At 41.9% G+C, this 117,141-nt stretch overlaps 2 protein-coding genes and 1 non-coding gene across 5 annotated transcripts; 1 reads left to right on the top strand and 2 right to left on the bottom strand.

The window, feature by feature from the left end:
• Nucleotides 1-14,071: 14,071 nt before the first annotated feature.
• On the bottom strand, nt 14,072-76,047 carry zfr (zinc finger RNA binding protein). 2 transcript variants are annotated; one of them, XM_067984812.1, is made up of 21 exons: nt 75,690-76,025; nt 75,350-75,438; nt 75,068-75,149; nt 59,196-59,472; nt 57,944-58,067; nt 54,741-54,959; nt 48,758-48,993; nt 39,871-40,059; nt 36,401-36,677; nt 35,735-35,910; nt 31,130-31,249; nt 30,898-31,043; nt 30,261-30,399; nt 29,571-29,773; nt 28,381-28,549; nt 27,720-27,861; nt 24,325-24,422; nt 23,333-23,428; nt 21,877-21,988; nt 20,434-20,531; nt 14,072-15,174 (listed from the first exon to the last, which is right to left on the bottom strand). In XM_067984812.1, exons 2-21 carry the CDS (start codon nt 75,384-75,386, stop codon nt 14,989-14,991), a joined length of 3,126 nt encoding a protein of 1,041 aa, XP_067840913.1. In that variant the 5' UTR covers nt 75,387-75,438; nt 75,690-76,025; the 3' UTR covers nt 14,072-14,988. The 2 variants fall into 2 exon arrangements, with proteins under 2 accessions (XP_067840913.1, XP_067840922.1); XM_067984821.1 differs by lacking the exons at nt 14,072-15,174; nt 20,434-20,531; nt 21,877-21,988; nt 24,325-24,422 and having other exon boundaries at nt 23,347-23,428; nt 75,690-76,047.
• Nucleotides 61,002-61,150, bottom strand: LOC137331388 (small nucleolar RNA SNORA66). The gene has a single exon (XR_010965449.1). It is a non-coding gene; the product is annotated as a small nucleolar RNA SNORA66 (small nucleolar RNA).
• A 20,693-nt stretch (nt 76,048-96,740) lies between the features above and the next one.
• Nucleotides 96,741-116,811, top strand: myorg (myogenesis regulating glycosidase). Of its 2 annotated transcripts, XM_067984790.1 has the most exons (4): nt 96,741-96,894; nt 98,466-98,625; nt 110,694-110,792; nt 111,269-116,811. In XM_067984790.1, exon 4 carries the CDS (start codon nt 111,374-111,376, stop codon nt 113,486-113,488), a length of 2,115 nt encoding a protein of 704 aa, XP_067840891.1. In that variant the 5' UTR covers nt 96,741-96,894; nt 98,466-98,625; nt 110,694-110,792; nt 111,269-111,373; the 3' UTR covers nt 113,489-116,811. The 2 variants fall into 2 exon arrangements, with proteins under 2 accessions (XP_067840891.1, XP_067840899.1); XM_067984798.1 differs by lacking the exon at nt 98,466-98,625.
• The last annotated feature ends 330 nt before the right edge of the window (nt 116,812-117,141 follow it).

Here is a 117,141-nt window from a genome sequence, read left to right as displayed (position 1 = left end):
AGCGCCCTTTCTATTTATTGGTTAGTTGAAATGCCAATCGCTGATGGCTGTGTGTGTGTGTGTGGTATCTGCTTCGACGAAAATAAAAGCAGCGTGTAAACTTTTACCCCTCTTCTAAGGCTGTGTTTACACTGCGGTTTAGGGTAGGTGCAAAGCATTGAGGTTTCGCACCGACGCCAATCTTTCAGTCAGGGCGGACTGGTAGCTGCAGTGTAAATGCACCCAAAGTCACGAACGAAGCAGCTCAGCCTGCGGTGCATCTGAACATCGCCTTTCATGATGAGTGAAAGAAAGACGCGTGTTTATATAGCGCCTTTCACAATCTTGTAATACCGGTTTCAGAGATGGGGAGGGGTGAATCCACCAATGGATTTAAACACCAGAACGAGAAGTTTAAATGGAAGCGTTCGGAGGCCAGGAGGCAGTGTAAATCACCGAGTACAGACAGGGGTGATTTGTGAAAGAAAGACTTGAGTTTTATATCGTTCCTTTCACGACCTCAGAACGTCCCCCCAGCGCTTTACAGCCAATCAAGTACAGTTATAATAAAAGTGTAGTCACAGTTATAATAAAAACAGAACATGCTGGAAATACTCAGCAAGTCAGGCAGCATCTGTGGAGAAAGAAACATAGTTAACGTTTCAGGTCGATGACCTTTCGTCAGAACAGTAGGAAACTCGGCAGCTAATTTGTGTACAGCAAGGTCCCATAAACAACACTGTGATAACGACCAGATAATCTGTTTTAGTGATATTGGTTGAGGGATGAATATTGGCCAGGAGTGTGTGTATAAATATAGTTGTGCTAAATCGTCTCGCATCCTGAAGTGCATTCAAATTCCTTCTTGTTTGGTTATAATTTCACTTTTAATTACTCATTTTAAATATGACTGTCAGTTTGAGTAGCCCGCGCCCTCCCCCATATCTCACACCTCACTGACCATTCTTCACTTCTGAGCCTGAGATCTAAAATGGGGCATGGGACTCCAACAGAAAGGAAGGTTCAGCAGAGGCCGTTTTCAAAGGTCGGGGGAAGAAATAAGCAGGCTGGAAGTTGGTCTGACATGAATAGTATGCTAAAACCTTGATTCAAATGTATTACCTTGATCCCATCACTTTGCTTCAAAATAATATTTCTGACAATTGTCATAAAGACTAAAGTATTGGTGCAGAGCCATCTGGAGACCAGGGTTTGGAACTGCATGAACTACCAAAATACAGAATCAGCTTTTGCTTTTCAACCTATTTAACAAAGAAATTACGTATCTCAACACCACCTACCGTGTAACAGGTGCATGTTAGCATTTTTAAAATGAATTTTGCCATAGACGGAACCTGACGTAAGAGTTTTCAAAGCATTTTGAAATTGAATGTTGTGTCCCACTAAGCAATTTGATTATATAATAGATTAACATATCTTCACGAAACTGACATATTAAATAACCCTACAGTTAGGAAGCACATTTGTGATTTTTAGCATTAATGTAAATCAGCATAGAAACTCATAAAAAGGGCAGGAAAATATTTGTACATTTGGCACACTTCAGGTGATTTTTTTGTTTTTTGGTATATTGTGCTCTTTTGTGTTGTGGATTGAGATCTTGCACAAACTCATTCCATATAGATCCTTGCAGCAGACAGAAAGAGAGTAACCCCATCAACCAGATTAAAAGAATAGCGTATTTACTACATCACCACACAATCCAAAAATGTTGGCATTTTCAAACAGATGTGCCACATTACATTATTGAAAAAAGACCTTGCATTTATGTAGCACCTTTTATGTCTCAGGATGTCCCAAAGTGCTTCACACACAATGAAGTGCTTTTTAAATGTAGTCACTGTTGTCATGCAGGGGAAATAATAAACATCTAAGGACCAATATCCTTGCGGGGAGGTTCACTAGTGCTGTGGGGAAGGTTTAAACTAATTAGGCAGGGGGATGGGCACCAGGATGTAGCATTAGAAAGAAGAAACAAGGTGCACAAAGGATTGGGAGAGACGGATGGCACTCGAGTAAGAAATAATACAGTATTAGGTGGGATCAGACTAAGAGAGAATACGTTAAGGTCTAAGATAGGTTTAGAGTGCATGTGTGTAAACGTACGAAGCGTGGTAAATAAGGTTGGTGAGCTGCAGGTGCAAATAGCCACATGGGAATATGATGTAGTGGCAATAACGGAGACCTGGCTCAAAAAAGGGCAGCATTGGGTACTAAATATTCCTGGATACAAGGAGTTCAGCAAAGATAGGGAAGGAAAAAAAAGGAGGGGAGAGGGTGGCAGTATTGATTAAGGAGAATATTGCAATGCTGGAGAGTGAGGATGTACATGAGTGGTCAGGACAGAATCTATTTAGTTAGAGTTAAAAAAAACAATACAGGTGCCATTACACTACTGGGTATATTCTATAGGCCAGCTACTGGTGAGAAGGATATAGAGGAACAAATTTGCAGGGAAATTACAAAGAGGTGCAAGAAATAAAGAGTAGTGATAATGGGGGACTTCAACTATCCTAATATAGACTGGGATAGTAATGGTGTTAAGGGCAAAGCAGGGGAGGAATTTCTGAAGTGTGTTCAAGGGAACTTTCTTGAGCAGTAAGTTTCCGGCCCAATGAGGAAGGAGGCATTGCTGGATCTGGTTCTGAGGAATGAGGTGGGTCAAGTGGAGCAAGTGTCAGTGGCGGAACGTTTAAGGAACAGTGATCATTGTATCATAAGGTTTAGATTAGTTATAGAAAAGGACAAGGAGCAATCTAGAGTAAAAATACTTATTTGGAGGAGGGCCCGTTTCAGTGTGTTGAGAATGGATCTGGCCTGGGTAAATTGGAATCAAAGATTAGCAGGTAAAACCGTAATCGAACAATAGGCAGCCTTTAAAGAGGAGAAGGTTCGGGTACAGTCTAGGTACATTCCCACGAGGGAGAAAGGTAGGGCAACTAAAGCTAGAGCTCCCTGGATGATGAAAGAGATAGAGAGTAAGATGAAGCTGAAAAAGGGGGCGTATGACAGATGTCAGGTTGATAATACAAGTGAGAACCAGGCTGAATATAGGAAGTTCAAAGGAGAAGTGAAAAAGGAAATAAGAGGGGGCAAAGAGAGAGTATGAGAATAGACTGGCCGCTAACATAAAAGGCAATCCAAAAGTCTTCAATAGGCATATAAATAGTAAACAGGTAGTAAGAGGGGGGGGGGTGGGGCCGATTAGGGACCAAAAAGGAGATCTACACATGGAGGCAGAGGGCATGGCTGAGGTACTAAATGAGTACTTTGCATCTGTCTTTATCAAGGAAGAAGATGCTGCCAAAGTCACAGTGATAGAGGAGGTACTTGAGATATTGGATGGGCTAAAAATTGATAAAGAGGAGATACTAGAAAGGCTGGCTGTACTTAAAATAGATAAGTCACTCAGTCTGGATGGGATGCATCCTAGGTTGCTGAGGGAAGTAAAGGTGGAAATTGCAGAGGTGTTTCCTCCTGGTGGTGCCAGAGGACTGGAGAATTGCAAATGTTACACCCTTGATCAAAAAAGGGTGTAAGGATAAACCCGGCAACTACAGGCCAGTCAATTTAACCTCGGTGGTGGGGATGCTTTTAGAAATGATAACCTGGGACAAAATTAACAGTCACTTGGACAAGTGTGGATTAATTAAGGAAAATCAGCACGAATTTATTAAAGGCAAATCATGTTTAACTAACTTGATTGAGTTTTTTGATGAGGTAACAGAGAGGGTTGATGAGGGCAATACGGTTGATATTGTGCACGTGGACTTTCAAAAGGCGTTTGATAAAGTGCCACATAATAGGCTTGTCAGCAAAATCGAAGCCCATGGAATAAAAGGGGCAGTGGCAGCATGGATACGAAATTGGCTAAGTGACAGGAAACAGAGAGTAGTGGTGAACGGTTGTTTTTCAGACTGGAGGAAGGTATACAGTGGTGTTACCCCGGGGTCGGTATTAGGAGCACTATATTTCTTGATATATATTAGTGACCTAGACTTGGGTGTACAGGGCACAATTTCAAAATTTGCAGATGACACAAAACTTGGAAGCGTAGTGAAGAGTGAGGAGGATAGTAATAGACTTCAAGAGGATATAGACAGGCTGGTGGAATGAGCGGATACATGGCAAATGAAATTTAACGCAGAGAAGTGCGAAGTGATACGTTTTGGCAGGAAGAACGAGGAGAGGCAATATAAACTAAATGGTACAATTCTAAAGGGGGTGCAGGAACAGAAAGTCCTGGGGGTATATGTGCACAAATCTTTGAAGGTGGCAGGATGAGAAAGTGGTTAAAAAAGCATACGGGATCCTGGGCATTATAAATAGAGGCATAGAGTACAAAAGCAAGAAAGTTGTGTTGAATCTTTATAAAACACTGGTTCAGCCACAACTGGAGTATTGTGTCCAATTCTGGGCATCACACTTTCGGAAGGGTGTGAAGGCCTTAGAGAGGGTGCAGAAAAGTTTTACTAGAATGGTTCCAGGGATTAGGGTCGTCGGTTACGTGGATCGACTGGAGAAGCTAGGGTTGTTTTCTTTAGAGTAGAGAAGGTTGAAAGGAGATTTGATGGAAGTATTCAAAATCATGAAGGGTTTAGATAAAGTAAATAAAGAGAAACTGTTCCCATTGGCGGAAGGGTCGAGAACCAGAGGACACAGATTTAAGGTGATTGGCAAAAGAATCAAAGGCGACATGAGGAAAAACTTTTTTACACAGCGAGCAGCTATGATCTGGAATGCACTGCCTGAAAGGGTGGAGGAAGCAGATTCAATCGTAGCTTTCAAAAAGGAATTGGATAAATACTTGAAGGGAAAAATTTGCAGGGCTACGGGGAAAAAGCGGGGGAATGGGACTAACTGGATTGCTCTTACAAAGAGCCAGCATGGGCTCGGTGGGCCGAATGGTTTCCTTCTGTGCTATGGTTCTATGATTCTACCAAGGGAATGTTTCTGTGCCTTGGCTGATAAACGTTAGAAATGCTCTAATAAGAGACACCTTCTCATGAGAACTAATATTCTGATTAACTTTATCTTGGGAAAGCGCAGGTCCCCACATCAGTTCATGACTACACCTTTCCACTCTACTGAATGATGCGCCCTATTTTTAATGGGAAATCCTCAGTCACTCAACACACCTCCCTTTTTCTCAAGACTTATCACGTATGAATTAAAACCACAAAGATAATGTCACATCAATTTATTACAATGACATGTGTTTGACACTACAGAATAGGCTCAATCATCATCACTCAGTGCCTTACCTTTGTGACTCTGGGTGCCTTAAAACCTCTCGCTAATTGTAAACTTCTAGGTACTATCTGAGTGCCTGGGGTTGGGGGGGGGGGGGGGGGATTGTTGGCTGCTCTCTCTATTAGAACCTCATCTGAGGTTGACGTCTTCCAGCAGTTACTGTCCTGTAGGTTGTATCTCCAAATCTAACAAATTGTCTCACTGGAAAGAAAGTTACTTCCTGTAAAGCCATGCCTGCTAAGTTGCTGGTGCTGAATGCATTCTCTGATGGGCCAGTGATCGGCTGGCGTGCTGATCCAAAGGACTGTATTAGAACTGCAAACCACTATCTATGCTTGTCTGAATACAGGCACCCAAGGCCTCCATGGCAGAGGTTCCTCTTGCGAAGCAGACATCCCCACAAAGGTCTCATTTAACAGTGGTGTCCTCTGCAGATCTTCCCTGGGGTTGCCACCCTCTCCAAGGAATGCTGAAGTGAGAAGAATCCCCTCTGATCGTACTTCGCAGGCTGGTGACTGACTCCTCCAGCAAACCAACCATATGAAGCATATTCTAGGAGACATCCTGCAATGCTTGCACATGGCCTCAATGCGTCACCATCATCCTTCATCTGAAAGCAGGGGCCTGTAAGATCATAGTCCCAAGGCTCCACAGCCAGGTTCTAACTCCTCTGGACCTTTTATTCAGAGATGCAATTTTCCTCCTCCTCCATTCCTCTTCCCCCAGCCCTTTGTGAGTTGTTTTCATCCAGTGCATTAACCTCTCTATCGCTAGTCTTATGCACCTCCATAGACACCCCACACCCTCTGCCCCAGGGTACTAGTATCTGGGCTGGTGCTGGAAAATGAGGGAAAGAACGTGGGCGGAGTGAGAGGGCTCTTCTACCTCCATTTCATCACCCACATCTGGAGGTTTACCATCTATTGAGAGTACAGAATAGCAAGAATTAGTAAGTGGCCTCTCACCAGTAAACTCCCTTTCATATTTAATGGTGCAGTTATATTGTTATAGTGCCTACATAAGAATATAAGAAATAGGAGCAGGAGTAGGTCACATAGCCCCTCGAACCTGCTGCACCATCAATCAGATCATGGCTGATCTTCAACCTCAACTCCACTTTCCTGACCGATCCCCATATCCCTTGATTCCCCTAGAGTCCAAAAATGTATCTATCTTAGCCTTGAATATACTCAATGACTCAGCATCCACAGCCCTCTGGGTTGGAGAATTCCAAAGATTCACAACCCTCTGAGTGAAGAAATTCCTCCTCATCTCAGTCTTAAATGGCCGACCCCTTATCCTGCAACAATGCCCTCTAGTTCTAGACTCTCCAGCCAGGGGAAACAGCCTCTATCTTGTCAAGCCCCTTCAGAATCTTATATATTTCAATGAGACCTTTCATTTTTCTAAACTCCAGAGTGTATAGGCCCATTTTACTCAACCTCTCCTCATAGAACAACCCTGTGTGTTTATTATGGCTGTATAAGACTCAGGAAACAGAATTAATTATACATGTGCAAACCTGGTCGTGCCACCTGCCCATCAATCACTCTATCTCCTACACATTCAGCCACCGGATGCCCCATTACGCTGAGTGCCTGTTCCTAATGGGGAGATAACTCCCGTATTTTGTTTTTTGTTCCCGTGTATTTGTCATTCCTTCCCCTATGACACTTCTCTCTTTCACATTATGGACCATCTTCTCCTGCAAAAGCAATGCAGAGTATATCACATAGCAGTCTCGCTCAGCCCATCAGAGTATTGCGAATAGCACCCAATGAATGCATGCATATGCCAACAGCAGCATGCCTGTGATCATGGTTTATCCAGCTGGATGTGAACTGAGTGCCAAATGTGCACGATAGCTGAAGAGTGATGATACCTCTATACAAGGATGTGATTCTACTGTGAGACACGTTGATTGTGCCAAGATAGTAATATAATAGTTACTGCTTGTATGATCTTGAGTCGGATGGGTGAGGAACTTACCTTGCCCATTGTGGTGACATTTTTTCCTGCATGTTGGTGATCTTGGGGTTTCAGAGGTGGTACTGATTGCTTCAGCCACTTCCCTCCACCGTGCCGTCGCTGCGGCCAAAGATGGTCTCTTTCCCAGCGTGCCAAACAGTGCTGCCTTCTTGCCCTCAGTGATAAATAGCTTGCAGTAATATATTCTCTGCTTAACTGAAATTAGAAGCTGTTTACCCAGCAGGTTTTCTGGCCGTCATGCCTTCCTAGTTCCTCTCCAATGTTAGAATTGCAACAATGGCGGTGTGGTCCTTAGCACCAAATCACACCTTGGTCTCTAGGATCATTCTGGAAAGCAAAGATAACCCCTGGCTTTTTTTATGCACTCCCATACCATCTCCATAGGCCCCTTTCTCCTGCCCCCTCCACCTGCCTACTTCCATCTCCGAAACATCGTCCACCTCCGCTCCTGCCTCAGTCCATCTGCTGCTGAAACCCTCACCCATGCCTTTATCATCTCTAGATTCAACAATTCGAAAGCTCTCCTGGCTACTTTCCCATCCTCCATAAACTTCAGCTCAACCAAAACTCTGCTGCCCATATCCTATCCCACACCAAGTGCCACTTAGCCCTGTGCTTGCTCATGTACGTTGGCTCCCCATTTCCAAAACACTTCAAATTTATAATTCTCATCCTCGTGTTTAAATCCCTTCACGGTCATAGGAGCAGGAGCGTAGGAACAGGAGTAGGCCATTCAGCCCCTCGAGTCCGCTCCGCCATTTGATTAGATCATGACTGATCTGTGATCTAACTCCATATGCCTGCCTTTGGTCCATATCCCTTAATACCTTTGGTTGGTCTTGCCCCTCTTTATCTCCGTAACCTTCTCCAGCGCTACAACCATCCGAGAACTCTACATTCCTCCAACTCCTCCTTTGTGTATCTCCCACTCCCTCTGCCCCACCATTGGCAACTGTGCCTTCAGCCATTGAGGCCCTACAGACTGGCCTAAACTTCTCTACCTCTCCCCCTTTAAGACTCTCCTTAAAACCCACCTCTTTGACCAAGCTTTTAGTCACCACTCCCATTATCTCCCTCTTTGACTTGGCATCCATTTTTGTTTGATTATGCCTCTGTGAAGTGCCTTGGAATATTTTTCCATGTTAAAGGTGCTATAATAAATGCAAGTTGGTGTGATTGGTGCTTTGAAGCTGCTACAAACCTTTTAAATCCTGTAGCAGTTTCCCAGTTTCCGTTCCCTGGTGACTAACTGTGCCCAGTCACTAGTCATTTTAGAGAGTCTTGCTGTTTTTAGAATTTGGGATTATTTTACGCTTCATTTTCTTTCCCCAAAAATTTATTTTAAAAATTAAAGATGTTAAAGTTAATTGCAATTATTTGTAATAGTATGAATATGAAGTAGTCCCAGGGGAGAGGAAGCAGAGAAATCCCTACTTAAGAAAAATACTTCCATGTTTAAAAATGTGTTTCTTTGTAATAAAAAGAAATAGTTACCATGTAATGTATCAGTTCATAGAGTGCTTTCGGGACAGTTTCTTGGAACAGCACATTCCAGAGCCAACTACAGAGCAGACTATTCTAGATCTGGTAATGTGTAATGCGACAGGATTAATTAATGACCTCATTGTAAAGGAGCCTCTAGGTAGCAGTGATCACAATATGATTGAATTTCGCATTCAGTTTGAGGGAGAGAAGAGTAAGTCTAAGACTAGTGTTTTAAACTTAAATAAGGGCAATTATGAGGGCATGAACTGGCAACTTAGGTTAAGAGATATGTCAGTAGAGGTGCAGTGGCAGACATTTAATGAGATATTTCATAACACTCAGCAAAGATACATTCCAGTGAGAAAGAAAGATTAGGGGAAGGACGTACCATCCGTGGCTAACTAAAGAAGTTAAAGATAGTATCAAATTGAAAGAAAAAGCATACAATTCCGTGAAGATTAGTGGCAGGTCAGAATATCAAAAACAGCAAAGAATGACTAAAAGAATAATAAGGAGGGAGAAATTAGAGTACGAGAGAAAGCTAGCTAGAAATATAAAAAGATAGTAAGAGTTTCTACAGATATTTAAAAAGGAAAAAAGAGTAAGTAAAGTGAGCGTTGGTCCTCTAGAGAGTCTGGGGAATTAATAATGGAGAAGAAGGAAATGGCGGATGAATTGAACAGATATTTTGTGCCCCTCGATCATTCTCCCTTGAAAGGATGGCCCCCAGGGTTCAGCATCTGTGTCCAGCTGAGCAGAGCCTGGAGAAGAATGCTCCCACCGAGGCGGACTCTCCACAGCTGCCCCTGCCACCAGTGTCTGCTCGTGCTCACGTGTGCAGTGACTCACCATGTGCAACCCCAACTAACTGAGGACGGGGACCCACCGAGGTGTGTGTATCTGCGTTGGTGGATGACTCGTTCAGATATGACGATGCCCCCTCAGATGCTGGCAGGTCCTCTGAGGAATCACCCTCCGCCGTCACAGCGATCGCTGAAGGCCCTGTAAGAGAACAGAAGGCAATATTAAGCATAATGACAGATGTTGAGGAGCTGAAGATGGCAAGGCATGTTAACATCATTTGCTATTGTGCGTGCCGAATGTTAAAGTTCTGTCATCAGCCGTTTGTCAGGTGGCAGTCTCGGCGTCCCCGATGGACAGGCACTCGAGGGTGCGGCTCAATTCAAGAGCCTCCTGCTCCACGTCCGTGAGGACGGCCTGATGTTACGGTCCCCACTCCGGTCTTCGCCCTCTCCCGTGCATTCTGGGCTCTCTTCTCCTATAAGGGGAGAAAGTAGAGAGGCGTGAGTGAGGGATGGTGACGTGGCCAACCGCTGAATGCATTGGTTTGGGTGAGGCTGACCATGAAAGAGATGCATCAGAGGGTGAGTATGAGACAGAGCTATGACATTGTATGAGGATTGGGTTGAGTGGTAGTGGTGGGATGAGTACTGGGGAGGTGATTAAGTGCAGGTGAGTTGAGGATAAGGTTTGAGTGGGTGTGAGAAGTGATGTGATAAGAGTAGTGTTGGCAGTGCAGAAAGAGTTGTGGGGTGGGGGCGGTGATGTGGAAGACAGAGTGTAGGCGAATAAGAGTACTCACTTTGGCTGACCTAGTTAGGTCATTTAAGGGCTTCCTGCACTGCATCCAGGTTCGGGAGACGGTGCTGCTGCTGCTGACCTCTTCTGCCACCTCGAGCTATGCCTTCTTGGTGGCAGAGACAGGCCACTTCCTCCCATCCGCCAGTTCGAAGATCTCCCCTCCTCCTCCTCCTCACCCCATCCAGTAAGACCTGGAATGAGGCATCATTAAACCTGGGGGCAGCCTTTCCCCTGGGTTGCTCCATGGTCCTGCGACAGGCACTTACTATTTAAAGTCACATGTGAAAACTGGCCACTTGGGTGAAGCATTTGATGGCCAGCAATGCGAATGAATCCATGTGCCAGCAAGAGTCAGCACTTTCTGGAAAGGAAAGGAGAAAAATAGGAAAAAAGGGGTTTGGAAAGGTAATTCCAGAACGCAAGAACATGATGCTGGCAGGGTGGAGTAAGGCCATGAAGGAACTTATAAATAGGGATGAGGATTTTGAAATCAATGCACGAAGAGCTAGTGGAGGTCAGTGAGAAAAGAGGTGATAGGTGAATGGAACTTAATTTTGGATTAGTTGGACTTTATGGAGGGTGGAACTCGGAAGACCGAGCATTGCAAAAGTCAGCCTGGAGGCATGGATAAGGGTTTCAGCAGCAGGTGGGGGTGAGGTAGGGACAGAGGCAGGTGAAATTTCGCAGTTGGAAATAGGCAGACTTAATGATAATAAGCACGTGAGGTTTAAAGCTGCACTCAGGATCGTGCAGGATGTTGAGATTGCACAATGTTGGGTTTAGCCTGACCAAAGAGCTGGATAGGAGGGTGAAATCATGGGCTAAGGTGCAGGAAACCATGCAAAGTTTGCCAATATTTGGATGGAGGAAGTCTGGACCATTCACAACTTGATGTCAGGCAGACTTTTGGGCATCAGATTCAGGCACTGGAGAGGGTGCAGTGAAAGGCAACTAAGTTGAGAGCTGTGATTAGGCACTTGAGTTATGAGCAGTGGCTGCAGAAGCTGGGAACATTACACTGAAGAGAAGGCTCAGGAGATATTCACAATCATAAAGGGTATAAACAAGATAAATATCAATGTGTTTAATATAGTCACAGATTCTATGAGGCCATTGCCTGAGACTTGAAAAGATAGTTTAGAAAATTCTATTAAAAAAGTAATAAATTGAGACCCACCTCACAGAATAATGTGACTTTCATTATACAGTGATGAGCTGCTGCATGACTAATGTGACGCAAGTCATCCAAGGCTGCCTGGAAAAATCCATTGGCAAAAAGATTCAATGCAGTGGTCACCTACACTGCTACAGATAACGCTGTGTTCCTTGTGGATGTGGGCTGCAGGTCTTCAGCCAGCAGCTGGCATAAGCCTCCTCTGGGGCAATCACATTAACAGGCTGAGAAAAGCAAGCAAGACCTTTAGGATATGTAAGCTGTATGGTTGGAAACATATGTCTTCAGTGATGTCTCGCTCCAATTTCCATCGTTCTAGATTTTTCCAAATAGTCATCCTTCTCTTCTTCATAACAGAGAATGAGGTACTCACTTTAAATGTCAGAAGAACTCTTCAGTGAAGTTGCAGAGCCCACCCCCACCCCACCAAATAAAAATCACGTGTCTTAGGAAAGTTCTATAAAGATGCAATAAGTTCTCTAACAATGGCTTCCACTATGCAGTATCAGTTAACCATCTTTTGTACCAGACTGGTGCAAATATAGAAATGCCAAAACACAGTGCCATGTACTTGAGCTTGCTGCCCAACCACTGCTATCCCTGCATCTGTGCACACAAACAACTTTCCAGACTAGTTGCGCAGAATGGTCAGTTTCTGTGCTATAAATTCTATGTATAACCTCCCCCAAACCATTTGCTTTAGCTGTTCCAAGTTCTTTGAATTTAGCCCTTTAAAGTATTATAACTGACTCCTGAACTTTGGTAGATAGGAATTCTGGATCATGTTGAACTTAAAACAATCGGTGATAACTATCTCCGAAGAATGCCATGGCTTCCATTTCTTGCACATCATCTGGGTCACTTATGAATACCTGGTCAAAACGAACACTGCCTCTCACAGCTTCCCCAATGCACTGTCATCTATTTCATTTACCAACACTAACTCTAAAACAAAAGCAAAATACTGTGGATGCTGGAAATCAATGAAAACAGAAAATGCTGGAAACCCTCAGGAGGTCAGGCAGCATCTGTGCAGAGAAACAGTTAACATTTCAGATCAATTACTCTCTAACATCTTCCAGTTCTGATGAAAGGTAACAGCTTTTAAGCAAGTACATAGCCAGGGAAAAAAGTTGGGGGGGTGGGGGAAGAGAGAGAGAGAGAGAGAGAGAAGACAGGAAAAGAACAAAGGGGAAGGATTCAGAGGGTGGAGGGCAGGAGTGACTAAATGTTTGGGATCCATGTGGAATAAGTTTAACTCAAACACTTGGGTTTCCCAATTTTTAAATTTGGATTGATTGAAGTCATCCATTACAATTTCCCCATCTCATCCACCTTTCGTATCTCCGCGGAGCAAAATGTTTTACTTATGCTTATTCAACGTTATATTTGAGAAAATCATGATTTTGTTTTTGCTTAAAGCATAGACCCAATGGCCAAAAGCTACATGTAAGATTGTCCAGCACACATTTTGTCAATCCTGTCATAATTCTTGTCAGTTTTGTTTATATATACCAACTTCTTGCAGTGGATTTTATGTTCACAAAACAGCAAATCACAACTAACAGATAGGGTATGTAGCCTATCAATAATTAGCAAGCAGAAATGAAAATCATTTTAAAAAATTAAAAATGGGCAGTTAGCAACAGCTACTGAGAATGCTGAGCCAAATTGCTCCAAAAATTATGGTTGGTTTGAGACAACATCTTTAACTTCTCCCCAAATATAAAATTTACTTGTAAAATTTAATTGTAACAAGACCTGCCCCCCCAAACTGAATACTAAATACATTGCTTTTTGATTCTGGAAAGTGGTATAAATCTTTGGAAACTTTTTCTGTGAGGCCTACTCCTATTCTCAATTTTGAATACTTATCTGGAATGTAAATTATTGGGGTAGGTTTTACTAACTTTTTGTAAATGTCTTGGTTCCTCCTGATTGGCTACTATCCACATCAATGGCAAAGTCCCTCCCTCTTCATTTTGATTCAAGTGCAAATTTCATTACTGTTCGTGGGACCTTATGTGCAAATAGCTGCCCCGTTTCCTACAAAAATGTTTATTACAACACTTCAAAACTACTTCATTGACTAAAGTTCTCTCTTATATATTGGACTCTAGGGGAATCAAGGGATATGGGGATTGGACGAGAAAGTGGAGTTGAGGCCAAAGATCAGCTATGATCTTGTTGAATGGCGGAGCAGGCTCGAGGGGCCATATGGCCTATTCCTGCTCCTGCTCCTATTTCTTATGTTCTTTCTAAAGGTTTGCAACTGACAATTCCCTACAGAAAGAAAAAACACCAGCAATTTAGCACAGGCTATTCTACAACACCTCACTTAACTTGGCAGCTAGTTAACCAAACATCCTTTAAGCTAGAGATAGTGCATTGGGAGAAGCAGAGGAAGTATAATAGATATATCTTTAATTTGATATATGATTAACTCTGGATTTTTTTCTTTTAAAAACTGCATCACATAAGATACCCACATTTCACACATTCAATGTAGTGGTGGTGCTAGACCATGCAAAATCCAACATGAAAAACTTAAGCAACACAAAACATGAAAACATTATATCCTCTTAAGTTTTATTGTGGTGGTAAGAATTGACAATCAAAGTATACACCAGGGGTACAGTTCAACCTCAATTACAACAGAACTGTTCAACATGTCAACTGCATACAAGCTTATAATTACTACATATTTAAACCATATAAAACAAACTACACATCATCCTTACCATTGAAAACAAAACAAGAAAAAAACAAAGAAAACTGTTAGTTTTATAAAAGCATTTCTACAACACAAACCTCCAAGGCTATAAGCTCAGTCATGCAAGCAGATTTACTAGGAATGAATGTAAAAGCACTGCATTAAAATTGCTGGCAAGCCCATACACAGAACTGCTTTTTTTTTTGCTGATGCACAGCTAACAATGAACTAACTTTAGATAAACAGAAGAAACCAATTCTTATTCACATTCATCTTTATACTTGACAGACAAGTCACAGGTTCTGCAAAAGCATATGTGTTTAGTTGAACTGAAGTTGTAGTATTGAGTTGAGAGTCCTTAGAAATACTGTAATCTATAGTATATCATAGAATCTACATGACCCTCCATCCCACTTAACTATTATTGTTCTAAACCGGATGCAAGTTGAAGAAAGCAATGTCTGTTTACATTAGCATCTCTCTAAGTTATAAAATTGGCTTAGTGCTAACAATTAAATAACAGAAAGAGAAATGGATGTATAGTTTAGTAGTTCTGTGTAAGTGTCACAAATGGAGCCATTAACAATCGGTTTGTTTAAATATGATTAGACAACATGCCACTCGAGTGTAAAGCAGGTGAGTACTTTATTTACATTCAACAACTATATTTAAAATAAAATTGAAACACTTTTATAAGTCAGACATTGCTTTCTGCTAAGTCCACAGAAAGTCAACATTGTTTTAAACAATCTGGGGTACTATGCATAATGATTTAAAATTCTCCACTGTCAAAATCTTTTTTATCCTTCTTTCCCTCTGCTTCCAATCCATCAGTGCCATCACTGTTGTCCCTCCTCCTCTTTCGATTACGGACATTGAAACGTGGATTCATCTGAGGTAATGGATCCATTCCCAGGACTTTATGAATCTGACGGAATGCTACTAATCTCAATGCAAACTGTAGAGTGGAGCAAAAAATAAATTATATCTTCCATCTACTCTAAATATGTGTAAAATTTTATACCTATTCAGAAAGACATCTGTGGTACAAGATATGAATTCAACAACTTGCATTTATATAGTACCTTTAATGTAGAAAAACAACCCAAGGCACTTCACAGAAGCACAACACGACAAAAATTAACAGCAAGACAAATGAGGAGATATTAGGAGTGAAATTCATGAAACTCTTACTACAAACTTGTTTAAAATCCAAAAAGATTTCAACATTTTGTTAAGCAGAGAAATGGCATGACAGCAAAGCATCTTGGAACAGCAGGATGGAGGTTCAACCACACTCCACTGAACTCAATCTTGGGACACTGATCTGCAGAAGGAACGGAGCAGAAGTCATGTACTTCCTCACTAGGAAGAAAGGGGATTGAGGCACAAGAGGTGTCCTGGTCTGGTCTTATTCACCTAAAAGCAAGCAGGCCATCAAGCCTTCTCAAACACAGCTGGTGCAGAAGATTCAGAGATCACAGAGGGACATCAGTGAGTATACGTAACAGGTTCTAGAGTATCAGTTTTCTTCTGGGCAATGTCAATAAGTTGCTTACCATATTGTAATATAAAAAGCTACAGATTTCTCCGAATTTTCACTGTGAAAGTGTCTAGATTTTGAAGTTGAGTTTTTTAGTTCTGATTTGAGGCTTTCGAATATCAGATTTCATGCATTTCATTTTCCAGACCACAGGCTGCACAAATATAGAAACCTAGAGAATTCATTCTTTTAGAATATTTAAATTCCACTATCCCATTCTCTTGCCTCATGTCAATAATCCAGAAGTGATTCAGTTATGCAGCTGAGAAATTCACAAGCTGTACAAAACAGCCACTTTTCCATGACCAATTACCTGATGTGCTCTGACATCATGGAGAACGGTGAAGTTATACTTTGAGAAATCAAAATGAAGGATCAAAGCTATATTAGACATTTCCAAGTTTAAAAAGAATGGAAGGTGGGGTGAAACAAGAAGTAATGGAAAGCAGACAAAATTTGATTGTGGGGGGCACGGCAGAGAGAAGGAAATGAACAACTTGTATTTAAATGACACCTTTAACACAGGACAACATCCCAAACCACTACAGAAAGGCAAGAAAAATAATGGATGCCCAAGGACGAGGTATCCAAAAAGCTTGGTCAAAGGAAAGACAGAAAAAGAGCAAGGGGAGGAAAAAAAAAGTGAAAGAGAAAAAATAAGTGAGATCCCCCAAAGGTGAAGCAAAGGGGATTGGGAAGAGCGCTGTGGTACTGGAAGTTACAGAGATAGGGAGGGGCGAGGCCACAGTGAGATTTAAACACAATGATGAAAATTTTAAAATTTAAGCGTTGGAGGACTGGAAGCAAGAACAGAAGTGATGGGCAAGTAGAACTTGGTCCAGGATACAATTGAGGCAACAGAGTTTTGGATGAGCTGAAGTTTACGGAAGGTGATCGATGGGAGATTGGTGACCAGAACATTAAAAAGTCAGGTCTGGAGGTAACAAAGTTATTGATCAGGGTTTCAGCAACAGATAGGCTGAGATAGGGATGAGCAACGTTACAGGTGAAGTATGCCATTCTAGTGATGGAGAGGACATGGATTCAGAAGCTCAGCTGGGGATGGGAAAGAAAGCCAAGGTTGTGAACAGTCGGATTCAGCCCGTAGCAGTGGCCACAGAGGGGGATAAAGTCTGTGGCGATGGACAAAGATGATCGCTTTGGTTTTCCCAATGTTTAGCTGAAGGAAAATTGTAGCCTGTTTGGATGTTAGAAGCCTTTTCAAATATGGGAATAGTATTTAACTCTTGGAGAGAATTGGGCTTTATAGAGAGTTAAAATAAAAAAAGTGTTCCAGATGAAATGAAACTGAACTTCATAGAAAAGGCTTTAAGATGGAAAAGTGCAAATTCTATTTGAGCTCAAAAAGGAGACAGTGAGACCAATAATTTAATAAATGGAGAATTTAAGTACAAAGCCAAAGGTTTTAGTTAGACTTAAAAGACAATTTCTCCATATCTCTTGATAGAAAAACAAGATTTTACTACCTCACTGAACAACATGGAGGAAATCATGATGCAATGATTCAGCCACTGCACTGCAAAAAGAATAAAAATCTGTTCACTGAAAGCATGCAAAGGAATCTAAATCAATCTAAAATGAAACTAACAACAAAGAGTAGGCAGGTTTGGATGAATGGAGGAGGGAATTGATATGAAGAATGAACAGAATGGAAGACAACCATGCGGAATCAGAGTTAAATGGAAAACTAGTCCAAGGGTGATCCATAAACTATAATACAGATAGAACAACTGGAGTGTAAATTAGATAATCATTAACATAGCTTTGGTGGGAGACAAAATGATGCTCATTGGGATTGCCTATTCTGGTCAGTAACCTTTATTAGACGAGTATGTAATGAGAGTTGTAGCTCTCATTCATGGATATAAAAATGTAGCACTCAATTATCTCCATTGATATGTCTCATGATGGGACCAGGCACTGCTGTCCTTTGTATAATATTAAAATTCAGTAAAGAACCTTTTTCAGCGAGGAGATGATGTTGTCAGATTAGGGAAATAGCTACCTCCAGCTACAATTCTCTGTCCTAAGGAAAAAATGCACCCTGGGGACATTGACATGAGGTTTAGTTCCAACAGTTTCATAAAACTCTTGCATTCCACATCTCAAGGATAGTTGGCACCAAGTTCAGGAGCTCTAAATATAGTGCTTCAATCCCGCAACTTTGAGCAGCACAACTGTAAAGCAACTGTTAAAACTATGCCCAAAATGGTTTAGAATAGAGCAACTACAAAGGGCAGAATCTGTGCTGGTTCCAGAAATCTACCTTCTGAATATTTTGGAGATCTCCTGGACTATATTTACATAGAATTTTGAAAGGAAGCAAGTATGGATTTAATCATCCAGTTGGAAGGCTCAATGTAATCTGAAGGCAGCTGCCATTAATGACGAGCACTTAAACACCAAGCATAGATGTCACAGTGAATGATACAACTTTATGCTGGTAGACTGCCCTTTCTACAGGCAAGTATATGTCTGAGGTCTGCAACTGCCAACCCTAAGAATTGCCACATGGCATTTCGGTTGAACATGTCAAAGGATAAAGTTGCCAAGACTCTTGGGCTCAATGTCTAAAATCTCGACTGTACTGTAAATAAAGAGGGCTAGTACAAGCACAATGAAATAACAGAACGACAACCCAGTTTTTCCAACCCACGGGAAATCTCTTCTATGGCCTTAGAAGTGAGGAGCTTCTTTACTGCTAAAGCCAATTAACTTCAGAAATATTCTGACCGTCCATAGAAAATGATTTCTTTTGAACGCGAAGGACCTCCGTAAAAAAATTGAAGTAATAATGTTCCAGAAGTGTCTCCCTATCCAGTGTCATGCGGTCCCTTCGTCCACAAAATGCCAGAACCCATCCACATCAGCACATCCACCTCTCCTCAAAGCACTGGTACCAGATCACCGATGACATTAATCCATGGCAGGTGAAGTAAAAAAAAGGGTCCCCTTGAAGACCATTAACATCTCTGCAATTTATCAACTCTGCTTACAGTTGAGGCAAAATGGAGATCAACAAATTCTCCTACACTATTCTGGTACTATGCTAATGTTCATTCTGGGAGGAGAGGAGAGAAAGAGGGAAAAAAACAAATGCAACCTAAGGAATAAGGCTAAAGTTACCACATCCAGATATAGTCCCCACTTAAAGCATGATTGTAACACTAAAGTTTAGCTTTAATGTGGGTATGACATTCATCTGTATACAGCCAGACAGTTGATGGTGCCCTTCATCCTCCTCAGATGTACAGGAGCCAAAAGCTTCAACTCTGATTAGGACTGTAATATAGTTTGCTTCAGCCAAACAGGTCCCAAGATAAAGAGACCAAGCAGTGTTGATCTTGACAGGTCTATAGGTACAAGATACTTGACATCAGTAGATGCACTGAACCTATTTAGGCAGTAAACAAAGAATGTATGGAAATAAGCTAAAATAATGGCCAGAGGTTGCAGATCCCCATTACTTCAGTCATGGAGTTGACACTATCCTTCAAAAGAGGTGTTTAGAGGAGGAGATTTCTCATCTGTCACTCCTACTGAGGGTTGGTACCTGCGACTATAGAATTCAGTTAAGGTAAATACATGTATCTCAGGAAGAGGAACCAAAAATGACCAGTATCCAGAACTCACAAAGCTGCTTCACTCAAATTTCACTCAACATGGAATGCAACTTGGTTACATTAAAACCTAGAGTGGTGTATGAACCATCTACAATGTATTCTTGATTCTTGGACTAAAAGCTTATGCTTTGAAAATCAACTGGACTCCTTGAGTCATGAACACTGTGGATTAATCAATATTATCCTTTGTTCCCAGCAACCCTTCTTTGAAGTTGTTGTTATCTGCAACAGGCTGAACACCCGGAGTTGTTAAAGATAGGAAGACATCTCAAGCATCACAGAGGCAAGTCACCATAAATATTTGGCGAAGATGTTAAAAATCTGACCAGCGCTATCAACTGGTGCCAACATTTGAGTCCGCTGCTGAGACTTCAATCATAGCAATGACACATACTGATTCATCTCTCAGCTGACTTCAAATGAAAACAAGTCATATTCCCCAAGCTTAGTATCAATGCAGAAATAATGAAAAACGTCATGATCATAATACTTTAAGAAGTATGTATGCAAAAATCAACTGGAATATTTAAGTTGTTAGCAGTAATTAATAACTGAAACAGCTGCTTTTTGGCATGAAGCTACATTAGGGACTACTAGTAGCAGAGGAAGTAAAAACGTGCAAATCCACATGGTTCTCTCAGCTATCAAAGATGTCAACGGACAAGTGATCTATGATTTTCCCCATTTGGATGACTACCAAGTAGTCCTACATAGGAGGTGGGACAAATTAGAAAAAAAATGTTTAATACTGAAAGAACTTCCCTGCAGTAAAGGCTCCACTAAAAGGCATAAATTATGTGACCATGTAAGATATAAACACACTTTTAAAAATCAATTGTAGGATAGACAAAGCAAATATCCTCACCATATGGGAGCAGACAAGAATACACAATTTAATTACACTGGTTATGTATCGTCAAGAACAGGCTTTCATACATATTTACAGCAATTTCTTATAAATGAAAGATGTATACATTTCTAATGCAAGATTTGATCACATAACTGGCCGACCTGATTATAGGAACCATACCTGTGCACTAGCGGTGATATCTTCTCGTTGTTGTCCGGTCACTGAATTCAGTGTATCACTAGGGTTCTTTTCACAAGGATCATATAGGCCAGGACCACCTAAAAGACAAAGTTAAGAAAACTGCCATCTTTCTAGCATTTTAGAACTGTTCCCAAATATCCTTTGCAGCCTCATCACTTCCTAGGATAGCCATTTTCTTAATGGCATTTACAAAACTATCGCAATGCTAGACAACACAACCAGTCATGGCAGAAATGAATGAATGAAAAAGTACTATGCGCTATTCAAAACATTTATGTTTTGCTCATTAATCTTAAAACACAGCACATGGTGCACCAATGCAACATAGAACATATCCCTCATGAGACAGCTTGCTGTCCCATGCAAGACTGGTAATCTGCTGTCATCAATTGCAAGTTTTCACTCACTCCTGAAGAACTGATTTAAGCCTGCCTGAACATTTTGTTTAAAATTCACATTCCCGAAGCTTAGTATCAATGCTGAAATAATGAAAAAAGCCACGTGGGAGATGGTAGAAAAAGATAGTGAGGATACATTTAAGTGCAAATTAGATAGATTTCTTACAGAAAATAATATTTTGGGACACAGCAAATGAGTAATTTGAGACATCATATATGGTAAAAGTAGCATGATCGGGGGAGGAACAGGTGACTGGTTTCCAAAGCTCTCTACCACGGAGGTATTCCTCGCCTCATGCCTGGGTCTGTTGTAGACTAAATGTTAGAGATTGATTGCCATGATTAGACAACAACTCTATTATTGTTGTATCATGCGACTACCAGGTTGGTAGAAGGCAAACTACATGGACCGTGGGTCTTTTTTCGTCTAGCAATTCCTGTGTTTCTAGAATTGTCAAAGGCAGAGAGAAAAAATATTGAGCCAATTACTTTAGGCTAGATTTAAATCTGAGTTCCATAGTATCATTCTATCCCTAAACGATTTTTTAAACATTTAAAATGAAGACTTACGAAAAATGTGCATTATTGCATTTGGTCATATGGTCAAGGTATGAAACTGGTTTAAACTAAATTCACGTTGTTCATTTCAGTTTTGTGATAGACCCCCTCCAAACAGAGGATAGGGTAATACTGAAAGGTTTGCAAATAACCAGAATCAAATGTTAATGATTTAAATATCTTTACTCAGAAGGCTATTGAGAGTATGGAATGTTATGCCACAGGAAGTGGTTGAGGCTGAAAGCATTGCAATTTGTAAGGGAAAGATTGATAAACGTATGCAGATAAAGATTGAGGGCTATAGGGAGAAGGCAGGGTGGTGGGATTAAGAGTTGGCACAGACACGTTGGGCTGAATGGCTTCCTTATGCGCTTTAAACTTCAAAGTTCTAATAATGATCTCTAGTATTTGGGGCTACTGTCTAAAGTTCGGTTTAAAATGAAAAGGGGAACCACACAAAACTCACCTGGTAAGAGTATTCCAGAAGAGACACATTCAAAAACTCTCCTCATGGCATCACCAGGACTAAGTGGTCCAGAAGCACTGCTGATTACTTTTTCCACCAGCAACTCCATGGCCTATGTAAATTGCACAAGAATTAACAGAAAATAGTACAAAACAACCAATTCATATTGTGCTGCTCACATAAAAGAACGTCTCAGAGCATTTTACAAAGGGGAGGGGAGGGGAGGAGGCGGAGGAAGAGATGAGCCAGGCGTTGAGCATGAAGCAAAAGAATTGTGGGGAAAGAAGAGATCAGATGTAGCTGAAGATTTTTTTTTTAAAAAGCAAGCAAAACAGTGCTTTTAAAAGGAGAGTTCCATAGGAGACCAGTAGCTGAAAGAACAGCTTCAGACAATAGAGTGAAGGAGAATCAGAGGAATGGAGGGTGCAGGTTAGGGGCATGCAGTTGGAGAAGATTTCTCAATAGAAGAGGGCGAGGCTGTGGAAGGATCTGAAAATAAGTCAGAATCTTAAAGGCAATTCACTAGGGCAGAGAGAGACAATGGAGTAATGGGTGTGTGGTATTTGTTCAGGAAAGGACACAGACCACAGATTGAATGGAATTGATAAAGTGCAGAGGCAAGAAGATCAGTGAGGAATGAAGAGAAATTGATATTTGTGATACATGAGGTATGGATAAAAGTTTCATCAGCATCATGGATGGCACACTAGGAGGACACATTCCTTTCACAATTCAAAGTCACACTCAATTGAGAAGGCCATTTCACAACATTCCAGAGTCTGGGGTTAAGGGAGGGAAACACACTGTCCCCCTCTCACTTCTTCAGGGTCCCCTCTCAAAATACAATGCCTGGTTAGGTGACCCGGTTCCAGGCCTCTGCCCTTAAGTTGGATGTTGGAAGGTACACATGAACAACGTAGACCAACAACCCGTCAGATCCATCCTTTCTGCAAGCTGAAAGGAAGATTTTTCCACAAAGTACGCAGTTAATCAATCATCCTGAACAAAACTAATTCTGGCTTATGTCGGAGTAAAACTGAAGAAGTTTATCACACTGCATATTCAGAAATACTGAGTGGTTATAAAGATCAGCTCATTAAATATCCTATTGCCACTATTTGAAAAGGATATCTGCATATGTGTTAAGGTGTATGTAAGGTACCAAGAAACTTTTAGCTTAATTAAGTCACATTTGGATTTACAAAAACTTTACAACTTCCAGCTAAGTATTTATATCATGGATCATATTAGGATAAAAAAAAATCAGGGCATCAAATAAGTTATGCTACCAGGTTGTTTTTGACAAGCATTTAATGGTCTACTTTTATTTCTACATCACAAACGAATGTGATTCTGTGCTATTAGAATTCTCCCCCACACCCTGACTGAAAGTTGGCCACGGTTCTCCCTAAGTAGCTTTTACACATCTAATTAAGCAAATGATAGCTGCACTCACCCAGCTTGGCAATACTCCCCAGGTTGGTACACGCTGGCAGAGATCACGAAGGATGCGAATAATAATCACACAAGATTGCAAACCATTGGCTCTAGCCTAGAGCAGAAACAAAATCTAAGTCATGTGGACGTCAACAAGTCTCAAGGCTAGAGACTAGAAAATGGGAAAAACACTGCTGCTTCAAAACAAAAGCTTGTAAAGATGGTGGATTCATTGAAAAATATATCCAGCACTTTACTTATGAGCCCACTGTCTACAGCAGAATTTTTCTATTCTGTGGAAGAAATGGGGGTCAAAGTACACAGCAGAAACAGGAAGAAGCTGGCCTAGCTCATCTTCCTGGCCTCTTGAGAACGTCTTGTCCCCCACATTCTTCCTTTGTAGTATATTTAAAAGAACATAAAATTTATACTGAAATGTCCACAATTATACAGAAGTTAAATTAAAACGGGAAATATAAATCACGGAACACAGAGTAGACTGCCTTTTCTTACTGCATGTTTGCCACACTGCAAAGTCACAGTAAGTTGGAGCAACTTCTCCGCCTCCCGCTCCAAGACACAACATTAAATCTCAAAATAAAATTATAAATGGAGCAGGTGAAGAAAAGTTTACAAAAGCTGAGCATAAAGCATTACAAACGCCCTTTTAAAAGCGGGTTAAACTGCAGCCTTATGGAACAATTACATCAACACAATACTGAAAGTGCAAACGTTATGTAAAGCGACACAAGGATGCCTCATGCTATAGTCAATGACCAGAAAAAAAATGTTTATATATAATTTAAAAGTTTTAAACAATGGAAAAATATAAAACTGAAAACAGTATAACTAAAAATATTTTTCCTGGTCAGTTTTAGGCAAAGGCACGATCAATGTAGGCAGCCTTGGGAATATTAGGTTTACTATGTAATAGCTCATTTTCATGGAAAAGTCATAAACTCAATCATCTCTCATAAGGCTACAAGAAGAAAGTAAAATGATGTTCCGAACCTGGAACCACTTAGCGTGGCGGAGAGCAGCCAGAGCGTCAAGGCATTTTTGCCTGTCCAAGACGTCCGGTGGGTCTTTCACCATAACCGAGGTTACATCTAAAATGGATCGAATTGGCAAAGTGCAGTGAGGAATGGGTGTTTGACCAGGTAGGCATGTCATTTCAGAAACATAGCCATACTGCCACACGTACTACCCAAAACTGACATTTCATAAGGGAATTATCAATACAACATTTTTTTTTGAATTACCCAATGACTTCCAATTAAACGCATTATTATACTTGAGCTTTTTGGCATCTCAAGTAACTCAATGAGCAATGGAGTTTTGTTTTTAAAAAGACACACATTGAAGAACGCCCAGTGTAAACTTACAAATAAAGACACTGCTCCAAATATTAGCTTGCCCTAAAGTACAAGGGAGGACTAGTAGCCACACTTCACCAGCCAATTCAGAACATATAATAGAAGGGCCTCCAGAAATCCATGTAAAGAATTAAAAAGGGAAGAATCTGGTAAACTTGAAAAGGTCAATTGACAAGGTGCACATTTTAATAAGTTCACTAATATTTCAGCTTTATTGCTTTGCTGGAAAGAATTTACTTTTAAAGCCACCGTACATAAATGTTTACGATTTCACCTAAACTGGAGTTTCCGTTCAATGCCAGTTACCATATATTACAATAATCATGCAGTACATGGTGAACTATAAAAAGTACTAGATAACTACATGGTATATTTCAAAACAAAAATCCCAAGAGGGAAAAAAAAGTTTTAGTCAGCCTTGTCAGTTCCCTTAGATTTACATTAAAAAAGTTCCCTAAAAGTACTCTAAAATATCCTGTATGCAGAGAAAAATGAAGGATAAACATTAGGGAAGAGTATTTTTTTTTTTTTTAAAACTACCCCCAACAAATACAGTACCTGACTTAGAGGTACGTACTGCCATTACTGGATATAATGCAGAAGCCTCCCCACATTAAACCTCGAATGCTGTTAAAACACTGGCGTTGGAAGAGAACCTCCTACCAAGCCAGCATAACGTCAAGTTCCCAAACTAATTTTCTTTGTGGCTTATGGCCTGAGATCCAAAAATTGGTTTCAACTGTAAAATTTGCTAAGACTTTTTTTGCCAGCTGCTTTGAAAATTAGATTAAGCTTCCTCAGACTTTAGTTTGCTACAGTTTTATTTTATGTAGTGTACTTAGTAGAACCATAAAGTCATCAGTAGAGTTTGTTAGCCATCTAGGTAACTTGCATAGCAAACGTTTTATGTGGCATCATATACCACATTTAAATGTACATTACTTGAATTACTAAAAGGTAATCTCCAAAGTATCCAATTTGGAATTGAATGGTGGAGCGATTATCTTTATATGCCTGCTATTGTAGAAAATACACACATCTGGCACAAAATTCATTAATTAGCAGGCAAACAATTTAAGTAAAAATTGTTAATGAACAATATACTGAAAATCTGTATCAGTAATTAAGGATCCTTAAAACCCAGAAAGATTATGGTAGTTTTATGTTAGCCTGAGATTCATTTGATCCTTGGCTCAAAAGAATGAAAGGACAGTGATTTTACCCCACTGCTATCCATGTGCTCTGCAGCCATGTTTTATGGGCAAACTCTACGAGTTATATTTCGATTCACGCAGTATACTGCCAATTAAATTTTTATTCTTGTTCATGCTCTTGGGCAAGAAGAGGGAAGTAGTACTCTCAGTTGCAAATGTTACAATCCAGTATTTAGAAACTGTAGAATTGAAATTTTACCAGCAGGAAAGGAATGATGATTACGGGACTTTTTTTTTAAAAATGAATTTTTGTGGCCCTACTAAAGTTTCATAGAAACAATTATCACTTTTATATCAGCAGCGTCAAACTAAGTCAAAGAAAGCAGGAAAGGAAATGGAATTCTGCAAGGAACACTTAAGAGATAGACCGATACCACATATCTGGCAGTATAAGTAATGCTGGCATAACATACCAGATATTTCCTTATAAACAAACCACCCTAAAAGTAATTTGGATGTTTTTAGTTTGGAAACTAAAATTATAGAAATTGAATTCTTAAATTAAAACTTCAATTAAATGCAATTTTGCATAAAAGGGCATCTAGAATAACTGTGAAAGCAATTTACTTAATTTTAAAGAAAGAAAAAATATCTGATACCAACACTAAGTGGCATTGTTCGATCTCTAGATACATTTTATATATAAGCACGGCTGGAGTGGCCCCAGTCCATCCAACAACTGTGTGGCAGGTGTGGCTAAGCTCTTACAAAAACCTTGGTCAAAAATCCTTCCGATGACGTGGCAGCAGCCCCTGAGAGTATTCGATTCTTGCTGTTGATGCTAGAAGGCTTTGGACTGAATCCATGAGCTATGGATAGATAAAAACAACCATCTTGCTGGAAATCTACATCCCAACAAAGGTCACAAGTAAGTTATTGCAGAGTCAACAGCAGCAAAACACGCAGACTCAGTAAACTGGTGGCAGTCTAACAATTAAGATAATTTTTTCATTACACCCGTCCCTCATCCATCAGAGATTCCTCTCGCAAAGCCTTCATTAGTAGTTTAGTAACTCCCCCAAGGATATTCTGAAAGCCTAAAATGAAATCTGGCATTTTACGTCACCAGGGCTCTAAAATTCGATAAACTCAAGCATCTTGTGCCGTTCCTTAAGTAAAACTTTTGCTATTAAATTGCTTTAAAAAGTGTTCTTGCTGATACAAGGCATATAATTACTTTGATGCCTGGGTTTTACCTTTTGTTCCAAATTTCTTACGTCATATTAAACATTTTTAAAAAGTGTCTCCATTACTGTTAAAGCTTTAGCTTTTTTTTCTTAAAAAAAAAAATCAGCTTTAAAGTTGTATGTCATTAACTCAAAAAAAGTGTTAATTAACATTCCACTGGCCATTTACCAGTTATTGCACATCTTGGTTTTAACTTTGCAGGCTACTAAATGTCACAGGCACTTTACAAGAGTTTCCAGACAACAAATCTGAATTTAAGAGCCCTGTTCTGCCATAAGGAATCCCTTGAATTATATCAAAAATGTGTAAAAATATGAACACCAGCACACTAGTAAATTACATTACAAAAATATTCTCAAGAATACAGGGCTCAGCTTGCACTCAGGGGAGCTATGTGTCGAATACCAAGGGACCTCAGAATAGTGAGTTCTACAACACTTTCCTTTGCGATCACACAGGCGACTTCACATTCTGCACACACTAACATGCTTTGAACTCCACTTTCTTTCAAGTCTCTTATATACTGAAAAGTGTCATAGAGTAACTCCTAGGGCCCATTGGCATCTGAAGATAGCAGGTAGAAAACAGAAGAGAGAAGCAGACAAATAAAGAATCTTAGACTTCCAACCTCCATCCCTCATGTTCTCCTCTCTAATGACCGGGGATGTAAGTGTGATGGTGACTTGCATTTTTGGTTCCGTATATGAAGTAAGAATTATGGCCGAGTCAGGTACACAGCACTTCACTTCATATTTCTCAGGAGTGGTTACCTGTAATTAGATTTCAAAAAATTAACAGAGAAATGCTACACAATCATACTGTATGGCATTACAAAGCTCAAAACAAAAATAGAAAATGCTGGAAATGCACATCAGCACCTGTAAAGAGAAGGTTAATGTTTTTCCTCTTTACAGATGCTGAGAGATTGGAGCAATCCCAGGAATTTTCTGTTTGACACTCCCAGCATTTATAATCTTTTTCCTCTTTTTTTTAAAAAAGGCTACCAAGCTTTTGTAGGAGTGGCACTTTCCAACTTTGATTGAAAATTTGCACTTTTCCATGCCCCATTCCACAAAAATATCTATGTTGATAGACTTGCAAACAGTCTCAATTGCTGCATTCAAAATCACTGCTAGTAAATGCCACAGCTGACTGCCAGTGTAATAGCTGAAAACTTGTTATCTGCTAATCTAACCCAGTCCGGGTGCATCAATGTTTAGGATGCTAAAGGAAAAAAGAAATTAGCAATGAGCAATCAGAATTCTGTTTTATGAGTAAAAGTACCATACCGCAAGCTGCTTTGGCAAGTTCTCTGCAATGCGATTTAGCAGTGCCCCAGTTGGTTTCTCTGCGCAGAGCAGGACAAGGTTCACATTTTTGTCCCCACGTAACAGCAACCCTTTAGCAAGTACACCAACTCTCATTACGCCCTTCAAAGCTCGCTGGCTATCATCTTTTCTGTAGCAAGTGAGGGTGGGGAAGAGAAAAAAAAATGTACATCAAGTCACTATACCTCACAGTCACTAGTAACTTAGAAACATTAATAATTCTTTGCATTCAAGAGTAAGGGGCAAATAGTATTTTTTATTATAACCTGCGGGTTATATAATCCCCCTAACCCCTTCCCTACTTGTTCTCCCCACCCACCAACTCAAAGTTTCGTCGTAGCAATTAATCTCCACCTTTTCCATCAAAGCCTGGTAATAAATACAGGATGCAGATTTTCCGATGGGACCACCGACTTTGTTCGTATAAAAACTGTCCGGCTCCGTTTGTTGTGAACCACTTTATACTGAGACTGGAATTATTAACTGATTTATATGCAATGGATTCATGATAGCTTGCACTTTTTGGACTTACAAAAAGAGCATCATTTTTTAAAAAAAAGTTCTCCCTTACACCATTTACCATAGAATTTAATTGCACACCATTCATTTTCAATGACTTATAATATTGATTTTGCTTACTGTTCCACTGAGCAACAGTCAGTTTGCTTCCATAGAGCACACCAATTGTCATGTGATCAGATCACAGAGCATGTAGTCTTCAATGACAGTAAGTAATTGCAGAAAAGCCAGATCACAATTTAAGAAAATTAAGTTTAATCTCAAGTAGTTCTGAATCAGCTAGTTCAGTATAACTTGTGAACCATACATTCGATCACTTTCTGGGTAAATAAAGTTCTATGGCAATCCTTGATATATTAAACGACTCCCTAAACATTATTCCTTTGGTGCATTAAAAATGAATACCCTTTGTTTAAGATAGAGTACCAACTCAAAATAAATATGGCAGCCAACTGCTCTTTGTACATTATCCTACTTTTGGAAAACATCACACCTACTCTAATGGCTATTAAACTAGATATAAAAGTACAGTCTGCATACATAACAATAATTTAACAGATCACAAAATTCTCATTGTCCAAAGAGATGTGCAAACATCAGAACACGGCAACTATAAAGTGCCACATATATACCTATCTTTGATTGCATCTTTCTTCTCATCCTCTTTGTTCTTTGGTTTATCTTGCTCCGTGATGCAGTCGGACACAAGTTTAAGAGCACGTTCAGTATGGGAGACTATCTTCTGGACAGCCTGCAGCTCCTCCTCAGTTGGGTAGATAGCAGCATGCTTTGTCATAACGTAGCGATCATCTGATGAGTCTGGACGTCTAGGAGGCTAAGCAGAGGTCTAAATTTAGCACCAAAATAATGCATTTCCTATGCTGCTTGCTTCAGTCTATTACATATGTTCTACTACAAACATGGAAGGAAAACTGCTTGCAGGCAGTTTACACCAGCTAGTAAATGAAAAATGTACTTCTACATTTATTTTCTCCCTTTGAAGTATCTAAATCACAATCTATCTTCACCAAAAATAACTACTACAGGTCTTGCTCCTGGAACTTTTAAATAAATAAATGAAAAAAAGGTGCAAAAAGTAACTGATCTTCCTTCACTTCAGTGGGAAAGTGCATGTGGGAGCTCAAAATTTGCACGTAATAGCATGAAGGGCATTTTTCAAATTGGTTACAATTTGGAGAAACAGTTCCAAATTATTCACACATTAAGAAATTAAGAGAAATCTAATTTTAGTCCTCAACATGAATGTTTTCTATCTAGGCTTATTTACTAAATGAGCTTAAACTTCACAAGGAACAACATACTAGTGGTCCCTGGGGTTGCATCATTCCAGGTCGAACGCCAAGTAGGCCTGGTGGATATCCATCAGCCATTCTGCGACGGTCATCCCAGTAATGGTGTTCCTCTTCCATCCTCCTCCAGTAGATGTCCTCCTCGTACCGTCTAAGGAACACAAAAACCTTGCACTTTAGGTTAATCACCCGTTACAAGTTATGGTCAACATTTCTCATTTCAAATGTTTCAACTATTTGGAATAAACTAATTTTATTGGGGATATCTTTAACAAAAGCCAATTAAACATGCTACATTATAAATTTGAGAAGAAGTGCTTTATGAAGGATGATAGTTCTCAAATACACTTATTTTCAGACATACTTCTGCAGGGAACAAAATACATCCCAAGTATGACTCCAAAATTTTGCAATATATATTTGGTTCCTAAAATTGAAGTCAAATCACGATGAGCATTTTGGTATATAATAAAACAAAGAGGAATGCATATGTGCCATCCTGGAATTTTAATGGGTTTGTAAAATTAAATAAAAGTTACCAAGATTTAGGCATGCTGAGTGTCTTAATTCTGGATTATAAACGCGGAAATTCCTAGTGGCAGAAGAATCAAATCTCTTTTCAAATAAACTTAAATGATCATTTGATTACCTCATTTCCATACGCCAGCGCTCCTCTTCCTCCCTCCGTCTCCAGTATTCTTCTTTCTGCATTTGTTTTCTCATTTTTTCTTCTTGGATTTTTCTTGCTCTAATGCTCGGCTTTACTTCAACTTGCAATTCAGGATTTACTTTTTTCTTTATTTTGAAGGAAGAGAGAAATATTTCACATCACTTGTGAAATAGAGTTGATAGCTAATCATTTTTATTGGCTTGACACTCACCTTATACTGCAGTCTGTGTCTTCTTCCTTTCAAATGCATTTCCTTTGCATTAGGATCATTGAAACTACACTCACACAACTTACAGTGGAAACGAATAACTTTGCCTTCATCGTTTCGAACCTTGCAAGACAGAAAATTTACATCAAACAATAATTCATGAAAAAGAAAAAGCTTTTGAAGATATTTTTGCCATAAGCTGTTCCGTGGCTACAGAGGAAGCTGAAGGTTCCTGCGTGAAAGTACACATCACAAGTATCTAAGCGTCCCAGCAGCTTTGTCAGTATGCATTAGACGGCTCAGCAGGGAACCCACCATAAGACAACAGATTACCTGTCACTTTATGAACATGTTAAATATGGTGAAGCCAATATTAACTGGAAATATACGTACTGAAACAGTACACATTTTCTAATACTTTATGAAGTTTTAACAAAGCATATATCCCATTATTCTCAAATTAGCCCAAATTTCTTTTGGGAGGACGGACATAGGGGTTGGTTTTATATCAATAAAAAACACATACTGTACACAGAATTTGCCAGCAATCCAATGCAGTTAGCAATAATTACCTTCCTGGAGTAACAGTGCATCTTAAAACCACGTATGCAACATTATAAATGAGGACTGCACTCCCCATCGCACCATGGAGAAGCACAGCACAAAATCCCCTTCAGGATGTATTTAATCCATAAAACATGGTGGCAGACGGACACAATTAGGTGTACAGAGAATCAGAAGGTTCTGGGTTCAAGCCTTAATGCAGTACTTCAGCACATATTCTAGGTTAACACTTCAGCGCACTACTTAGGGAGGTGCCTTCTTTTGGATGAGATATTAAACCGAGGCCCCGTTTGCCTGTTTAGGTGGAACTATTTGAAGAGCAGGGATTTCATGTTATTTTAAACATTACACTTGACAAGCCAAAAGGCCAAGACCACAGGCTTCAGCCTGGCAGTGGTTTTCTGTCCTCATATGATCACATGGATCTCTGTTCAGTCTAGACGCTAGAAAAAAATCAACTCTATGGTTCACCTGAACATATACCCCTTCAAAGTTCAAAATCCAAATAACTATGAATTGCAATTTATACTCCAGATTTTGTTAACACATCACTTAGGCTGGCTTCTGAAGACAGTTTTTTTTAAAAAAACATGAAGGGTGGGGGGAGAGAGAGAGAAACTGGGCCATACCATAATGTTCCTATTATAAAAAGGGTAAATTTCTTATCCCCTCACCAATTGTGTCTCCTCCTTCTCCCCCCTACCCCTAGGTGTTGAACCTTTCCTGCGATTTGGTTCCACAGATGTCAAGTATCCTCCGGTACCTCACCCAGAGAGTAAGCGAGATAGCACCAGAGCAAGAAAAGCGAGACACACACATACGTACTGTTAGGTTCCAAAAACAGCAAATGAAAAAGAACAGTTAATTTTTGTTAAGGGATGAATGCTGGCCACAAAACAAGAAGAACACCCTGCTGTTCTTTGAAAGTGCCACGTGCTCTTCGCCATCCATTTAACAAGGCCTTGGTTTTAGGTCATATCGAAAAATGGCATCTCTGACAAAGCAGCAGTAACATGTCAGCTTAGAATATGTGCTCAAGTCCAGGAGCAGGGTTTGAACCCACAACTTTGACACAGGTGTATGCGCTAGCACTAAGTCATTATGATCACATTACTCTTGTAGGAGATTTGACAGCGAGTGTTGGCAGGCTATGAGTGAAGGCAGCAGGGAGCATCAGAGTGAAATCCAATCCTGTTGATACATGATGCCTTTGTTACATAGAACATACAGCACAGAAAGAGGCCATTTGGCCCAATAGGTCCATGCCAGTGTTTATGCACCACATGAGCCTCCCCTCTCCTTCATCTAACCCAATCAGCATATCCCTCTATTCCTTTATCCCTCATGTGCTTATCTAGCTTAACCTTAAATGCATCTACGCTACTCACCTCAACTATTCCTTCTGGTAGCGCATTCCAGATTCTAACTACTCTTTGGGTAAAGACGCTTCTCCTGAATTCCCTATTGGATTTATTGGTGACTATCTTATATTTATGGCCCCTAGGTCTGGTCTCCCCCGCAAGTGGAAACATCTTCTCTTCGTCTACCCTATCAAACCCATTCATAATAAGCATAGGAGCAGGAGTAGGCCGTACGGCCCCTCGAGCCTGCTCCGCCATTCAATAAAATCATGACTGATCTTCTACCTCAACTCCACTTTCCCGCCCTATCCCCATATCCCTTGAAGTCCAAATAGCCATCAATCTCAGTCTTGAATATACTCAATGACTGAGTATCCACAGCCCTCAGGGGTAGAGGATTCCAAAGATTCACAACCCTGTGTATGAAATAAATGCCAAAGTTTTTGTTGGGTCTGCTCTACCTCTAGCGACGCCCTCTCCTCCTCGTTCTGTTCCTCTTGCTCACTGTCTGCCAGGCACTACCTCTCCTATAATTTTGAAGACCTCTATAGTAGGACACCCCTGAGTCTTCTCTCTTTTCTAGAGAAAACAGCCCCAGCCTGCTCAATCTTTCCTGATAGGTATAATCTCTCAGTTCTGGTATCATCCTAGTAAATCTTTTTTGCACCTTCTCCAATGCTTCTATATCCTTTTTATAAAATGGAGACCAGAACTGTGCACAATACCCCAAGTGAGGTCTAACCAAGGTTCTATACAAGTTTAGCATACGTCTCTGCTTTTCAATTCTATCCCTCTAGAAATGAACCCCAGTGCTTGGTTTGCTTTTTTAAAAAAAAATGGCCTTATTAACCTGCGTCACCACTTTTAGTGATTTGTGTATCTGTATCCCTAGATCCCTCTGCTCCTCTACCCCATTTAGACATATTATCCAAGTAGAATGTGGCCCCCTTATTCTTCCTACCAAAATGTAAAACCTCACACACCATTTGCCAATTATACAGCCGTTCTGCAAGTTTATTAATGACTTCCTGTATTCTGTCGCAGCCCTCCTCAGTATTAACTATACGCCCCCCCCCGATTTGATGTCACCTGCAAATTTTGAAATTGTATTTCTGATTCCAGAGTCCAAATCATTTATGTAAATAGTGAACAACAGTGGTCACAGCACCGATCCTTGTGGAACACCGCTTCCCACCTTTTGCCAGTCTGAGTAACTATCTTTAACCCCTATTCTGTTTTCTGATTGTAGCCAGCTTGCTATCCATTCTGCTCCTTGTCCCCTGACTCCACATGCTCTGACCTTAGTCATGAGTCTACTATGTGGTACCTTATCAAAAGCCTTCTGAAAATCCAAATATGTTACATCTACTACATTACCCTTGTCTACCCTGTTGCTTCTTCAAATAATTCAATAAGGTTGGTCAAACATGACCTTCCCTTTTCAAATATGTGCTGGTTATTCTTTATTATATTTTTGGTTTCCAGATGTTTTTCTATTACACCTTTGAGTAAGGATTCCATTATCTTTCCTACCTATACTTGCACATTTCCAGCATGGATTGTGAAGCTGGGGCAGCAAAACTGAACGTAACATCCCTACCACTGCTCCAGTTAAGATCTGCTAATTCTGCAGAGAATCAAACTTGGGACCTTCCTAGTCTGTATAGCTCAGCTACTCAATAGATAAACTAAATGAGTCATCAAAGGAGCCAATTTTCCTTTAAAAAGGGGTGTACAAGAAAAAAAATTCAGCGTCTCAGTGATGCAGGTCCCCAGTTTCTGATATTTCTGACAGTGCTTCCAAAATACTCAACTGGCAGCACCCTGTCCACTTTGAACTAGATTTATAACACATGAATTTTAACCCACTGGAAATGGGGTGGAAAAAAGAGCAAAGGAGTGTAATTATTCAAATACAGAAATGATGTGGTTATTGTCACTTTTACTGAAAAAAACTTTCCAGTCATCATAATCACATCATTGGTTAGCTGTCAAAAATGTTAAGTAAAGAATTGTAAGTTTGGGCACAATTACAAGGAACATCTAGATTTCACCAATACTGTTGGTGAAGTAATGCAATTCGATCAAGATTGAGGATCTGATTTTTTTTTTCTAAAAACGGCAGAGTCAGGTAGAGCACTAGAAAACTAGCAAACAATTACCTTTAATTTAGCAACTAAGGGACTTCTGGTTTCAGATGTGAAACTAGGTGGTACAGAGCACACAGATCTCAGGGGAGTGCAGGAACCAGACACTCTAGTAACAAATCATTGTCAGCTTTGTGCACCAACTTAAAAATGTTAAATTTTTTCCAATCTGGGGTTCAACAACTGAAAATAGGTGCAGGATCAAACAAAAGCTCCATAATACTGAAATAAATAAATACATACATACTTATTTATATATATATATATATATATATATATATATATATAAGTAAGTAATGTATAAAATAAAGTCGTAAAAGAAAATTGGCTTTCAATACACATTAGATTTTTCCTCCAGTTAATATTTTCATATTGCAGTACATGCAGTTTCATTATCCTGCATAAAATTGATGGGATCCTACAATTTCCCCCCGCCCCCCCCAACTTTTATAAGCACCTCATACCCCCGTAACTGTAGTAAATATCAAAGTGCCCAAGTGGGAACCAACATCATTAACAGGTCTCCGTAAAATTACCTCTTCCACATAATCATGACCAACAGGCTGGACATCACTTTGCAATGCAGCAAGTGTCGTCATTGACTCCACCACTGCCTCTGATTTGGTCTCTTGAACAGGTGGTGTCGTCACTTTTACTTCAGGTGTTTTGACTTCCTCAATTATAGTTCCTGTAGTCTGCAACTTGTTACCACCTAGAGAACAATTCAATACTTCAACCATCGTAGTCGAGCGATTTGCGTGAACAGTAGGCAATTGATGTAATTTTACATTACAAACGAGATTAATTTAAATGCATGACACTTAAAATAAAATCTAACAGTTAATATTGCATCGAACACCATGGGTGTTTGATCACCTTGTGACTTTTTTCAGTCCAGTTTTACCCAAGTAAATGCAGAGCAATGACATTTAGTACAATAGATATTGCCATCAATAATGACTGAGTATATATGTTTACTGTTTGGCAACAATCATTTTATATTAATTACAATTATTCTTCCTGTTCTTTCCCTCCATTCTCTTCAATCTCAAATGTAGCAACTTGATAGTCAAATATCACTCTTTGGTTACCACCTCTTGGTAGTACTCAACAAATCTGCAAAAAAGGAGCTGTACTTGTAGCAGAGCCAGTTTGTTGTTTTAAAAACACACAGAAGTAATTTAATAAATTCTAGTACTTGCCTACAAAAGTAATCTTCGGGGTTGGTGCTTTTTTTGTAGCAAGCAGCTTGTTGGCAGCATTATTGACAGGTACAGCAGCAACTGGATTAGGCTTTGCAGTAACAGCAGTAGAGACAGTAGCAATCGCAGCAGCCATACCACTGTTGAATCCGGTGGGTGGGTTTGGATTAGTTGGCTTGACTGAGGTCCCAGCTGTAGTTGTAGTCGTCGTCTGGCTGACCATGCTAGGTTCTGTTGATGGAATGGGCTTGCCAAGCTTGGTATGTAATTTGACCACCTAGATGATATTTGATTTTATAAAAAAATTATTTGCTGTTCAACAGTGGCAATAAAATTACTTTTTAAATTGACAGATTTGGTGAAACAATTGTGTTTTAAAGAATTCATTTTAATTATGAAACATAATATACCATTTGCTTAAATTAAACAGAAGTTAGTTTTAAAATCAAAAAAATGTTAAAACTCTAAGCCAATAACTTAACTTAATCTTACATCTAATAATCTCACCATCTCGTTTGTTCTAATTCATTGGCTTCAGTTTGAAGAATTCACTAAAATGCAACCTGGCTTTTATTTTCACCTAGTTTCTGCTCAGTTTTATTTGTTACCTTTGTTCAATCCCAACCTGTTTCTTAATGCTTTACATTTGTAAACTTTTTGTCCCTTGCAATTATCACTCTTTGATCAATGAGTATATTTGAAATATAATAAAAAAATTATCGAAAGGATTTTGCAGGTGTGGTAATGGCAAAATGCAGTGAATTAAAAAGTGTGACACCAAATGTACACACTATCATTGTCTTTTATAATGAGATAGATAGAAAACATCAGATCTAGCAATTAGATGTAGATATTCTGTTAAGCATACAGCACTGATTTTGTCAAACTGCCACTAAGAGATGATTGACAAAATTCCATTAAAAATTAAACCAACTCAGCCCAGACCAGAACATCCCAAGTTCAACAGCCTGTGCCAAGTTAGCTGATCTCAGGTATGGTGATGATAGGGCTACTATAGCAGGCTTTTTCACCTCAGGCCACGGAAAAATAATGTCAATCACGGTACCTACTCATTACCCAAAGACCCTTACTGCAAAGTGTGCGTGCGCACGGTCATTAGCAAAACAGTTTTTATGAATTACACTTCTTCAGTCTTTATAATCCAATGGGTCCAATTATAAAAGGCAAAAATCACAAACGTCATCCTCTAAACATTGTCAAGAATCTCAGAAGTCCTCAATTTGACATATTCAGTCATCGTAAAGCAGTGACCCTGATCATTAGATAAGGAGGAGTACAGGCATAGTTGCGATCCCTCCAAGTCCGACTGGTTCCCAACACTGTTATACAAGAGGGACAACCGGCATCCATGGAACATAGCTGCAGCATGAATTAACAAATTCAGGACAGTAAGGGAGAAAATTAGAACAAAAAAAACTCACAGGCCAGAAGTAAATAAGAGTTTCAGAATCCTGACTATTATGTCTGTCCCATTCACTATCACCAGTATACTATTAAATACATTTAAGTGGTTTCCCTCACATGCTAGGTAAGTTTTCTCCAAATCTGGACAACTACCTTAGGCTCAACCAATAAGTTATAGCAAATAATCATAGAAAGTTACAGCACGGGAGGCCGCCATTCGGCCCATCGTGTCCATGCCGGCCGAAAAAGAGCTATCCAGCTTAATCCCACTTTCCAGCACTTGGTCCATAACCCTGCAGGTTACGGCACTTCAAGTGCACATCCAAGTACTTTTTAAACGAGTTGAGGGTTTCTGCCTCTGCCACTCCTTTCAGGCAGTGAGTTCCAGACCCCCACCACCCTCTGGGTGAAAAAAATTTCTCCTCAGCTCCACTCTAATCCTTCTACCAATTACTTTAAATCTATGCCATGCCACCCCCCGTCATTGACCCCTCTGCTAAGGGATATAGGTTCTCCCTATCCACTCTATCTAGTCCTGTCATAATTTTATATACCTCAATTAAATCTCCCCTCAGCCTCCTTTGTTCCAAAGAGAACAGCCCCAGCCTATCCAATCTTTTCTCATAGCTAAAATTCTCCAGCCCTGACAACATCCTCGTAAATCTCTTCTGTATGCTCTTGTGCAATCACACCTTTCCTGTAATGTGGTGACCAGAACTGTACGCAGTACTCAAGCTGTGGCCTAACCAATGTTTTATACAGTTCTAGCATAACCACCCTGCCTCGGCTAATAAAAGGAAAGTATCCTGTGTGCATTTTTTAAACCTTATCTACCTGTCCTGCTAACTTCAGGGATCTGTGGACATGCCCTCTAACGTCCCTTTGTTCCTCTACACCACTCAGTATCCTCCCATTTATTGTGTACTTCCTCGCCTTGTTTGCCCTCCCCAAATGCATTACCTCACGCTTCTCTGGAGTGAATTCCATTTGCCACTTTTCTGCCCACGTGACCAGTCCATTGACATCCTCCTGCAGTCTACAGCTTTCCTCTTCACTATCAACTACACGGCCAATTTTTGTATCATCTGCAAACTTCTTGATCAAGCCCCCACATTCAAGTCCAAATTATTAATATATACCACAAAAAGCAAGGGACCTAGAACTGAGCCTTGCAGGACCCCACTGGAAACAGCCTTCCAGTCACAAAAACACCCGTCAACCATTACCCTTTGCTTCCTGCCACTGAGCCAATTTTGGATCCAACTAGCTATTTTATTTTGGATCCCATGGCCTTTTACTTTTTTGACCAGTCTGCCATGTGGGACCTTGTCAAAAGTCTTGCTAAAATCCACATACATGCATCAAACATGTTACCCTCATCAACCCTCCTTGTTGCTGGCTCAAAAAATTCAATCAAGTTATTCAGACACAACCTTCCCTTAACAAATCCATGATGATTGTCCTTGATTAACTCGTGCCTTTCTAAATGATGATCCAATAATTAGCCCATCACCGAGGTTAGACTGACTGGCCTATAATTACTCGGTCTATCTCTTTCTCCCTTTTTAAACAACGGTACAATGTTAGCAGTCTACCAATCCTTTGGCACCAAGCTTGTAGCCAGGGAGGATTGGAAAATGATGGTCAGAGCCTCCGCTATTTCCTCCTTTGCTTCTCTTAACAGCCTGGGATACATTTCATCCGGGCCTGACGATTTATCTACTTTCAAAGATGCTAATCCCCTTAATACTTCCTCTCTCACTATGTTTATCCCATCCAATATTTCACACTCCTCCTCAACTACAATTTCTGCACCGTCCCCCTCTTTTGTGAAGACAGACGCAAAGTATTCATTAAGAACCATACCCACATCTTTCGCCTCCACATATAGGTTATCTTTTTGGTCTCTAATAAGCCCTACTCTTTCTTTAGTTATCCTCTCACTCTTTATGTATTTATAAATACTCACACTTTGCTCACCAGCTTTGAAAATATTAAAACAAAAAAAAAGTGCTTGGTTATAAAACTGCACATAATACTTTTACCTTCTGATGCTTTGCTCCACGAATATGAGCTGCATAAGCATCAGCTCCAGTGCAAGAAACATCACAGAGCTCACAACGCAATTGATTTTGAATGCCACGAGCTGTTCCAGTACTGCTGCTTTGGTTAGTAGTTTTCAGAGCAGCTTCCTTCTTTTTGTGTTTCTGTCCTTCCAAATGTTCCCTGTAAGTCTGATGAAGCAGAAACAGATTTTTTTTCCTGAACGTTCAATCTCTCATATTTAATACTGGTGAATGTAAATCTGGGGTTTTCTTAAACTCAACATCGACAATGCCATCTGTGCTCGGAATAGGACCATAGAAATTTATAGCACAGACGGCGACTATTTGGCTGATTGAATCCTCGATGATCCAAAACTAATGGCACTACCCCACAACCTTTCCCCATGGTTCTATGGTCCTCTGGATCTTCCTCTGCCTCAAATATTTACCCAATTTTTCCTTAAAATATGCAGTGGTCTCTGCCTCAACCACTCCCCACGGCAAAGCATTCCATGCTGTAACAAACCTCTGCATAAAGAAATTTCTCCAACCTCTCCTCACTGACAATTTTCAACTGAAGATCCCTTGTCAAATACTCCCTAATCAGAGGAAATAGTCTTCCCTTCTTCACCCTTTCAAAACCCTTCTCAATCTTAAAAACCTCTTAAACCTCCCCTTCGCCTTCTCTGCTCTACTGGAAATAGTTCTAGTATGTTGAGTCTCTTCTCATGGTTATAGTTTCTCGTCCATGGTATCATCCTGGAGAACCTATGCTGTATGCTCTACATGGCTGTTATATCCTTTCTATAATAGGGCACCAAACCTATGCAGAGGAAAAAGATAATGAAGGATCAGAAAGATAAGGGTGCTGGACTGGAAAAAGGCAAAGTTCAGTGAGAAGATAAGGAATTTGGCCCAAATTCAGTGGGCAAATACTTAACAGGATGAAAGATCAGTAGTGGTGACATCATTAAATATGAGATATAGAACAAAACAGATACACACCCACAAGGTGAAAAAAGACTGCAAAGGATAGTGCTCTGTGGAAAAAGAAAATAAAACACACTTTGAAAAGGAGACAAAGTAGGCCAGACAGGCCCTTGAGCCTGTCCTGGCATTCCAATGGCTGATCTGTAGCTCAACTCTATTTAACATCACTTGTTCCATTTCTCTTGATATCTGCACCCAACAAAAATCTATCGATCTCAGTCTTGAAAGCTTCAATTGACCCAGCATCCATAGCCTTTTGGGGGAAGGGTTCTAGACTTCCACTACCCTTTGTGTGAAAGTGATTCTTGATTTCACTCTTAAATAGCTTAGCTCTAATTTTAAGATTATGCCCACTTGTTCTGGATTCACCCATCTGGGGGAAATGGTTTCTCTATATCTGTCTTATCAAATCCCTTTATTATTTTAAACACCACAAATTAGATCACATTAGGGGAAACAAACCAAGTTTGTCCTCATAATTTAACCTATTAAGCCCCGGTGTCATTCTGGCAAATCTGTGCTGTAACCCCTCCAAGGCCAATATATCTTTCCTGAGGCAGTGACCAAAACTGATGGGCTCTGACCAAGGCTCTGTACAACTGAAGCATAACTTCCTCACTTTTGTATTGTGCACTAGCTTTTAGCGGTTTGCATACATGGATAATCACGTCTATTACGACCACTGTGGTAGAAGTAACATAATCTGTTGTTGCCACCAACAGGAAATGGGAGGACAATACTCACTCAACCCTTTGTATGGCAAGTGTAATTTAATCCATTCTGCTGCAGAGTAATTCAAGTTCTCTGGAATGTGTAATTTGATCCAGTCATTGTCAGGCAGACCTCAGAGTTCAGAGAATGCATGGCGCCAACGCCCCCCGCCCCCAGAGTTCAGATAACGCACAGCGCCAACGCCACCCCCCCACCTCAGATAGGAAGAGGCGAGGACAGGAAGGGATTTCAATATGAGGATGAGAATTTTAAAATCAAGGTGTTGGTGAACTGGGAGCCAATGTAGGCCTGCGAGCACAGGGGTGATGTGAACAAGACTTGCTGTGAGTTAGAATACGTGCAGCAGTTTTGGATGAGCTCAAGTATATTGAGGGTGGAAGATGGGAGGCCAGCCAGGAGAGAATTGGAATTGTTGAGTCTGGAAGTAACAAAGGCATGGACGAGGCTTTCAGCAGCAGATGGGCTCAGACGGGCAATGTTGTGGAGGTGGAAATAGGTGGTCCTTGTGATGGAGAAGATATGGGGTCAGAAGCTCAGCTCAGGGTCAATTAGGATGCTACGGTTTCATCCTGAGATATTGGCCAGGAAGGGGGGTGAAATCAGTAGCGAGGGAACGGAGTTTGTGGCGGGGGCCGAAAACAATGTCTTTAGGCTTCCCGATGTTTAACTGGAGGAATTTACAGCTCACCCAAGACTGGTTGCTGGACAAGCAGTCTGACAACACAGAGGCAGTGGAGAGGTCGAGAAAGTTGGTGGTGGTGAGGTACAGCTGGGTGCAGTCAGTATACATGTGGAACCTGATGTTAGGTCTTCGAATGATGTCGCCAAGGGGCAACATATAGATGAGAAATAGGAAGGGGGCAAGGATAGATCCATGGAAGACTCCAGAGGTAATGGTGCAGGGGCGGGAAGAGAAGCCATTGTAGGAGATTCTCTGGCTATGAACGGATAGGTAATAATGGAACAAAGTAAGGGCATTCCCACTCAGCTGGACAACAGAGGAAAGGCTTTGGAGAAGGATGGGTTGGTTAACAGTGTTTAAAAACTACTTAAATAAAGATGAGATGAGGAAGGATGTTACATCACGACCTCAGTCACATAGGATCTCACTTTTGACTTTGATTAGGGCCGAAACCTGATTGGATCCTGGAGTTGCAGGAAAGATGGCAGACATGTATGGAGCCAACGGAAAGCAGCATCGCCTTCTACTCCACAGCTGCAGATAACAGTGTCTTTTGGGATACAGGCAATAGCTGTTGGGAATTGCAGGCAACACAAACAGCACAGTGGCTCTCGTCATTCCTACAGCTGCTCTGCTAGTTGGGTTGTGTGTACCTATGACTGCTGCTCATCCTCCTTCCATTGCTCCTTCTCTTCTTCGTTCAAGACAAAGAGATCACAATAACTATGGATGAGCAAGGCCATTTGGCTCACTTTGAATCAAGTGAATGATTTCTTGATATCATTCCTACATTTGAAGCTATGCTGTTTTCTCCTATACTAGCGATTCTCCTTGTGGCTTTTCTCTGCACTGGCCACAGCACATCAGTAGCTCCCTTGTGCCTCAGTAACCAGCACTGCACAAGGGAGTCAAGGTCTGGTCTGAGCAGCAGACTGTTCATAACTTCCTCTGATATAAAGGCCTAGACTTTCCTTATGAAAACTTCTGGGTGGTGGTCTGGCAAGTGGAGTGGGGCAGGGCACCTCAGCCAAAACTCTGCACCAGAACTGGCCACCTCGATTTCTGCCATGATTTCTCTCCCATGACCCCTCTGTGGCCTTGATCATTCTGCTGGCAGCGCACCCACCAGAATCAAATGAACAGTGGGGGATTGCTAAAGTCAAACACACGGGCAGTAACTGTTGCCACTACAGAAGTGGCAACAGCTGCTATACCCTCCTCCTAATGTCTGGAAGGCGGCTACATTGATCTCCTGGGTTGCCACAGGAACATAGGAATAGGAGTATGCCATTAAGCCCTTCAAGCCTGTTCCGTCATTCAGTTGGATCATGGCTGATCTGTATGTTAACTTCATTTTCCACCTTGGTTCCTTATCCCTTGATACCCATGCCTAACAAAATTCTATCAATCTCAGTCTTGAAATTTTCAACAGCTTTTTGGGAAGGGGGGGGGGGGGGGTGCAGGGGAAGTGTTCCAGATTTCCACTATCCTTTGTGAAGAAGTGCTTTCTGGCATCACCCCTGAATGCCTAGCTCTAATTTTATGGTGATGCACCTTTGTTCTGGACTCTCCCACCAGAAAAATAGTTTCTCTCTATCCACCCTATCAAATCCTGTAATAATCTTAAACACCTCAATTAGATTATTCCTTATTCTTCTATACTCAAGGGAATACAAGCCTAGTCGATGCAACCTTTCCTGACACCATAACCCTTTTAGCCCCAGTATCATTCTGGTGAATCTGTGCTGCACCCCCTCTAAGGCCAATATATCTTTCCTGAGGTGCAGTGCCCAGAACTGAATGCAGTACTTCAGATGGGGTTTAATCAGAGCTCTGTACAGCTGTAACACAACTTCCACCCCTTTGTATTCCAGCCCCCTTGAGATAAAGGCCAACATCCCATTAGCCTTTTTAATTATTTTTTGTACCTGTCCATTAGCTTTTAGTGATTTTTGTACTTGGACCCCATAATCTCTGCTCATCCACAGTTCCTAGCTTCTCACAATTTAAAAAAAACTCTGGTCCATCTTTCTTCGGTCCAAAGTGGATGACCTCACTTTCCCACATTAAACTCCATCTGCCACAGTTTTGCACACTCACTTAATCTATGTCCCTTTGCAACTTTCTGCTCCCAACTAAACTAATATCAGCAAACGATTGATAGACATTCATCCAAGTCATTTATAAATATAGTGAAAAGCTGTGGCCCCAGTACAGATCGCACGGGGACACCACTAGTCACTTCCTGCCAATTTGAGTACATGCCCATTATCCCTACTCTCGGTCTCCTACCTTCTAACCAATTACCTATCCAAACCAACAGGTTGCCTCCAATTCCACATGCTCTCATTTTTGTTAACAGTCTCTTATGTGGAACCTTGTCTAATGCTATCAGCGTGATCTGTAAAAACTCCAATGAAACTCCCCTGTCTGCTGGGGGAGTGAGGACACAACATTGCGAATAGCTGCTGGGGGGGGGGGGAATTGCGTGGGCAGGCACAAGTCCCACCCTGCCACTTCACCAAAACTATCTCATTGTTGTTTGTGGGACCTTGCTGTGTGTAAATTGGCTGCTATGTTTTGGTTCCTTTATATCTTTCCTTCCTTCCCCTGGTATGGCCTCCATCTTCACTCCTGCAAGCCCAAGGGGCACAGGCGTGGGTGTATCCAGTGCACAACACGCTTAACCATCCATCACTGTATGAGGATGGGCATCATCAAGCGCTTTCAGGCCTCACCCTCCTCTGCCAAGACCGCCTACTACTCCAGGGTCATCCTGGAAAGTAACAATAACCCTCCGCTTCTTTACTGCACCAATCATTTCCATAAACTCACCCCTACCTACCCCTCACCTCCAACAAGTTGCGAGCATCTCACTGTCGCCGTTGCGCACTATACCCCCCTCGTCCTCAACCTCAGTCATCGATCACCACGCCTGGGGACTAGGCCTGCTGCAATGCGTGATGTCGAAGGGAATCTCGGGAGCAGCAGCAGGTGTATCTTTGAAAGGCCTACGACCCCAGTGGAGCTGCCATGAAGGCCTATGTGCACACTAAACACCAAAATGGCAAATAACACATAAATGTAGTGTCATGCATGTTAGTAGGATCAACACAGAATACACTATCATTTACAGGGAATAACAGAGGTTCAGAGACAAAAAGATGTAGGTGTTACTGTGCACAGATCACTGAAGGTTCATGACCAATGTAGAGAAGCTGCAGCTAAAGCTAACAGTATTGGGTTGTATTAATAGAACCAATCAGCACAAATCAAAGGACCCCATTCTGTCATTATACAAGTCGCTGGTTGGGCCGCATCTGGAGTACTGCACCCAGTTTTGGTCCCCTTACATGGTGGTGATCTGGTGGCCTTGGAAAAGGTTCAAAGGGGAGTTACGAGAATAATTCCTAGCTTAAAAGAACCTTAGTTGCTCAGATAGCAATAAAGAGCTGGGTCGTATACAGTCTGATTTCTAAACTTTCTGGGGCAACATAGAATCATAGAATCATAGAATCATAGAAGTTACAACATGGAAACAGGCCCTTCGGCCCAACATGTCCATGTCGCCCAGTTTATACCACTAAGCTAGTCCCAATTGCCTGCACTTGGCCCATATCCCTCGATACCCATCTTCCCCATGTAACTGTCCAAATGCATTTTAAAAGACAAAATTGTACCCGCCTCTACTACTGCCTCTGGCAGCTCGTTCCAGACACTCACCACCCTTTGAGTGAAAAAATTGCCCCTCTGGATCCTTTTGTATCTCTCCCCTCTCACCTTAAATCTGTGCCCCCTCGTTATAGACTCCCCTACCTTTGGGAAAAGATTTTGACTATCGACCTTATCTATGCCCCTCATTATTTTATAGACTTCTATAAGATCACCCCTTAACCTCCTACTCTCCAGCGAAAAAAGTCCCAGTCTGTCTAACCTCTCCCTGTAAGTCAAACCATCAAGTCCCGGTAGCATCCTAGTAAATCTTTTCTGCACTCTTTCTAGTTTAATAATATCCTTTCTATAATAGGGTGACCAGAACTGTACACAGTACTCCAAGTGTGGCCTCACCAATGCCCTGTACAACTTCAACAAGACATCCCAACTCCTGCATTCAATGTTCTGACCAATGAAACCAAGCATGCTGAATGCCTTCTTCACCACCCTATCCACCTGTGACTCCACTTTCAAGGAGCTATGAATCTGTACTCCTAGATCTCTTTGTTCGATAACTCTCCCCAACGCCCTACCATTAACGGAGTAGGTCCTGGCCCGATTCGATCTACCAAAATGCATCACCTCACATTTATCTAAATTAAACTCCATCTGCCATTCATCGGCCCACTGGCCCAATTTATCAAGATCCCGTTGCAATCCTAGATAACCTTCTTCACTGTCCACAATGCCACCAATCTTGGTGTCATCTGCAAACTTACTAACCATGCCTCCTAAATTCTCATCCAAATCATTAATATAAATAACAAATAACAGCGGACCCAGCACCGATCCCTGAGGCACACCGCTGGACACAGGCATCCAGTTTGAAAAACAACCCTCGACAACCACCCTCTGTCTTCTGTCGTCAAGCCAATTTTGTATCCAATTGGCTACCTCTCCTTGGATCCCATGAGATTTAACCTTATGTAACAACCTACCATGCGGTACCTTGTCAAATGCTTTGCTGAAGTCCATGTAGACCACGTCTACTGCACAGCCCTCATCTATCTTCTTGGTTACCCCTTCAAAAAACTCAATCAAATTCGTGAGACATGATTTTCCTCTCACAAAACCATGCTGACTGTTCCTAATTAGTCCCTGCCTCTCCAAATGCCTGTAGATCCTGTCCCTCAGAATACCCTCTAACAACTTACCCACTACAGATGTCAGGCTCACTGGTCTGTAGTTCCCAGGCTTTTCCCTGCCGCCCTTCTTAAACAAAGGCACAACATTTGCGACCCTCCAATCTTCAGGCACCTCACCTGTAGCGGTGGATGATTCAAATATCTCTGCTAGGGGACCCGCAATTTCCTCCCTAACCTCCCATAACGTCCTGGGATACATTTCATCAGGTCCCGGAGATTTATCTACCTTGATGCGCGTTAAGACTTCCAGCACCTCCCTCTCTGTAATATGTACACTCCTCAAGACATCACTATTTATTTCCCCAAGTTCCCTAACATCCATGCCTTTCTCAACCGTAAATACCGATGTGAAATATTCATTCAGGATCTCACCCATCTCTTGTGATTCTGCACATAGATGACCTTGTTGATCCTTAAGAGGCCCTACTCTCTCCCTAGTTACCCTTTTGCCCTTTATGTATTTGTAGAAGCTCTTTGGATTCACCTTTGCCTGATCTGCCAAAGCAATCTCATATCCCCTTTTTGCCCTCCTGATTTCTTTCTTAACTCTACTCCGGCAATCTCTATACTCTTCAAGGGATCCACTTGATCCCAGCTGCCTATGCATGTCATATGCCTCCTTCTTATTTTTGACTAGTGCCTCAATCTCCCGAGTCATCCAAGGTTCCCTACTTCTACCAGCCTTGCCCTTCACTTTATAAGGAATGTGCTTACCCTGAACCCTGGTTAACACACTTTTGAAAGCCTCCCACTTACCAGACGTCCCTTTGCCTGCCAACAGACTCTCCCAATCAACTTCTGAAAGTTCCTGTCTAATACCATCAAAATTGGCCTTTCCCCAATTTAGAATTTTAACTTTTGGGCCAGACCTATCCTTCTCCATAGCTATCTTAAAACTAATGGAATTATGATCACTGGTCCCAAAGTGATCCCTCACTAACACTTCTGTCACCTGCCCTTCCTTATTTCCCAAGAGGAGGTCAAGTTTTGCCCCCTCTCTAGTCGGGCCATCCACATACTGAATGAGAAATTCCTCCTGAATACACTCAACAAATTTCTCTCCATCCAAGCCCCTAATGCTATGGCTGTCCCAGTCAATGTTGGGAAAGTTAAAGTCCCCTACTATTACCACCCTATTTTTCTTGCAGCTGTCTGTAATCTCCTTACATATTTGCTCCTCAATTTCCCGTTGACTATTTGGGGGTCTGTAGTACAATCCTATCAAAGTGATCTCTCCCTTCTTATTTTTCAGTTCTACCCATATGGACTCAGTGGGCGAACCCTCGGATATATCCCCTCTCACTACTGCCGTGATGTTCTCCCTAATCAAGAACGCAACTCCCCCTCCTCTCTTACCTCCTGCTCTATCTTTCCTATAGCATCTGTACCCTGGAACATTGAGCTGCCAGTCCTGCCCCTCCCTTAGCCATGTTTCAGTAATAGGCATAAGCAAAGTAACACAATAACATAATATTGCTTGGTGGGAGAGGGTGTGTGGATTAAGTCATGGTGGAAATGTAACCTCCTAAATCCACAGATCCAGTTATGTCCAGTGCTATAAAATCAGACAGTAAACTGCAAACTAATCAAAAGTTAATACGTTTACAGTGCAATACATTCTTACCTGTGGCCCAGCACAACTGATCTTGCAAACATCACAGTAGTGGATCTGAGGTTGTTTAGGTGGCTGCTTTGGTTTCTGTTTATTCTGGAATGGTACTTTCTTGGTGAAAGTGTTTCCAGCCCAAGCTGCTGCTTGTTTCTGTTGCTGCTGCTGCTGTTGTTGTTGTTGCTGTTGTTGCTGGTAATAGGAAGATGCAGCAGAATACACTGCAGCTTCATATCCAGCATATGTAGCTCCTAGAAAATAAAAATGGAAAAAACTACTATCCATTTTTTAAAATAAATCCATCATAACCAAGTTGCCATTCCCTCAGAGAAGCTCAAACTTTTATTTTTACTCCAGGTGCTTTTCCATTTTGGGAGGAGGGTTATTATTGAACATATGAATGGTGATGGACAGGAAAAGACCAGCTGGCCCGTCAAGCCTGCCCCATACAGCCATGATCTAAGAGTTATGGTTTACAACCCCCATCAGCAGCCATGTGAAAGCCTGCGAGAGACAACACACAAAATAAAAAACTCATGGCCAAGGGGGAAAACAAATCTGGAAAATTCCTCTACAATCCAGGTGTAATATTGTGTTTTCCACAAGATAAATACAGATAAGGAAAACCAATCAAGCTTAGCTCATCCATACAGAAAAATCACAGAATCCAACTGTTTAAATGATTGCAAGGTTTTTGCTTCCAGTACACTACCCAGAAGGCTATTCCATATGTCCTATGATCACAGTTTAGCTTGAAGTAGTGTTCCAGATCTGCTTTTTCTATACTGTTTAAAGGACTTGCATTTATATCAAGCTTGATCACATCCTCAGGACTTCCCAAAGCACTTTACAACCAACAAAATACAGACACTGTTACATGGACAGATGTAGCAGCTAATTAGCACACAGCACTAGTTAACTTTCCTACAAGGATATTGGTCCCATATGCATCTTCTAGGGTACTCGTATCTTCTTCACCTGTCCTCTTCGTATTATAGCACTATCGGAATTTTTTAGTTGTTTGGTCGTTGGAACTGGGATCCTTTTCCCAGATTTGTCTTTCAACTGACCACCCTTTTAACGTGTTTCTAGACACTCAGCGAACCCTTTCCTCCATGCAGGGTTTGTAAAGGTAATTTTTTTCTCCTTATTTTGTTAATCCATTTGAGGTCATGCTTGTCTAGTGTACATTGCATAATCTTGAATTAAGTATTTATCCCTCATGCTCAACATTATACCTTTTAAAATGTTCCACTTGTCCTCGATCAAAGCATTTAACCAACTCCCCCAATCACCTTGCTTGAAATCTATCCACTTTATACAGGCCTGTAAGAGTATTTAAGGCATGTCCTAATATTTGTACTAATTGGTAATCTTCAAGACAAAAAAGCACCATACTGAGCCACCAGAAATGTTAGGACAGAGATAATCAATATAAGATAATCAGTTCTCAAGCACATTCCAAGAGGCATCGAGAGGGACCTACCTGTCCTCCCTTTTAGTAAGGAAAAAAATCTAAATTAAATAATTATATGGAAGTCCACAAAAGGAAATAAAGGCTACCTAATAACTCAAAAATAGTACAACCGCATGAGTATCATATTTGAAGTCACTCGAGGCACCAGTGAACCCAATGTGACATCAAGAGTTTTTGGTAGCTGAAGCTGCTGGAAGTAACTGAAGACTTCCTGATCATTTTTCAAACTGTTAATCTTTGTCATATATTCCCGACTGTAATGGAGGATACTACAGTTCGAGTCTGGGGCTGGTAGCACGGGACATTTTTACTGGGTCTGAAAGAATATTTAGATCAAGCTACGAGAAACAGTTAAATTCAAATCCTATTTTCACATCCCTCATGCATCAAAATTTATTTCTCACCATTTTAATTGATTCATAGGGATATATAAAACAGAAAGCTTGAAATCTGTTCAATCCAATTTGATTTCCAACATAAAGCAAGCATTAAAATCTGTTTCTTTGTGTGGCAGACATTAGATTGAAACATATAGAATTCTTAGAGAGCTTGACAGGGTAGATGCTGAGAAGCTGTTTCCCCTGGCCAGAACTAGGGGGCAGAGTCTCAAGATAAGGGATGAGCCATTTAGGACTGAGATGAGGAAACATTTCTTCACTCAGGAGGGTTGTGAATCTTTGGAATTCTCTACCCCAGAGGGCTGTGGATGCTTGGTCGTTAAGTACGTTCAAGGTTGAGATCGGTGGATATTTGGACACTAAGAGAATCAAGGGATATGGAGGTAGGGCAGGAAAGCGGAGTTGAGGTAGATCAGCCATGATCTTACAGAATGGCAGAGCAGGCTCGAGGGGCCATATGGCCTACTCCTGCTTATGTTCTAGATGTAATGCCATTTACAAATTTCCCTCACCCTAAAGGCTAGAGCTGCAATCAGCTATACTTTACAGACTGACACACACACACAAGCTAAGTAGCCTTTGCATCAGTCAGCAGCAAGCACTCAAGTGGACGTGAGAGAATACGTCTCCTGAATTCATCATAAATTCACCAAACAAAAGGTTCAAACCATATCACAGCCTGCATATTTAACCAAACTACTGCAAAATTGAAGCCTGTTATTTCAATCTCAGACTTCATAAAACGACTGAATCCCAACTTTTACACAAATGAAAGCAAATTGGACCCACATTTCCAGGAGATGTAGTCAAAAACAGTATTTGATGGCACAATTGAAGATGATACAGGTTGGATCTGCCACAGCACCTTGGTCCCATTTTCAGCCATGCTGCTGTAAGGAACCAACGTGCTGAGGTCAGGAGTTCTCCAAATTTTGTACGGGGCAGAAGTGTGAATAAAAAAAATTCCAAATCTCATCTCCATACCATTCCTGTATGCCCCCTGCCAGCTGGCTCAGATTTCCATCAGCAGAGGCCTGGGAGCAGGTCACCTGCAGGCGGCAGAGAGAAAAAAAAACTCTTCAGAAGGTACTTTGTCTGTATATGTTGCCTAATAAAAGCAATTGTAAACAATTTTACAACACCAAGTTATAGTCCAACAATTTTATTTTTAACCCCACAAGCTTTCGGAGGCTTCCCCCTTCCTCAGGTGGTGTGGAAATGACATTTTCGAATCCTTCGCATTTTAAAATCACAGAACAATGCCTGGTGATTACTGCCCGTTGCCAAGGCAATCACAGTGAGCAGACAGAAAGGTGTCACCTAAAAAGGCCACCGAATATACAAACCCCCCAAAAAAAGAGATAAGGAAGACAGTCAATGACCCGTTATATTAAAAACAGATAACATTTGTTCGCTGGTGGGGTTACGTGTAGTGTGACATGAACCCAAGATCCCGGTTGAGGCCGTCCTCATGGGTGCGGAACTTGGCTATCAATTTCTGCTCAACGATTTTGCGTTGTCGTGTGTCTCGAAGGCCGCCTTGGAGTATGCTTACCCGAAGGTCGGTGGCTGAATGTCCTTGACTGCTGAAGTGTTCCCCGACAGGGAGAGAACCCTCCTGTCTGGCGATTGTTGCGCGGTGTCCGTTCATCCGTTGTCACAGCGTCTGCATGGTCTCGCCAATGTACCATGCTCTGGGGCATCCTTTCCTGCAACATATGAGGTAGACAACGTTGGCCGAGTCACAGGAGTATGAACCGTGCACCTGGTGGGTGGTGTCCTCTCGTGTGATGGTGGTACCTGTGTCGATGATCTGGCATGTCTTGCAGAGGTTACCGTGGCAGGGTTGTGTGGTGTCGTGGACGCTGTTCTCCTGAAGGCTGGGTAATTTGCTGCGAACGATGGTTTGTTTGAGGTTGGGTGGCTGTTTGAAGGCGAGTAGTGGAGGTGTGGGGATGGCCATAGCGAGGTGTTCGTCATCATTGATGACATGTTAAAGGCTGCGGAGAACATGGCGTAGTTTCTCCGCTCCGGGGAAGTACTGGACGACAAAGGGTACTCTGTTGGTTGCGTCCCGTGTTAGTCTTCTGAGGAGGTCTATGCGATTTTTCGCTGTGGCCCGTCGGAACTGTCGATCGATGAGTCGAGTATCATATCCCGTTCTTACTAGGGCATCTTTCAGCGTCTATAGGTGTCCATCGCGTTCCTCCTCGTCTGAGCAGACCCCGTGTATTCGCAGGGCCTGTCCATAGGGGATAGCCTCTTTGACGTGGTTAGGGTGGAAGCTGGAAAAGTGGAGCATCGTGAGGTTGTCCGTGGGCTTGCGGTAGAGTGAGGTGCTGAGGTGCCCGTCTTTGATGGAGATTCGTGTGTCCAAGAAAGAAACTGATTCTGAGGAGTAGTCCATGGTGAGCTTGATGGTGGGATGGAACTTGTTGATGTTATCGTGTAGTCTCTTCAGTGATTCCTCACCGTGGGTCCATAGAAAGAAAATGTCGTCGATGTATCTGGTGTATAGTGTTGGTTGGAGGTCCTGTGCAGTGAAGAAGTCCTGCTCGAACTTGTGCATGAAAATGTTGGCGTATTGGGGTGCGAATTTGGTCCCCATGGCTGTTCCGTGTGTTTGGGTAAAGAACTGGTTATTGAAGGTGAAGACATTGTGATCCAGGATGAAGCGGATGAGTTGTAGGATGGCGTCTGGAGATTGGCTGTTGTTGGTGTTGAGTATTGATGCTGTCGCAGCGATGCCGTCATCGTGGGGGATACTGGTGTAGAGTGCCGAGACGTCCATCGTGGTGAGAAGTGTTCCTGGTTCAACAGGTCCGTGGGTACTGAGTTTTTGTAGAAAGTCTGTAGTGTCGCGACAGAAGCTGGGGGTTCCCTGCACGATGGGTTTCAGGATGCCCTCGATGTATCCAGAGAGGTTCTCATACAGGGTTCCATTGCCTGATAAGATAGGACGTCCGGGTGTGTTGGCTTTGTGTATCTTTGGGAGGCAGTAGAAGTCTCCCACGCGGGGAGTACGTGGGATGAGAGTGCGTAGGATGTTTTGAAGGTCTGGATCGAAGGTCTTGATCAGTTTGTTGAGCTGATGGGTGTGTTCTTTGGTCGGGTCTGCGGGTAACCGTTTGTAGTGTTCCTGGTTGTCCAGTTGTCGGTATGCTTCTTTGCAATAGTCCATTCTGTTCTGTATGACGATGGCTCCTCCTTTGTCCGCTGGTTTGATGACGATGTTGCGGTTGATCTTGAGCTTTGATGGCGTTGCGTTGTGCTCGGGTGACATTCTGGACTGTCTTCCGAGTGCGGCTGATGAATCGGCCAACGTTGTCTACCTCATACGTTGCAGGAAAGGATGCCCCAGAGCATGGTACATTGGCGAGACCATGCAGATGCTGCGACAACGGATGAACGGACACCGCGCAACAATCGCCAAACAGGAGGGTTCTCTCCCTGTCGGGGAACGCTTCAGCAGTCATGGACATTCAGCCACCGACCTTCGGGTAAGCGTACTCCAAGGCGGCCTTCGAGACACACGACAACGCAAAATCGTTGAGCAGAAATTGATAGCCAAGTTCCGCACCCATGAGGACGGCCTCAACCGGGATCTTGGGTTCATGTCACACTACACGTAACCCCACCAGCGAACAAATGTTATCTGTTTTTAATATAACGGGTCATTGACTGTCTTCCTTATCTCTCTCTCTCCTTTTTTGGGGGGTTTGTATATTCGGTGGCCTTTTTAGGTGACACCTTTCTGTCTGCTCACTGTGATTGCCTTGGCAACGGGCAGCAATCACCAGGCATTGTTCTGTGATTTTAAAATGCGAAGGATTCGAAAATGTCATTTCCACACCACCTGAGGAAGGGGGAAGCCTCCGAAAGCTTGTGGGATTATAAATAAAATTGTTGGACTATAACTTGGTGTTGTAAAATTGTTTACAATTGTCAACCCCAGTCCATCACCTGCATCTCCACATAATAAAAGCAAGATAGCATATTGAAACAAGGGGGAAGAAGATTTAACCACAACAGGAAAAAAAGTGGAGCAAAAAGCTTTCAAGATTTGTATTAAGAATCCAAGACCTAATAAAGAATCTGAAATACAGCTTATTTTACTCCTCACCAGTATAAGTCACAGCAGTCGAGCTGTATGTACCACTTTGAGTATAGGACGGAACCACGGTGGCAGCTGCTGCAACAGCCGGTTGCACAGTTGTGGACACAGGGTAAACAGTAAAGGTAGTAGCTGGGTTTGGTGTAGCTGGCTTTATCGCCGTCACTTGTCGAGTCTGTTGAGCTTGTGTGTATTGCGTTGCAGCTTGACTATATCCTGCCTTGGCAGCTGGAACAAAAATGTAATTATTTATTAACTTTCGAGAACAGAGTTAAAAGAACGCCAACAGGCGGTGACTTGTTATTGTTCCCTCAAAACGTCAAAGTCTCATGATCTGTTTTAAATAATACACACTGAGCCCAATTCTACTGCTCCACCTCAACCATACTTGAGAGGATACACTGCTTAAAAATTCTGCACTAATAAATTATTTTTAATTCATATTTTTGGCTCTTCAGTCATAGAATTACTTAGAATTTACAGCATCGAAACAGGCCATTTGGCCCAACTGGTCTAATGCTCCATAGGAGACTCCTTCCACCCTACTTCATCTAACCTTATCAGCATAACTGTCTATTCCTTTCCCCGTTATGTACTTATCTAGTTTCCCCTTAAATGCATCAATGCTATTCACCTCAACTACTCCTTGTGGTAACAAGTTCCACATTCTAACCACTCTCTGGTTAAAGAAGTTTCTCCCGAGTTCCTTATTGGATTTATTGGTGACTATCTTATATTTACGACCCCTAGGTTTGGATCCTCCCCACAAGCAGAAACATTTTCTCTACCTCTATCAAACCCCATCATAATTCTAAAGAACTCGATTAGGTCACCCCTCAGCCTTCTCTTTTCCCCAGCCTCGTCAGTCTTTCCAGATTGTTATAACCTCTGAGTTCTGGTATCTTTGTAAATCTTTTTTGCACCTTCCCCAGTACCTCTATATCCTTTTTGTAATATGGAGACCTGAACTGTGCACAGTGCTATAAGTGTGGTCTAACCAAGATTCTATACAAGTTTAATGTATAATTATAAATGCTTATTGAATTCAATTTCATAACTTCCTATATTGTAATCTGAACTCACTATCATTGCCCAATGACCCTTCCTAGTTGTGTGGTCAGGTGGGCAGGATTGGGGGCATGTCTGCATTACCCTTCAGGATTGAATAGTTAACAGTCTCATCAAGTATGTTCCTAAGTAACAAGGAAATTTTTTTTTTTAAAAAACACCTCCAGAAGGTTACTTTAAAGATCATCGTAGATTAATCTCTGATTTTACCACTTGTACCCTTTGTCCACTAATAAGAATGTTTGTTGTGCTAAAAAAAGTTCCTGATGACACGGATTCAAATTCAGAAATAAGGGTGAAAAACAGAACAGAAATCATCAAATGTTGCCCCAGTGTCATCAACCCAAATAAAAGAAATCTAATAAAAGTGCCCCATTTAGAGGGGCACAACTAATAAACACCCAAATCATACAAAAGACAAAGGAAACTGATCAAATTAAATAATATTTCCAGTGTCGACTATACACTCTAGTCCCTGCGATGACTGTCGGTCGCAGAAGGTAAACGTAGTACCCAATCCTGCCCATCTGACCACACAACCAGGAAGGGTCACTGGGCAACGATAGTGAGCTCAAATTACACTATAGCAATAAACGTTTACTTTTATTTTGTTTGACACTTATCACTGGGCAAATGACAGGAAACAACCATTTTTTTTTTAAATTCAATTACCAGATAGGAAAAGCACTGAAGTTTGCTACTGGTAGTGTGCTCTGAAGTATAAGTTAATGGATCTACTCCTGCAAAAAAAAGGGGAGCAGTGGGTTGAAATAAGAGAGAAGGAGAAGTGGGTAAAAAGCAGAGAGAAACATGCAACCGTGTCTTGAAGTTGACAATTTTATTTGTCCACAGGTCCTGATTATTGGATCGGTGGCTTGTAAAGCAGTACAGTTCTGAAGGGAAGAACTTATTCGTTATGGTGCCGGAATGCGGATTGGCAGCAATTGAGATCCTCTGGGGGGCGCGTCCCCGTCGCTTTTAACCAAACTCTGACGTTTCTCCAAACTTTTAAGACCTGAAACATTGAGTTTGTCAGGAGTGACGCCTCCAACCAAGAGGTTGTCTCTCTCTCTCTTTTTTGTGTCGCCTTCATTCCTCAGTTTATTTGAAATCCAAATGGAAGTGAAGGAAGAGAAAAGTTTGAAATCCCAGGAAAAAGAAACTGTCAAAAAAATCAACAAGAATACTTTTAGAAAGAGAGGGGGACGGTGGGAAAAAGAAAAACGAGGGACTATGAAGAGAAAGGAGAGCATAGGATGTGAAGAGAACCATTTGGAGATGTGTTGCCAGCCTCTCTAGGACATTAATGGTAGCAGAGGTCCCAGATACTTCCATGTCTTGCTATCTTTGTTCACGAGTTTATTGGTGGTGGTGATGGAAGGGGCGCGGTCAGCATGGCTTGGGAAACTTCAGCAAGAGGAGAAACAAGTTGTAAACACCTCAGGAGGAAGAGGTCGAAGAGAGGGAGCAAGCCCCGGAGCGACCACTCCAACCTCCTGTACAGTGGGGCGTAGGGTGACAACAAGCCTCATCTTATCATAGATTAGCAATTGGGACAGTTCTGAAGTCTGCTCTCCAAGCTGAAGGCATCAGGAGAGCACAAGTCACCCGAACACGGCAGCTAAATGAGCGTTAAGAATCAGCAAATGTGGTTCACTCCTCAACAACTTCCTAGTGTCAAGTGGCATTTTGGGGGTGGGTGGGAGGAAGAGGATCAGTCATCGGAGAAAGAAAAAAAGGGCCAGTGTTCCACCTCATCCATACAGGAGCCATATCCAATTATGCTATTCACCTTTCTACCATGTCTTACTCAATCCAAATAGAATGGGAAACACATCAGCAAGTTCAAAACTACAAGGAAAGAGCACTGAAAAGGAATACCATAGTAGCGAGAATACCATTCTAATCCAGTCAGATAAATAGCTGCATTATCAAACAAACAAAAACATAAAAGATTGATTTAAGTAGCTCAGTAGTGTAGTCAACCTTTCTGTTGTCACTCGAGAGAACATTTAGAAATTTAGATGTAATACCAATACATAGACTGCATAGAAAGCCCTACCCTCAAGGTATTGATATCTGTGAGTTACAGACCCACCATAATTTACTTTTGATGACTATTTCCTTAACAGTATCAGACTCACCAGCTTGATAGTAGGCTTCTGCGGCAGTGGGTTGTGGCTGAGCTGCAGCAGCAGGCTGTTGATAGTATTGTTTGCTATCGTAGGCTATAGCTGGTGCTGTGGAACGCACATACGTGTAGGTGTCCTAAATTGAAAAGATTCAATTGAAGCTGCTGGCTAGGTTACAAAGTCATTGTTCGGATAATATTTTTCAATATCCAAAGTGGAAGGCATGTCTTAAAGGAATTTAGGTCTATTACTTTTAATGTGGGCGACATGCCTCGGATCAAGGTCCATTTTACTGGTCAACTTTGGCTGCATCAATACAGAACAAAATACATAGGATCAACTTATCTGTTCAAAAAAATACACCAAGCTTAACAAAAGGCGTACACAACAGACAATCGTTAAAACTCTGCTCAAATCTTAGTGAAAAAAATGACTTGACAAATCATCTGCACTGTACACTGAAGATTACTGTTCAGAACAAGAACTGAATGGATATTAGATGCTGATTTTGAAAATAGCTATAACCCAGAAAGCAAATATAATTCCATCAACAAAGAAATTTTTAAAAATTAAAATAAAATACTGGGAGCATTAGAATCATTAAAATCACAGCACAGGAGGTCGTCATTTGGCCCAACCTAACTGTGCTGGTGCCAGCTCCACATCTGGAGCTATCTACACCCAGCTCTTTCCTCATGGCCTTTTATATTTTTCCTTTTGAAATATTTAGCCAATTCTCTTTTAAGAGATATAGTCTTGGTCTCAAAGCCACTTGTGATGAACCATTCCATGTCCTATTATTCCTCTGTGCAAAATTTTCTCCTCACCTCTTCCTTCATTCTTCTGATGAATTGATATGCCCTTGTTACACTTCTTCAACCAACAAGTTATTTACCCTCTCAAAATCTTTCAATTTTGAAAACCTCTACTAGATTCCCCCTTAACCTTCTTTGTCCCACCCTTGATCGAGATGTTTTCATATCCTTGTGGCAGAACATTTGGTACGTAATTTGGCAGTCTCACATTGCAACGCATCAACACAAAAAAGTTTGGATATGCACAAAGGTATTTTATTACATGTAAAATGGGTAGTGACTACTGCTGATCATTGTTTCTCCAACCCTGTGCTGCTTCGTTTTTTTCTGGGGGTGTGGGAAGGGAGAAGAGTAGAAAGAAGGTACCTCTGCAAGAAACAAATATTGTTCCGAACATTGGCTGAAATGAGACCATCAACAATTACTACGATTTGATATTTAAGTTGTACCTGATAATTTTGCGATGTAACTGGTGGTGGAGGAGGAGGGGCTTCTTGCTGCCGCTGTGTGTATCCGTAGTCTGCTGCAGTATGTGCTGTTTGGTACCCTCCATAGGCTGCGGTGGCGGCAGCTGCTGCGGCAGCAGCCGGAACAGGTCTGGCTGCTGTAGCAGCTGCAGGAGCATAGGCTGCTGTCACAGCATGAGCAGCTACAGGGGCCTGATGGACTGTGTAGCTGCCAGCTGTGGTTGGATGGGAGTACGCAATGCCAGTGGCCGGCTGTTGGCTAGTCAAAAAGACAAAAAACATTTTCAATATTTAGAAAATTCAAAAACTTTCAAACAGCAGTGATGCCACAAGTTCATAACCAAGTCACTGTAGCTTTTTTAAATGTAAGTATAGATAGTGATGTTTTAAGTGCATAAAATGATTTTAACCTGTTTCAGAAAACTTCAGTTTTAAATTTGTATTTAGCTGAAGTATTTTGCTTTCGTAGTTGTATTCTAAAAGTTTCTGGGATCCATTGCATTTCAGATTTTTAACTTGAAAAACTGCAATACTTGTTCCAGGTCAAACAGAATAGGGCTTTCTTTAAGGATTTGAGAGTGATTCATATCCCTGATCACTATACAGTGATCCCTGTGGAGATCAAAGGGTGGGGAGAGATGATGGAGAGGGTCAGATCAAGCTGTTGCTGCCCCATAGTAAGAGAAACCTTTTGACAATCACCATATAAGCTAACAGATGGAGAATGGGTGCTTATGCAAAGTACTGGGGGGGGGGGGGGGGGGCAGCAGGAGTGGCAGAGAGAAGGAAAGGTACTTTTATGGGTAAATAGTTACACTTGCATGTTTATTCGTTTTACCATCTTAACATTGTGTGTGTGGGGGTGGGGGGGAAAGAGGAAGAGAGAGAGGTGATGAGTGTCTGATACACAAGAAATCCACTATCATTGCAGTCTACAAACCAAGCTGAGAAATCCACGCACATAGAGTTTCTGTTTGTCAGACATGGACTGCACACTCTTCCTGTAAGGCCACATCCCACTTATGAAAATCCAAAGAGCTACGGTGTAGATTGGCAGAGCCAAAGTTGAGGGATCCCCTTGCTTGAGCAGAAATACCACCAGAATTTAGCCAGCTAAAACCGAGCATTTTTGGGTGGTTTTTTTGCCTCTCTTGCTCTCCAGCTTCTGTACTTTAGATTACAAATGTCTTCACTGGCCCTGATATCTAGCTATGTTTTGAGAACAAGACCAGGATAAAGTGAAAACCTCTCTGTATAATTGTTGTAGCTACGGCATCAATCGCAACATCAGACCTCATTTTATCTCTTGGGAACCTTTTGAATAGGTGATAAACAAACCAACTTCGAAAGAAATGAATGCAATTGCTATGCTAAGGTATTATTTTGCAGTTAACCTTTAAATATTCTTTCCTTATACTTCCAGGGAGCTATTTGGCTGGATCAATCTCTCTGAAGATTCAAAACCAGCCAATATGAGTACCTCCAAAACAGTAAATATGACATCTGTTTAAATCATTGACTGGCTAAATTAAATGGCCTATTTATCTCATTCTCATTTTTAAAATTAACATTCAACAACATTTTAGCAGCTAGAAAGTTATAAAAGGAATCTATAGCTAACATTTAAATGTAGAGATTTTTTTGACGAAAGTTACCAAACTTGACAGAAAACATACTTTAAATGCTGTAGAGGAAATTTAGCAATCAAAAGGGCTAGTTGTTAAGTACTGAAAGATCCTTTATAATAGTCAAACAATGAACAGGAAGAATCCGTTACAGCGTCATTTTCTCTTTTGTATGTGATACAGTGCTACTAGCCAAAATAAATTGAATCGGCTAGTTGGAGTTCTGCTTGTTACCACAGTTACAATTTAATGTCGCAAACTTGTTCCCCTCGCTCCAGCAACATCATGCAGGGCTAGTGATCTAGTTTGCCGTTGAGTACCTGCCTAGTACTTTATACTATAAAACCCGACTAAAGAAATCTCCTACCTCGTAAGAGGTACCATTACTACTAATTTTCCTACCTATGATATTCCACCAATTCAGCTGCCCCTCTACAAGGAACCGCTCCGATTTCAGGTATCCAGACAGTAGTGAGATCTATGGGAACCCCGTAAGAAGCTTTTATATTGTTAGTGCTGCCAACTCCCAAAATATGGGCCCTTCTCAGCTGGTGAGACTACTTAAAATAAATGTACCCTGCTTTGAAAATGTGGCAGCAATGGCAACCTAACTTTGCTCAGTCAACCCATCTCAACATAAGAACATAAGAACATAAGAAATTGGAGCAGGACTAGGCCAATCGGCCCCTCGAGCCTGCTCCGCCATTCAATAAGATCATGGCTGATCTGATCCCAACCACAAATCTAAAGAACACAAGAAGTCGGAGCAGGACCCGGCCACATAGCCCCTGGGCCCTCTCCGCCACCCACAGGGCATTGACCGATCCGAACTCAGCTTCATGTCCAATTTCCTGCCCGCTCCCCATAACCCCTAATTCCCTTTACTTCTAGGAAACTGTCTATTTCTGTTTTAAATTTATCTAATGATGTAGCTTCCACAGCTTCCTGGGTCAGCAAATTCCACAGACCTACCACCCTCTGAGTGAAGAAGTTTCTCCTCATCTCAGTTTTGAAAGAGCAGCCCCTTATTCTAAGATTATGCCCCCTAGTTCTAGTTTCACCCATCTTTGGGAACATCCTTACTGCATCCACCCGATCAAGACCCTTCACAATCTTATATGTTTCAATAAGATCGCCTCTCATTCTTCTGAACTCCAATGAGTAGAGTCCCAATCTACTCAACCTCTCCTCATATGTCCGCCCCCTCATCCCCGGGATTAACCGAGTGAACCTTCTTTGTACTGCCTCGAGAGCAAGTATGTCTTTTCTTAAGTATGGAGACCAAAACTGTATGCAGTATTCCAGGTGCGGTCTCACCAATACCTTATATAACTGCAGCAATACCTCCTTGTTTTTATATTCTATCCCCCTAGCAATAAAAGCCAACATTCCGTTGGCTTTCTTGATCACCTGCTGCACCTGCATACCAACTTTTTGATTTTCTTGCACTAGGACCCCCAGATCCCTTTGTACTGCAGTACTTTCCAGTCTCTCGCCATTAAGAAAATAACTTGCTCTCTGATTTTTCCTGCCAAAGTGCATAACCTCACATTTTCCAATATTATATTGCATCTGCCAAATCTCCGCCCACTCACCCAGCCTGTCTATATCCCCTTGCAGGTTTTTTATGTCCTCCTCACTCTCTACTTTCCCTCCCATCTTTGTATCATCTGCAAATTTTGATATGTTGCACTCGGTCCCCTCCTCCAAATCGTTAATATAGATTGTAAAGAGTTGGGGACCCAGCATCGACCCCTGTGGAACACCACTGGTTACTGGTTGCCAGTCCGAAAATGAACCATTTATCCCAACTCTCTGCTTCCTGTTCGATAACCAATCCTCCACCCATGCCAGAATATTACCCCCAATCCCGTGATTTTTTATCTTAAGTAATAATCTTTTATGTGGCACCTTGTCGAATGCCTTCTGGAAGTCTAAATACACTACGTCCACTGGTTCCCCTTTATCCACCCTATACGTTATATCCTCGAAGAACTCAAGCAAATTTGTCAGACATGACTTCCCCTTCATAAAGCCATGCTGACTTTGTCCTATTAAATTATGCTTATCTAAATGTTCCGTTACTGTCTCCTTAATAATAGACTCCAAAATTTTACCCACCACAGATGTTAAGCTAACTGGCCTATAATTTCCAGCCTTCTGCCTACTACCCTTTTTAAATAACGGTGTTACATTAGCAGTTTTCCAATCTGCCGGGACCTCTCCTGAGTCCAGGGAATTTTGGAAAACTATCACCAAAGCATCCACAATCCCTACTGCCACTTCCCTCAAGACCCTAGGATGGAAGCCATCAGGTCCAGGGGATTTATCCGCCTTGAGTCCCATTATTTTACTGAGTACCATCTCCTGAGTGATTTTAATCGTATTTAGCTCCTCCCCCCCCCCCCCCCCCCCCCCCGAGAGTCCCCTGTTTGTCCAGTGTTGGGATACTCTTAGTGTCCTCTACTGTAAAGACTGAAACAAAATATTTGTTCAGCATTTTTGCCATCTCCATGTTTCCCACCATTAATTTCCCGGTCTCATCCTCTAAGGGACCTATGTTTGCCTTAGCCACCCTTTTTCTTTTTATATAACTATAGAAACTCTTGCTATCTGTTTTTATATTTTTTGCTAATTTCTTTTCATAATCTAACTTCCCTTTCTTAATCAATCCTTTAGTTACTTTTTGCTGTCTTTTGAAGAATTCCCAATCTTCTATCCTCCCACTAAGTTTGGCTACCTTATATGTCCTTGTTTTTAGTCGGATACTATCCTTGATTTCTTTACTTAGCCACGGATGGCTGTCATTTCTTTTACACCCTTTTTTCCTCCGTGGAATATATTTATTTTGAAAGTTGTAAAATAACTCCCTAAATGAACACCACTGCTCATGTACCGTCTTACCCTTTAATCTATTTTCCCAGTCCACTTTAATCAATTCCGCTCTCATACCATCATAGTCTCCTTTATTCAAGCTCAGTACGCTTGTTTGAGAATCAACCTTCTCACCCTCTAATTGGATATGGAATTCAACCATGTTGTGGTCGCTCGTTCCAAGGGGATCCTTAACTAGGACATTATTAATTAATCCTGACTCATTGCACAGGACCAGGTCCAAGGTTGCCTGCCCCCTTGTAGGATCAGTTACATACTGCTCAAGAAATCCATCCCTGATGCACTCAATGAACTCGTCCTCAAGGCTGCTCTGCCCAATTTGATTTGTCCAGTTAATATGATAATTAAAATCCCCCATAATTATGGCTGTTCCCTTATTACATGCCCCGACTATCTCCTGATTAATACTTCTTCCAGCAGAGTTGCAACTATTAGGAGGCCTATATACTACGCCCGCTAATATTTTTTTTCCCTTATTATTCCTTATCTCCACCCAAACTGTTTCATTATCTTGATGCTTTGTCCCAATATCATTTCTCTGTATTAGTGATTCCTTCCTTTATTAACATAGCCACCCCACCTCCCCTTCCTTCCTGCCTGTCCTTCCTGATTGTTAAATACCCTGGCATATTTAATTCCCAGTCGTTGTCACCCTGCAGCCATGTTTCTGTAATGGCCACAAGATCATACCCATACGTAGTTATTTGTGCCGTTAACTCGTCCATTTTATTACGAATGCTACGTGCATTCAGATAAAGAACTTTCAAATCTGTTTTGTGACGCTTAGTTCCTGCTTTTTCCTTTTTTAACACTTTACCTATTACTCCATACCTTCTGTCCCTTCCTGTTACGCTTTCCTCTCTCTCCCTGCTCAGGTTCCCAACCCCCTGCCACTTTAGTTTAACAGGTTCCTGGAGTTCCCAACCTGACCACTAAACATGCCAAGTCAGATTCCGCATGTCAGAATGCAAATCCCCAGACATTACGCATATCACGATATCTGTGTCAGCTGTGGCTCAGTGGTAGCACTCCCATCTATGAGTCAGAAGATTATGGGTTCAAGTCCTACTCCAGAGACTGAAGCACAAAATCTAAGCTTACAGTGCAGTACCGAGGGAGTGCTGCACTGTCGGTCTTTCGGATGCAATGTTAAACCAAGGCGTTGTCTACCCCCTCAGGTGGACGTAAAAGATCCCATGGCACTATTTTGAAGAGGAGCTGGGGAGTCATTGTCAGTGTCCTGGCCAGTATGTATCCCTCAACCAACCTCACAAAGAGATTATATGGTCTTCACTTTGCTGTTTGTGGGACCTTGCTGTGCACAAATTGGCTGCCATGTTTCCTACATTATAACAGTGACTGTACCTCAAAAGTACTTCATTGGCTGTAAAGGACTTTGGGACGTCATGGAAGGCGATATATAAATCTAAGTTATTTCTTTCAATCATTGACCACTGCACTTGCATAAATGAGTGTCACAGCCACTCATGCATACACAGATTAATTGGTTGTTTGATGCAGGAATGTGTCTACATGGAAACCAGTTCTGTATGTACACAAACGCAGGACAGTGGCACACTTGAGTTGCTTTGCTGTGACCTGGACTACAGGTTAACACCCGAGTCATTCTGTGTGTGTCAAATGGGACCCTGAAGTTTAGTAGCAGCTGGATACACAGAAGAACCAGCCCAAATGTAGCAACAGCAGGAAATGTGTTCATGTTTCCCATCCTGAAAAATCAGCAGCCCATCTCCCTAGAGACGGAACCAAAATGGCCGGTTTGCAGAGGAAGAAAAACAAATTAAAATAAGGGTGATTGCCCATGGTTTTCACATAATTTAACGAGCGGAGGATGGGCTCGACAAGAGCACTCCTTCAAAACCTTCTTTAAAGCAACATGAGTAGCAATCAGTTTATAAAAATATTACAAAGTCTTACAGTCAAAATATAAGAAAATATATATTCAATGGTAAGCTAAAATGCGCTTCTTAAAGCTACAGTATATTTTTTGCTCAATGCTTCTACGCATTTTTGAAGCATGAATTTTGTACTTGGTCTAAGTTAACTTCTGGCATTAAACCAAAGCAGAAATTTGTATAAAGTTACAATAATGCAGTAATTCAGCAGTGGGGGAAGGCAACTTTAAAAGTTATACTTCCATGTTTGAGTGCATAAAACACATATGTAATTACTTGTTCACTGATTTGCAAAAGGTTTGATGAAAGCTTGTCAATTTAACGCAATGATAGTCACTTAATGTTCAAACCCACAAATGGCTCTTACCATGCCAGTTTGAAAATAATCCAGGAAGCTGCTATGCAGAGAATTAAGTGTTCCAATGCAGTGGCAAAATGCTAAGATGCAGATTCGCGTCCATTATTCTACATGAAGAAATGGGATTGGGGGTGGGGGGAAGAGAAATACCTGAAGCCGCTTTTGAGTACCTAACAGCTTGTTACAGACCAACATCGGCAAAAACCTGAAGCCAGGACCCTGTCTGTCCTTCAGCTAGACAGTGCATGCCATGGAAAGATCTAAGAAATAAAAATTAATCTTTTTTAAAAAAAAAGCCAAAATCATCACTAGCTATAAATGCAAAGATTACTTGAAAGTGACCTTATTCCATACAGATGTATGAGCATAACATGGACAGTTCTGGGCATGTTTAATTTCATAAGGAATCTAGTATTTTAAGTGAGGTTGGCATTTTAAGTTTAGATATATCTTGAAAGCCAGAGAGTTGGATCAACAAGAAAACCTTCGTGTACACACAGTATAAGTTTTATTATGTATTATGGGTGGTTACAACTCAGTTAGTGAAAGACAAAACTACTGCCTTCCAAATAAGAGCATTCATTCTGATTAAGGGGTTGTATATTACAGAAGATTAAACATTTCCACACTGGGAGGGGGAGGGGGAAGAAAGAGAAAAAGCTAGAATTAGGAATTTCTTAGAAACTACCTTGAATAAAATTACTGAAACTGACAATTTGAGCTCAGCACAAAAAAAGTTTGTCTGCACTGTTTTATCAACTAACTTAAAATCAATGCCTAATGGTTGAATATATTAAAATGTATCCATTTAGGCATTAATAGTTACAAATGAACTCGAGAGTCCGGTTATAAATATTTTGTTTCCTTAATACGACTTCTGGAAAGGCTATTCATCTCAGCTGTCAACCAAGATCTCAACTATAAACGAGTTTTAATTAGCAACAAATTCAGACCTTTGCATTTATTTGTTTGAGATGGCATAGCATTACTGACTCTAATTAAAGCATGCATCAAGATTACTTGAGTTTTTCAGTTCAGGACTGCAGTAGCAGGCCTGTGTGAAAATTAGACATTATTTACCTAAAATATATAGTAAATAGAGGTAATGAATGCTCTTTGACTCTTTGTTCTTTTGTAAATCTACTTAAATTATAAGCTACCACTTCCTTTTTATTTAAAATGAGCACTCATTAAGTGTTCCTTGTGAAAATTCCCCTCCAAATTTTTCCCTTCATTCCTGAGGGTGTCAACTTCACTGGAATACAGTTCCTCTGGTACTTTCATCAAGTAGTCATTCTTCATGCGTGAGCCTAGGCAGTAAATGTTAAACGGTTATTCTACCACAGAGGGCATCACAGCCAAGCTAGAACATTCATTTTCCAGCAGGGATCAAAAGATGACAATCAGAAGCAAGGGCTAAGGGTGATTTTTTCCTCTCTGTCACAATCTGTACACCCCAACTGCTATCCTGGCTAAGATCTGTTAACTCAGTTTAACTACGTGCTAACTACCTTGTATATCAGAGAAGGAAGCTAAATGAGGAGTGAGAGTTGTGCGTGCTAACTGGCACTTTGTTTCAATATATGAAAATTTGATTTTCTCAGTTAGCTGTAGCTAATGTGTACTTATCATGAGCATACAAACATTATCTATAAAATGAAAGCCATTAGGTTTGGATAAATTCATAGAATTAGAATGATACAGCACAGGAGGTGGCCATTCGGCCCATCATACCTATGCCGGCTCTTTGAAAGAGTTATCCAATTAGTCCCACTACCTTATTCTTGCCCCATAATCCTGCAATTTTTTTTCCTTCAAGGGTTTATCCAATTCCCTTTTGAAAGCTATTATTGAATCTGCTTCCACCATTTTCAGGCAGTGCATTCCAGATTACAACAGCTCACTAGGTAAAAAAAATTCTCCTCATCTCACCTCTGGTTCTTTTGCCAATTATCTTACATCTGTGTCCTCTGGTTACTGACCCTTCTGGCAGAACGTGCATCTGCTCAATTTTTGACCCTTTTCCATTGCCCAGCAAATTTGCAGAGACAGGAAGGGCAGATTCCTCTTCTCCCCACCCTCATTAATTTGACATGGTAGTATAAAAGTGCTTTTTGGGTTACCATGGGAATTCAGCTCGAAGTGCCCCAATAGGCCCAACAGAATCTACATGGCTGCTGAAAGCAGGTGTAGGTCCCATTTAGGGACGAGTGAAGGGCCCAGCACAGAAGGAAATGATAATCGATCCTAGAAGAATCAATCACCTTTGAAGAGTCGCCCCACAGTTCCATTGGTAACTTTATTTATTTCACTGACCTTTGTTTTGGGCTCGATCCAGGCCTCAGGCTTCTCCTCTGTGAAGCAGCACAGTGCCACTCTGAGTTCAGTTATCTCCATGGGTCGGGCACCCAGCCGAACCACATGTGCAGGCTCCTACACCAATTATTTAAATGAACCAGTCATTGTGATTTGGGAAAGGATCAGAACCAGAGCATAACCATAGGTGGAAGTTCCACCCCACCAAATTTTATCCTAAATAAGGGTATGCTGAAAACTGAATGGCATCATCATTGAGCACTCCTGGGCTTGGCACAGCATAAGCTAAAAGATAAAAGTTCTCTACTTTGTCTTAGCTTCAGAAGAACAAACCTAGTACTAACAACATTGTACTCAACAGCCATCTTTGGAACAGAAAAAATATTTTCATCCCATTAGTCTAGACTGAATTTAGACTAAGCCCCAGAAGTAATCCGTTGGCACCTAGTTTAGAAGAATCTGTTAAAAATAATTTCAAGTTTTTTAAAAATTTACTCCACCAATTTTTCTCTCCCCCCCCCACTAGAGACATTGCCTCCTTGCTGGGGCACAGTTCCATGGGCTCATGGCCATTATGCACATGTGGCCTTGACGTGGGTGATATCATGCATCACGGCCAAGTGCAGCCTTTTCTTCACTCCGTGTTCACACATGCGAACATCCAACAGGGGTCATTGGGTAGAGATCAGGAGCAGAAGCACCACCTGACTCTGCCCTCCACTGGTACCGAGGCCAACTATAGCAGCCCAACCTCCACCTTGCTGAAATCAGCTAAATGAGTGGAGACCAGGAGTCAAATCAGGGGTCTTCCTGGTCAATAGCTCAGCTACACATCAAATAAACTCAGCGATCCTTCAGAGGCAAGTGAGCTCCTCAAAAGTGTGGGGTTACCATCTTTAATGTTAACATTTACAGATGCAGAAGAGATATCAAAGGGTTCAATTAAAAATTTAAGTTTCACTAAAAATCTCAAGACTGTTCAGCTATGTGTAAACAAAAACTTTGCCTAAATAGATTTCTGTAACTCTGAATCAGAGAGGATTCTCAATGACCCAATCTCATCCATTTGCTTCTATTTCAGTTAATTATAGAACCATAGAAATTTACAGTACAGGAGGCCATTTTGCCTAGTTCTGAGAGAACAATCCAAAACTAATTCCATGCACTACTCTCTCCTCATAGCCTTGTATCATCTTCTGCTTCAAAAATATGTCTATCCATTTCCCCTAAAAAAGGTGCAATGGTCTCTGTCTCAACCACTTCCTGTGGCAAAGAATTCCATACTCCAATAGGCCTCAGTGCAAAGAAATTTCTCCTGATCTCTTTCCTCAAGGTGACCATTTTAAATTCATGACCTCCTCGTCACCGACTCCAAACCAGAAGAATTAATCTCTCTCGTCACTATTAATACCCTTCATAATTTTGAAATTTTCATTCCTTCTCTACTCTTGTACCCAACGTCCCTATTCATAAAACTTAAAAATTCTATTAGCCTTTTTTGTGGCTTTAACTCTCTGACAGTGCAAGTCTAGGGAGATATGTATTTGAACCCCAAGTTCTCTGTTCATCCACACCTTTCAATATCTTTCCACTGAGTGTATACTCCCATTCCCTGTTTTTTTAATCCCAAAATGTATTATCCACATTAAATTGCACCTGCCACATTTCTGTCCATTCTTCTAACCGATGTCTTTCTGCAGTCTTTTACAGCTCTCATCACGGGTCAGTTAATTTTGAGATTGTGTTCCCTGTGTCCAAGCTTCATTGGAACAGTGTAAGAGGCCGAGGTCAGAGTAGGAGTAGTCGCATGCCGTTTTAATTCCACTTCCCACTCCTACTCTGACCTCGGCCTCTTACAATGTACCAACGAAGCTCAAGGAACAGCAACTCATCTTTCGTTTAGGCACTTTACAACCTTCCGGACTCAACATTGATTTCCATAATTTCAGATCATAACCACTGCTCCCATTTTTTCGGTTAGCTAGTGCTGGTAATGGTTCTGCTACTGCCATTTATAGTCGCTACTGATCAACCTTTTGTTTCTTAACCTGTCCTATTACCACCTTCCTTGCCTTGCACCATCAACCCTTTTGTCATTTAATTACTCTTGCCATCCACCCTATCAGAGACCTTCCCTTTTGTTCTTTCCTCCCCTCCTTCCCCAGGCTCTATACTTGCTCAAATACTTTAACTCTTAACATCTTCCAGTTCTGATGAAAGGTCTTCAACCTGAAATGTTAACTGTTTCTTTCTCCACAGATGCTGCCTGACTTGCTGAGCTTCTCCAGCATTTTCTGTTTTTATTGCCTTTAACAAATTCATTCTGGCTGTTGATTAACCCATGAATTTCTAAATGCTTACTATTTTCTCAAATTATAGATTCTAGGAGTTTGTCCACAACTGACATTGAAATAACTAGTTTATCCTTATCTCCCTTCTTGAACAAGGATGTACCATTGGCTACTCTCCAGCCTCAGAACACAACTTGCATATTTCAGGATTAAAAAATTACTATCAGAGCCTCTGCTATCTCCTCACCAACTTCTTTAAACTGTCTAGGCTGTCAGGGCCTGATGAATTATCGATCAGGTTCTGCTCATATTTTTCAGAACCAACCCCTTTGCTAGATTGTTCCATATCCTCTTCTCATACACCTATGTTCTCATTTCCACCATCATTTGCAAAAGTGATGCAAACTATTTAATACATCCGCCATACCACCACCCTCCACAATTTGACGCCCTCTTTCATCTCTGAACGGTCCTACCCTCTTTAATTATTCTTTATTAAAAATCCCTTACTATTTCCTTCTGTGTTATCCACTAGCCTTTTTTCACATTCTCTTACAGCCCTTCTAATCTCCATTTTCACCTCCCACTACACTTACTATACTCATGATTATCTTCTAGTATTGTTATCCGAAGTTTCAAGCCTCCCTACATTTTAGTTTATTTATTAATCCATCTATCCATCATACTCTACCCCTTTAATACACCAGCTTTTCATCTTGTAGGTATACTTCATAGGTATTGTGTACTTTATCCATCTAATTTGAAGATTCCCCATTGCTAATCCATTTTATTGTTTACTAACTTTTCTGCTCAGGTAATTTGGGCCAGATCATTTCTTAGCCCACCTAATCTCTCCTTTTGCCTCCTTACTACACTTTCTATATTCCTTGCGATTACCTTTAGTATTGTTATCCCTAACTTTATCATATGCCTCCCTTTTTAACTTTTAGTTTTAATCTATTTATCCACAGAAATCCATACTTTGATGTGCCCAGTTTTTGAAGGTTTTAACTGGTATGTGGTAGGGAAAAAATATTTATGGGACTAAAGTACTTTTTCCAGACCTTTTTTGGATTTAGTAACATAACCACATACTTGCAGACTCAGAAGCATTAGTGATGTCTGAATTCTGCTAACTACCAACCTACTTCAGGATAACAACTTGCATTATATAGCGCCTTTAATGCAGTAAAATGTCCCAAGGCGCTTCACAGGAGCATTATCAAACAAAATGTGTCAGCAAGCCACATAAGGAGATATTAGGACGGGTGATCAAAAGCTTGGTCAAAAAGGTAAGTTTTAAGGAGCAACTTAAAGGAGAGGGGTAGAGAGGGAAGGGGTTTACGGTGGGAATTCCAGAGCTTAGGGCCTATGCAGATGAAGGCACGGCCGCCAATAGCAAAGCGGTGAAAATCGTGGGTGCGCAAGTGGCCAGAATTGGAAGAGCGCAGAGATCTTGGAGTGTTGTAGGGCTGGAGGTTACCAGGATAGGGAGTGGCTAGGACATGGGGAGATTTGAAAACAAGGATGAGAATTTTAAAAATCGAGGCATTGCTGGACCAGGAGCCAATGTAGGTCAGCGAGCACCGAGGTGATGCATAAGCGGGACTAGGTGAGAGTTAGGATACAGGCAAAGTTTTAGACAAGCTCAAATTTACGGAGGTTGCAAGGCGGGAAGCCGACCAGGAGAGCATTCATAGTCAAGTCTACTTAAGGACTAATATTTTAGGATTCAGAGTGCAGTGTGAGATAACATTCTTGGGATGTGTGAAATCATGGACAGAGAATGTGTACAAATTTTACAATGTTATATTTATTAAATGCTATTCAATGATTTTGTTTTAAAAAAAGCTATACATATAACAGTCTGTATAAAACAAGCTCAATTCAACAGAGCAGATCAGAATGGCTTTTGATTATCACTGAACCAATTTTATGAATCGTCAGAAGCTCCGTCTGACTCATCATGGCACTTACAACATTCCTCTTTCTCTGGCCACTAAGGAGCCATTCTCACCAATCCCGAGAGAAATAGGCATCGCCCTCCCAACCAAAGGACAGACTGTTGAAAGTACTCGTGCGGCCCAGTTACAATGTCTTTCACTAGCTAGCCTCACTTCTGGAAGAGATATGCAACGGCAGATAGTTTTTTTTAAAAAAGAAAAAAAACTTTCTCATTCTCAGAAGTTACTACAGGAGTAGTTGTTCTATAAAAAAAAGCTTAAATGTTAAGTCACCATGACTATTTTGGAAGGCAAGATACCAGACAATGGATTTTGTTGCAATTAAAATGCAGGACCACCTTATGAACTGCTGGAGCAACAAAAAAAAAGTGACAATTGAGTGATCACAACCTTCAACTGTCATAAGCTGTCCAGTAGTGTGGATACTACACCTCCCCTATTTGGCCACTGCATGCAAATCAGGAGGTCTTGAGAAAGTATATAAATAATGTCAATCCATCCATTTGTCGCCATAAAAATGATTTATGGGAACCACATAACTGTAAAATCTCACTGGCCCTGGCAATCTCATTTCATTGGTCAATGATCCCTGGTAACATTGTCTCAGGGATCACTGCTAAGACTGCTCCCGTCAATCCAAGTTATTTTTGATCTCACGCATAGCAGCAGTCACTGACAGATCAAGCCCACATATTGCACTACCAGATCTCAATCTGGGGCCTGGCCTGCACTTTTCTCTCCACCCACCTGACTCTACCCCACTGCACAAAAACCCTGCCCCAATTCTCTAGACAAAATATCAGCTACTTCACAGAACTGTAAGACTGACATATTTAAATGTGCCTAATATTGCAACACTTTTCTAGGAAAAAATAAAGCAATAATATAGGCATCTGGGATCAACACTTTCAGAAAACAAATTGATTTGTTTGGTACTGCTTACCATGGCTACAGTAACTACTGGGACATGTGCTACAATTTTACTTTTGAGTTGTATAAGCCAAGGTGGTGATTATTTGAGTGACATTATGTGAATGTGCATGTGTCTCGAGTTCTGTCAGTCGTTTCTAAAAAGCATAAACTGCAATTAAAATATCAACGTGAGACTTCCAAGAGGAAGCAATAAGGGTCAAATTAAGTGCTCCAATTCAATTCTGTCATGTAACTTCCAAGGATAGGTTTATTTCAAGACCAATTCCAGAGACGTTCAACTTCCTTGCTTCTTTTACTCCCAAATATATTTCAGACACAAACATACATACCAAATGATGCCAAAATGCAACAAATTCAAATCACATTCTTACATCAGCAGGTAGTGCCACAACATCCCATAGCAAAATCCTGCAGCAAGCCAGCAATATAATTGGGAGAGCTTTACTGAATTTAACACTGTGAATGACTTGGTTTTGAATTGAGGCAGCAAAGCTTGGTATAAAACAACACATTATATGCAGTATTTATTTCCCTCCTTCCTTAAAATCCTATCTTTAGTGTGCCAGAACATTCATCAGAAAACAAAATTAGATTACAAATGCGAATTACAATTCATTTCACTCATTTAAACTACTGAAAACTTGACATATTAAGACTCTTAATTGCCAAACATAAATAACCTAGCACTATACGGTGACATCACAGCATCAGGTTGCACTTTTCTGCATTAATACTTTAAAACCTGTCCCTTTACTGAATGGTATCCTTAAGGGAAACACTGGACAGGGAGAAGTACCAAACATGAATTGAAACATTAGTTTGACCCATTTAATCAATAAACAACCACCAATTGCACATCGGACGTGCTAAATGTGGGTAAACTTTTTTTTAAATAAATGTCAACGACAAAATTATTAAAAATTTGGCTACGCAAATAAAAGTGAGGAACGGGTTCGCTGATGGATCCTGAGTTCCTGCCCTCTTTGTTGCATAAAGGGCTCCGACTCAGATCCCAGTCACACCTGTTTGATGATCCATGAAGATCCTCCGCAAGGACCGTGCGTTACCGTTACAAACCTACGCGATTTAAAAAATCGAAGGTAGGTCCAAACAGTTGGGGGGCCCGAAGGAAGGAGCACATCATTTTTTTTTTTTGGAAAGTTTAATTTCAATCAAAACAAAAACCAGCTGACAAAATACCCACCCGCATTATTAGAAACCTCACACCGTGTCGCCATTTTGTGACTACAATTCAAAAGAGAGTTTTAATTTATACACAGCGGAGGAAGAGCATCAATAATCTGCCCCCCAACAAAAAAAAAGGAAAAGCCCGCGCGGTCACGCTTCATTTTCCAACACTTTAAATGTACCAATTTGGCAGGAGGGAGGAGGGGAGAGTTTCTTCAATTAAATGAAGGCGGCTTTAAAAAAAAACAAGATCCGCGAATGGTGGGGAGAGAGAGAGAGAGAGGGGGGGGGGGGGGGAGGGGTGTTGCCGATTTGAATGAAAGTGTGAAAAGCTGCGGAATGAGTGAATGTGTGCGATTGTAACGTACCTGTACTGCGCAGCACCACCATGGGTAAATCCAAAGTAGTTACTGGTAGCCATTTTGGCATCTTCGCCTAGCCGGCCGGGCACTGAGCACCACGCGAAGCGCCCAACCAAACAAGAGGGAGAAGGGAGAGACCAGTAAAACATCATCAGAGCCCACACATCACATCGTTCAGCTTCTGCAAACTGAAAAATCTCTTTAATAAAGTCTTTAGCAATCTCCACAGGCCAAAAGCGGCGCCATTTCTTATTCTTAAAAAGGTTTTTTATTGTCAATTCCACTTACCGTAGGTGAAAGAAACAACTGGGCATATAGGAATCATGGGGGTTTCTTTGCGCGACCAACTCCGACCTTTCACCTTTCAAGTGTGTAACCTGTGGAGAAATACGTCAGCTTTCAGGAGGAGCCGCAATGCGCATGCGACGCGCCAGCGATGCTTTCTGGGAGTTGTAGTCTTTTTATTTAAAAAAAAACACAACAACAACAACTTGCATTTTAATTTTAAACAAAAATAACACGAGGAAAGACCGACAACAAACAAAAGAGAGTATTTATGCACTTTTTCTTATCCAAACAAGCCACAAACAAAAAAATTATCAACATATTTTGTAATGAAAATCCAAACCTTATATCCAGTCCACAGAGAGAGGGAAGGCTGGTGCAGCAGTCAGATCCACATTCGATGTTCTGTTCCGTCTGATTCCCTTCCCCCACCGGAGCAGAAATTTGAGTAAATCAACTCACCCTTTTTTGTATGATATCTATCTATTTAAAAAATCCCCTTGTTTCTGTGCGGCTGGCTGTAAGAACAGCTGCTCTCTTCATTTCTACGGATTTGCAATGTGCTTCACGGCTTTTTTTTTCATCCGGTTTGTGCTGGCAATGGTCTGACCTTGGCAAGTATGCAACCTACAATCTTAATCCAGCCCTGTCAAGTCTTATGCATGAGGCTCACACATTTACAGCTCTTCTTACATACTCGTGCTAAGAGGACTGGACACCCTGGTTTTGTCCCAATTTTGCTGGCAGCATTCCAGTGCACCAATAAATTATTTTGCAGCAGCTTAGTGACCTGTTTTTCCTTACACTACATGGCTACCAGATATCTAAGGAATTCGTTTCTGCACAGGAAAATACAGCTTAAAATGTGTTCTTTATGAGGACGACACCACCACATTGGGTTAGTCTTATCTCAGCAATGCTAATATTGCAACACGGGAGTAGTTAATTGCATACACTCTGGTAGGGTGGTGGTGGTTTTGAGAATAAATTAAACTGAATAATAATAACGAGCTATAAAATTTATTGAGAAAAATATATAAATTCAGAGGTATTATAATTGTTACCTTCATGATTGGATTATTGCTACTGCTGCATGAAAGTGGATTCACCTGTGTACTTGCCACCTGAATCCTGCCTGCCCAGCTGACTGTCTGATGTCTTTTCCATTCCACCATCCCAGTGAGCGGAATCAAGCTAGGAAAGAAGGTAAGGCCAGTCAGACTGTGCAAGAAAGAATGTTCCTATGCTTTCACTTAAAGGACATTCATAGTCATTCCTTAGGTCACCTTGGGGTTTTGTAAATGTTCATCCCATGTGTTGTTATTGGTTGCCGCACCAAACCTAAGCTCCCTGCTTTGTCTGCAACCTTTCAGTTCTGCCCATTTTGTGTCACCCCCTTGGTTTATTCCCCCACTTCTTTCACCCCACTATTGGTGACCATGCCATCACCTGTCTAGGCTCTAAGTCCTGGAATTCCCTCCCCAAACTTCTTTGCCTCTTGAGCGCTCTCTCCACTTTTAAAACACTGCTTAAAACCTACTTCTTTGACCAGGCATTTGGTCACCTGTCCTAATGTCTCCTTTATTGACTTGGTGTCAATTTTTGTCTTATTACTCTCTTGTGAAGTGCCTTGGGACGTTCTACTACTTTAAAGGCGCTATATAAATGCAAGTTGTTGTTGTTATTCATACTTTTCCACCCTACTTTCTGCACCACATCCCTCTCAACTCTCTACTTCAACCTTCACATAAACTTTCCTCTACCGTACCCATTTCTACTTTCCCACAATCTCCTATCGCAGCATCACCCCAGGATTGAGTGCCTTTAAAGCTTTTAAATCGGTAAGTACTGAATTGTACAAGATAGCCGGCACACTTAATACATAATAAGCGGTGCCTTTGTGATTGACTCCTGTGATGGTGACAAATTGTTAGCACTACTTTCCCGATATAGGTGCCTGTCTGTGATAAGTGTGGCTGGTGTCAGTGGTGAGGAATGTACTTGCAATAAATAGCATATGGGTTTCGTTGGGCTTTAGATGAAGAGGATTGGGAGTTACAGTCTCCAACTACAGTAAAATAAAAGATGGTCAGTTAAAAGTGCTGGATGGAATATTTCATACACTTCACCCATTGCATCAATTTAATAATGTGTTTTAGCAGTGCTGGTGTCGGCTGTGGTCAACTCTGAATTGTATCTGTTTTCGCGTTTGTTTATTTGTCTCCTTCAGAGATGTCTGAGGTATTAATCACTAACTTTGTGCTGAGGGTTATAAAAGATTTTTTTTTTAAAGTAGAAGGCATGGTTTTTATTAAGATTGGGAGAACCCCTGCAGAATTTGCAGGCTTATATACTTAGAGGCATTTTTGTCTGTGGGAGATAGCAGGCTAGGGTTGATGTTGGGATGGATAAATATACAGTTTTGGTTTCCTTTGAGAGTCATTAATATTTAAGCAGAATATTCCCTTACGAGTTTAAATGTGAGGGGGAGTAGCAGGAGTCCATGATAAAGTAGATTGTAAATGATCTGAGTGGGGGTGGGAGTTGTTGGACCAAATGACTTGTTGTTATGCTCTTATATGATTTTCTTTCTCCCTATCAGAAATGTAGTTCCATTGTGAATGAGGACATTAAGCGACTATATTCTCCAAGCAATAATACTATGTTTATATTATTTTTTAAAATATTTGTCTTTGTAACATGTTACTTGGTTACTGATTAAATTAAATTACTTAATAAAAAATGAAATAGTGTCAGCTACTAGGTATTTGATGAATGTTCCATCTATTAAATAATTAATACCTGGGAATGATTACAAGGTAGTACGGTAATCTAATCAAGAGGTTCAGCTATCTGATAAACTGCAAGTGCAAAGCTCAAGTGATTTATAATTGTCATCTGAATCTAAGATTAGATTATTGGCTTGAAATTGCCTCAGGATAACTTTTTTGTAATATAAACTATTATTTTTATCAGTGGTCATATCTTGTTTTATGCGGACGTTAAATACAAGATACACCTGTTGATGGGATACAGTCACTTAAGATAAACAACTGGGGCATCATTGTTTCAAATTTATGAAAAATAATTTGCCATTGGTTGACAGGTGAAGACTCTGATTTAGGCTGAGTATAGTTTCACAGTTACCCTGGTTCCTCATCCATCATCCTGTGCGGACATGGACAATATAAGTGTTGGCAGTCACAGTAAAAGAGGAGGTGGTTGAGATACTGGATGGGCTAAAAATTGATAAAAGGGAGGTACTAGAAAAGTTGGCTGTACTTAAAGTAGATGGGTCACCAGGTCCGGATCAGATGCATCCTAGGTTGCTGCGGGAAGTAAGGGTGGAAATTGCAGAAGTGAAGGCCATAATCTTCTAATCCTCCTTAGATATGGGGGTGATGCCAGAGGTCTGGAGAATTGCAAATGTTACACCCTTGTTCAAAAAAGGGAGTAAGGATAAACCCAGCAACTACAGGCCAGTCAGTTTGAGCTCAGTGATGGGGAAGCTTTTAGAAATGATGATCTGGGACAAAATTAACAGTGGATTAATAAAGGAAAGCCATCATGGATTTGTTAAAGGCAAATCGTGTTTAACTAACTTCATTCAGTTTTTTGATGAGGTAACAGAGAGGGTTGATGAGGGCAATGCAGTTGATATTGTGTATATGGACTTTCAAAAGGCATTAAATGAAGTGTCACATAATAGGCTTGTCAGCAAAATTGAAGCCCATGGCAGAAAAGGGGCTGTTATAGCATGGATACGAAATTGGCTAAGTGACAGGAAACAGAGAGTAGTGGTGAACAGTTGTTTTTTGGACTGGAGGAAGGTATACAGTGACGTTCCCCTGGGGTTGGTACTAGGACCACTGCTTTTTTTGATATGACTCGGACTTGGGTGTAGAGGGCACAATTTCAAAATTTGCAGATGACACAAAACTTGGAAGTGTAGTAAACAGTGAGATGGATAGGAATAGTCTTCAAGAGGACATAGACAGGCTGGTGGCATGGGCAGACACATGGCCTTAGAGAGGGTGCAGAAAGATTTACTAGAATGGTTCCAGGGGTGAGGGACTTCAGTTACATGAATAGACTGGAGAAGCTGGGGTTGTTCTCCTTCGAGCAGAGACGGTTGAGAGGAGATTTGATAGAAGTGTTCAAAATCACGAAGGGTTTAGATTAAAGTAAATAAAGAGAAACTGTTCCCATTGACAGAAGGGTCGAGAATCAGAGGAAACAGATTTAAGGTGATTGGCAAAAGAACCAAAGGCGACATGAGGAAAAACCTCTTTACGCAGCGAGTAGTTATGATCTGGAATGCGCTGCCCGAAGCAGATGGAAGCAGATTCATTCATTTGTGGTTTTCAAAAAGGAATTGGATAAGTACTTGAAGGGAAAAAATTTGCAGGGCTACAGGGAAAGAGCGGGGAATGGGACTAACTGAATTGCTGTTACAAAGAGCCGGCACGGGCATGATGGGCCGAATGGCCTCCTTCTATGCTGTAGACCATTCTATGGTTCTATTCTTTAATGGGCAGTAACTTTTTCTCAACAAAAATGTTATTTAAATTTTTTTTTGGGAAGTATTTTATCCCAGCTGCCAAAGTGTTAAACGGTGCTGCTGTTATTGGGGTGGTACGAACACGATAGGCTCAATTTTAGCCCCCAAGATCGGGTGGATTGGGGGTGGGGGCCCGACAAAATTGATGTTTTTGGGAGCGGGCAGACTTACCGGCTAGAATCTGCCCATTTTTTGCATTAGACTCGGGTAAATCTGTGTGCGTGCGCACAGCAATCATCAGGAAGTCCCGCCCCCACTTAAATCCAACGGGCCGATACTCAAGGTACTTTATATTTCGTGTATTGGTCACATAAAGTATTTCAACCTTATCTGGGCGGCTTTCCTATCACTTCCGATTCACCCCTGGTGAAAGCAGGTGGGAAGGGCCGTATCAATGAAAAATACACTAAATAAAATTATATTTTCCATTGTAAAAAAGTTAACAAACATACCTTAAAACCGATGCTGCCCAGACACCCCCCCCCCCCCCCCCCAATCTCCGTGTCTCCCTCCCCCGCCCCCCCGCGCCAATCTCCCTCCCCATTTCTCTCCCAACAGCCTCCGATCTCTCGCTCTTCCTCACACCTGCCCCCCCGGCGGATGTGTAGCTTCTCTCTGCCGACAGTTCAACCTATCCAATTAAAGAGTAATACTTTCATAGAATCATAGAAAGGTTACAGCACGGAAGGAGGCCATTCAGCCATCGATTCCGTGCCAGCTCTATGCAAGAGCAATCCAGCTAGTCCCACTCCCCTGCCCTAGCCCTGTAGTCCTGCAATTTTTTTCCTTTCATGTACTTATCCAGTTCCCTTTTGAAGGCCATGATTGAATCTGCCTCCACCACCTCCTCTGGCAGTGCATTCCAGATCCTAACCACCCACTGTGTAAAAAGTTTTTCCTCATGTCACCTTTGGTTCTTTTGCCGATCATCTTAAATCTATGTCCTCTGGATCTTGACCCTTCTGCCAATGGGAACAGTTTCTCTCTATCTACTCTGTCTAAACTCTTCATGATTTTGAATACCTCTATCAAATCTCCTCTCAACCTTCTCTGTTCCAAGGAAAACAACCCCAGCTTCTCCAGTCTATCCACGTGACTAAAGTCCCTCATCCCTGGAATCATTCTAGTAAATCTCTTCTGTACCCTCTCTAAGGCCTTCACATCTTTCCTAAAGTGCGGTGCCCAGAACAGGACACAATAGTCCAGTTGTGGCCGAACCAGCGTTTTATAAAGGTTCATCATGACTTCCTTGCTTTTGTACTCTATGCCTCTATTTATAAAGCCCAGGATCCCATATGCTTTTTTAACTGCTTTCTCAACCTGTCCTGCCACCTTCAAAGATTTATGCACATATACCCCCAGGTCTCTCTGTTCCTGCACCACCTTTAGAATTATACCATTTAGTTTATATTGCCTCTCCTCATTCTTCCTGCCAAAAAGTATTTCAACCTTATCTGGGCGGCTTTCCCATCACTTCCGATTCACGCCTGGTGAAAGCAGGTGGGAAGGGCCGTATCAATGAAAAATACACTAAATAAATTAAATAAAATTATATTTTCCATTGTAAAAAAAAAGTTAACAAACATACCTTTAAAACCGATGCTGCCCAGACATCCCCCAATCTCCGATGTCTCCCTCCCCTGCCCCCCGCGCCAATCTCTCTCCCCATTTCTCTCCCAACAGCCTCATCTTTTTTTGCATTTCTCTGTGTTAAATTTCATCTGCCATCTGTCCACCCATTCCACCAGCCTATCTATGTCCTCTTGAAGTCTAGTACTATCCTCCTCACTGTTTACTACACTTCCAAGTTTTGTGTCATCTGCAAATTTTGAAATTGTGCCCTGTACACCCAAGTCCAAGTCATTATTATATATCAAAAAAAGCAGTGGTCCTAGTAACAATCCCTGAGGAACAACACTGTAAACCTTCTTGCAGTCCAAAAAACAACTGTTCACCTCTACTCTCTTTCTAGTCACTTAGCCAATTTCATATCCATGCTGCCACTGCCCCTTTTATTTCATGGGCTTCAATTTTGCTGACAAGCCTATTATGTGTCACTTTATCAAACGCTTTTTGGAAGTCCATATACATCAACCGCATTGCCCTCATCGACCCTCTCTGTTACCTCATCAAAAAACTCAATCAAGTTAGTTAAACACGATTTGCCTTTGGCAAATCTGTGCTGGCTTTCCTTTATTAATCCACACTTGTGCAAGTGACTATTAATTTTGTCCTGGATTATCGTTTCTAAAAGCTTCCCCACCCCCAAGATTAAACTGACTGGTCTATAGTTGCAGGGTTTATCCTTGCACCCTATTTTGAACAAGGGTGTAACATTTGCAATTCTCCAGTCCTCTAGCACCACCCCCATATCTAAGGAGGATTGGAAGATTATAGCCAGTGCCTCTGCAATTTAGGATGCATCCCATCCAGACCAGATGACTTATCTACTTTAAGTATAGCCAACCTTTCTAGTACCTCCTTTATCAATTTTTAGCCCATCCAGTATCTCAACTACCTCCTCTGTGACATCTTGTTCTTACCCCAACATGATGCATGATGTAACCTTTGAGGTCCTGAAACAACTCAAAGCTTAGATTTTTTCAGGGAGGCCCTTCCATCATATCCCAGAATGCATTGGCTGAAAAACAGTTAGGTATTGCATTGAAAGGGCGTTATCATTAAATTCAAACTGGAGCAGCAGCAACAAACGGAGAAGATGAGGATCTCAGGCTCCAACTGATGACTTTTTCAATTGATTAAAAAACATGCTCCTTTCAACAGGGTCCTTCCAACAACAACAACTTGCATTTATGTGCTCCCATTACCACCATCATCCCTTTTGTCATTTAATCATTCATGCTCTCTACCCTATCACAGACCTTCACTTTTGTTCTTTCCTCCCTTCCCCTCCCCCTTTCCCTGGCTCTGTACTTACTAAAAAACTTGAACTCTTTTAACAACTTCCAGTTCTGATGAAAGGTCTTCAACCTGAAACGTTAACTCTGTTTCTTTCTCCACAGATGCCGCCTGACTTGCTGAGCTTCTCCAGCATTTTCTGTTTTTATTTCAGATTTCCAGCATCGGCAGTATTTTGCTTTTGATATGGTGTTTAATTCACGGCCACTTCTCTTCTAGGAATGCTCCCCCTTGAAGTTCTGCTCTTCTCTCTGACGGGATTTCCATTTGTCTCTTTTATCTTGTTCACCTTTGTTGCTTTCTGTTTCCCTTCTCGTGTTTGATCTAATTTCTTCTAAAACTCGCTTTCACAGCCACATCTCTTTCCTCAGCCACTGTCTCCGGCTCCGACTTATTCCAAGTGGTTTCCAATTTAAATTCCACCCTTCATATTTCGGATCCACCTGTGATCACGGATATCTCCATGATATTCAGCTATCCTCGAACCACTGCTCTCGCCTATTCCTGAGATCCACACTCAACGCCATGCGCTGCCGCATGCACGTTCTTGACCTCTCTCTACAACAGCACCGACTCACTCTATCTCAGAGCGTTCCTGGTCCACAGTTCAATTTCATCCGGCGCTTTGACAAAAAACTTTTTGTCTTCCTTTCAGGTGTCAAGGGTTGCAAGCTTCAACAACTCTTAGATACCAACACCCATCTTGATCATTCTTCCTCTTCACTTTCCTCTGAACCCATTCCTCCCTCCAATCTCACCCTTTGTCGTGTATTGACCTTCCCCTCTCTGACCCTGAATGATCAGTCCTCAGCAAAGGCCTCAGCTTCATCCCCTTCTGCCGCCACCTCAGTGAATTTCGAGCTTGACACGACGCTGAGCTCTTCTTCTGTCACCTTTACCTCCCCCCCCACCCCCCCCCCCAACTTCTTTGGCCAGGAATCTCTCTCCCCCCCCCCCCCCCCCTGCACAGCAGACCCTTTCACCCATCTTCAGAATTCTCGATCCACCTGGACCCCTCCCTCTGGCCTCTTACCCTCTCTTGACCTTTTCATTGCGAACTGCCGGCGTGACATCGGCCGTCTCAATTTCTCTACTCCCCTCCCTCACTCTAACCTACCTCCCTCTGAACTCGCAGCGCTCCGTTCTCTCAGGTCCAACTCTGACATTGTCATTAAACCCGCTGACGAGGGCGGCGCTGTTGTTGTGTGGCGAACAAACCTCTACCTTGAGGGGGCTGAATGCCAACTCTCTGACACCACCTCCTACCTCCCCCTGGACCATGATCCCACCGCCAAACATCAAGCCATAGTTTCCCAGACCGTCACTGACCTCATCTCTGCTGGAGAGCGTCCCTCCATGGCCTCCAACCTCATAGTCCCCCAACCCCGCACAGCCCGCTTCTACCTCCTTCCCAAGATCCACAAATAGGACTGCTCTGGGAGACCCATCGTTCCAGCTTGTTCTCGCCCCACGGAACTTATTTCCTCCTATCTTGATTCTATTTTTTTTCTCCTCTTGTCCAGTCTCTTCCAAGCTATATCTGCGACTCTTCTGACACCCTCCGCCACTTTAACAGTTTCCAGTTCCTCAGTCCTAACCGTCTCCTTTTCACCATGGACGTCCAGTCCCTCTACACCTCTGTCCCCCACCAGGACGGGGAACCCAACCAGTCCCCATCTACCACCACCCTCCTCCGCTTGGCTGAACTTGTTCTTACATTGAACAACTTCTCCTTTGACTCCACTCACTTCCTCCAAATAAAAGGTGGCGTTATGGGAACCCGTATGGGTCCCAGCAATGCCTGCCTTTATGTGGGTTACATGGAACATTCCTTGTTCCAGTCCCACTCAGGTCCCCTCCCTCACCTCTTTTTCCGTACTTTGAAGGCTGTGCCGTTTCCCGCTCACGCCCTGAACTGGAAAATTTCATCAACTTTGCTTCCAATTTCCACCCTTCCCTCACCTCCACATGGTCCATCTCCGACTCTTCCCTTCCCTTCCTCGACTTCCCTATCTCCGTTTCTGGGGATAGGCTGTCAACTAATGTCTATTATAAGCCCACTGACTCCCACAGCTACCTCGATTACACTTCCTCCCACCCCGTTTCCTGTAAGGACTCTATTTCCTTCTCCCAGTTTCTCCGTCTCCGTCGCATCTGTTCTGACGATGCCACCTTCCACACCAGTGCTTCCGCTATGTCTAATTTCAACGTAAGCTAGAGGAACAGCACCTCATCTTTCGTTTAGGCATTTTACAACCTTCCGGACTCAACATTGATTTCAGTAATTTTAGATCATAACCACTGCTCCCATTTTTTCAGTCAGCTAGTGCTGGTAATGGTTCTGCTGCTGCCATTTACAGCTACCCCGATCAATCTTTTGTTTCTTAACTTGTCCTGTTACCACCCTCCTTACCTTGCACCATCATCCCTTTTGTCATTTAATCACTCCTGCCCTCTACCCAATCACTGACCTTCCCCTTTGTTCTTTCCTTCCCCCCCCCCCCCCCCCCGGTTCTGTACTTGCTCAAAAACTTGAACTCTTAACACCTTTCAGTTCTGACGAAAGGTCTTCGACCTGAAACGTTAACTCTGTTTCTTTCTCCACAGACGCTGCCTGACTTGTTGAGCTTCTCCAGCATTTTCTGTTTGTATTGCATTGATATAGCTCCTTTAACATAGAAAAATGTCCCAAGGCGCTTCATAAAAGCGTAATCAGACAAAATTTGACACTGAGCTAAAGAAAGAGATATTAAGAGGAGTGACTAAAAGCTTGGTCAAAGAAGTGGGTTTTAAGGAGGGTTTTAAAGGAGGAAAGGGAGGTGGAGATGCAGGGAGGTTTAGGGAGAGAATTGCAGAGCTTAGGGCCTAGACGGTTGAAGCCATGGTGGGGCGAAAGCACTGAGGGATACACGAGGCCAGAGTTGGAGGAATGCAGAGTTCTCATAGGGTCGTAGGGCTGGAGAAGGTTGCAGAAATAGGGAGGGGCGAGGCCATAGAGGGATTTAAACATGAGGAAGAGAATTATACATTTGAAGTGTTCGATGATCGGATGTCAGTATAGTTCAGGGGTAAGGGGTGAGGTCTTAGTATGGGATAGGATATGGGCTACTGAGTTTTGGATGAGCTGAAATTTGACAGCAGGTATGGGTTAGAATATTGGCTGCCCAACCTCATGCGGTTTATAGGCCCCACTAAAAATGTGAGCAAGTTTAAGAAGTATATTTACTTTCGCCTTTCTCCCGATACCAGCAAACCTCTTATTTGGAACCGGGTACAAGCATCCTGGGTGACTGCAGTGACTCAGTTGGTAACTTCCCTTCATGCAACATACATGAGGTCAATATTCAGCCTCAAGTAGGGCCACCTTCCTTTGGTGCACCTCCTGAAACAGGATAGCCAAACCTTCAACATCGAAAGTAGGAGTGCTGCCCACATGTTTCCGTTGTATTATTGTGAACAATTATTGGACTTTACTGTGATCGTAACCTGTCCTTCAGTGCCGAACTGCAAGCCTTTAAGAGCTGCTGCTTGGCACGTTTTTTTGCTCTGAGAGCCAAGTGTGTTACAGGTGCATGAGATTATGATTTCACCCGTTCCCCGGAATTACAATTTCACACGTTTCCCTTTGTTTCTCAGATTTAATAGAGAACTTTTATGATCAAGCTTAACTTGAGAACTTGAGCACACAATCTAGTCTGACACTTCAGTCAAGTATTGAGGGAATGCTACATTGTCAGAGGTACCGTCCTTCAGCTATGACATTGTCTGTTGATTCAGATGAATGTTAAAGATTCCATGGCACTATTTGAAGAAGAGCAAGGAGTTCTGGTGTTCTGGCAAACATTCCTCCCTCAACCAAAACCGCTCAAATCAGATTAACTAATCATTCAACTCAATGCTTTTTGAAGGGTCTTGCTGTGTATGAAATCGCTACCATGTTTGCATGCATAACAATAGTCACTGAACTTTGAAGTCATTCATTGTATGTTTAATACTTTGAGAGTTTTCTGAAAGATATAATAAGGCACTATATAAATGCAAGACGTTTACCACTATGGATGTCGTCACAGCATCAACTCTTTACTATTCTCTTGCTTTGTTGCACTCTGTAGAAAGACAAAGAGAAAAGCATACATCTCAAAGCTGGATGGGAAATAAAAAAGAAAGGAGAAGAAAAAGAAAAGAATGAGTAGAAAGTAGAAAAGTAGAAAAGGTAGAATAGGGAAAGCATGTACTATTGCCCCTTTTCCACTACCCCGAATGATGCAGCATTTTCACAGCAATACGTTGCTTATTTAATTTAGTTTCAAGAACAGTTTTCACTGCTTGCTTGCATTGTTTTAAAGTAAAGGTAAGGCAGAGCTCCAAACATGTGCGCTCAAACATATTCATAGAGATCTACTCACTGACCACCCACTATTAGTGAGCTTCTTTTCATAGTTACCAGAAGATGTAACCAGGTCACTGTAAAGATAAGTTAAGAAAACAGTGATTTTGAACAGCTGCATCTGACAGTGACCTTGGATTAAAACAGACAGGCTGTGGCCTGTATGAGGAATGCAGCTTGTTGCTTTTAGCCAAGTTTTTAGATTTTTGGCACAAACTGATACCTAGGTATGCGTCTAATTTGCAACTGAAAAATTGCTTAATAGATGGCAGAAAATTGTTAGGAATGAAATTTATTTATGATCAAATCAAGGGTTTACAGTGACTCAGTAAGTTAAATTCCTTTGGTATATTAAATTCTGGGATGCGTTCGGAAATTTCATTCATTTTTCCATTAAAACACAAACCAGTGGCTTAGTTTAAATGATCAAAAAGAGTGTGACTCCTCACAAAACCTTTCAAACATGTTCAGATGGATTTTTTGATACCTATGCTTCCAATTAGAAACTGTGCACATCCAATTGCTTCTGCATGGCCATTTCTGCCAAAACACTGAAGGCTGTATCTAATTAGCTATTCTGTGTGAACTCCCACCTGCACAGTGGCTTACTGCAGGATGCTTACACAAAGGAAGGCAGGATTTTCTGTGCTCAGCTAAAAAGTTGCAACGACCATTTAAAGGGATGCAGCAGCCATTAAAAGGGAAGCAGTGTTTTAAAGCGGTTTTAAGGGCACAGCAGAAAATATTTGCAAGCATTAAAACTGAGTATCTGGGCAAGTGATGCAGCAATGCACCAGAAGAACTCTTGGTTTAACCCATGAAATCTTGGAGATGCTGCTGCAGGAAGTGGGTGAAAGAAGGGTTGCTCTATTTAGTACTCTAGGGTATCCATCCCTCAGAGTTTGTGGCTACTCCAAGGGCACCTGCAAGAATGCACTTTCCCTCCTAAATGCTCAGAGTGCTGCTATTCAGGCTGTGGACTGCAATCTACAATTTGATCTTCAATGTGCTGGTGGATTGGATAGATAGATAGAAGTAAGAACTTGCATTTATCTAGCACCTTTAATGACCTCAAGACGTCCCAAAGCGCTTTCTAACCAATGAAGTACTATTGAAGTGTAGTCACTATTGTAATATAGAGAAGCTATAATGCAGGGCTTCACTGCCCTCATTACTGCCCAGAGATCTGCTCCCACACAGATCACAACATAGAATCATAGAAAGATTACAGCACGGAAGGAGGCCATTCAGCCCATCGAGTCAGCGCCGGCTCTATGCAAGAGCAATCCAGCTAGTCCCACTCCCTCGCCCTTTTCCCCGTAGCCTTGCAATTTTTTCCTTTCAAGTACTTTTCCAGTTCTCTTTTGAAGGACGTGATTGAATCTGCCTCCGCACCCCCTCGGGCAGTGCATTCCAGATCCTAACTGCTCATTGTGTGTAAAAAAAAAAAAAAGTTTTTCCTCATGTCACCTTTGGTTCTTTTGCCAATCACCTTAAATCTATGTCATCTGGTCCTTGACCCTTCCGCCAATGGGAACAGCTTCTCTCTATCTACTCTGTCATGACCGTTCATGATTTTGAATACCTCTATCAAATCTCCTCTGTTCCAAGGAGAACAACCCCAGCTTCTCCAGTCTATTCACATAATTTAAGTCCCTCATCCCTGGAATCATTCTAGTAAATCTCTTCTGCACCCTCTCTAAGGCCTTCACATCTTTCCTGAAGTGTGGTACCCAGAACTGGACACAATACTCTAGTTGTGGCCGAACCAGTGTTTTATAAAGGTTCATCATGACTTCCATACTTTTGTACTCTATGCCTCTATTTGTAAAGCCCAGGATCCCGTATGCCTTTTTTTAACCACTTTCTCAACCTGTCCTGCCACCTTCAATGATTTGTGCATATATACCCCAGGTCTCTCTGTTCCTGTACCCCTTTTAGAGTTGTGCCCTCTAGTTTATATTGCCTCTCATTCTTCCTACCGAAATGAATCAGTTCGCATTTTTCTATGTTAAATTTCATCTGCCACATGTCCGACCATGCTACCAGCCTGTCTATATCCTATTGAAGTCAATCACTATCCACCTCACAGTTTATTACCCTTCCAATTTTTGTGTCATCTGCAAATTTTGAAATTGTGCCCTGTACACCCAAGTCCAAGTCATTAATATATATCAAGGAAAGCAATGGTCCCAGCACTGACCCCTGGGGAACACCACTGTACACCTCCCTCCAGTCTGAAAAACAACCGTTCACCACTACTCTCTGTTTCCTGTCCCTTAACCAATTCTGTATCCATGTTGCTACTGCCCCTTTATTCCATGGGCCGCAATCTTGATGCTAAGCCTACCTTGCGGCACTTTATCAAATGCCTTTTGAAAGTCCATATACACCACAGTAACTGCATTGCCCTCATCTACCCTCTCTGTTACCTCATCAAAGACCTCTATCAGGTTAGTTAAACACGATTTGCCTTTAACAAATCCGTGCTGGCTTTCCCTAATCAATCCACCCTCGTCCAAGTGACTGTTAATTCTGTCCCGGATTATTGTTTCTAAAAGTTTCCCCAGCACTGAGGTTAAACTGACTGGCCTGTAGTTGCTGGGTTTATCCTTTCACCCTTACTTGGACAAGGGTGTAACATTTGCAATTCTCCAGTCCTCTGGCACCACCCCCATATCTATGGATGTTTGGAAGATTATGGCAGTACCTCCACAATTTCCGCCCTTACTTCCCTCAGCAACCTAGGATGCATCCCATCCAGACCGGGTGACTTATCTACTTTAAGTACAGCTAGCCTTTCAAGTACCTCTATCAATTTTTAGCCAATCCAGTATCTGAACTATATCTTCCTTTACTGAGGCTGTGGCAGTATCTTCTTCCATGGTAAGGGAGTGACCAGCAGCAGGGCATGGATAGAGTAGACAGGGCAGAAGCTGCAGTCTCTTAAGAAAATACTTCCAACCAGACTCCCGCACCAATTGACAGTAGATGAGCCAGAACATTGGCAAGACTAGCCGTACTTCATGTCAATGTTTTCCAGAGAGTTTCTTTCACGTAGTGCAGATTAAGGTAGCAGCATAACAAAGATGGCCATCCATGGTAGCTGAGGTAGTGCAGTGGAAATTGTTGATGGTGGCATTTTAGATCACTTGATTGTGCACAGATGGGCAAGAGGGTTATTTAAAAGGGTGGAATAGGCACTAGTTGAATATTTCTTGTATGAGTGCATGGTAGAATAGTCTTCCTGCACAGGTGTTTCTACAGTAATATCTTTTAGAACAGGCTGCAGAATGCCTTGTTCTTGCCTTGGTTGCAGGATAGCTAACGTCTTTCTCCATGGTTAGGCCTCTTTGTATTGTAAAGTTGTGCAGCATGCAGCAAACAGTGGTGATCTTGGAGACTCTGGTGGGGCTGTAAAGTAAGACTCCCCCTGATCTCCTCCCAAGGCATTAGTATGTTTTATGATGAAACAAAAACAGAAAATGCGGAAATGCTCAGCAGGTCAGGAAGTATCTGTAGACCTTTGGTCTTCAAGTTAAAAATATTAACTCCTCTGTTACCCCCACAGAGACTACCTGAGTGGATATTGCGTTCCCTATGATTTGGAGCATGCTTTAACCTAGGAAAATGACAATAAATAAATATATAGGCAAATGATCGTGAGATTCAGAGATCACAATTCTTACTGAAATATATCACATGCTGCCACATGATTCTCTTCTTTTCGAAAGGCGGACAGAAAATGCACTCTTCCCAGACCCAAGATTTGGGCTCTGCGTCAACAAAGAGGTTTACTTAAAAAGAACAAGTGAATCATACGCTCTGCTACCCTCATTGGTATGTAAAATAATAAATACATCAGTTACATTGGGCCTGATTTTAGCACCCGGTCTCGGGTGTGTTCTCGGCGGGGGGGCCTCTAAAATCCCGAAATCGAGGAGCGGGACCGGATCGCGCCTCGATCCCGCCCACTTCTGGGTTCCGTGCTGACGTGCAGGGGTGCGTGCGCAGCCCCCGCTGGTGGGAATCCCACAGGCAATTAAAGCCAGCGGGGTTCCACTTGAGTGTATTTATCTAGCTATTTCAGGTCATTAAATGACCTGATTGAGCTGTTTTTTTTAACAAGTGTGGGATTTTACGGTGAAATGAGACTGTTTCCCATACTGGGGGAAACACTCACACTCCCAACGGACGTGTTGCAGCCAGCAGCCTGTGGCAGCTGCCAAGGTGCATTCCACAGGTGGGGGGGGTGGGGGGAGAGCCTTCACCAACGCAGGGGGACACTCCGTAACATTGGGCAACGCCTGCCCTCCACCACCCTCCTCCAAGCAAGAAGATTCACCGGCGTGGAACCGCAACCCCTGTGCGAGGACACACTTTTCTACCGTGCACAACCCCGCAGACCTACACCTGCCAGATGGGTGCTGCGTTGACATCCTCGGAGAACGAACAGCATGACCAGCCTCGCAGTCCACGCTGTCCGCCTCAGAGACGTGGATCCCCACAACACGGTGCTGTGGCACACCCACCTGCACAGCAGGATGGAGGGCAACCGCAGAGAGAGATGCGTCGCAGGAGGCACTACCCTCCGCACAGGGTCTCCAGACCGAGGCTCAGCTTCATGGACCTCTCTGAGCAGCAGTGCATACGTAGGCTCAGAGTCACTCGCCAGGTAGTCGCCGACATCTGCAGCCTCCTTAATGACGAGCTGCTCCCGGATGGACCAAGCAGCAGCATCTTACCCGTCGCCGTCAAAGTCACCACTGCCCTCAACTTCTTCGCCTCTGGATCCTTCCAGAGTGCCACCGGGGACATCACCGGGGTCTGTCAGTCGTCTACACACAAGTGCATAAGGCAGGTCACCGATGGGTTGTTCCGCAGGGCCTCGACCTACATCAACTTCACCATGGATGAGCGCAGCCAGACGGAGAGGGCGGTTGGATTCCATGATGTGGCTGGCTTCCCACGGGTGCAGGGTGTAATCGATTGCACCCACATAGCAATACGGGCACCTCCACATGAGCCAGGGCTGTTCATCAACAGGAAAGGGTATCACTCCATGAATGCCCAGCTCATTTGTGACCACCGCCAGAGATTCCTACACGTGTGTGCCAGATACCCTGGCAGCTGCCACGATGCCTTCGTCCTCAGGGAGTCCACCGTCCCGCCCCTCTTCCACGCACCCAACACCGGCAACGGCTGGCTCCTCAGCGATAAGGGATATCCCCTGCACATGTGGCTTATGACACCTCTGAGGAAACAAGAGGTACGGTCCAAATGCTGGAATATGGGATTAGATTAGACAGGGCTTGATGGCCGGCACGGACACGATGGGCCGAAGGGCCTCTATCCGTGCTGTATAACTCTATGACTCTATGAACCCCATTACCGAGCCGCAGCGTCGATATAATGACAGCCACATTGCTACCAGGTCTACAATTGAGCAGGCTATAGGGCTGCTCAAGATGCGCTTCAGGTGCCTTGATCGTTCCGGGGGAGCGCTCCAATACACGCCACTCCGAGTGGGACGAATTATAGTTGTCTGCTGTGCCCTGCACAACATGGCACTACAGAGAGGGGTGCCGCTGGAGGACGCCCCATGCACACCCGCCACCCACATTGAGGATGACAATGAGGAGGAGGAGGAAGAGGAAGAAGAGGAGGAGTACGAGTGAGAGGAGGAGGAACGACCCATGGCCCGAACACCGGCTCACCTGCGTGCTCGTCAGGCCAGGGAGGCACTCCTATGCCAACGGTTCTCCTAACATCACACTGTGTGAGGCATTCACATGTCATAACGTGCACAGACGAGGGTCCATACAGGCTCCCTCCACAGTGGAGTGGTGCCTGCACACCTGCACCCACTGTATTATGCCCAATGGGTGGGACAGGGTGGTCGTCGTCATGATGAGGCGCACGGAAGGGACATATTGCACAAGCCGCAGAATTATGGACAAGAGGTGGCAGCATTGGTGAGAAAAAGTGAGTTTATTTCGTGTTGCCATTCAAAGACTGGAAATAAAAATATAACAAATAGACAAACACCCTGGTGCAATCCCTGTGTGCTCACGGAACTTTGGGTTTTCGTTTCCTGGTACCCCTACGTGGTGCTACCCCTGTGGCTCCAGCAGAGGTGGTGGCAGGTTGCTCCTGTTCGTGCCCTGACCTGGTAGATGCTTTGGGCCGACGCCCCCTGGGTTTCGGTGCCCGTGAGGGCACCTCCACAGCCTTCCAGGCTGCAACCGGGGACATCCCCGGTGTCTCTCAGTCATCTGCGCAGATGAGCCCTGCAAATACACCTACACCCACTCTGCAGTGACACACTGGGTGGCATCAGTGGTGGGTCCTCATAGGGATACCCAGGAGCGGGCATTATTGCGCAAACCGGACAGGATTCGTGAAGACATGGCAGTAGTGGAGCCAATATAATGTGTGATGTGAGTTGTTCTTTAATTCAATAGAAGTAAGAACCATGACAAACCCTCAAACACCCTTGTGCATCCCCTTCATGCTCACGACACGTTTGCCTTACGCTGCCTACTGCACATATGTGATGCATGCCCTGTGGCTGCAGCACAGGTGGTGGCAGGTTGAGTGAGGCTGGCCGTGAGAGAGATGCACGAGAGGGTGAGTATGGGATAAAGCCATGAGATTGTATGAGGATTGGGTTGCGTGGTAGTGGCGGGGTGAGTACTCGCGAGGTGAGTAGGTGCAGGTAAGATGAGGATGAGGTTTGAGTGGGTATGAGGGGTGATGTGACAGAGTAGGAGATGTGGGGTGGGGGCAGTGTTGTGGCAGACGGAGTGTAGGGGAAAGACTACGTGTTCTCACTGTGGCTGACCTACTGAGGTCATTGGTGCGCCTCCTGCACTGTATGCAGGTGGGCGATATGTTGGTGGCGCAGCTGACCCCCTCTGCCACCTCGAGCCAGGCCTTCTTGGTGGCAGAGGCAGGCCACTTCCTCCCGGCCGCCGGGGGGAAGATCTCTGTCCTCCCCCCTCCTCCTCACCCCATCTAATGATACCTGGGGTGAGGCATCATTAAACTGGGAGCAGCCTTCCCCCTGGGCTGCTCCATGCTGTAATTTTTTCTGTTTGTGGCAGCATCTGTCAGTGGAGGACTGCCCCTTTAAATAGAGCGCCTCCATCTGACAGATCTTACTGCGCATGCGCAGCCCGCCCAACGCGCTGATCAGCAGCGCGGAACCCGGAGGAGCAGGTAAGTGGCTCCAATTAGTGGGTTTCCCGCGCAGGCAACCCACTAATTTCACCAGGCGCGTTCAAAATGCGCCCGCTGGCCTACCCCCCGGGAACCCGCACCCCTGGTAAAATCGGGCCCATTGAGCATGGAAACAGACCATTCGGCTCAACTGGTCTATGCAGGCGTTTATGTTCCACACAAGCTTCCTCCTACATCACCTAACCCTATTAGCATATCCTTCTATTCCTTTCTCCCTCATGCTTATCTAGCTTCCCCTTAAATGCATCTATGCTATTTGCCTCAAATACGCCTTCTGGTAGCGCATTCCAGATTCTAGCTACTCTTTGGGTAAAGAAGTTTCTCCTGAATTCCCTATTGGATTTATCAGTGACTATCTTATACTTATGACCTCTACATCTACCCTATCAAACCCTTTCATAATCTGAAAGACCTCTATCAGATCACCAGTCAGCCTTCTCTTTTCTCGAGAAAAGAGTCCCAGCCTGTTCAGCCTTTCCTGATAAGTATAGCCTCTCAGTTCGGTATCATCGTTGTGAATCTTTTTTGTACCTTCTCCAATGCCTATATATCCTTTTTTATAATATGGAGACCAGAACCGTGCACAGTACTCCAAGTGTGGTCTAACCAAGGTTCTATACAAGTTCAACATAACCTCTCTGCTTTTCAATTCTATCCTTCTAGAAATGAACCCCAGTGCTTGGTTTGCCTTTTTTAAAGACCTTATTAATCTGCATCGCTACTTTGTGATTTGTGTATCTGTACCCCTAGATCCTTTTGCTCCTCTACCCCATTTAGACTTATTATCCAAGAAGTATGTGGCCTCCTTATTCTTTCTACCAAAATGCAACACCTCACGCTTACCTATATTGAAATTCATTTGCCAATTGTACGCCCACTCTGCAAGTTTATTAATGTCTTCTTATATTTTGTCGCCTTCTTCCTTTGTATTAACTACACCCCCCCCAATTTGGTATCATCTGCAAATTTTGAAATTGTGCTTCCAATTCCCGAGTCCAAATCGTTCATGTAAATTGTGAACAACAGTGGTCCCAGCACGATCCCTGTGTGGAAGTGCAGCACCACTTCCCACCTTTTGCCAGTCTGAGTAGCTACCCTTGAACCCCTACCCCCTGTTTTGTAGCCAACTTGCTATCTATTCTGCTATGTGTCCCCTGAATCCACATGCTCTGATCATAGTTATGAGTCTACAAGATGGTACCTTATCGAAGGCCTTTTGAAAATTATATTACATCTACTACGTTACCCTTGTCTACTCTTTCTGTTACTTATTCAAAGAATTGAATAAGGTTGGTCAGGCATGACTTTCCCTTCTGAAATCCGTGCTGACTATTCTTTATCATATCTTTGTTTTCTAGATGTTTTTCTATCATAACTTTGAGTAAAGATTCCATTAGCTTTCCTACCACTGAGGTTAAGCTAATTGGTCTATAGTTCCCTGGACTTGTTCTATCTCCCTTTTTAAATATGGAAATAACATTAGCTGTCCACCAGTCCTCTGGCACTATTCCCTTTTCTAATGAATTTTTTAATATATATGTAATGGTGCCTCTGCTATATCCTCCCTAACTTCTTTTAATATTCACAGATGCAATCCATCTGAACCAGGGATTTTATCCTCTCTAAGTTTGATTAGTTTATCAATTATCTCCCCCCTTAAATGTTTTAATATCTTTTTTAATCTCTTCTTCTAATGTCATGCCCACCTTAGCCTCCCTGGTAAATAGTGAGGCAAAGTAGCTATTCAATATTTCTGCCATCATCTTGTGCATCCCTTAGTGGCTCTATCCCTATCCTTTTTCTCTTTTGTTATTTATGTGTCTGTAGAATACTTTACAATTTCTTTTTATATTTCCTGATAATTTAATTTCGTAGTTCCTCTTTGGTTTCCTGATTTTTTTAAAAAAAAACTTCTTTCCTAACCTCTAGGTATTCCCTTTTGTCATCATCTCCTTTTATTGTCTATGTACTTAGAGTATGCTTTTTTTAAAAAAAAATAATTTTACCCTTATCTCTTTTTTTATTCATCCATGGTGTTTCATTATTGGCTAGTTTGTCCTTGCTTTTTAGAGGAAGATATTTCTCCTGAACTCTCCTGATCACCGTTCTAAGGCCAAACCAGGTGGTGTCAATACTGCAGCTTTAAACATGCAAATAAAGCAGCTGCCATTTGAACTACAGCTCCCAGGGTGCATTGTAATTGATTGACGGCACGAGGTTGAGTTACGCAGCCAATGGGCGGCGGCGCTGGGGAAGGCCGGGCTCCACCGTGCCTGTGGTATTTGGTATTTGTGGATTTGGGGGAGGCTGCGGCGCACGAACGGCGTTTAACTCGATCGCAAGGGCACAAGTGTCAGGTCCTCCTCACTTTCACGTTTGCTTGCTGCAGGAGGGATAATTAAATATAAGCAGGGTGGGCGCAGTGAGCTGTTGTCGTCGGTGAGTTTTTTTTCTGTTGTTTTTTTTATTCAAATTTCCCTTTGCCCGGAGAGAGGCCCTTCTTTTAAATTTAACCTTCCTGCTGGTTATTCTCATTAATTACCTCACCCACCCTCTCTGTGCAGTTGAAATATTTTAGTGGTTGTGATACTAAAAAAAAAGAAAGTCGGGGTTTGTAAAATATTCATTATTTCAGGAGATGCTGAAACTACATAACCTGTTACCTTGCTGTTGGAAGTGAGTGTTTTTTTTATATATAGAGAGAGAGCATTGGTGCAGGATTGTGGGGATCAGGTTTGCTAAAGTCAGTTACTCTTGGTTTAAAAATTGTGACGTTTCTTCGTAGATCATTTTTTTTTTAAAAAGCTACAACATATGTTTAAATGGGTTTTCAATCTGTCAGTTCATGCCGAATATAAATCTCTTTGCTAACGTATCCCAGGCATTTTCTTTTTACAAATAAACTGTTCAATCAGATAGAGTTTGAACTTTTCTGATCTGTAACATTGTGGAACTGTGCCTATTACCACAATGTTACAGATCAAAAAAATTAGAATACAAAATATATATATACTCCAAACTGCGTCATTATTACTTACAGCCTTTGTGAAAGATCTTCTGTCACTGTGACCATGGATCACTATCTCTCCTCGACCTCTTTGCAGCCTTTGACACAGCCGATCACAACATCCCCGTTCAACGCCTCTCCTCTGTTGTGCAGCTTAGTGGGACTATCCTTGGTTCCACTCATCTATCAAAGCCATCAACTTCAGACCCCGACACAAAATCTGTACTCTCGCCAGTGATTCCGTTCCCTTCCCAGCCATTGTCTCGGGCTGTTTGCAATCTCGGCATCTTATTTAACCCGGACCTGAGCTTCTGACCCATAACCTCTCCATCACAAAGACCACCGACATCCACCTCCGTAACATTGCCTTCCTCTGCTTGCGCCTCCAGCTCTTCCACTGCCCCAGCCCATCTGCTGCAGAAACCCTCATCTGTGAATTTGTCACCTCCAAATTTTACTATTTCAAAGATCTCTGGGCTGGCTTCCCATCCTGCACCCTCCATAAAGTTTATCACATCCCAAACTCTGCTGTCCCTTTCCTAACTTGCACCAAGTCCCACTAGGCTATCAACTCCTGACCTATGTTGGTTCCTGGTCCCCCAACATCTCCAGTTTAAAATCTCATTTATTTTGTGCTTAAATCTCCATGGCCTCACCCCCCCTCCTTTCTATAACTACTCCAGTCCTACAACTCCTCCCTAGAACTCTGCAGTCCTCTAATTCTGGCATCCCTCCCTTCGCACCATCATTGGCGGCTGTGCCTTCGGCCATCTAGGCCCTACGCTCTGGACGGAATACCCTGCCTAAACCTCTCCAACTCCCTTTCCTCCTTTAAGACGCTGCTTAAAACCCACTTCTTTGACCAAACGTTTGGTCATCCCTCCTAATATCTTCTCCTTTGGCTTGGTATCCATTTTTTGTCTGATTGTGTGATTGTGACTGGCCTTCGGATTTTTTTTACATTAAAAGTGGTATATGTATTGAAGTTGTTATCTATTTATAGTTTGTGTATGTAATGGCTTCCTGGGATTGAGAGTGGAAGATATAATTACAGATGAGGAAGACTATTCGGCCCATCTTAATTCATCCATCCAGAAAGACTCTACAGTCCCCTTATTGCAGATATGTTTAGTGTCAAGTTTACTGCTCCATTAATGGAATAGGTATGTTACTTATTTTTCTTTATGTGCAGTACTTTACACTTGTTTGCACTAAATTTCAGCTGTCATTTGTTAATTTCAGAGCTGCTTCATCTGATTTCACTACCCTTCCCAGTTTCGTATCATCAGCAAATCTGACCGCATTTATAAATGTTACATAACACCCAGTGGAGAGACCATTGGAGTGCAAAGAGCCAAGTGAGTGTAGTGTTTAGCTCAGTGGGAGTGGTTGGATCAACACAGCAATTTTACTTATTACAATATTATATTGTATTTTAACTTTAATTTACATTAGCTGTTCAATATTATGAACTATAACACGTTTGTTTGGTGCCTTACTTGTGGGCTGATTTCAGCCGGTAATAGGTTAATCAATCAATTAGATAGGTGGTGTCATTAAACAGTTTTCTGATTTTTTTTTCCCCCATGGCAGTTGGGCTACTGTGTAAATTAAGAAATTATAAATTTTAGTTTACTAGTGAGAAGTTAGTCTTAAGTACCAAGATTAGTGTAGTGTGAAGGGCCAGTAGAGTGTGGAGTTTTTATCCTCAGCAGGAGTGATTGGGGCAAGTACTGAAATTTTACTTATTTATTCTTTTGCATTTTGCTTTAATTTACTTAATTTTAGTTATTCAATATTGGGAATTGTTCAAATAATAGTGTGATGGGCCAGTTTAGTATGGAGTTTAGCCTCGGTGAGCGATCGGCCTTTAAGAGGCAGTTGGTATAAAATTATATTTGAGGGATTAAATCGCTAAATTGTGTTTTTATTAAATTTTAAGAGAAAATTGTTTCGTTTAGCCTGTAATGTGCGATATCTGCGCAACGTGAGACATATTGCATGCTTCATGTGTTTGGGATGACTGAATGTGCAGAAATTGTTTTCAGTTGTTTTATCCTTGAGTTTAAGGTTTCAGCTTGAGCTGCTGGGGACATTCTGTGACGGGGAGGCTATGGGGTTCTTGGAATCTACATTTGGAGATGGCTGTGAAGCAATTTTCTTTTCTTTTTTTGTAGTTGTCACTTTAAATCTGACACAATACATGATATTTTACAAAGCCACCTACTGACTCAACCTATTTTGTTACCTATGTTGTGAAGTTCGTTGTTCTAGTGTCTCTGGTAACAGGCTTGAGAGGCAGTCTTACACAATTTTCAAATATACAGTATACAGAATCGTGATTGGTTCAGTTGTGAAATTGAGAGCCTGTTATTTATGAATGAGGCTGACAGTTATGAATTTATAACCAGTCTTACCAACCAGTCAAGAGGTATAAAAAGGGGCAACAGACAAGAGTCCACTTACTATTGTTGAATCGAACAAATTTAGATCTTCGTAGAGGCAGGTAGATTTTAGCTAGCCGCCTTCAGCTCATAAGGAGACTAGAAAGTGTGGAGCTATGTACATATCAATTGTTTATAGAGATATAGATGAACATTTGGAACTAAGGAGATAGACAATTAAAATTTCTGCTGTAAATATATACAATCTCAGACAGATACAAAAATATATATAGAATCTCCTATGGTGTTGATCACGGTGAGACCTCTGCACCCCTCACTTTTGTGTCTCGACAGTCAATCAGTCTGTCTCTCTATCTGTTGCCTGAATATCTCCTCTTTCTTGATTTTTTTTTTGCACCCAATCTTTCTGCATTTGTTTCTTGGTGTGATATTCCTGATATCTCTCTTGTTGCTCCAGTTTCTCTCTCATTTATCTGTGTCTGAAAGTCTACGTATGTGATCTCTTCTATAAAATTTGTCTCTCCTATGATATGTTAACTGTCAGCTATTCCTCTCTCTGTGTGCACCATATCTCTGATATTATTCTTTGTACATTTGATGTCTTTTTCTTTGAAATGAGCACTGTTTGCTACACTTGAAATGAGCTCTGTGAAATGTTATGTACCTGTCTCTTATTGATGTCTTAACCTCATGTTGCTTATTCTGTCCATGTTCTCATGTCTTTTTCCCCCTCTCACATCTTTGCTCCTGTCTGCGTCCGCATTTCTCTGCTCTCTGATTCTGTCCATTCATCCTTCCTCGGGTAGATGTATAACTCCATTTCTGTCATCACACCAGCTGAAGAAAGGGTGGTAGAAAAACAATTGTAAATCTCTTATCTCTGCTTTCGTCTCTGTTCAGTCATCCTTCCTTTCAGTCCGTGTTTGTCCCTGCACTGGCTGAAGAAAAGGTGGCAGTAAAAAAAAAATATACAAACCTCCTATTTCTGTGTCCTTCCCCATCTGTCTCTGTCAAAGTTTAAATGGCAAGAATGGTCAAAGAAAGAGCGGCAGGGCACTGCAAGGAAATAGCTGAAGGGAGGCCGGGTAGGAGCAATAGAGAAGGCCAGGAGAGCTGCGGAGAGGAAGAAAGGGTATCAGAGTAATGTTGTATGGCTGAAGAAAGAGCAGCAAAGCAGGGCCAAGAGTAGTGAGGGAAGGCTGGGAGAGGAGTGGGGTAGGATCGAAGCAGCAGCAACAAAGGAGAAAAGTTCCCCCCCTCCCCACATTGAATTTATTCAAGTATACATGGTCAACATTTTTATACTTGCGGATTGCCAGCGTTTCTATGAATCAGTGATTCAGTATGTTCAAGTTCTGAGATGCAGCATGTGGAATGGCCATTTGTCCATGTGATTTCCAGAGACAGGGGCTTTTCCTCAATTCATCCATACTGCCAGAGAAGGAGTTGCCAAGTTGGGGCTAGGCCCTTTCCTATTCATCATGAAGGAATATGTTATGCTTAAGTTATACTGTAGGTACAGTTTTTAAGAGTAGTTCCCCCTGGTGTGAGCAAACATCAGTTGTATTATCATCTAAATACTGCTTTAAATGCATGTGCGCAGCTCTATTCCTTTACTAGCCGAGGCATAGAATATAAGAGCAGGGAGGTTATGCTAAACTGTATAAAACATTGGTTAGGCCACAGCTTGAGTACTGCATACAGTTCTGGTCACCACATTACAGGAAAGATGTGATTGCACTAGAGAGGGTACAGAGGAGATTTATGAGGATGTTGCCAGGGCTGGAGAATTTTAGCTATGAGAAAAGATTGGATAGGCTGGGGTTGTTTTCATTGGAACAAAGGAGGCTGAGGGGAGATTTAATTGAGGTGTGTAAAATGATGAGGGGACTAGATAGAGTGGATAGGGAGGACCTATTTCCCTTAGCAGAGGGGTCAGTGACCGGGGGCATAGATTTAAAGTAATTGTTAGAAGGATTAGAGTGGAGCTGAGGAGAATTTTTTTTCACCCAAAGGGTTGGGGGGCATCTGGAACTCACTGCCTGAAAGAATGGTAGAGGCAGAAACCCTCATAATTTAAAAAAGTACTTGGATGTGCACTTGAAGTGCCGTAACCTACAGGGCTACGGACCAAGTGCTGGAAAGTGGGATTAAGCTGGATAGCTCTTTCTCGGCCGACACGGACATGATGGGCCAAATGGCCTCCTTCTGTGCCGTAACATTCTATGAATCATTCTAGTAAATCTCTTCTGCACCCTCTCTAAGGCCTTCACATCTTTCCTAAAGTGCGGTGCCCAGAACTGGACACAATACTCCAGTTGTGGCCGAACCAGTGTTTTATAAAGGTTCATCATGACTTCCTTACCTTTGTACTCTATGCCTCTATTTATAAAGCCCAGGATCCCCTATTCCTGGTGGAAAGTGCCTGTGTCTGGATGTTGGAAGTGGACAGGGTCAGGCTCAGCCCTGACATACCCCATGATCGAGCAGCACTTTCTCTTTGGGCTCACCATGAAGAATGGGCACCTAGGTGAGATGTCAGTAGGCATTGATAGGCCGTGGAACTGTACTTCAGGAAAGACATAGTGAGGGAAGAAAACCGGAAAAGCAAAAAATAAAATGAGCTGATTGGCCCCTGAGTATTGCCGTTCCTGGCACTGACTCTGGTAAAACGAGCAGCATGATGGTGAGCCTTTGAAATCGGGCGAGGCTGTAGCTGCGTGGAAGTGCATGGCCATACAATTTCCTTTTCCAACTAGTGTTGAAAATAGCCTTGGGTGAATTTTTAAACACTGTTTTTGAATTTTATTATTAGATGAGTACTATATATGGGAAGTGACTGGTGCTCTTAGTGGTTCGGTATCATGTCCATAATTTTATCCTTGCTCGTAAAGATTGTACTTCAATCATGTTTATGTTTACCTACAGCTGAATGTTTTCCAATTATCTTTCCTCCCTCCAGTGACTCATGCCAGCAGCTGCATGACTCTTGGTACATATGGGAGCACTGAAATAAATTAATGCTGCAGGGGTGCGGGGGAGGTGAGATGACGAGACTGTGAGGATAATGCTGCTGCTGTAATGGGTAGTACTGAATCATCTGGAGCACTTTTAGGTAGATTCCAGTGACAGCATTCCACACACCAGAGATTAATGACGAGCCAATGTAAAAAGAGGAAGTGATGGCTTTGTAGCTGAATCCCGGATAATGCACTACACTTGTCTAGATTTCCTCAATTGGGAGTAATTTATCCTTCTCAAATGAAAATGTGCTGTTTACACCCAATTTTCCTTGGTCGGCTCATTAACATAACTTTAGGTGCAGATTTGGACGGTGGTAGCGGAGCACACTATAGGTGCGAATGCAAAACTGCACACACGTAAAATTTAATGGGATAGGAACAATTAAAGGAGTGTCGAAATAGGGGACAAAACTTCAGCAAGCCTTTTGGAGAGCCTCAACAGCGATGACAATCCATTAGTAGCCTCTGCGTAGGCTGAAGAAATAGAGGACCAAGGCACAGGGATAAAAGAAGGGAAAGGAGAAGGCATGAAGGTGCAGACATAAGTCTGCAAGCAAACAGCAGAGCAACTCAGCCCATGATCCTCTGCTTGGCTGCTGTTAAAATTTGGTGCTTTATGATGTGCTTATGATGTGCTTGTGATGTGCTTATGGTGTGCTTGTGCCACTCCATAGTGTTGCAACATGGGGCAGATTTGAATCTCTAGATGATCATTACTTTCAATGGATGTGTTAGCCCTATGCTGCACAGCTCTGCATCTGCCTTTCTGCTGACTAAGCCCCTGAGAAGACCGTTCCCCCCCAAGTCATTGCTAGGTAAGTGTGCCACTGTCTGCAGAAATGGTTGGTGGCTAAATCTGCCAAGATACCAATCAGGGTACATTGGCTGTTGATCACCCTGGCACCCACCTTTAATGCAGTGCAGTTGAAAGCAGGGCATAATGGGACTGGGCATCCTCAGGCAATCAAAGATAGTAGTGTGTCATCAGGTCTACGGTCCCAGCTTCCTTTAGAAACAGGAGCCTCCTAGTAGCACTAATTATCTGAAGTGAGGTATGTTCATCTCTGTCTGCATATATGGATACACATGGGTGTGTGAGTACCCACTGTGGGCATGGAACAATTCTTGTGCAGCTTGAGCAGCCTGGCATTCCTCAGTAGGTGGTCCTCTTCCAATCATGTCAGATAGGGATTTTCATATTGAAAAATCCATTGGTGCCAGTAATGGTGCTGGGGCCAAAAATAAATTAAAATTGGCACAAAGGCCTAAGTGGCAGCAGGAAAGAAACCAATGTAAAAATACACTTACCTATATATTACTGTATCCTTTACATGAATTCCAGTATATTTGCCACTGCCTAGCAACGCTAGATGCCCATTTCAAATGGGCATAATTAACATTTGACACCTTGCACGTTACATGGGTTAACTATGTAGAGTGAGGGAATGAATATATGTTCAGTATCTGCTTAGCTCATGATCTGACATGCTTTGAGATGCTGCATAGGGACTGCAGTGTCGCCCTGCAGGGGGGTGACAAAATGGAAGCAAGAGTCATACGTAAACAGTGCATGTCATGTCACGGCAATTGGGTACAGGAAACATTGGCAGCTGTGTAGAAGCAGGGCCATTGGCATCCTTCTGGCAGGGAAAATCAAGGGCAAGCAGACTGAAGATGGGAGATAGTTTCAGGAGTAAAATTACATTAAAAAAAACTCTTGCAATACAATCCTGAGAAGAATAAACTTAATCCAAGGGTGGAATTCCAATGTATCCCATTCTATAGATGTCAATATGCTCAGTCCTTCAGATGAGACATTTCAATCAATTTTCCAACTTCCCGTGGTTCAGGTGAATGTTAAAAATCTCATTGCACTATCCATCGAAAGGCAGGGAATTCTCCTGGTCAAAATTCTTTCTGCAAATAATCTGTTTTTGATGCTATTAACTAGTCATTCATTTCATTGCTGTAAAATATCGCTGCACAAAATGGGCATTACTTTTACAGATTTAATAGTCACCGCACTTTAGAGTAATTAGGAACAGGAGTAGGCCATTTAGCTCCTCGAGCTTGTTCCGCCATTCAATGGCCGCCTTAGCCCCATATCCCTTAATACCTTTGGTTAACAAAAATCTATCAATCTCAGATTTAAAATTAACAATTGAGCTAGCATCAACTGCTGTTTGCGGAAGAGAGTTCCAAACTTCTACCACCCTTTGAGTGTAGAAGTGTTTCCTAACTTCACTCCTGAAAGTCTTGGCTCGAATTTTTAGACTATGCAAGTCTTCCTTAAATTGATTAAGGCTTTAGTGTGAGGTAGGTGGAGGAGTTCTGGAATAGGATCATTCTTGACAGCAATGAAGCTGATCCTCAGTATATTTCACTTTCTCAGTTATTTATGTGGATATCTTCTTCACCCTTACTTTCCACTGTGGATTTGCAGTTCTTTCTGAAGTTGCCCAGGGAAGTTTTAGCCACTGTCAAGTTTCCAATGACCAATACCTAAATAAGTGATCATTTAACACGGTCCAGGCCTGGTTGGCTGACTTCAGCTGTAATATTTGAGGTAAGCAACCAAATGCCTTGTCAACATCGCCTTCTAGCTCTGGTACAACCATCAGTCCCCCTGTGCAACACAAAATTTTTTTTATCTCAAATAACAACATTACCTCAATGTATTAAATGGCTTAAACTGCATAAATGCTTAAAGAAATATTTTGAATGTTTTTCCCCACTCATGCCTCAGTTATTTGTAAATGTTCTACCTGAATATACTAATATTGGGTACTTTTTTATTCGTTCACGGGATGTGGGCGTCGCTGGCGAGGCTGGCATTTATTGCCCATCCCTAATTGCCCTTGAGAAGGTGATGGTGAGCCGCCTTCTTGAACCGCTGCAGTCCGTGTGGTGAAGGTTCTCCAACAGTGCTGTTAGGAAGGGAGTTCCAGGATTTTGACCCAGCGACGATGAAGGAACGGCGATATATTTCCAAGTAGGGATGGTGTGTGATTTGGAGGGGAACGTGCAGGTGGTGGTGTTCCCATGCATCTGATGCCCTTGTCCTTCTAGGTGGTAGAGGTCGCGGGTTTGGGAGGTGCTGTCGAAGAAGCCTTGGCGAGTTGCTGCAGTGCGTCCTGTGGATGGTACACACTGCAGCCACAGTGCGCCGGTGGTGAAGGGAGTGAATGTTTAGGGTGGTGGATGGGGTGCCAATCAAGTGGGCTGCTTTGTCCTGGATGGTATAGAGCTTCTTGAGTTCCTTGTGAGCAGGATGAAAGCTATATGCATCTTTCTCACACAACTTCTTCACAGCAGCTATAATTCACTGATCCTTTTGTAACTGGTTCTGACATGGATTCTATGGATATTGTAATTCCGTGGCAGCAAGGTGAAATCTTCCATGTTGAATTTCTCTCACACTTACATGGAATTTGTTCACAGCAGGGGTGGGGGGTGGAGAGGGAGACGGAGACGGAGAAGAATCAGAATCATATAGGCTGCTCTTCTAAACACTCTGGTGTTCAGTCCCAGGGCAGCCTTCCCACTCACTTTTTTTAACTGGAGGAGTGTCGCAGAGGGATATTTATGAAAGGGGAAGGAGAGAAAATACTTTTTTTTAAAAAAAAAACAGTTCATCCTCAAAATATATAAAGTGTTTAAAGAGATGAATTAATTCTGTCATTAATATGGATAAATGCTATTTATTACTAATATGTTTACTTGCTTTATTGACTGAAGTATTGGTAGTAAGTGTTAATGTATTTTGACCCATGATGCACGCATAATTTAACTGATCCCAATCTGATTGAGTTCTGAATTTGCCTGTAAATTACTAGATTTAAAAGGTAAATAGGAACAGAAGTGACCTCATCTGTGGGGAGGCCAAAGCTCTGCTATATTATTACTGTAACAATGAAATTTCCCGATGTATTTGTATTTGTCCTTGGATGACGCTCAGAACAAAAAGTAAAGTGCAATGTGGATAACCATAGTGTACTTTCATCTCTGCATCCTGGGTTCAACTTCAGCCCATTCAGGTAACAAAATCAGCTAAGAGCATGTAGAAACAGAGGCAGAAATGTAGAAAGAATGAAACTGAAAAATGTGAATAAATTGTAGTAGTTGTCCAGCCAGATGACAGACCAGTGCATGGTTCCACATAGTGGAGGAATGCAGGTTTAGCTGCCTTTATTGTGCTACGTTCTCAATCTTAGCCCCTGATTTATGGAGGCTTCTGAGCAGAGTCCACGCCTCTTCCTGGAGGAGGGATGCAAATTAAATATGCATCCACTAGGTTACTTGTGTACCCCCCATTGGCTGGTCAAGAGTGAAATTGGCAGCAACTTGGGAGCAGACCATTGTCTTGGTTACAGTCGGTGTGTGGTGGGGGAAACAAGGGAACAGTGGTGTGTGCTCTTGTAGGAGGTTGCATAACCGTAAAAATTGCAGTAATTTAGCAAAATTGTAAATTTGCAGTCATTAATACTTTTTTTTAAAATTAAACAAACCAAGCCATGTTTTTGTTACTGGATTGATTTGTGCTTTTCCTATTGATTATTTCATTCAGAAATAGTGAGAGCTGGGCCTTTTGGTTTTGATGGACTTGGATGTATTTAGGAACATAAGAACAGGGGTAGGCCATTCAGCCCCTCAAGTTGATTTTGCCATTCAGTTAGATTATGGCTGATCCATACCTTAAATCCATTTACCAGCCTTTAATCCATATCCTTTAATATCCCTACCTAATAAAAATCTGTCAATCTCAGTCTTGAAAATTTCAATTGATCCAGCCTCCACAGCCTTTTGGAGGAGGAAATTCCAGATTTCCACTATCCTTTGTTGAAAAAGTGCTTCCTACTTTCACTGTAAATGTGCCCCGTTGTTCTGGATTCACTCACCAAAGGAAATGGTTTCTCTTTATCGACGCTATGGAATCCTTTTATCATTTTAAACACTTTGATTAGATAACCCCTCAACCTTCTAAATTCAAGGCAATACGATTTTATACAACCTATCCTCATAATTTATCCCTTTAAGCCCTGGTATCATTCTGCTGAATCTGTGCTCGAACCCCTCAAAGGTCATTGTATCCTTCCTGAGGTACGGTGCCCAGAACTGAACACAGTACTCTAGATGGGGTCTGACCAAGGCTCTGTACAACTGAACCATCACTTTCTCCCTTTGCATTCCAACCTCCTTGAGATAAAGGCCAACATTCCATTAACTTTTTGTACCTGTACACTAGCTTTTAGTGATTTGAGTACATGGACACCCAAATCCCTTTATTCCTTCACAGTTCCTAGTCTTTTGCCGTTTAGAAAATATTCCAATTTGTCTTTCTTTGATCTAAAGTGAATGACCTCAGACTTCCCCAGATTGAACTCCATCTGCCATAGTTTTGCCAACTCACTTAATCTGTTCATGTCCCTTTGTAACTTTCAGCTGCCATCTACACATCTTGCTGTGCCTGCTAAGTTAGTGTCATCTGCACACTTGGATATACAACTCTCAATTCTTTCATCCAACTCATTGATATGTATGGTGAAAAGCTGAAGCCCCATTACAGATCCTTGGGGAACACCACATCACATCCCACCAATCAGAGAATGTCCTCTTTATCTCTACTCTGTCTCCTACTTCCCAACCAATTACCAATATTCAGTTAACAAAGGGGATATTTTAACCATGGGCAGTTTGTTTATTTTTATGATGCAAATAGTGAGTGGTCAGGGTGGTAGTAGACAAGCAATTGAAACTGAGGTTTAGAGGTATGGTCTTCATAGAAGAGCCTGCTACAAAATCACACATTTTGAAACTAAAAATAAACTAAATCTTTGCTTTAATTTCTGTTTGTGTTTTTCATTTTCTATCGGTGTTGCTCTGCGTTTCCCCATGAGAGTACTGCAGGACCAATCCTGATTCTTTTTCTTCATTTTAATTCTCCCCCCCGCCCCCCCGCCCCCCCCCCCCCCTTCCTAGATGGTGTGACTGAAACTGGGAAACAGTCTGGGAGCTACCCTCTACCTTTACTTCACTCTTTTCCCCTTTTATAGCTAGTCCATTTAATTTTGCTCATCTACTCCATATTCCTCTTGCTAAATTACTTTCGGCATGAATGTTATCTTCATCTATTTCTCCCTTCACTATTAACTGATCCTGGTTGGTTTTATTTTCCCAACTCCGGTCTTCCTAGTTTAAATACATTGTCACTTCCCTATTTGACCGTTTCACCAGAACTCTCCTTGTTCAGATGTAGCCTATTCTTGCGGAATAACTCCCATCTGTCCCAAACCTGTGCTAATGTCCAACAAAATGGAATGCCTCTTCCTTTAGCTTTGCATTTATTTCTCTAATCCTATTGTCCTTCTCTGTTTAGTGCACGGCTGGAGAAGTAATCCTGAGATTATCACCTGTGAAGACCTGCTCCTAAATTTGTTTCCTAATCTAAATTAATTTTGCAGGAGTTGAGGTCCATCTTTACTTAAGTAATTGTCTCCCACTTGGAGCATGATAACTGGTTTTTCTCCCTCTCTTTGCAAAATCTTTTCCAGCCTATATAATATGTCCCTGAACTCAGCATTGGGAAGGCAACAAAGCATCCAGGATTGTTGGCCTGAACCTCCCCTTGACATTCAACGGCATTACCATCGCCAAATCCCCCACCATCAACATCCTGGGGGGAGGGGGGGTCCACCATTGACCAGAAACTTAACTGGACCAGCCGTATAAATCCTGTGGCTACAAGAGCAGGTCAGAGGCTGGGTATTCTGCGGCGACTCACTTCCTGACTCCCCAAAGCCTTTCCACCATCTACAAGGCACAAGTGAGGAGGGTGATGGAATACTCTCCACTTGCCTGGATGAGTGCAGCTCCAACAACACTCGAAGCTCGACACCATCCAGGACAAAGGAGCCTGCTTGTACCATCCACAGGATGCACTGCAGCAACTCGCCAAGGCTTCTTCAACAGCACCTCCCAAACTCCCGACCTCTACCAGCTAGAAGGACAAGAGTAGCAGGCACATGGGAACAACACCACCTGCACGTTCCCTCCAAGTCACACACCATCCCGACTTGGAAATATATCGCCGTTCCTTCATCGTCACTGGGTCAAAATCCTGGAACTCCCTTCCTAACAGCATTGTGGGAGAACCTTCACCACACAGACTGCAGCGGTTCAAGAAGGCGGCTCACCACCACCTTCTCAAGGGCAATTAGGGATGGGCAATAAATGCCTTGCCAGTGACACCCACGTCCCTTGAATGAATAAAAAAAAACTGCAAAAGATCATGTCCGCCCCTCGAATAAATCCCCTGCCACTACCGCATTTCTAGCTGTTTTGCTAATCTCCCCTAACCCGAGCTATCCCTTGTTTGTTGGTGCCATTAGTATTTACTTGGCCCTACTCAGACACCTCATTTTCCCCACAGGAAGCAAGAGCTTCCAATCTGTTTGAAAGCATAAGTTGCTCTGGGCACTGTTCTAACCTTCTCTGCCTGCCTTTCCACACCCTTCGGATAGTCATCCATCTTTCCTGCTCCTTATCTCTCGTTGTTTCCACAAGTGAAATATTCTTTGTTCATAACCACATCTCTCTCAATTGGTTTAGATTTTATCATATTTATTCACAAATCACTCTCTTGCTGTTGCTTGCTTTCTTTCTTTCTCTCTTTCTGTTCTCTCTCAAAGCTGTATGTATGGCATCAATTTTTCAGTTACTAGTTTTATGGTACAGTTGTGTGTGTATAATATTATTATTTGGTTCATTGAATATGTTTATTCACTGATCTTTTCACATTTACAGGCATTTGGCTTACCTAACCAAAGGTGCCCAATATTTTCTACAAAGTTTATTACCAGAGCATTTCAATGATGGCTGAAATACAGGTTTTCCTATTCTGGGGTAAGCTATGCATAATTACTTTTCTTAAAAAAAAAGAAAATTTGAAGAATAAATAAATGCTTTACATGTACTTGTATTGCTGCTTGATCAACAATAGAAAACAGCAGAAGTAAATGCTGCACTTTCAATTTTAATCAGAAGGGTCAGTTACTGAAGGAATGCGTAAACATAACTCTGATAATTTTAGTCAGTGAATCCGCTTAGGGACCTGAATATGGGGATAAGCAAGATAAGCTTTAATGAAAGCTCTACAGGCACTGAATGAAACGAGTCAGGAATTCTAATTTGTTGCTACGTTTAACCAGAAGATGATGTCCCATTTGGATGTTTTCTTAACTGCTTCTCAAATAAAAAAAATTTGGAAGCTGGATTTAATCTTTAGGTTGTTGAAAATCCACTTGAATGGGAAGTGGAAATCTGCGATTTAGCAGGCTAAAGATTAAAAAGAGCTTTTTTTTTCTTCCCTTGTCATCCAGAATTCCTGCACAATGCTTTCTGGCTCCATTCAGTATTACGATGATAATCCGTTTGTGGAGTAGCTACAAAACACCAAAGACGCAGGGGTACCTGATGACAACCTTATGCCTCATACCTACAACCGAGATCAGCTACAGCACCGCACAGGTAGAGGAGGAAACTCACGAGTCGATGCAATGTACCAAGTTGTGCCAGGAAGTTTGCCTGCTGCCAGGGACAAACAATCCAAAGAACTCAAGCCATTAATTTGCACTATTTTCCTGGGCTTGGTGCTGGTAATTGCAGCAGTAGTTGCTTGGTGCTACTACACAGCGTCACTGAAGAAATTAAACAGCTTTAAAATAGAACAGTTGGCACTCTATAAGGATGGATTTGTCATCAGAAAAACTGCTAACTTGGTTTCATTTGAAATGGGCTTCAAATCTGCTCCTATTGACCTTGAGTCATGTTTGCAAGATGAGTCTGGAGACTGGCTAAACTGCACAAAGTCTGGTAAAGAGGAGGTGGACTTCTTTATTGAAACCTTTAAGCCCAAAGATACCATAACTTGCTACAACATCAAATGGAAGACTGTAGTATTGGACTCTGTTGAACATTGCATGTATTGGGCAGACGGACATTGGTATGGAGGAGCAGAGACTAGCAGACAGCACTGGCCTATCAAAATTTCAGATGTAGTGGATCCTAAGCCATATGTAACGGGTGATGTGTACTCAAAGCGTGAAGGCTTTGGTGGAATTTTAGAAAGGTACTGGGTCTCCTCTAAGTCCGTGGCCATTCGAGTTAATGATTCAGTCCCTCTGCATGTTGGTTGGAATAGCTCTGATAAAGAGGCATTTTGCCTGCATGCCAGCTACAAAGATTCTCCATTTAAGCAGACGACAGGACAACAGCCATTTGTAGAGCTAAGTTATCAAGTCTGTGTTGGTTCTGATTTGAAAATTGTCCACAGATACATGGCCAAAAAACATTTCAAAAAGCCTGAGATTATGCCTTCAGAAAGTATGTTCAGGTACCCTATATGGTCCACCTGGGCTCTGTACAAAACTGAAGTGAACCAGGATAAAGTGTTGCATTACGCAGAAAAAATTAAGAAGTATCAATTCAATTGCAGTCATATTGAAATAGATGACCAATACTCCAGTAGTTATGGAGAATTTGACTTTGATCCAGTGAAGTTTCCAAATGCTTCAGAACTGCTGCAAAAGCTAAAGGATGATGGATTCCAGGTGACATTGTGGGTCCATCCCTTTGTTAATTACAATTCTCCCAGTTTTGCCAAGGGAATAGAAAGTTCTTATTTTGTTATGGACCCCAGTGGGAGACTTCCTGCCCTTGTGGAATGGTGGCACGGGATTGCGGCAGTTTTGGACTTCACCAATCCTGAAACCACAGATTGGTTTCAGAAAAGATTGGAACACTTGAGATCAAAGTATGGGATTGTGTCCTTTAAATTTGATGCAGGTGAGACCAGTTACCTTCCTGCAGAGTTTAGCACTCAGAAGCCTTTGTCTGATCCCAGCATATTTAGTAAACTGTATGCAGAAACTGCAGCATTGTACTGCAAGTTGGCTGAAGTGAGAGTAGGATATCGGACCCAGACGCTCCCTTGTTTTGTCCGCATGATCGACCGTGATTCTGTTTGGGGTTACGAGCTTGGTTTAAAGTCTTTGATTCCTACCGCCCTCACCATGAGTATCTTGGGATACCACTTCATATTGCCTGATATGATTGGAGGCAACGTTTATCCAAATAAAACTGCCGGCTCTGATGAGATCCCAGAGCCCGAGCTTTATATACGCTGGCTCGAACTATCAGCTTTTCTTCCGGCCATGCAGTTCTCCATTCCTCCTTGGCTATATGACAATGAGGTTTTGAAGATTGCATATAAATTTACACAGCTCCGCGAAAGTTTAGTTGTGCCCCTTATCCTCCGATTAGCAGAGGAAACCACTCAGACAGGTAATCCAATCATAAGGCCCCTCTGGTGGATTGCTCCAGATGACAAAGTGGCACAAAAGGTAGACACACAGTTTTTAATTGGAGATTATCTTATGGTAGCCCCCATTCTGGAAAAAGGTAAAAAAGCAAGAGATATCTATCTTCCTGATGGAAAATGGCAGAGTTTCAATGGAGGCCTTTTTGATAAAACACCAATTCTCCTAACAGACTTTGCGGTTGATCTCGATGAAGTGGCCTATTTTACCAGAATGATTTGATTTATTTTTTTCTCGTTTTAATTTGGGGTAATTCAGATAGCTAGTTAAAAGGAAATTCTTTCTTGCAAATGGATTACAGATCCAGTGCTAGCATCTGTGTTCAGACATATTTAGTTCCAGAATTATCCACAAGCAGACTTGTTAGTGTTATACTTGATGTACCATAACTTTAAAAAAGATACTAGTACTGGAGATTTTTTTAAATTTCTCTTTCTCCAACTGAACCAGTTGCTTTTTTTAAAAAAAGGGTTAGTCACTCCCTAATGGATAAAGAAAATAGGTGAATAATAAAACTAAATGAAGGAATAAGTTTTTTTAATTGGTTCATTTAAAAACAAACAGGCATGTGTTTCTGTTAAGAATCAAATGGGCTGTGAGAGAGGTAACAGGAATTTTTTTAAAAAACAAAGGATAGTATTTTGTTTTTGTTGTAAATTGCAGTGTTGAATCTTAACACCATTTTTAGTGAGCCATGGATCAACGAGAACATTCTATTTTATGTACCTAAATAATTTGGACAGAATATCGAGACAGATAAGTCAAAATTTGCTCTTGCCAAATTAGGGGGCATGGCAAACTGAGGAAGCGTGCAGGAGACCACAGGAAAACAGGTTAGAGGAATGGGCAAATGTGTGGCAAATGCAGTTCAGTGTACTTAAATTTGAAGTAATACATTTGATAAAAGGACAGAGAATGGTAAAACTATCTGGAGGTAAGGAAATCTGGGATTACAGATACACAGATCTTTGAAAGCATAATTACAAATGGAGGAAGACCGTAAAATTGACAGATGAGATTCTGGGTTTTATATAGGAAAATTGAATGCAAAACAAGCAAGTAACGTTGTATCTGAACAAAGCATTGGTTGGACTACAGTTGCAGTACTGTGTGCAGTTTTGGGCATTCTGTTGTAAACTGATATTGAAGCTAAGGAAAAGGTGCAATGTAGCTTCACTAGAATGATGCCGAGGGTATAGTTGTGAAAGATGTAGAAAAACTAGGTCTGTATTCACTGGAGCAGAGAAGGTTATGGGGGAATCTAACCCATGTGTTATATTCTGAAAAGGTTGAGGGTAAATAATGAAAACATATTTATGCTGTTTGTTAAGTCAGTGACCAGAGGATATCAGCTCTGCATTCGTATCAGAAGCAGAAATTGAAGGTTAGAAGAACTGTTTTCACACAAAAGGTTATTCGACATTGGAATGCATTACCACAGTGGCTATTGAAGCTGGGTGAATTATGTAATTTAAGAGGCAGGGTACAGGGAAAGAGCAGAGAAATTAGATTAGAGTAGATGGTTCCAGTGGAGGAACTAGCATTGGCGCAGGTACAATGGGCTGACTGACCTCCCCTGTACTGACATTTTCAATGGTTCTACAGTAGTCCAGCGCTAGCAAAATTCCCAGAGTTTTAAAGCATGGTTTCAAGCCATATGAATTGAACATGTCGGCACAAACAGGAGCAACCCTCCTTCCCAGCATAACTGTCAACCACAACGAAATCCAATGTACAACTTGTGAGCAATTGGACCAATCATTGAAGTGACAATAAAAGCAAGGTGTAAAACAAAATGTGCAGCAATATGGCACTATAAATGAGCAATAACAAAATTGGGTGAAATAGTCCACTGGGAGAGACTAGAATTAGGAGCCACAGATTAAAAATAAGGGGTCTCCCATTTAAGACTGAGATGAGGAGAATTTTTTTCTCTGAGGGTTGAGTCTGTGGAACTCCCTTCCCCAGAGAGTGGTGGAGGCAGGGTCATTGAATATTTTTAAGGCTGAGTTAGATAGATTCCTGATTAACAAGGGAGTCAAAGGTTATAGTAGGTAGACAGGAAAGTAGGGTTGAGGTCACAATCAGATCAGCCACGATCTTATCAAATGGCAGAGCAGGCTCGAGGGGCCAAATGGCCTACTCCTGGTCTTAATTTGTATGTATGTTCGTACGTAAGACATTTGAAGCATAAAGAATACCAATGCATAATTTAGATCAAAATGTGAGGGCAACGAAGTGACGGGCAGGACGGCCTCCTGTGAGGTAGAGTTCTGTGCTTCTTTGACTACATCAATGAAACAGAACAACTGTAAACCAAGTAAAAGCAGTCCAAGCAGTACTAAAGATAAAACCTACAGACAGTCTTGCAAACAATAGTAAAAATTGTACCAAGTTAAATTTTAGTCAGAACACACATTGTGAGCCTTACTCTGCTCCTTGTGGCTTCTCCATGCAATTGCTTTCTACTGAAAGTTATTTGAGACAAGAAGACAGAATGGAAACAAGCAGAAGAAAGGGAAACCTAAACTAGGATTGCTGCCTATCATTATGGCCATTATTTTATACTCTGGGCCTATACAGGACAAGGTGATCACAAGAAGCATTAGATCAGTAAACTGAATGCTGATGTGAAACTAGAAATCTTCTGATGTCATGATTTTTTTCCCCCTCTATGTAAATATATCTAACCCTAGATCAGGATAAAACTGGCTCAAAAACCACATCCATTTGAGTCAACAATCCCTAGCACACTTAGTGAAAAAAATGATTTGTAATCTAGCCAGAGGCTGACTTAAATGCTCTGAGAAACTTACATTTGCTTAGATAATAGACCAGGAAACTTTTAAAGAGCATCAAGGGTAACAAAAAAAAAGTGTTGGAAGGGAATATCTCCCATAATCTCTAGCTCTACCACAGAAAATTAAAGTTGGGTAAATACCTAGTTTGTCAATCAGATCTGAAGGATTACTATTGATTATACTTAATTGATACAACTGTATGTAAATATCACTGTACATATCCATCAGGAATGTTTATGGTAGGATCTAACTTAGTCAGAGTAAACTCCAAAAATATTGAACTCAGAAATCGGAGTGTTTTTCCTGATCTAAACTTGTTTCAAAACAGTTTACTTTTTAACTCCACAAACTTCATAAAAACTATTTGATTCTGTTGCCTCACAATATATTAATTTTAAAAATCCTGTTGCATGCCTACTGCTGTAGTTTCGTTGGCAATGCTAAGATTTAAAATTATCTTTTTACTTATGGTGGCATTTAGTTCCTTAAGTGAGGAATTGATCCTAATCTCAATTAAGCACAACACCTCTGTCCAAAAAACCCACTCAGGACATGTTGCCTCTTCACAACTGAGATAGAACTCAAAGGATCTGGGATGTGATTACTCTTCATATCATAGTATCATAATATGTATAATTGGGTATAATTCAAGGCATTAAATGTTCATTGTACCTCCCCATTAAAATCCACTGTACAGTTGCAACAAAATAGCTGCTTACTGTCCATGTGTGCTGTACAAACTGACTACAGTCTACTGTTAATTGTCATTTTTTGCTTAAAAAAAAATCATATTATCCTGCAGTTCAAATTAAGCAATTCTGACAAAATACAGTGAAATACAAAGGCGAAACAAACAATATAAAAATGCAATAAAACATCAGAGCAACTATTGAAATGTACGTTATCAAAACTTGAGCACTCTAAAGCCGTGCAATGCAGAGTTCAGTCATTTTGCAAAATATTCAATGACTGTGGTTTGCTTCATGTCAACAGCACATTCATTCATAAAGCTGTCAGTTCTGTTTAGTGCAGAGAAAAGTTCCATTGGGACATCAGGCTTAATTGTCGGCCACT

This window comes from Heptranchias perlo, chromosome 1, assembly GCF_035084215.1.
Source record: "Heptranchias perlo isolate sHepPer1 chromosome 1, sHepPer1.hap1, whole genome shotgun sequence".
Taxonomy (NCBI): domain Eukaryota; kingdom Metazoa; phylum Chordata; class Chondrichthyes; order Hexanchiformes; family Hexanchidae; genus Heptranchias; species Heptranchias perlo.
Note: the sequence above shows the minus strand (reverse complement) of the source record. Positions and strands in the feature narration are given on the sequence as shown.

Coding starts and splice junctions, on each gene's coding strand:
- zfr (XM_067984812.1), bottom strand. CDS start 75,386: ATGATTCCTATATGCCCAGTTGTTTCTTTCACCTACG. Junction 35,911..36,400: donor CCCGAAGATTACTTTTGTAG/GCAAGTACTAGA, acceptor ATTGTTCTCTAG/GTGGTAACAAGTTGCAGACT. Junction 31,044..31,129: donor GACACAGACTGCAGTATAAG/GTGAGTGTCAAG, acceptor TTCAAAATAAAG/AAAAAAGTAAATCCTGAATT.
- myorg (XM_067984798.1), top strand. CDS start 111,374: ATGCCTCATACCTACAACCGAGATCAGCTACAGCACCGCACAGGTAGA.